The 129,598-nt window shown below is 42.8% G+C and overlaps 14 protein-coding genes across 14 annotated transcripts in view; 6 read left to right on the top strand and 8 right to left on the bottom strand. All coding sequences in view use genetic code 11, as the record gives it.

The window, feature by feature from the left end:
* EGR_09615 (hypothetical protein) overlaps positions 1 to 8,470 on the bottom strand; it is a gene marked incomplete at both ends in the record, with an annotated part of 10,512 nt that extends 2,042 nt beyond the window's left edge. Inside the window, 3 exons of the mRNA XM_024498864.1 lie at positions 1,060 to 1,113; positions 5,823 to 6,192; positions 8,394 to 8,470. Of these exons, the coding sequence (XP_024346705.1) occupies positions 1,060 to 1,113; positions 5,823 to 6,192; positions 8,394 to 8,470 (501 nt within the window). The remainder of the gene's footprint in view (positions 1 to 1,059; positions 1,114 to 5,822; positions 6,193 to 8,393) is intronic.
* A 7,610-nt stretch (positions 8,471 to 16,080) lies between these two features.
* On the bottom strand, positions 16,081 to 18,659 carry EGR_09616 (hypothetical protein; the record flags this gene model as incomplete). The annotated part of the gene is made up of 4 exons (XM_024498865.1): positions 16,081 to 17,019; positions 17,209 to 17,286; positions 17,806 to 18,026; positions 18,590 to 18,659. The coding sequence occupies 4 exons, from the start codon at positions 18,657 to 18,659 to the stop codon at positions 16,081 to 16,083; spliced, it is 1,308 nt and encodes a 435-aa protein (XP_024346706.1).
* A 3,283-nt stretch (positions 18,660 to 21,942) lies between these two features.
* EGR_09617 (Transcription factor A) lies at positions 21,943 to 23,270 on the bottom strand (the record flags this gene model as incomplete). Its single annotated transcript, XM_024498866.1, has 5 exons — positions 21,943 to 22,125; positions 22,264 to 22,344; positions 22,423 to 22,506; positions 22,930 to 23,191; positions 23,236 to 23,270. The coding sequence occupies 5 exons, from the start codon at positions 23,268 to 23,270 to the stop codon at positions 21,943 to 21,945; spliced, it is 645 nt and encodes a 214-aa protein (XP_024346707.1).
* Positions 23,271 to 23,823: 553 nt separating this feature from the next.
* Positions 23,824 to 59,625, top strand: EGR_09618 (Trichoplein keratin filament-binding protein; the record flags this gene model as incomplete). The annotated part of the gene is made up of 23 exons (XM_024498867.1): positions 23,824 to 23,996; positions 24,034 to 24,139; positions 24,176 to 24,277; positions 24,310 to 24,438; positions 24,602 to 24,733; positions 25,112 to 25,458; positions 26,059 to 26,140; positions 26,486 to 26,770; positions 27,862 to 27,953; positions 30,026 to 30,242; positions 31,254 to 31,494; positions 33,021 to 33,149; positions 36,067 to 36,511; positions 38,258 to 38,591; positions 39,318 to 39,422; positions 42,895 to 43,158; positions 44,929 to 45,063; positions 47,177 to 47,702; positions 49,945 to 50,280; positions 52,424 to 52,893; positions 55,435 to 55,721; positions 59,124 to 59,413; positions 59,492 to 59,625. The coding sequence occupies 23 exons, from the start codon at positions 23,824 to 23,826 to the stop codon at positions 59,623 to 59,625; spliced, it is 5,361 nt and encodes a 1,786-aa protein (XP_024346708.1).
* A 7,740-nt stretch (positions 59,626 to 67,365) lies between these two features.
* Positions 67,366 to 68,896, bottom strand: EGR_09619 (CCAAT/enhancer-binding protein beta; the record flags this gene model as incomplete). Its single annotated transcript, XM_024498868.1, has 2 exons — positions 67,366 to 67,666; positions 68,595 to 68,896. 2 exons carry the CDS (start codon positions 68,894 to 68,896, stop codon positions 67,366 to 67,368), a joined length of 603 nt encoding a protein of 200 aa, XP_024346709.1.
* A 3,375-nt stretch (positions 68,897 to 72,271) lies between these two features.
* EGR_09620 (Forkhead box protein O3) lies at positions 72,272 to 73,240 on the top strand (the record flags this gene model as incomplete). Its single annotated transcript, XM_024498869.1, has 1 exon — positions 72,272 to 73,240. One exon carries the CDS (start codon positions 72,272 to 72,274, stop codon positions 73,238 to 73,240), a length of 969 nt encoding a protein of 322 aa, XP_024346710.1.
* Positions 73,241 to 77,844: 4,604 nt separating this feature from the next.
* EGR_09621 (hypothetical protein) lies at positions 77,845 to 81,830 on the top strand (the record flags this gene model as incomplete). Its single annotated transcript, XM_024498870.1, has 6 exons — positions 77,845 to 77,952; positions 78,020 to 78,277; positions 78,354 to 78,418; positions 78,583 to 78,772; positions 80,103 to 80,695; positions 81,095 to 81,830. 6 exons carry the CDS (start codon positions 77,845 to 77,847, stop codon positions 81,828 to 81,830), a joined length of 1,950 nt encoding a protein of 649 aa, XP_024346711.1.
* Positions 81,831 to 90,592: 8,762 nt separating this feature from the next.
* EGR_09622 (hypothetical protein) lies at positions 90,593 to 93,125 on the bottom strand (the record flags this gene model as incomplete). Its single annotated transcript, XM_024498871.1, has 2 exons — positions 90,593 to 90,656; positions 92,965 to 93,125. 2 exons carry the CDS (start codon positions 93,123 to 93,125, stop codon positions 90,593 to 90,595), a joined length of 225 nt encoding a protein of 74 aa, XP_024346712.1.
* A 1,968-nt stretch (positions 93,126 to 95,093) lies between these two features.
* On the bottom strand, positions 95,094 to 95,357 carry EGR_09623 (hypothetical protein; the record flags this gene model as incomplete). The annotated part of the gene is made up of 1 exon (XM_024498872.1): positions 95,094 to 95,357. One exon carries the CDS (start codon positions 95,355 to 95,357, stop codon positions 95,094 to 95,096), a length of 264 nt encoding a protein of 87 aa, XP_024346713.1.
* Positions 95,358 to 99,412: 4,055 nt separating this feature from the next.
* Positions 99,413 to 106,213, bottom strand: EGR_09624 (hypothetical protein; the record flags this gene model as incomplete). Its single annotated transcript, XM_024498873.1, has 4 exons — positions 99,413 to 99,577; positions 102,672 to 102,732; positions 105,145 to 105,242; positions 106,085 to 106,213. 4 exons carry the CDS (start codon positions 106,211 to 106,213, stop codon positions 99,413 to 99,415), a joined length of 453 nt encoding a protein of 150 aa, XP_024346714.1.
* Positions 106,214 to 108,647: 2,434 nt separating this feature from the next.
* On the top strand, positions 108,648 to 120,281 carry EGR_09625 (rpgr-interacting protein 1 related; the record flags this gene model as incomplete). The annotated part of the gene is made up of 14 exons (XM_024498874.1): positions 108,648 to 108,742; positions 108,831 to 108,967; positions 111,193 to 111,593; positions 112,566 to 112,692; positions 113,153 to 113,364; positions 114,066 to 114,257; positions 114,443 to 114,466; positions 114,554 to 114,662; positions 116,434 to 116,608; positions 118,692 to 118,937; positions 119,079 to 119,292; positions 119,497 to 119,503; positions 119,583 to 119,683; positions 120,156 to 120,281. 14 exons carry the CDS (start codon positions 108,648 to 108,650, stop codon positions 120,279 to 120,281), a joined length of 2,166 nt encoding a protein of 721 aa, XP_024346715.1.
* Positions 120,282 to 120,967: 686 nt separating this feature from the next.
* Positions 120,968 to 121,575, bottom strand: EGR_09626 (60S ribosomal protein L17; the record flags this gene model as incomplete). The annotated part of the gene is made up of 2 exons (XM_024498875.1): positions 120,968 to 121,174; positions 121,207 to 121,575. The coding sequence occupies 2 exons, from the start codon at positions 121,573 to 121,575 to the stop codon at positions 120,968 to 120,970; spliced, it is 576 nt and encodes a 191-aa protein (XP_024346716.1).
* A 1,232-nt stretch (positions 121,576 to 122,807) lies between these two features.
* Positions 122,808 to 123,409, top strand: EGR_09627 (PEST proteolytic signal-containing nuclear protein; the record flags this gene model as incomplete). The annotated part of the gene is made up of 4 exons (XM_024498876.1): positions 122,808 to 122,993; positions 123,037 to 123,123; positions 123,172 to 123,227; positions 123,265 to 123,409. 4 exons carry the CDS (start codon positions 122,808 to 122,810, stop codon positions 123,407 to 123,409), a joined length of 474 nt encoding a protein of 157 aa, XP_024346717.1.
* Positions 123,410 to 125,234: 1,825 nt separating this feature from the next.
* Positions 125,235 to 125,582, top strand: EGR_09628 (hypothetical protein; the record flags this gene model as incomplete). Its single annotated transcript, XM_024498877.1, has 1 exon — positions 125,235 to 125,582. One exon carries the CDS (start codon positions 125,235 to 125,237, stop codon positions 125,580 to 125,582), a length of 348 nt encoding a protein of 115 aa, XP_024346718.1.
* Positions 125,583 to 129,598: the final 4,016 nt, after the last annotated feature.

Raw genomic sequence — 129,598 nt, forward strand, 5'->3', positions numbered from 1 at the left:
CGGTCTATGTAAGGCGCTGCCTTTTAAAGATGCTGCAAGTGCTATAGGTTTGGCGAAAATCTGGTACGTCTGGGGTCTGGTGAGGCTACAGCTATTTCTTGCTCAAGGCATCTAACATCTTTTCATGCACATGATTCATTTGTCCTTGTGACTCTTGAAAGACTGTTTATGCTAATGAGGCAGGAACCACTTGGCACTTGGACTACTAGACGTCCTCTTCGTATTATTTAATCTTATCCTCTAGAGAGAGTTTTGACCACTCTTGCCATATCCATCCAGTCACCTTGCTGGTCAGGGTGATCACCTCCACTGTCGGTTTATTATAGCATGTTAGTAAGCTCTAGTACATCAGAATCGAATCGGTACCGGTACACTGCCTATTCCTCCAGAAGTGATTAGTGGGTTTGCTTGAGAATGTGGCGTGCAATACAACATTACCACTTTTACCGCAACTGGCGTACAAGACAGGAGATTCGCATTATGATGCGAGTCCTCTTTCCTGTGTTACACTATCAAGTCTTGCTGCAGCAGGTTTTCGTACTAAAGAGCAACTGAACGGTTGATCACCTACACTATTTGTAACCAGGTGAGCTCCCGTTCTCACTATATGTTTCCTCGATATCAGGTAGTGTCTGAAACACCCAACCATTCAGTTGATAGCCAATAGCTCCTGTTTTGTTGCACTTGTCTGCCTTATTTTTTTGCTGAGTGTTGTAATCGCTTAGGCAGTGACACGTTTCCTCCCTTTTTTTGTCTCTTTTAGGACTGCAGCGCCCTCGGCTACATCACTGGTTTTAGTGCCCAGAATAAAAGATGGGTTTCTCGATGGGGGTTGAGTAATGCTAGAATCAGTACGAGGCAGAGCATTCACTTTACTTCTACAAATACTTCATTATGAGCTTTCTACCAATTAAGTCTCTTCATTGGTGGGTTTTTGGTTAGATAATACGGCGGGCCAACTATCTTGGTGAGATCTTTAACGAAACGCCTGTAATACGTTGCCAAACTTAGTAGACTGCGGAACTAAGTCCAAATTATCAGTTTTGGCTACGTCCTCACTTGTTGTATACGGTGTTGGATGACTGCCATTCCATTTGACGATACTGTATGTCTCTAGAAGGTAACAAAGCGTTGAAAGAAACCGGCTATTCTTTGGATACAGGGTCAAACTTGTGTCGCATAGGCAGTCCAACGCCAGTATCCGGTTGGTGTTGTACTTTAAAAAATCTCTACCATGAAAGGAATATCAGCGAGTCAAGTGACGCTTGAAAGTATTGGATAATCGTAGGGGAACTAAGGGCAAACGAGGTCTATTTCTCTTCTTGGCATGCATGAAAATTCCTAAATTAACGTTTGCTCACTTATAAATTGCATACTAGAATCTTTGCTGGAGTTTTCAGGTGGAAGTGGTGGGGTTTGGCACATCTACCGTAAGACTGCAAATCTAAAGGATGGTTCCCTTTAGTCGTGACTACCAAAATGCAGATTACCTGAAAAACAAAACTACTCTTGGCTCTCAAATTTCACAATCATGCAATGAACCTGTCGTAAAGCCCCAACAATTGGGGATGACGCCCCTTTCATATTGTCTTCTTAGGATAATGTAATTCGAATTCATTCACTGCCAGTTTGAATTTAAGCAGACGGATGCAAGTGAAGAGCGGTTTAAACCAATTGTTTTCCGTTAAGTCCATGTTGCGGTATGGTCGCCGTCTTATGGATGGGCACATCCGCCCTTGAATATAGCCGATTAGACCTTCTGTGTTATAACCCTCCTTCGTACCGCTTCACCCACTCATGTGCTGCGGGAGCTTTGGTATGCTTGTCCAATTGTGTTCAAATCAGCACACTTCGTTGAAGGGTGCAAACACTCATCGTGTTTTCCTTTTAATTACTGGTCCATTAGGGCAATGCTATTTGTTATATTTAGTTTTCAAGTATATTGCGAAAACGCTTTCATCCGTGCACAAATTTACCATCATTCACTAGGTAGAGCAAGCAGCACATCGGTTTTTCAAAGATTAGGTAATAATTACTGTCGTATGTTGAGTGATCAACCACTGAGCACATTTTTACCATGTTAATTGTGTTTTAAAGTACCAGTAAGATAGTCTCTATTTGTCTATATTTCAGTTTTCGTTGATTGGCGGATGCTTATTCGTACATATGCTTTACGCTTCGCCTTGCTCACAAGTTGATCTTTTCGTGCCACATCCTTGTCATTGATAAATGTATAGACGATTGCTTCTCATTTCGAATGTTCAGATTTTCTTCAGGGTACCCAGCACCTCTTGATATGTACCTCAAGATACGTATGACAGCCGCTCGTCTTTTAGTGTACCGTCTCCAGTGATCTCCTAGCTGGCGGTGTCTGTGCATGCCGCCTATTAGTACGTGAACTTCAGCTTTCCATCCGACTGGTGGTGACCCTCCGTACCGACGCATCTTGTTGTGATGAACGGTGATTGGTTGAGGACAAAGTTGTGCGTTGCGAACGAGGTAATTTGTAGGTGAGAGGACTTCCATTACTCGGAATGCAGCTTCATTCAACTGATGAGGGAACTTGCGGTGGGTTCCAAATGAGGCGATCGGCTTGCATATTCGTACTCTCCTTCTTGGTAAGTGTTATTATGGGTGATGAGATAGTCGTAAGTGTTGGTCTTCGATATCGGAATTCGTCTTAGCGCTTCTTTTGGTGGCAAAACCTACTCTGGGACATTGTTTGTTGCTACATTTGTGTTAAGCAAAATATTGGAAGGTACCTCACTTCACTACCTGTGAGCATGCAGAATGGTGAGAAGCAGGTTGAAGTGTAGGCCCTAGCCCTGCATACAAGGAGGACTTGTGCTGGGCTTAAATTCCAGTCTTCTGATTGTGAAATCCCTAGTGAAAGCATTTGGTAGTCTCATCAGGGTGAGACTCGCCCTTTCCACCTGTCCCTTTTCTCGTGGGTTTTCAAAAGTTGTGCTTGCATTTGAGGTTTTTAAATCCTTGCGTAGTTAAGGAAATTGTCAACCCTTGAAACCTGTGTCCTAATCGGTATGCAGCAATCGTCTTAACTATTCAAATTGAAACCTCTGTTGCCTATTTTGGATAGCAATAATTGTCATGCTAAACTTACCACTGCCCTGAAATATGATGAGCCTGTGTTTGCACACTTTGAAATGTCTCCCGTTTTTACTTTGATTACGATGCCATGTAGCACTCACCATCCTGGGTTGATCTCGAATCTTTTAGCCTACGAACGAGAGCTACTAACTTTTCCTCTCTGTGGTATGGGTAAAATATAAAAGGTCTTGATGCTTGCCTGCTTTGCTGTGAAAATTCTGGAATCTCTTCGTATTCTACTGTCCAGTATGCAAGCAGAAAACGATGAGATTGTGCGACAAAACGTTACTTAACAAGAGGATTTGCAAACCTGTGAAACCTCACCTACGTGGTGAAAGACTGCTTAAACCCCTGATCCGTCAGAACATCAACCTGCCTAAAGTCAGGCAGGTATCCCTAGTGCCAATTTATACGTTCATGCTAAAGAATATCCACAAAGATTTGATATGCATACACAGGGTTCAATTTTGCAGTTTCTTATTAGCAGTTGCATTAATGAATTGATGGATATGCGGTAAGGCAAGCGTACCCTTTTTCAATTTAAGGACTTGACTAGTTGTGTTGTGTCTTTGCAGAAAGTAAGGGGTGAATAGACCAAATTTACAGGCTTTTTGCAGGCGAAGTCTGTGTTTTAGTAGTCCCCTAATGAATAGACAGCAAGTGCTGCACTGTTTGCTTTAGAAGCACAAACGGACCAACGCTCGGTCTCAATGCCGATTCGGAATTGAAAACGCGCTACGAAGAGGATGCATTCCAGCACTTTAACCTGGGAATGGATACCTCGAGGATGGACCATTATCTCATTGGACTGTGGCTCAGACATGATTTTTATCCCTCGCTGCCAAAGGAGTACCCCAGGTCAAACACGGCTCTCCGCATCTTCAGTGCTGTTCTTCCCCAGAGGATGTTCAAGAATTTAAAGGCTTACGGCAAATTGACGGCGACAGGACATTTGCCTTATGCACACTGACCACACCATTCATCGAGGCACGTTCTTATCATGCCCCGAAACTCAGGGCGAACTTAATAGCTCTTGTGAGAACTGGCATAACAAGGTGAATTCACAAATTTTCAACACCAGCAAGTGATTCTACACTAATCCGGAAATTATTTAAAAGTTGTGTGTATGTATTTCATGGAAGCTACTAAAATGATCACCCCACTGATTGCTTTGATTGAAGTGTGTCGCTTGGGGTGACTGTAATCAAGTTGACGCCTTTAAATGTCAAATCCAGCCTCCACATGAGCGGCGCAAGGATCCAAAGGCGATGGTGTTTGGTGAGTATGAGGCACGCAAATATAACAACTACGAAGCCTCCTTGAAGAGATGTCGTGGTTTAGGAGGTCCAGTTCAGCACAATGACTGCCCAATTGCCGTTGCTGGATGATCCAATGTGCTTTGGACTAAAAAGTGTTGCTAAAAACGAATCGTTGGATATGAAAAGGAAATCTCATTGCCATTTCAGTAAAAATTCTGCCTTAGCGATGGTAGTCCAACCCAGTTGAGCTGTAATAGACAGGAGAATGCTGAGGTGCCACTGTAAAAGTATTAATTTGGAAACAAACTTAAAAAGTCTACTTGAAGAAATTCGCTAAAAGGCGAAGGGAGCGACAAATTCCTTTTTTGTCTTTAACGACACGGTATGCTGCGATTTTTCTTCCTCCACTAGTGCTTGTGGATTTATTTAGAATGAGATAGACTTACTTTGGCATGAAAGGGCACTTTAGTTAATTTTCGGTGACATCCGAATGTACAAACATGAGGAGATTCGTTAAAATTAAGGCGACATCTGAGGCTGAAATTGGGAAAATTGCGGTTTGTGTTTATCACCACTTCACAATGGTTGGGTGACATATCGCGTACACTTTTGAGACTAACTGAAGTAGCTTCAGGAGTCGAACAAGGTTAATAAGGGTATGTTGCAGGAAATGGGGCGTGTTCTGGGTGTTATTCAAATGAGAGAACAGTAATGCAAGTTTGGTGAGTTTTACGACATCTCCCGTGCCATCGTAGTCAAACTGAAATCTTGATTTGTCACATTAATGAAGAAGGTAGAAGCACCGCCACTCGGAATTATGGGCGATGTGTGGCCGGTGCGAATTTGCAACAAAATTGGTCGTCATTAATACATCCTCAAGGAAGTGGACATATTTGTTCGGTAGTCTCCCGGTCAACTAGCAGGCATGCATTTGGCAGCTAATTCTTTGATGGCCGAATCTAAAGCGATGCAAGCCTCAAAGCATTTGAGTGCCGATGGAAAAACCTCTTCATCCTGTACTGATTAAATCACCCATGCCAATTAATTAAGTATTCAGCATTTGGAAATGGTACCTTAATTTGCTTATTCTTACCACTCTTAGACTCTGGTTAAATTAAACCAAGTAGCTGCCTCAAGTCCCGCTGACAAAACGCTTAACAAGGAATTTTGTGGTTGGTAAAGACGTCCAAGACAACTGGAATCGACATCTACCAGGCGCACTTCATTGACTGCCCAACTTTCTAAGAAAAAACCATTTCGACCCAGACGTATCGGATCTGTGGCTTGAAGAACGAAAAGACAGGACCATGGGCAGGACATATGCTTGTATTTGCATCAGTTCAATTATGAAGCAGTTATTCTGAACCATTTTGGAAAGTCGGGCACTTCACGTGACCTTGCGGCTAATTGAGGCCCACGTGCTTGCATCCGTCTCCGAATGACATCTTGACAAACCCCTGTAAGTATATCCCTGCTATTGGTAAGCTCGGCAATACCGCCCTGGAGGCACCATAGACCCCAATTCATTGGTGCAGACATTAGAGGAGAGTCATTCACAAAACCGAGTTTTTGAACGAAATCTAAATAAAAATTTAGTCCACTTTCCTCCTTCCGTTTCGCATCTTTATCTATTAGTAACCCGAATGTCTGGTCAGACGACATGTTCGTCATTATGGCTCGCAATTCAGCCTTAATTTTGGAATTATGCCGTAGAATTGATGAAAGCTCAATGACACAGAGGAAGCAGTCATAACCAGCTAGTACTGCTCTTTGCTTTCTTACGATTCTTTTATATTCACTGTCAAAAATTTTGAGTGTATTAGTTCTAATAAAAAAAATGCAGCACTTGACCGCAACGTATGGGGCATAATGAATTAAAAATTACGGTGGGAGTACGAGTGAATTTTACTACTTTCATACACAATTTCTCGGGAGTGTGGTAACACGGTGTTTTAAAATCCATCATGGACTTCATGAGAGTGCAGTCCACACCTTCAAAGGTACACGGGTGAGTTTGCTTGCATGAAAATTTCATTCGCTCAAAGTGCTGTTCAGTGGCCTTGTCAATGTTTGAAGGGCACAGAGTCTGCGAGCTTGAATATAGAGCAGTACAGACTCATTTGCCAACCCACTTCCACTTACTGATATACGAATGTCGTGTTCGTAGGAAGGGCAAAGGAATCTAGCTTGGGATCGCAATGCAAATATTTACTATATCAATAAAATCGAGTTATTGACAAACTGTTTGGGCTAATTCAGGAGTTGCGTCTGTGATCCTGGTATCGTATAACTTTGCCCTGAGAAGGGTACACATCTTTTAAATTATGAAGAGAAAAATTGCAAACGCTGCGTTTTTAACCAAGTTAAAAGTCTTGGCGAATGTAAAAGAAGCCTAGTTAAAGGTCGGTGCATTAAAAAGGTTGAAATTGTACTCTTCTAAGATTTGAATGATGCAACTTACCTTTAGCTCCATGTCCCACATCCTGACTGACGCTGTTGGATCAGAGGTGCACAAGAATAGCTGGAAAGCTGGAGCTACTGCAACTCCGTGATGCAGATGCTGTTTGAGTTCGCCTCGTATTTAGAAGCGTTCAGTAAACTCTGATTTTGTGAAGGAGAAGTGGTCGAATTTCCTCAAGACAGAAGAGTGTTCATAGTACATATTCTCCTGAACATGGTCTAGCAGCACTCTTGACAAATTAGTTTTTTCGTCCAAAGAGTTTGAAGACCAGAGAGGAAGAGATAAACGAGGACAGAGCCAGTGGACCTCACCCCTTCATGAAGGACGTGAACTTTGATGAATGGCTCGAAATCGCAAAAGCTAACCCCTAAGTTTGATGCCAAAGATACTCATAATCCTCCATGTCCTTTTCCAAGTTTGGTTTTTGGTTTCAATCAATGCCGTGGAACAATGTTGCCACATCTTATCGCAGCTCGTCATTAACCAAGAAGAGTAGATTTTTGTTAGAAACTTCTTTCTTTGCAACCCTAAAAGTGGGCAAGAATAACGAGGAGTACGCTAGGATCGCCAAACATCTAGCAAAATGAATCGTCCATGGCTTACCTCCATACAGGATAGCTGGATTTATAATCGTTTAATTCAGACGCGGAGTTCGACCATCCGTTGTGGTCGAGAAGCATTGCGGTACAAAGATCAATTCTGTCTGTCATCTGGTCAAGTTTGTAATTAAGATCTCAACACCCTCATATCCTGCCCCTTAGTGCTTGACCCTAAGATTGGATGAGCCTTCTATTTCCTTTATCATTCGCTCCCAAACGTTCCTAATGCCTTTGTGCCAGTCGTAATTAAACTGAAAGGACGTCTATGCAACTTTTTTTCGGCTAAATCAACAGTAAATCTTTAAGATTGTTCCTCCTTTAACAAGATTACTTTCTGCGGAAGGAAGAACGATGGTCGTAAAAAGAGGGGACGTCGCTAGAAGTCCGTATAAGGGGAGAACCCTGTGCAGTGAACTTTGCTGTGTCAACAACTGGTTTGCGACTTAATACTTGACGCTATTTTTCTGTGCAATGTCAAAGCCGTTTTTAAATTTTGTGGAAAGCGCCTTTTCTACTTACCAAGATATTGACGCCAAGACAGTGGTTTCGTTATCAACGGGATCTGCGAATGGCATCTGCAGTGCCCTCCTCAAGGTAGCAGCCATACTTGTGGACAACTTAGATGGCCTATGCTCACTGCTCTCTCATGCTACTGACAAACACGTCTTGCGAAGCATACGATAGGCACCGACGAAGCTAGACGCATCTGCCAACCTTTTAACCCCATACTTCCTCCTCTGCTAGAAAAGTCAAACGTCTGGTTAAAGAAATGATTAGAGACAAGATTATAAAACCGCCAGAGTCACCGTGGGCCTCTGCGACTGTGCATCGACTACAGGAGGTAGAATGAAATGACAAAGAAGGAGGCATTTGCATTATCCCACCTGAATTTGGTGTTGCACCGTCTGCGAGAAGCAGGAATAAGCTTGAACACAAAGAATCGCCTATTTTGCAACGCTTGGTTACCTTTGTAAAACATGCAGTCTAGTCGGATGGGATGGTAGTTGCTGAAGGCTGTACAAAACTAGTGAAGACCTAACCATCACCAACCAATCAAATAGAGCCCCGTAGTTTCCTAAGTTTTACAAATAACTGCAGGCATTTCCTTAAAGATTTTGCTAAAATTGCAAGTGCATTGCATAAATTAACCAAGAAGCAGGCAAAGGAATTTTAAGATGGAAGAATAGCATGATGACGCGTTCAGATAACTGAAGAGAATGCTCTACCTCGCGCCGAGTCTTGCACTATCCAACTTTAAAATTGAGTGCCCCACTTTTTGTACTAAAAACTAACACCAGTGAAGCAGAGGTGGGTGCCGCACTCTCACAAAGGAACGAAGAAAAATGAGGCAGAAACGTGCAACAAAACGAGAGCTATTCGCTATCAGCTGCATGGTTGTGTATTTCAGACACTACTAGATAGCAAGGAAGACAAAAATGAGAGCGTATCGACAGGTGCTCATCTGGTTACAAACAATGGAGGCGATCGACCGTTCACTTGATTATCTGGTACGAGGAACTGCGGTAGTATGACACTCATAAACCCACAGTTAAAGAGATGACCTTGTCCGGCAGGGCAGCCGCATAGATATGGCAAAAATGGTCAAAAATTTCTCTCTAAAGAAAGGAGTTACATGACACCAAGGGGATTTCAGGTCGCCCAAGCGCCTAGTGCAGACAGTTCTCCAAGAGTTACACGAGCAAATGGACCACTTATGTAAAAGATGCTGGCTACCTCAAGCAAAAGATACTCGTGGCCTTCGCTCACCACAGAGAGACTCGATTTTTCGCAGATTCTGTATCACTTACAGCAGTTTGAAAAGGTCCTACGGGGTTCCCATGGAGAAGAGTAGGTAATGACATTATGCGTTCTCTACCACCCACAAGAAGTGGTAACCGATATATTCTGGTTATGCTGGTGAGACGGAACCCACGAAGACCAAAGACGCAAAACCTTTTCTTCAATTTGTAGATATGCCGGTACGGAGTGTTCGAAATAGTGCATAGCTATCAAGGTACTAATTTCGAAAATTGACTCTTTGCTGAACTATGCAGGACCTTCGGTGTCTGAAAGACGCTTACGATGCCCAAACACCCTCTAGGCAGTGGATGGATGGAAAAAAGGCATTACACTCTTGCCAGATGAGTGAAGGCCCTCACTAAGGATGTACAACCGAACACTGAAAATCAGGTTTAGCACGAGTTCTCTCCGCATACAGGGCTACAGTCCATCCATCAACCGACGTTTCACCGTTTAAGATGCTTATGGGTTGTAAAATGAGATTACTCTTCGATGTTTTGCCAAACACGAAAGCAGAGACCAGCAGTGTCCCAGAGTACGATCTGCTACTAAAAATGTGTAAGAAAACGTTTTGTCATCGCACGTAAATACTTACCACTGTCCTAAATCTGGCAAATGCTATGTTGCTACAAATATAGCTAAATTAATGTCCAATTAGAAGTAGACTTTGCATAAATAAACAGGCTGATTCTCCACCTGGGATACATTGCAGGTTTTATCACCCATGCGGCGAAGATGCATTCCGAGTGGCGAAAGCTCTCATGCCTACAAACTACTTCTTTTGCCTTGCACAATTTTGGGCTCAGCCACTAACTGATTGCCACAACAAGAGGAGGCCCTACAAAGGTACACCACTTGAGTGAGTAAATGAGCGAGTGAGCCACAGGGCTAAGCGAAGAGTGTGGAAGTAAACTGTTTGACCTGCGCCTTCCACCAGTGGAGAGTGGATATGAAAGGGACTTTGTAACAAACACTACCCACTCTCCTTTTTTAGTTGGAGTTAGCGGCACGAAAAGTGGCAATCTCAGTCCAATTGACATGATCGTGTGGGTTTCCTTAAAGTGGGAGGTAAGATCAAATTCATGTGTCCAAGGCTTAGAGTAGCATACTGTTGAAAAAATTAATAGAGTGCCTGCGAGAATCTGTTAAATTTTGACCTCTTACTAATGGTAATTATGATGTTGGGAGCGGTGATGGCGATGGTGGTGATTTGAGACAATCTGCGACAGAATGGACTATAAGGAAAGGTATCGCTTGCACTTTGACAGGTTATATCTCCTAGCAATTTATTCGCAATGGTCATGAATTGTTGCCCTCCTCCCAACCACTCACCCTTTGTGCGAAAGGATGCACGATTTTGATAGGTGTGGATTGATTTAAGTTTGACTGACAAGTGGATTTAATCGGGGTGGAGGAATCTGACTAGAATGAGGAAGGAAGAGTAGATGGGTGTGTGGGGGTAGAGGTATGAAGAAGAAATGGAAGTTTGTCTAGGCTACTTTAGATGGATGGTTGGATTCCCCATCAGTAATGGGTAAAGAGAGGAATGTATGAATAAGTTAATGATTTGGCAATAAATAATAACACATTAACAGAAGTGATGGATAAAAGTGTGCACCGCGGCTATTTAAGCCCTTGCACGATACCTAGCGGATCATTTTTATCCATCTGCACTAATGCACGCACCTTCCATAAGAACATCACCTTATCTTTCGTGAAATAAAGGCCCTCATTTCTACTTCGCCAACATAAAAAGGCTTTGTCAATAAAATGAAGGATGGTTGGTTAGTTGAATGAAAGAATGAGAGAAAGACCCTAGTACCAAAGTACCAAAATTTCTCAAACCGGCATCCTGCTTGGCACTTTCTTCACATCTCTCTTTCATTGCCCTCCTACCATTTAACTCTACGCCTTCACTTGCATTCAAATGAGCATTCCGATTTGTCACTACTGGAGGGTTGGAGTAACACCATCCCCCTCTTTGGTGAGGGGGCACCGATTTGCGTAGGTGTAAAAGGAGGAAGAGTAAGCACAGCCTCCCATTCGCCAATCCTCGAGTCTCTAAGTATTCCAAGGCGTGGGTCATTAATGCTTTTTCCTCATTTATACATCACATCACCTGAAAAACAGCTTTGGCATCTCTTTAGCTTCTCAACTGCTGTTAATCACGCGAGCAGTAGACGTACCGAACTACAAAAACTGGATGAAAATTAGTCCCCAGTTGTAGAAGTGAGGTGTCGCCTTATTTGCAAATCGTTCACACGTCTCCAGCCTTTTCTACCTGTAATTCCTTTTCCAACTTACCGACGACGTTTGCAGGGATCAGTGGAGAAGACCACTAAGAAATGACCACCTGCTTCCAATTGGGATCCATTCAGGGCACGCTCACGTGGATGTGGAGTTGTGTATTGGTATACTTGAGCAAGCATTGACCATGTCAGGCAAGCTAAGACATGTGCTGATGTGCTGGATAAGTACGAGAGGAAGGTCGGTCACCCCTCATCCATCTAATGGTGCCACGTTTTCAAACTAATAGAAATGACTAACTTAGCTGAAACATCTGAGTGACGGTACTCAAGCAAACAGCCCTATTTCTGAGATGAGCACTGGGATGGTTGTACTTGAGCAGCCATGACAAAAAGTTTGAGGGTAGAGGGACAGCAGATACCCCAATTTACTGATTGGTGAGGATAACCGGGCTTTACACACCGTGTGTTAGTCACATCAGGTAAAATGATCAGCTCGTGGAAGCTCAACGCCACGTTGAAGTCAAGCCGAAGCAACTTGAAGAAGCAAATTTAAACACAGATGTGCCATCTATGTAAAATTTAGAAGAGGAATTAAATTTGTAGTTGATAAGGTCCTTAGGAGGATAATTGCATGTTCCTAAGTCTATTCGTTCCACAAATCAGTGTGAATGCTTTTTAGATGAAGTTATGCAGGTGTCACTCGAACTGTCGATTGGAGACTCTTGGTCGGGAAATTGTCGATGTTGCCAAGGCAGCACCAAATATCAAGTGAATTAGTAGCGAAATTTTAATTTACCTGCCTCTTTCTACCCTTTGCGATCATCCATACATTACTGCTTGTGTTCGTCGGATCCACCAATTTTGGCTTTCTAGTGACTTTCTCCCGAGAAAGACTCGATATTCGTTTGGTCTTTCCTCCCTGCACCTGTGTTTATCTCTACACCAAAGTGATGGTGGGAAATGCATTTGTGCTTCGAGTACAGTGTGCATCCTCTGTGGATTTGGTGCTACCGCTGTGTGTTGTTCACTGTCACTGATATCTCCGTGCTTCGCCTGTTCAGGAGCTGCCTGTGTTGCACAAAATCCCCATTCAAATGGAATTTAAGTGCTCCACAGCCTATCCAATGTAATCCATACATTGGAAATCAAAAAATCAACATAAAGTGATTGCCATTTTAACAAAGAACTATGACCGACCCTATATTCAAAATCTCCTCCACCCACTAAGCTCTTGTGGTGGCCCAGTGGTTTTATGTGTTAAGCCAGCATCGGGTACAGCCATCTCTCTGTAATTTTTCAACCCTAGTTGCATTACTTTACATTTCAATGTGGAAATCAGTCTCAAACTCTCTTTCATGCTACGCTAAGTAGAGAAATAACTGCAAATATTTGGTGCATTAATCTGTTGGCGAGAATTGTGTGTGTGGGATGTCCAACAACTCCAACACCACCATCACTGTAGTATTCGAAGTAATTCATGAAACGAGGTGTCTCTGCACCTGAAATGGAATCTGGAACAAGAAAATTAATAGCGACTGCTAAAGAAACACAGGAAGCATCCTTAATTTTAATCCTAAGAAAGCAAGTCCGAAATCAGTAGCTGGCAAAATTTGCGGCCACTCAAATTCATGTCCCTCAAAACATAGGTGAATGAAAGATTTTGACAACGTGAAATCCACATTCAAAAGACATTTTTGTCCACTTTATCAATTCTGCCTAGATGCTTAATTCTTCTGTGTTTAAATAATGAAGACATTAGGTGTGTGCTAACTTATTCCACCAATGTAACCCAAAATGAGTGGCCACTCTTTCCTTGATATTAGCCTCCTTTAAAGGAGTATGTTTCGATTTGGTTTACGTCGAGAATAATTTAGCTGCAAAAATCCTGAAAATATGTGCACATATTGTGTGTTCTGTTGATAAATTTAATGCTTTGAAATTATCTTAAGAAGGAGGGCACTTCACATCAATTTTGGGTGAATCAGTTGTGGCAATAAGTCTACCCATCCAGCGTGCCTACTCCTTTCCTTCATCTGAAGTGCGATTGAAGACGAAGAAAAATGGGAATGCACTGAAGGGCTTTCACATCCACATGACTTTACAAAGACCCTGACAGACAATAAGTGATCCACACATTAACTGTTCAGCTAACTGACTAGACGAATAAGTAGATGAAGACACGAATAGTTGACCTTATAAAGCAGTTCCTTCTGTTGTGAACGTCAAATTAGTAGGAGACAGCAGAGTAAGAACTTGCTCCAAGTAATGTGTTGAAGGAGTGAAGTGGCATTAGAATTAAGCCGAATACTTGTAAGACGGACGCTTTCATTTGCCTCTTCAGTAGGACCGAAACTAAGTCATGCTGGTGGATTTTATCCTGCTCCACTTCGTCTAGTCGTGAATGTACGATCAAAGTAATCACACATCCTCAAACCAGCAGCTTTTTAAATGCATACCTGAGTCAGCTTCACATTTCATATAGACCTGTCCATATGAATAGACACGCGTTTTCTTTTCGTGCGAGATATTTTGCGTCGCTCTTTCTTGCAATGCAGTCGTATGTCATTTCATGATCTATTTCTTCTGTTTCCATCTTTAAAAGCCCTGTTTCTATTGACCTCTCATCAATATTGGTGGCCATTGTCAACCAATGGTGAAGCCATCCGGCTATTATGCAGTAACGGCAAAGTGGGTCGCACGCAGAGTTGCCTTTCTAGCTCATCAAGTTCTTCTCCATATTTTGCCTCCCAAGAGGAATTCCTACTTTCCACAATTCTACTTATGAAGTGGACACAGAACACAAAGTACTGATCAAATTGGTTCAATTTCTTGGTGCGGACTGCATTGTCACGTGTACTCTCTTGTCTCCAGCAAAGCAAACTGCACCAGGAGGAAGTACATGACAGAGGGAGAAAAGGGTTTTCTCAAAAAACCGGATTTTCTTGTGTTACAAACCGGGTTGTCACTGTTAGGCACTTGAGTTTCTGCACGATTTGTCCGGATCCTATGGAGGCCACCAAGCAGAGAGTCAACGGACAAGACCCCAGGACAGACGTCTGTCTTTATCGGTGAACGCGGGTAAGTGGACACAAAGGTGTGTCGTGCCGGTACAGTCCAATCGTTGTTTAGTGGAGGCCGTCAGAGACTGCATTAGATTGCGTCTGAGCCTCCATCCGAATCTGAGTCTGAGACTGGGACCGCGACTGCGACTAGGGCACTAAGTTAAGTATACCTATATTAGTGGTCCGACCTCGTCTTATAGTAACTGTTAGTATACTTAATTTACACTCTAGACCAATCCGAAGGGATTAGGAGCGCAGTCCTCTGACTGTTTGCAAACCATCTGCTGCGTCGGATAATTCAAAAAAATTGTAACACGAACGAGATTCCAGGGTCGTATACATCTGCACACCGGTTAGATCGTCTTCTTCAATCCCACCTAGCCCTCATTTTAGGTTTGAGTCCGCTGCTTCAGTATTTCTACCACCTCGTCCACTGCATAAACAACCAAGACGATACCTCGAACAAGGCCTCACAATAGCATCGGCATTCAAGTGAATAGCGGCTACTGCGTTACATAAATCAAACGGCATTGTATGACACTTGTGACCCCAGGGTCAGGCCATCATCATTCTTCTTTACAGTGTAATACAAAAGATCTTGGGCTCAGTCCCCTTCACGTTCATGCAAGAAATTTGTGATTTTATCAAAATTAGAAATAAAAATGCAGCATTTTGTAGGCTGGAGGAGATTTTGTTCGTAAAATGAAAGCATGTCACACAAGGTGACGCTCCCCTGGCCACTTCACCCACAAGAGTGAAGCAGAACTGCTGTTACACGAGCACCGGCGTTAGAGAGAACGGTAACATGTAAATACCGAAGTATATTGAAATGTTTGCAGCCCTAACCTCAAAGAGGCAGTGGATCGAAAACAATGTCTTCGACGCAAGAAATGGTCAAATCGTGGAAACGTCTCTGCTGTTAGCAGTCGACTAAAGCGTTCTTCAGTATCTTTCTGACGCGATTGCAAAGTAACGTTGAGAGCAACCACGATGAATAAACCTACAGGAAGCGATTGGTGGTAACATAGCACCTAAATAATGACATCTTCATGAGTGGGGTGTGGATAAGCCTCGAAGTGAACACCGCAATCACAGCTGGAAATCGGTCAGTGATGAAGAACTGCTTCTTTCAATTACTTACTTGAATTACTTCATTCGTTTGCATGCCCACGCTCCACAACAAAGTGTAAGCACTTCAAAGTGATGTATTTCGGACGAAATGGGAAAGGCGCTGCGTAGATCCCAGCAGTTACCTCAGAAAATTAATGGGTCGCTTCGAAATCCGCCAGATCATCAACACCCGACTCCCACCAGAGAAGACAAATCACTCCGAAAGGCTTTCCCTCACCACCACAACGGTATTCTCCTCATGATCTACACACCAATTGCAAGTAATTTTTAATAGTCCTCTATGTTTATCCACCGATGGAGTAAATCGCCTTTTCTTCCCATACATTAAAACGTAAAATAAATTTTTTTTATTGTAAGGTCCAAGAAAAAACACAGGTGCATGGGTGAAATATTTGGCTGAGATGCTCATACTCAGCAGTGCAATGTTTTGCCACCTTGTCTCGAGAAGACATCGAGACAGGCCCACCGCATTACCTCCACGAAATCAATGGCAAAGTGATTTTGGTGCTGATTGCACCAAATTCGCCAGTTAGCGGAGATTTGGGAAAGGAGAGAGAATTCAAGCCCACCTAAGCTCCAAAACATCTCCTCCATGCAATCGAGGTTGCTCACGAGACCCTTGATGTGGAGCAACGACCCAGTCGTGATGAGTGTTTGGCGCGGGGTCATGCCACTCAAGAGGTCATCCATGTCTGCATGCAATTGAATAGTATCCCCGTAATCAACATCTAGGATTACACAGTCGTAGTCTGTCAGACGCCTTCGTTTGCCCACTTCCGTTCCTGATCCTGTAATGTCCTGCAACTTTTGCAGACAGCTTTCGCCTGAGACGTGTGAAAAGCCATTCCAATCATGTTTAAAGTGTGTTGCGTCACTGACCACATCGAAGAGGATGCGAGTTGGGGGGCCGGTATTTACCACTTGCAAATTGCAATGGTACTGTTTTACATCGTCTCGCAGCCGACTCACGTCAGAAGTTGATGTGAGGAACAAACAACTAACAGGCCTCTGTGTATGCTCAGGGAATTCTGTACGAGACAGTCTTTGAAAAATGGCATCTTGCTGATTGCGATACACCGTTGCTAAAGTGGCATTAGTCCAGGCAATCTCGGCGTCTCCACCGAAAAGCAGCTGACAGAGGTGCCTATCAAGCCATTTCCAATCTTCTATGCTCTCGCATACAACGTGGGAGAATGGCGAGGTATTGAGTACCCACTTCCACCTTGGAACTGCTTCACACAAATTCACCAAATCGGTGGCGTTAAGGTGCTTGCAAATTTTCAGACCCAGTTCCATTGGAATCTCTGAAATGCCTTTTTCAATTCGGCTTCTTCTGCTTCGTTCCTCCATCTAAAGCGCAAATATAAGTGACAAAGTAGAATAAGTATATTCTGGAGGATTTTATGGTTAAGTTGAAGTACAAAGCCACTGAGGAAAGTTGGTGAGTTATTAATTAATGGAATGACTGATTAATCAACGAATGAATGGCCTTATCAAAGAGGATATTCACTTATACGATCACTATAGTGTCAGACTCACTCCGCATGATGTGCTGAACGAGCGGTGCGGTACCACAATTGAAGAAAGGACTTGCAAGATGAGCGCTCTGATGTGCAACTTGAATAAGGTTACCACCACACCACCCCGTGAGGTCAAGTCCCGTCAGATTGTGTCATGTTCTACCTTGTCGCATCACGATTGGTCGATTTGAATAATCACGTCAGCTCTAGTTGCCCCCAAGTATGTCAGGTCACGTCAAATCATTGATTTTTCAGGTGCTTCCTCTGTGGACATCCTAAGGTTACCTCCTGCAAGACGTGATTTGAAGCAGGTGTTAGTGTTGTTGGCATTTCGTCCACAGCGTCCTTGTTGGGATGCTCTTCCAAATGCCAAATTCCAAGTTAGCAGTATTTCACAGCTCACCAGGATTTCGCCTCAATTTAATGGCCTCGGCAGCTCCGACAAATGACCAAAACCGATACAGCGAAGAAAGTGGACAACGCGCCCGGGTGGTGCTTAAAGCGGAGGAAAATGAACTTTTAGCCCACCATATTACAGCACTTTCCGTTGTTGTGGGTTTCGATTGCTACAAAGTGCTGAGGGATTTCGACTATCCTTCATCTTTCAAACGCCTACTAGCCCTATTGAAAATGGATCATCATGTGGTTTCTTCAGGAAGGACTCCAGCTCTAGGTTGATGTCAGTGGTGGACGAGTCTAGTTTGAATGGATGAAGACATCCAAGTCGTTTGCTATGCAACACGGCATCATAATTGGAGGGCACGCCTGGCGTAGACAGAAGAATGGCTACTGTACCAAAACCAAGTCCACTACTCGCAATCGTCGTGATCTCGTGTTCTAATATAAGGCATAACTATTAACCCAGGCAACATCAGATATGATCCATTTTTGGGAAATTTACCTTCAGCTAAAGCTTACAATAGGGCAAATAGACGACTAGGCAGAATTGAAATGGCGGTGGGATGGAATGAAGATGGAACCATTGCTCTGTGAAACCAGGTTAACCTCTATTCATGACGAATGTGCCCTACGAAATGTGATTGGTATACAAAACAGCTTCGCTGTGGAACACCGAGGCTCCTTGGGGAGTACAGAACAGGTTCACCTTCGTGGTGTAATTAAAAAAGAGTAAGCCAGTCCAAATCAACCAGAATCGACAAGGGACCTCATTGGCGTTCCGATTAAATGCTTCCTCATCTTCAAGGAAAATCGAAGCATGACTTCTCAAGAAATATCAACTACGTTGGAATGGCAGACGCAGGAGAGGAGAGCGACCACGTGGAGAGGGCGGAGGACAATGCTACCAAGTGCAAGGATCACGAAATTGTGGTCCAGCTTTCTGTTTATTTTACTTCTGCTAACACCCCACTAGCCCCTCTCTCCAGAGACTTAATGCTTACTTTGAAGCTCAACGTCTGCCAGTGGAGGTAGATTGGAGGAGGTAGGATGAAGTGTCCTCCCATCGGTCATTGACACCAGCTGTGACATTAACATTACCCAAACTAAATCCTTTAGGCCCAACCCACTGATAAGATTAGGAGCAAGATCATTTTCTTGACATCCTCTGCATTTCCCATTAAAATTGTGCTCTAGAAGATGAGAGGGCTTAGTACCCATCCAATCCCTCGGTTCGGTAAGGGCGCGAAATCAAACGACTAGGTGGGATTGGTAAAGTGGATAAAAGTGACTTTCGAGTGGGAAATTCATTTTGCTGAAATCCATCATCCATCTGTGTTTTGAGAGGTAATGCTGTGCGTGGCCGCAGATTTTGCCGACTACTGATGTCGACCTTGCTTGTGCAGAGACACCTTCTAGTGGTGGTGATGGCGGACATCGCACACACAAACAATTCTGTCAGATAGCCTGTACGAAATAAAAATTCACATTCCCTTCTCTCTTCTCTCCGTTGCAATATTTACTTCTCAGCGCAGCTTGGGAGAGAAGGGAACACTGGATTCTACACTGGAAGATGAAATAATGCCATCAGAACTGTAAACGTTCAAAGATGGAAGGCTGGTCACGATGATGAAGTGTCGCCTAAACCAATAGTCCACGACAGCTGCCCAGTGGACAAATGAGGTTTTGAATGCGGGAGTATTTCAAATCCTCGATACGATCTTAAAGTCTCCTTGTGAAATAACAATTACCTGATTTTAAAATCAGATTTTAAAAGCATGAATTACATTGGATAGGCTGCGGAGCATTTAAATTCTATTCAAACAGAGATTTGGTGCAACATAGGCAGCTTCTAAACATGCGTTCCTCTTTCTTCGCCTTCAATCGCACTTCGGGTGAAGGAAGGGAGTAGAGGCGCGTTGGATGGCTGGACTTATCGCTTCTCCAGGTTGCTTTGGCTTGACTTCAACGCGGCGTTGAGCTTCCACGAGCTGATCATTTTACCTGATGTGACTAACACACGGTGTGTAAAGCCCGGTTATCCTCACCAATCAGTAAATTGGGGTATATGCTGTCCCCCCCCCTCAAACTTTGTATCATGGGTGCTCAAACAGCCATCGGGAATGCTTATCTCAATATATGCCTTTACTACTTATTTGTGTAAGTAGTACCACTGGATGCAACAAAAGTGATAAACCTTTGTCTCAGAATTTACCTTGTCGATCTGCTCATACCTTGATCCACTTGACGTGGTCAATGCGCGCTCAGGTGTGTTGAAATGGATCATAGTGTTTGAGAGGGAGGAACACTCCTAAACCCTGAAGGCTCACATGATCAGTTGGGTATGGATGGATTGACTGCTCTGTGAAATGATGTGGTAAAATTCCCCCAAATAGGACACTTGAGAGTGTCTTACGAGCTATTCGAAATCATAATCCGCATAATGACTCCTACCAACAGCATCCCCTCTGGTTCGTTGGCCAAAAAGATGCTAGAAGGAATTATTGTCCAAGTTTACTACTACAAGCGCGTATAATCACCTCCTCGGTCGAAGATCGGCATGGACTAGAGCACTACAGCCAAGCCTTAGCGCCTCATCATTGTGGCCTCTAATTGTTCATAATGCAATACCGAAGCGTTATGGTAGTTGAGCCAGAAATTGCCAATCAGACGTGGCTTAAAAGGCATGAGATTGGAGAAAGACCGTGTAACTGCGTACCCTTGACTGAAGCCGATATAGCGTGAAAATCTACACTTCGATTGCATTACCCAAGTAGCGAGTTTTGAGGAGATAATGGCAAACGCAAACAACTTCTGTGCAAACTAGAAGATGCATATGCGTCAAGCGCGGTGCTCGCAAACGCTAGTTGTAGCAATCACGAGGATTGTGAGGAGGAGTAAGGCAAGCGGATTCGGCGCCTGTAGGGCCTTCAAACACAGGATTCTCGGTGCTTTAAATGGCTAAAGATACTCCATTAGGCCAGGGTTGAGGTTTTCTCAGGAGGATCTAACCTACACCGATGACGTAAATGCATACAGAACACTTACTTAAATAAATATGAATCTACTGCTTCTACGACAGCAAAAAAAAAACCTTCCTTTAAGAGGTAAATCCACTTCATAATAATCAGCCATGGGATAAAATTGGGATCAAGCAGCTTTTTTGGGTTTTATTAGTGAAACATATGCTGGAAAGAAAACATCCTGGTAGATGAGATACCGCACCATTCGTACACATGCACCCCAATATTTGGGGTGGCATACTCTGTGGCTTAGTACTCTTTCTATCTAGCATCAGATATAAAAGAAATGACAAAATGATTACATCTGATTAAACGAGAATTCAATGGTAAAAGTGGCAAAACGTTTATGTCAAAGTTTGGCTTAAAATTTAAATGATATTTTACAATGAGAGTTAACGATGACAATGCTACAAATAGTAGGAGGTGCCAAGTGTGCCCTTCTCCTATACCAGTAATCAGCGCACAGGTTGTGCCTCAATCAGCCCGGACATCATTAATCAGGACGACAGGCAACAATGGCAGTGCCTGTGTGCCCGATTAGCGTGTGATGGTGGAGGAAGCTCCTTCTGAACCAAGTCAGTTGTCTACAGAACACTTCAAGTACCAAACGTGCAATTCAAGCAAGGCACTTGAACTCTACAGATGTTCCGAAGACGCCCAAACGTACGTACGCGCATTATCGGCAGTCCCGATCATGATGGCGCGCTCGAAGCCATGCAGCCTTGGTAGTCACTTTTGTGAATACTGACTTAGAACTCGGAACACCTACCTGAACCTGGACGTCTAATCTGGGCGCAAGAGACGAGTCTTTCTGTGGAAACTTTGAACAAAATCACCCATTAACACTTGCAAATTCAAAAGGCTACCTAGCAAAACGCTTAAGTCCCGGGGTAAGTGCGGAAAAGCTGCAAGAAATCAAGCTGAAAGATGAACTCATTCTCAGCCCCTTAAAATTTGTTCTTTTCAGGTATAAATTCAAAAGCTTCGGTTCACTTCGCAATGCCCTTGGTGCATGAAGAAACAAGTAATGCATGAATGCAGCATTCTAAATCTGTGTGGATTCACAGACAAAATCCACCCGTAAAGTGCGCATGTAAGCCAGTTTTAGGCGACAGCTAAGGTTAGCAATGTACGTAAGAGACCAGTAAAGCCATCTAAGAACTGGACAATAACCATGAAGATCGGCTTCTTTGACCGTCGACACTAGTAATTTACTGCTATAATATTTTCGGTAACTTAATCTCAATCTACCAGTAACTGCATAGTGCACCAGCGAAATTGTTAAAACGATTTATTTTATGTATACATGCATACAAAAATGGGACCTTCACCGGTTATTTCGGGGGAGATTTGATGGAGGCGGACTTGCCAGTGGTATCCTTCCCATGATGCTTGGCGTAGAAACGACTGGCAAGGACAGAACTGCGTTTGGAAAACTGAATACCATTTTCCTCAGACCAGGTTTTTAGGTTACGCAAATGGGCCAACCTATTCTCCAATGCTCGGCTAATGTAGGCCTGAAGAGTAAGGTGGCAACAAAATGCCATTTAATAAGTTTTTAACTGTGTGAGAAAATCGACCTGACGTAGAACTAAGCTTCACGTTAACAGTATGCCACAACAGGGGCTGGCTCCCAATGCAAAAATAGGACTCACCTCCTTGTTGAGCTCTGAGAGATCGCTCCAGGATTTCGAGACAGCAGAGAGCTTTGAAGTCATGCTTTGCAGGCTTGATCCCTGCTCAAACCAAGTTTAAAATTCACACGGCAATTAAATCACGTTAAAGAGAGGAAACAGGGCACTGGACATAACTACCTTGTTACCAGAGAGCTGTTCACAAATATACACCTTGTATCCTGTAGTTGGCAGAGGTTTTGGCAAGCCATGTTTTCTAGCAAACTGCAAAAGTGGCAAAACACAAAGTTAGTAACACAGACATTTTCTAAGCACATTAAAAAGGATTATGCTGGGGCGTAAATACACAATGCGGCTAATTGAAAGGAATTCTGAGTAAGCATGCCGCCTACAATTACAAATTCCTACTTCTTCACAAAAATGCGAAAGAAGGAAGGTTTGCAGACAATGGACGGTAGTTTCAAACCATAAAAATCCAAATACATGTAAGGTTATAAGAATCAACTAAACGCCGATTTAAAAGCATGATCCTAATGCAAAAGCTACACTAGTAAAACGATACAATAGTCAAGAAACACAACTATTTAAAGTACGCATGTTTGCATCAAATATGCTTCTTATTTAACATTTCAGTTATAACAATACAAAAACCGAACATTTTTAAAAACATGTAACCAAAATGAGCACCAATAGCTTTTTCCGATCCTCCAATTTCTCCTCGTCAGTCTTCGTTTTCGTTATAGGCGCATTTAGTGTCAACTTAGCCAAATCAGCAGGGGAAGCAGCCTTATACATCTCGCTAAGCTTCTTCATAATTTCCGTTGTTTTCATTATGGGATTTTTACTCTTCACGTCGTTAAAATATGCTTTAACATATGCAGAGAAAGCAGGTAGTTTGCGAGATTCAACGGCTACGAAACGACCACAGCATCTAAGGGGATTACCAAGCCTACGAAGTAATGTAGGAATGTGGTTAGGTAAAGAGTCACAAACCTTAGAACGGAAAACTCACAAACCAGCTTCTCCATCACTAACAAAGAACGCCTTTTGAAAATTCTCCCGAGGAATATGTTATGTTAAACAAAGGTAGTTAATAACCAACTCATTTAGCAATAGACTGTGAGTTAGGTTTTCCGCTGCATCGTTATACTGTAACCTATTATTTCATTAGATTTGCCCTATAAACAAAGTGGTATGTATACCAAAATAATGGAACTACACCACTGCTAACTCTGGTGTAACTTTCCAATTTTCCTATGATATTTACTTAGCTTCTATGATTTTCACTTGGTTTAATTAAGTCTATTGGTTTTGTAATGTGCAAAAGTGCTTCATTTAGGACACTGCAAGTTGTTTTTACAGTTTGACGCTACTAATTTGAGCCAAGTTTACTCCAATTTCTTCCCACAGTTATGCCGAAAGCTAATCAATATTTTTTGTTTCTCTTGTTGCTAATTCAATCCTTTTTACTTTCTAGTGATTTTAACATGATAATTTGTGTTAAATTCACGCTTGTTGTAGTATTTGTTTGTGCATTGTAGAGCATAGCGACTCATCAAGCACTATTTTAAATTTATGAGGATGATGCCGAATGTTCGAACTAAGAACATTTACGAAGCTGTTATGCATCGGCAAAAGATGGCTGAGGCCAAAAAACAATGCGAACAGATAGAAAATAAAAGGTTCTTTCAGGATTCTGATGTTAGAGCACGCCAGGAGAAGCGGTGGACCTCCGAAACTTCCTTTAATAATAGGTATAGCGTGATTCCTCACACCATTAGTAATATCTAGCATGATGGCCTACCTACTACCTGATAAGGAGACCGTTTTAAGTAATTTGGAGGCCAGAAAAAGCAAACTTAGATCTTTACTGCGGAAAGAGGCCGACTTTTATGAGGTAACCTCCCGGTGAATTGAATATCATCTTATCAAGAAAGCTATAAATCAGTCACCAAGGACAAGGGACTGTGCGTACTCATGCCTGAGGAACCAGATTGATGAAGTGCTGCATAAAAATGAATGTACCGCATCCGAAGTATTTCTATTCGTTCTTATTAAAATGTTCAGAATGAACAATTCTCCACTAAACGATCACTTGTTACCAGTTTGCACAATGGAATGGCTGAGAAACTAGACTCAATGAATGGGCAAAGTGAAAATGCGGTGCGTGATTGGTACTTTGAAACCTGTATTAAAGTAACTCGTTTTAACAGATATTTTTGGACAAAATTGTTTTTCCAGTCCGTTGCCTGTCACAACTTTATGCATTTAAAAAAAGTAACGCTGAATTTGATGATTGTTTGTAAAATAGCTTGAAATTGTGCCTTTTCCTTAAAATACATGGTGTGAATTATCTTAGATGAGTGACGGTGAGGCTTCTGGCGCAGTCGAATCAAAAACTGTGGTTTATGACAGCCACAGATCCGATGGGCGTCAACGCGATGTTGCATTGCAACGGAAGCTGGATGAACTGAAGCAGTTTGAAAGAGAAGTATTCGTTTTACACTGATATAATTTGCCTCTCAAATTGTTTGATAACAGTAATGTGATTCACAGAAAACTGTTGAAAAACTCACTGAAATTGAAGGAACTCGCTAAAATTGTGAAATTTGTGTTCCCAATACCCAGATTTATAAGCTCCTTAAGGGGGTGTTTGCTCTCAAAAGTTGATTTTTTCAATTCTTCTTCTATTTTTACAAGTTTACCTTATTTAGATGCATTTAAAATCTCGATTGAATGGTTTAATGTTAAACGCTTCCCGGTAACAGTAATTTTATTGTAGGACCACAGAAGTTGAGGAAATTTAAGCATAGGTAGTGGGAGTAATATCAAATTCTTCGTTTCATCTCGGTTTCTGCTCTTTTCCTAGACTGAAGAATTAGAAAGAATAGAAAAGGAGGCTTTGGAGGATCAAAAGCTTCTTCAAAGGCTAGCAACGGAGAGGCTGGAGACCGATGAGACACGACGTCAGCGACGCTTCGAGAAGGTACTTCTGCGACAACACACTGCAGCACTGATTCGACGTTCTCGTCAGGTGCAAACAGAAATCACCACTGATTTGGCCTGGATTGATCGCCTGCTCGCCTTTGAGGGTGAGGAGGAGGGGAAAGCGGAGGGGGAAGGGCCGAGAAGTCGTATCAATGTTGTTAAGGAAATGCTTGAAGAAGATTTACGCCATGAAGCGCGACGGGAAAGGGATATGGACGACATGCTAGCGTAAGTTCCACCGACCATTAATGTCGTGTCTTATGCAATGTCTCTTCTCTGCAAAATTACCTTTAAATGGGGTATCTTTGATACGCTCGTCAATTCACACCGCACCATTCTGTGCTCGTGGTATTCTATAGATGTCTGACTTGGTTCACAGAAAGCCACAACCATCGTCACACACTGTTCTGGCAAGCAGGCATCGCTATTGTTGCCTGTCGTCCCTATTGGGAGATGGCTAAGCTGATTGAGACACGAATTGTTTGTCGTGCCGGCACCACTAACAGTAGTCCACACAAGCTTGTTGTTCCTTGATTTATCGGAACCTGTGAGGCAGAGTGGAGAAAATCATTTATGAGATGGAATCCTTCGGTCTTTCAACTCTTTACGTGTTGTCACAAATCGTTGATCCATTTGTCCCTTTCACTTGCAGAAAAGGTGTTTTAGTTTTGAATTCGCCACTTGTAGGCGATCGCTTTTCCCTAACCTTGTCCTCCAGAAAACGGGATACAAGTCACTTCTTTTCCAGTTTTAGAAGGGCAAAATCTCTAGGGTCTTTGCCATTCACCTAATTGAAGATAATGCTCTTTAATTTTCTCGCAAATGCAGTTCTGAGGCAGCGGAATTGGCGAAAAGGAGGGAGCAGAAGTGGAAATGCCAGGAAGAGGCTCGTGAGAGACTTCTCAATGACGTATGCGATTTAATAACACTTTTCTCCGATAATATCTACCTTGCTAACCATCCTGGTTTTCGTCATTTTTGCCTCCGCCGGCTGAAAACTTAGGCGTCAAATTAAATTTTCTGAAGTCTCCTTCTTTGCTATTATCCTTGTGTTAGGAAATTGCCCTAATTATTAGGGCATTTTTGAATAATAAGCAACAACAAATTGTTGCGTTGGTATATTATGAGTGCGTACTTATTTTATTTGCTCACTGAATCATAGAGTCTAAAGCAGCTATCTAGTGGAGTTTTAAGCAGCAATGCGTCAGATCGAATAGTTTGATAATGTAGCGCAACGAGCACTTTCTTGACCTAGGTGCTCTCCATGTGTCAAGACCGCGTCGACAGTCGCTTACAAGCCCTAAAACAGATGAAATTGGCACGAGCAGAGCGTCACGAGGCTCTGAAGCGTGAAATCAACGCAGCCGAGTTGCAGTGGAAACCTCCATTTCAGATGGAGCAGAGCAATGACAAGGACTGTGATAAGTTAGTAAAAACCGAGGAGGCCAACAGCCGTAGCAGCCATGCTGAAGCTGTCTTCGAGGAGACGCTGAGGAAGGAGGCCGAAAAACTAAACATCTCCGTAGATGAACTGAAGAAGGTAGCTTCTGGAATGGGATTCAGTAAAGCGCCTTTTACAGGTAACCAACACAAGACCCAACTGTGGTAGTGACTGTGAGGTCACGATTTCTGCCACCTTTTTATGACTATTAATAAATGATTCTGTACATTTGATAAGGCTGATCTCTGGATAGTATCAGGCTGAGGGGCTTTAAAACTTGCCACTTTAAACTTGCCACCTATCCTTTCTGACGTGCTTGCTATCACTGCACTTCCGTCATAGTGAGGATTTGTTTACTTGCAGATGTGATGCAACAAAATTTTAAGTGCTCAAGAAATAAATTCTTTCGATTGTGGTGGTTTCATGGGATGAGTTTATTCTCCAACATTGGACCAATGGGGCTTTGGTCCGATATCGCTTCCATTTCATTGGCTCATTGGTTGTCGAACTGATCGGTTTTGCCTGAGATGAATCAAGTCACCAAAGGGCACTTCATTTAAAAGTTATTTTAATTGCACAAAAATGGATTCGGATTTTGAAAGCGTTTGCCATCGCGGAAGGAGAATTTGGTTGCCAATGTTATCCCACTAAAAAGTGAATTGATCACGTTAGACTCGACGATTCCGTTTTATTGTACTCCATTTGGCTTATATTGGACAAGTTTAAGTTTATGCGTTTCACTGGAGTCCTTGCCTTCTTTCACTCTAGTCAAAATGTGTATTTATAACAAGAATAGCAAGACTCTATGAAACATTCATGACTTGCTCCTCAAGGCATTAATCGACATGCTACTATAGAAATTCATAGAAGGACTAAAAGATGGTGCCAAAGGTTGGTCAATGCTCCCAGCGAACATGCTCCACAAAAATTGCCAAAAAATGAGACCAAGAAGGCTATCATGTTTTTGGTAGGAGTGGTTTGTATTCATTCAACCTTGTGTCTCTATTAGTGGTCATTGTGGCGATCCCACAATTGGATGTTGGCCAAAGTTTGATTCTATTCCGAACCCTCAGCTTCTACCATCAGCGGTTGACATCCTTCCTCTGTGACCTGTTGGCTTACTAATCAGCTAAAAATAATCAGTTCTGCAGTTAAGTTGATTCCAATCCCCACATTTTTCAGCATTTTAGAGCTCTGAAGACCATAACAAGGCATGCCAGCAAGACAGAAGGGTTGAGCTTAGCATTCGGAAGGCCTGGACGCCTGAAAGATGCAACATCTGGTAATTTCATCTAGATGGTAGTAGATTCTGCAGAGACTAGAGAGCTCGAGAGGACAAATATGCACTGTCTTTTCTCAAAGCCTCATGTCATCGGCATGGTTTTCGAATCACAGAAGGCCGGATTGGCTTTCAATTTATAATTCCTCTTTTAAAGTATGGTTAACCATGAAAATGAACGTTGTACTGTAATCTTATTAGTACAACTTTTTCGCTGCAACCCGAGGATCTAAAAGAAATTTTCACACGCTATTAACAGAAAGTGTCCAAGCCCTCTTAACCAGGGCCCATGCATGATGTCTGATAGGAGGAAGTGATAATTTTGTCACAATGATTCATCCTAATTGTCATCAAGCATCCTACTTTAATTTCTTGTGCATTGTTACCTGGGCAACGCAAGTCATTTATCGAGTTTCCTCACCTGAGCAGCAGCTAGCTTGGTTCTTGGAAGCATCAAAAAAGATTTGCAAGCCCAACATGATGAAGCTTGGTTGTGGGTGGGCAGATGCGATTTGCAGATATCCCTGAGAAGGTAGGTAAAGTGAGTCGTTGGATGAACTTATCATACGATATTTCAAAAGAAAAATTAAGAGCCTTTTATGGGAATAATGTAGTGCTGATGCAAATAACCACCAGTAGACTTCTAATGCATTTTTAAATCGAAGGTGACTTATGCCGCATTTTGAACTATTTCCCTGAAGATCTTTCAAGGGAATGTAACAAAACAACTTCTTGTTTTAATTGCGCATTTAACCGCGCGGGCTTCTCATTTCACTGCGGCGGCACGACGCTTCGTCCATGTCCACCGCCTCCCAGGCCCTTGGAGCGTTGCGCATTCGGGGAAACGCGGAGCGCTGCGACATACCGCTTGCACCTCATTTATATTCACGTCACTATGCCATTACCTTGCCCTGACATGGTTATGACTTGCGTACGACTTTAGTCTCTAGCATTATAAAGGCATTCGTAATTGGTCTTCGAAGTCAACTGCTTTAAAGTGGGAAATGCTTGTCAATCAAAGGGGTTCTATTTGATCGCAAGGAAGAGTGTAGACTTGGACGCAAACAACTTAGGTACTATCGTTAAATATTTTTGCCTTTTAAACAAATTCTCTCATTTGAGACTAAATTTTACCCATTAAAATCACCATTAACTGGCAGGAACCTCCACTTATAAACAAGAAAGGAGTGTTTATCCAAGTAGTAAGTCAGCGTCAAGAATCACTGCCAAGTGGATGGATGAACGAGATCCAAAAGATGAAGGAGACTAGATAAAGTTGCATAAATGTTGGCTGGATAGTTTGAGGGAAAGAAAGAGGAATAATAAAGTTTGGATTAATCCCAATGACTGCATGTAGGAGTCATTTTTGATGTCCGGAAGTGGGCTTCCTATCAAGCGGCAAAGGAACTAAGTAACGAGTAGCGCGGGCGGTGCGCTCTTGGCAGGATCCCATGCTAATCACGAATTACGGCGGGGGCGGTGGTAGTGTCGTTACGTCTACACATCAAACAAACGTCATCCAAAATTTCGATTCGATGAGTCCATTAAATGAATACTTCGGACTCTACGTAAATCTTTATCATCAAGTTTAACTTTACAAGGCTGCCTGAAATCCCCTACTTTTCGTGTCTCGGTGGAAGTGAGGTATCTAGGTGGCGTGCGTCTCTGGCGCTTCCGACAGCTGAATGGATTCCCTTTCTCCTGATATCAGTCTAAGTCACCTCTGAAGATCTAACAAGGCAGCGTAGATGAACCTGGTCGCATGCCCCTAACGTGAAGATGCGTGTAAATGAACCATTCTGATGCGATTTACCCCTCGAAAGTTCGACTTTTTCAAAAAGTTTACAGATTTGCAAGCGCTCAGCTTTGCCTACCGCCAACAGGACGAGGTATTCGAGACCTAGTCAAGTTAGGCTTCAATTGGTATGTTGCTAACCAAGAACACCTCATGTTTTCTTGTTAGCACAAACACGCACCAAATCGCAAACGATCTCGGCCGAGAGACGGTTTAGTCACTGAATCACCGGTTGTGCTTTGAATCAATTGCTTTTGCTACGACCCCACCACCGCTACAGCATTGGCGGTGATGTTGCTGCTGCTGACGGCTGTGCTGCCGCAGAAACAGTGAAAGCGTCTGCTTTGGAGGCGCTCGAGGGTGCTTTCGCGCACCTGTTTCGCATGCACATACACACACACACAGGATGCACGTCCGCACCAAGCCCGCAGGCCATTGGCTCGTCCATGCAGTGCGTGCGTGCATGCAAGGGCGGCGGGCAGGCGGGCATGTGGCGAGTACGTGGTGTGCGCACTAGCGCGCAAATCAAGCATCTGGTCACCCATCCACTCTCATAGCCCCCACCACACCGGCCCCCACCCACACTCTCAATATAGTCACCAGCATCATCAGCAGCAGCGTCATCATCACCAGCAGCAGCATCATTTTATTGTGCAGTAGACGTCGTTCATTTGCGAGAATCACTACTTGTAAACTGTACTGTGCTGTGCTTCGCTGTGTTGGCCTCACCCGGATGATGTCCCACTCGAGTGGATAATTACAAACCAGTAAAGGACAGGAAATATGGATTTTATTATTCTCAAGGTTTGTCATTTTGGTCGGTTTTCCTCTTTTTTTTGGCTACAAAGTCGATATTTGGGATTCACTGGACCCATTCGTTGTTGTTGCTGGTGTTTGCTGGTTCCCATTCATTTCTTCTTCTCGTGGTATATTTCAAGCGATTTTTTTTTCAAAACCCACCAAGCAATGCTACACAAATCTATCATTTTGCTGTTTAAAATGAGGCCACCCAAATGCAGGGCTACAGATCTTAATTGACTGCTGGCAAAGTTCCAAAGACGTCTCCTTGTGCAAATTTAAATCACCTGTCTGTGAATGTAGTGGTTCCACCAAAAAGAGAAATTTTGCAGCAATGGGCTGCCGTTAAAGCCGCATTGCCAGCAGTGTTGGCGACGCTCTGAAAATCGTAGCACATGATGTATTTTTCCTTGGCGAGCGAAACCACTAAATTAGTTCAAAATTTGAAAAATCGGAAGGAAAAGAGGAGGACTGTCACCCATGTGGGCCAAAGTCAACCGCGCTCCTTTACATGTGTGCACACATCTGCTGGTGTTGCTGCTGCAATCTTTTTTCAGTGATCATGAAAAAACAATTACAAGTCGAGGCGTTGTGATCCAAAATTGCACCACACCGGTTTAAAGATTCTGACGGTAGATGAGATTATCATCACCTAGTCTGAATGCCTGATGATGAGTGAGTAACAAGTGGGGCCTCATTTGCATCTGGAGGTGTCAGTCATGCTCATTGTTGAGCTTCGACACCTACCCCTCCCCTCTTCCGCCCCCTCCACATGCACAGTTGTGGCGCACCATTGTTCTAGACGCGGTCTTCGGAGTTTGCTGGTCACCTCCAACTGGAATCACCACGATGGCGATGAGTACAACGTTATTGAGTTTAAACTGGCGCGCAGCCAGGGCTTGGGCGGCGGTTGGATGATTGCGATTGCAAACAAGTCACTCCCTCCTTTGGGTAATCCGATGATTCATCAAAAATTGCTGGAGGCAGCCTCAAAAAATATCTTGTACTTCAAACCAATTCAAAAGCTTATTTCGTTTTGAGATTTTTGATGACAGCTTAGGGTTTAGGTTGAAGGTCTCCAAGTTTGACGACCGCATGACGTGTTGGTTACTCCCTCTCGCTTTTTTTTTTGTTGTTTGCCACACCTTTGGCAGTTGGCAGTGTTTCTTCTACTGAGAAGGCAGAAAACCTCCTCAGAAGAAGCCAAGATTGCTGCCTCCTAAAAAAACGCCCAATTTTTCTAGCTGCAAGGGTGGGTGGCCGCCGTCACCGCCAAACACTTGCTTCTGGCCTTCGTACTGGGGTAGGGGATGTGCTATTTTGTGGTCTCACCACCCTTTCTCTTGCCCTGGGTCTGTTTATAACGCTATCGCGCTACACTAAAAATATGCGGCCTGGCGTCTACAATGGCGCATCGAAACTAGTGATTCATCCATTTTTCGCGGAGAACGCAATCCCCTTTTTTTTGTTCAGAAGACCTATGTTATGAAGCTTTTGTTGTATCACCAAGTAGACCATGGAAACCAGGAGATACACTTCATTTTGTCCCATTGTCAGTCACTCACCTTATTTTAAGTAACAGTTGATGAAAGGCTTGAAGATGACGTGACCAAGCGCTTTTGTGCCCTTTGAAAAGCATCATTACTTACCAGAATGTATTGCGAGTACAATCGTCATGGGAAATCCCCGCTCTGTTGCCTATCAACTGAATTCGAGCTGATTGGTCATTGTCTCTCTGACTTCGACTAAGTAAGATGCGATTGAAAGCCTGGGATTCTCGAATGCCGTGATCCCCTAGTTCTCTATCTCTAGTTCTGCGTGTGTGGGTACGTGGATAAGTATGCTTGTGCTTGTGTGTTCATTTATCACTTCACTCCGGGAGGAAAGTGTTTGTGTGTGTGTGTGTATGTGAGTCAGCGCTAGCGGACATGTGCGCTCTTGCCCGCACTCGCACAAGAAAGAGGAGGAGTCGACGCGAAATATTGTTACGGCGCTTTCACAACCCCTAAGGCAGCAAACAAACGTGCCGACTGGACATAATCGACCACACACTTAAAGGCAAGCTACTGGAAGCACGGGTGACGATTGTGATCCTGGAGCCCTCCACCAGTGTAGATTTCTACCACTCTTAGGTGCGTAATATTTCCTCGTAATCACTTTGAAAGCGGCAGTAGGAGTTTCTTCGGGTAGGGAGACATAAATGTAGGTGAGTGCGCTTAGGTAAGACAAGGCAAATCGTCACTTTGTCCTAGTGATTAAAATCCGTGCTTTTTGTTTCAATTTCAATAAATCCCGAAAGCGACGTACAAAATGCATTTTCCATCAATCCGATCTACGTTTAGACTTCCCATCTAATTACTTTTCTGTAGGTCAATGGAAAAGGTGGTGGTGGTGATGCAGATTATGCTATGTTCTCCAGGCGAAGGATCGTTTCTCTGCATAAAAATGACTTTCTTAATTTTAATAATTCTCGGCAGAAAGTGGCTTTCCTTGCTGGCTGGAGAATGCACTAAATTATGCCCAAAATTTGGTGGAGGTATGCGTGCTGCGCTCACAAACTGTCATAACCTGTCATCAGCAGTTGGGGGAGGAGGGACTACTCCGAGGTAAATTAAGTATTCAAGCACACTTGGCTCATTTCGCATTCAAAGAGGCAAATAAATTTAAAATTGTGATTTGTTGTGCAAATGCTGAACGCTTCCTTGGCAAAAAAAAAAGGTGAGTGGGCCCGAGGATCCGCCACTTTATGCCAAATTAATCTGCTCTACCGCAGCAGCACCTTTGCGAGCGCTTAACACCTTTCCTCAATTCCTTTTCGCCCAATAAGGTCAGGACTGTACATACAAAAAATGAGGCTTTGTTCCCGCTTTTCAGGCCGGAAAGGCAATCATTCATAGTTGGTAAGAACTTTTTTCCTTACTCAAACATTCTGGTCTACACATTTTAACGGCCTCCTTCATTTTCCTCACTCTGGATTAGTAAATAAACCATTTTGGGTCATTTCTCATCCCAGGAGCACCTCCATAGTTCCTCAGTCCTCTACACTCACGTCCACGTGATGGCTTTATAAGTACTCGAGTATGCACACCTTCCTCATTCGTGCATAAATGCATGACCCGGGAATCAGTATGAAAGCTGGTCATAAATCATTTATTGTACTGACTACCACCTCTCGGATCCGCAGGGGCTTGGTTGGTGGTCAAAAAGTTGGATCAGGATCCATTTGCACTTCGCTTTCTTTTTTCCCTCGGTAACAGAAGAAGTATTCCTCCTACGGGAGGGACATCGTCATCTTTCTCCAGTCAGGGTTTTTAAAAGTGAATACTGGCGCATTTCCCCATGACTTGTCCACTCCCTGTTTTTGTTTACACATCAGCGTTCCCTTAGTTAACACAACCTCTACGTGTTGGGTTATTTACACCTGTCAATCACTCGTGGAGAGGTGTCTGGCAAAAAAGTGCAGACTCCAGAGTTACCGAAAAAGGTCATGCACGTTCACCCCCTCACCTTTTCTCCCATTTCCCACTCCACCATCCCATCCTGGGTAACACCTGCAAACAAGTGTAGGGCAGCCCACCTACCATCCCTCATGATGCCAATGATAGCATTTCGATTGGATGTAATCACCAGGTGGAAGAAGATGTCGGGTTATAGAAGCGGCATTGCATCAGGACTGAATGTGCTTCTGTGTTTTCGCATATGAATGGATGGATGAGTGAATGAGTCAGGCATTTTCACGTTCATCGCGGTCCGTATGCTCCTTTGCCTCCGCCCCTTCCCCTCCATCACAACCTCGGTGGCAGGAAAGGCGGGGAAGGGGATGCATTCAAGCATTCAAGAGGAGGAATTAATCATCTGGGAGGTAGTTTAGATAGCGACAGGTGAATTATTTCCCCGCAGTGAAGGAGGCTGAAACCAAAAACATAACTTATATTATAACCCAATCAGCTGCAGGCGTAACTAAGGGAAAGGTACTTTATTCCTTTCGAAGTGTTCCCCACGTCACCCTTTTCCCCTGTGCGTGGAATCAGTTAGGATTCCTTCAATTGCTTTTTGGAGGCACCAACAACGATATCGGTTTTCAAAGATGTTAAGGCTGAAAAAAAGGTGACATTTTGGAAGTTGCTTGATGGTAGAGGCTAATGAGACCCCATTCAGTCAAAAATTGAATTTAGGAATGGAATGGCTTCTGATCCATCATTAACATACATGAGTTCAATCGTGAATTACGTCTCCTAGTTGATAGATTGACGGGGACGTCTAATCTTTTTGCTGTTTATGAGTGCCATTTTTTTTAAAAAAATGAGTCTTTCCGGTCATTTGACTGATAGGCCATGAATGCGCTGGTCGAAGAACTTTCCGGATCCGTCAAATGTCTGGACTTGTTTAATTTCAGCTAAAACTATTTTGAAATATTTCAAAATGTGCCAGGTTGGAGATAAACGATGATCCACTAGATTGAATACAATCGACGATTGGTCATTTTCAAGGACTCGGCACATAACATTGGGGTGAATTATTTCATCATTTCCTGAGGGTTAGGCCTAAGAAGCTTGTTTAAAAATTTGTTTTCCTTTGATCATCAAATGTGGGAGAGAATTAACGCCTAAATTCCGGAGTCTCAGCAGTGATCTCTTGGGAATTTCCATTAATTTCCTCTGAAATGAAATTGGAGTTGTTAGCATAAATTACTGCAACAAAGAACAAATGGATATTTATGCTCCCCTCTCTCCCCTCCCCTCCCCCCCTGCCCACCCCACTGGCTCTCTCCCTATGACTCATACATTAAATCACTCCTTCCTCTGGAGACACGTAAATTAGAAAAAAAGAAGCGAAATTTTTTTGGGTGATAGCATAGTTACCGCCAGGGTCCCAGTGGGCGATCGAGCACCACAGCACTCCGTGCATTTCATCCGGCTGTCAGTCAATTGTTTGACCAATTCAAATGACTCTCCTCTCAGACCTAGAATATTACCCACTTCATTGTTTAAGCCCAAATGATGTGTTTGCAGCACAGCCCAGTAAAACTGGCTTGCATAAGTGACTGATAAACACGTGTTGCACATTTTGTGGCTGGAAAGTCAGGCAAGGCCATACGCCGCGGTTTCGAGTCCAACAGTTCTGATGTAAATCGACGAGTGCTTTTGTGAAGAAATAAATAGATTTCAATTGTACTTCTTAAATTGAATTTGCTTTTGTCTTGAAGCAGTGGAATCTTGTCTAAAAAGGAAATAAAGTTGTAGTTGACAAAGTAAACGTGTGATTTTAAGGAGGATCTCTGCAACGTTCTTTCAGAAAGTTCAAGACCACCCACTACAAATCACTAACTGATAAAGGTGGCATATTTTTTAAAATACACTTCTTGTGGGTATATGAAGCGTTTTAAGAGGATGCTTTAAAAATTTGTTAAAACTGATTGCTAGCTCCTTGTCAGCAATTTATCCAAACCCACCGTCAGTAGCTCTGAAGTTTGTCCTCTTCAAGGTCATCGAAGACTATTAATAATAACTCCATTTAATGTAGACTTTCTCCCCACCCCTACTACCTCACAGGTGAATGGTGAGGATGTTCAGAATTGCAGCCACGAGGAAGCTATGGAAGTCTTTCAGCGAGCTCCCGACCCCGTCATTGTAGTGGAGGTGATGCGACGTCCCCAACCCTCATCCACCACCTCTCCTTCCGTTTTCCCCACCCCACTGGTGGGCGGAGGCGGAGGGCTGTGTAGTAGCGGTAGTGGACCGGGCGGAGCCGGCGACTCCAATAGCGAGTTGAGCAGTGTCCTCTCGACCCGACGCGGCGTCGGTGGTGGAGGAGGTGTTTGTAGCAGCAGCGGCGCCACACGTTCCGTTGCAGTTCAGACCGTCTTCAGCGCAGGCGAAATGGCCGCATCATTGGCGATTGCGGCGGCCTCATTTGCCCAACAGGAGGCGCGGATGGCTCTGCTCGGTGAATCTGCTTCCTATGGCATGTATGTGGCTAGCAAGTTTCTCACTTTCTGTCCTTGAGCTCAATGAGGGTTAATTCGTAGTCTTCTGAAACTTTTCTACGTTGAGGCATTGTGTTAACCCTTCCAGACTCCACCTGTGATCCCATTGAGCTAAATTGTAGATTTGAATAGGTGACTGTTCGATGCTTCCTTCCACTTCACTTTTACTCACTGCCATTCCAGCCTTGATTTTCACAGTTCCAGTGTGCCTCAGATGGGGATTGGATTCGGCCGGATTTTGTTTGCCATGTTGCGAAATTATGTATCGAAGTCTTTGTCCTGACTTCCACATCTCGTGTCATCTTAGCCCTGTATCAACGACACCTTAGATTTGACTGTGTAGACTGAAGCCCTGTTTTTTGCGCATAGAAGTGAGAGTTATGTTGGATGTGGTTTAGATATACCCTTGGGAGTCAAAATTCCTCAACTAGATCAACAGCTATAAAGGGAACGGTACTGCCTTCCTTTTTTTTCTACTCACCCATGTGTTTAACATTTATGTAATGCCTAAGCATAGATTCATTTCCCTCTTGCGACTGGGTTTTTTTCCAGTTACCTTAAACGGTCTCAAACCCAGGTTTGTGTCTCATTATCCCCCTGTTTTTTAACAGCAAGTAAAAATAAGCTGAGACCTGTATCCACAATTCTATGTTAATGCTCTCAACTGAAGTAGTAGGCTTCAATTTCGAAATAATCCACTGATGGTCGTGGATGGTGTCATGGATTATAAAGTCCTCCCGATCATCCCCGATAATTATTGGTCAGGCTAGTAGACATGGATGAAGAACCAATAATTCACCAGAAATGGCCTCTGAAACACCATATGAGTCACCTGACCTCTCCATCAGCTTTTGCAAATGTAAACATAGATGTTAAGATTTATCCCCACTTCCAAGCGGTTGGCCACGCCATTCCAGATTAGCTTCACAGTTGCTTGATGCATTGCACTGTCAAAAAAGCCTCCTTGCTACGGTACATTGCGGTTTTACCTACATGCGGAGAAAGTAGGCACTCCACATTCACTGTTGCCTTGTTTTTAATCGGTTAATCTAATGCAAGCGGCCGTTTGTGAGTGTCTACTATACTTTGTGTATTTACCATATCTCGCCCTCCCCCTCTCCCCATCCCGTGGTACAGTTAAAGCACATCTATTTCTTTTGATTTAGCAGAGTTGAACCATCAATGTCGTCCTCTACTGTCCCTCTTTTGTAGCAGGATGCATGATTTGTAAGTAATTGATCCTTTCAAATCTCCGCCAATCAAGCGGAGAGAGAGGGAGAGCTAATTTATACCTATTCCGGAATGTTGTTCCAACTCTTTAGCACGAAGCGCTGCTAGGCTAAATAAAAACGTTGGCTCTCTTTACAGCCGTGAAACTATGACTATGGCTGTTATTGCTAAGACAGACAGCAGGCCGGATTTTGCATTTGTGTGTGCCGGGAGAATCGCCTATACGGTAGTGGATGCGGGGGGAAGGGGGCGGTGAACACACCCAATGCCAGCAACCAGTGGCATTGCGTTGTGCTGCTGCATTGCATTGCGCAAATGCCTCCCATGATAACCCTTCTTTCTGACACCTTAGGGTTTTGCGCACATTGCGTGAGATACAGAGTAGGTAAAGGTCACTGGGTGTGAGTGTGCAAATACGCATCCTGGACTAATCAAGATGTTGTCATGCCTGCCATGCATATGGCACAACAAACCACCCCCTAATTTGCTCCCCCCTAGGCCGGGAAAGTATCCAGCAGACTACCTACTTGGCGTCTCTGGGGCTGGAGACGGAGTGGAGGATGAAGATGGCTTGGAGGAAGAAGACGAAGAGGAGGGAAATGCCGAGGATGTCGATGATGCTGTCTTCGGTGTTGATGAGGTGGGATGCCTGGACTACATCCTCAAACAGTATCCCTGTAGTACAAATGGTGTCCTACCATCCTTCTGTCACCCTTATGTCTTCGCACAACCAATCGATTCTGTCTACGCAAATTTTCCCGAAAATCCCGCCTCCTCTTCCTTCGCTTCTGGCAACCTGCCTACCGGAGAATATGTTACCGAGAAATGCTTTGTATGTGATTTTTACAAATCGAATTAGTCTTAGGAAATGTAGCCTAATTTTGTAGCCCACCAGGAACGTTTCCCAAAACATCAGCTAGACAGACAGAGAATGAGTAAGTAAATCGGAAAGGTCACAGTCGTGTAGACAGTTGGTGCAAAAAAGGGTGACCAAGTTTTTAGCCATGCAGCCAGCACGACTGCCTCGTTGAGGTAAGGGAGCCCTATGATTAATCGGAGTAGCGATTCTGCTAATTCGCAACTGTGTGAAGCGGAGGTACCAACGTCCTGGTGGATGTGTGCATTTCGTCTTAACGAAGATCTTTGTATTACAAAGCTACTGAAATTAATGGCTCTGTGACTGCTGGTAGTGAGGAAGGAAAACATCAGCATAAATCTCATAAAAGCATAAAATGATGAAAGTATGGCATCTGAACTTAACACCTCGTTGGTCGGCCAAAAAAGGTTTTAGATTGATGGGTGGTAGTTAGGGCGTAGCAGCATCCACCCAACACCAACAATTTTACTCCTCGGCATTTGAAATTGCCGCCAGCAGTGAATTGGGACATTTTTTCACTCAGTTACGTTAGAAATAGTTTATAAAGAGGTCAATTTTCTGCGAATAACTGACAGATTGGCTGTTTTAATCGCCTTTCCAACTTTTTCTTGGAGTTAAAATGAACGTTAATATAGTTGTGCTTATAGTTGTGACTGCATCATCTCATCGCGATTCTTTTAGGAGGTGATCCTGCAGAAACAATCGGCCTCTGATAAGTTCGGGCTAACCCTGTGCTATCGGCCCAGTGAGGTTCAACAAAATTTCACGGAGGTGTACATCAGCGAGGTGAGCTGTTTACTTTCCTCTACCGTACTGTACCACTTGGTGGAATGTTTCTTCGTTAGCAGGTTAAAGGCACGGCATGTAGACAGCACTACCACGGGCGCTCTCAAAGACTGTTTACACTTTCTCAGACCAAGCACCACCATCTAGACTCGTGTCTGCCGTCTAAACAGGATATATCAACTGGGCATGTCTGTATGTGGTTGACGGGTGATAGCGTTCAGCCTCAACATTGGAAGTTGGGATGGCAGTGAGAGATAATTTGCATAATTACAAGTTGACATACACACATGATTCAACTATCAACAGCTGAGCAGCAATCGCAAATCGTCTTTTCATCTTGGAATGCGGCGGTGATGGCGATAGCCCTGGCGGTAAGGCCGGGCGGTACGTGAGAGTGGGGTGGGTGGGGGGGGGGGGCCGGATGTCTTGGTGATCGGGCCGAATGATTAGCATCCTCATGTTGAGCAGTTGTCAGCTCTTTCTCTTGCCCTCTATTTTGACTGCGCTTGTGATAGCATGAGTCACTTAGGGTGAGGGAACCGACGCGTCACACACAAACACACAAGATAGAGGGAGCGGTCTTCGGAACAAGCGGGAAATGAGTCATCCTTCCTCCGCCTCCGCCTCCTCATCCTCTTTCCTAAATCCCACCTCCCTCCTGACTCTCCTTCCGCACAAACTAAGCGCGTGATTTTGCGTGTCTGGGTGGATCAGCACCCATAGAGGACCATAAGTCATTCTCTCCGAATGATTTCTACTTTCTCAACAGAAATCATGTATCTGGTACGCGCCTTGAGCTCTATAAATCCACTTCTCTGGGCGGTGCCATGGTGGTCACACCCAGAGGCAGCATTACTTATTTACGAAATAGGCTTGCTCTCTCTCTCTCATTCTGCGTCCTCCTCCCATCAGACAAAATTGAGGCTTTCTCCCCTCTCTGACCTTCCCTGAGTCATTCCTGTGCCCCCTAGGACACATCCGGCCCCTGGGGCAGATAAATTATCGAGGCACTTGACCTGACAATGATACGTATGCCCGACCTCTGTCGACATTAATCGGAGGCCATTAATATTAGCTCGGATGAAGTGTTGGCATCACTCATTCGCACCTCGTAGCGTCATTAGCGCACCCGAGGGGGCGAGAGGAATTTTAACAGCGTTATTAATAGTTTGATACATCAAGCAATGGTGATGTCTGTGTAGGGTGAAGCATTCATTAGGTTATCCATCCAGGCAAGAGAGCCCTCTTAGACTAAATCTGCGTTGGAATCCGTGAGCGTTATTAAAGAATAAAGAATGAGACACCGTTAAGTCGTATTTGTGACTCATTGAAAGGGGTATCGAGGCCATCACGTCCATTAATTAACTCAAAATCCGCAGTGGGATGGGCGGAAGGTCGGTGGTTCGTAAGTCAAGACTGCGCGTCCCATTTTGGGTATTGAGTCCCTCTATGCATTGTTCCAACCCTGTCATCGCTATTTTTAAGAAGGAAATGCTCTTGGGAATTTTGAAATCAGTAACCGCATGGCCTTCCCCTGCTGACGCCTCACCTCCACTACCAACTAGTGCCCTCTAGTGAAACGCTTATAGGAACTACGAATATACCGCTCTTCTGCTGGATACTGGAGGCATTCCAGACAAGTCACAAACGGGTAATGTGACTGTTAATGGGAGGATTGTCTTTAACCTCTTCTCCCATTTACCAATTGATGGGAATTGGGTTTAGTTACCCCCAGTCCCTGAATTTTTGAATCACCGCAGTTTTTGTAAACTCTGCGTTGCTTTGAAACTTCTGTGCTTATCCTGTTCCTCCTTGGGCGAAAATGAAAGACTTTTTTGTTGCTTTGACTCCGGGTCCTCCTCACGATTGATAGATCATGATTTAGGGGTTAAATCAATTTTGAAACTGAAGATTTATTCCTCTTGAGGAAATTGCCTCGTTCGTAGAAAAGAGGTTGTGAGAGCACCGACCTCGGATTTGCCTGGTACTTTACACAAAATCAACCACGTGTGTGTCCTACAGACATACTCCCCATAAGTTATGTTCCTACGCCTTTCCCTCTCTGCCCGTTTATTGCGTTTTAAGTGTGTAAGGCATCAGGAAAATCTCTCCATGCTTTACCGAGTAGGTCTAACGGCGGTGGTGATGGCTGGAGCCGGAAGAGGATGGAAGGTGAATAAATGGGTGAGTGGGTAATGTTTGTCAGGCATGCAATCAGGGAGGGAGAGAGAGGGAGTGCATAATTGAATGATTGAATGAATGAGTGAATGGCACAATTTCGGAAATCTAGTAGAGAAGGAAAGTGTTAGAGGGAAATGCTTCGAGCAATGTAAATGCCAAGTTGGCACACCTCAGTGACTCATTTAACCTTTACGAAATCGCACTTGGCGTTTTACATCCCCACCCCACATCTCTCTCTCTCTGTCTCTCATTTCCGTCCCGCTCTCGCCCTCACTACCGACATTTTCCATTCACCTCCTTTCTCTTTCTCTCTCTCTCTCCCTGTTTTTCTCGAATTATTTCTGTGTGCACCCCAGGACAAATGAGGATGCCATCCTGATAGAAACGAAGGCTTGCAGAAAGTACTTCAATGGAAATAACTCCCCTCGCCTCTTTGGGCATTGAATGCACGAACGCCTCGGTCAGAAAGCACCCACATTTTGGCGCCTCGGCAGTGGCAGAAAATAGTTTCTTGTTTTTATTTTTCCATCGTCGCCAAACTCGATCATAAAATGGTTAGGGAAAATAGATTTGTCAAGTTTTCATCACCCCCCCCCCTTCCTATTGTATTTATTATTATGCCTGCACGCCAATTCATCCACAAGTGAATCCGAAATTCATTTATAGCTTCAGTAAAGTTGACTGTGATTAAAAACACACACATGCAAATATTGTTTCCGGATGACCGATCGTTTCGTTTGATTTTATTGCTTGTTTCCAGGTGATGAGTGATTAGCAATTTCACTTTTGACGTCACACATATGTGACACCCCGCAGTTCACACACATAAAACCCACTAAATTGGAAGGAAAATAGTTTGGGCTGGAAAGAAAAAAGCGAAATAATATTATTTTATTCGTCACGGTAGAACAATGGAACATCTTGGCTTAGCTCTAAGGCTCGGGTAGCGAAAGTGTCAAGATGTCACATCAGTGATGTGAGTGAGCACTTTTTCCGGTGGATTGAATAATAATGCAAACAAAAAGTAATTTTTTGAATTAAATAATTGTCTGTTCACAGCACCGAGGAATGTCATATTTGTAGCAGCTTTTATGATATATTTTGATCTCGGTATTAAACTTCTTCACTGTTTCGCGGCGACGAAGAGGTAAACAAGGCGTGAAAATCACCTTGGTGATAAAAAAATTTGCTTCATGTGGTAGCCGAAACGGGAAATAGCTGAAAAACTTGATTGTAGATGCAACACGAACACCAAATTATTCTACGTGCGGTTGTTTTTGTACTCCCGCAGATCGAGCCTGGAAGCATAGCTTACCGGTCCGGTCAGATCATGTTGGGTGATCGAGTGGTGAAGATCGGAGATCAGGAGATCACCTCACGGGAGCATGTGATGGATCTCTTCCAGGGCTGTGGACTCTGTGCCAGGATCACCCTTATGCGACAATCCATGTGGAAACAATCGTTGGGTCGTCTACAGCTCGCCTACCCCACCCACCCCTATCCCGACTCAACCCTCGATATTGGCATCACCAATGTTGCTTATGCTCACTTACCGGTGAGTTACTGCGGCTTTGAATGCAAAACTAGACCATCACACCTTGTGCTCCCGCAGATCGAGTCTGGACGGTAATCTAAGATGTAGAAAAAATTGCGTCTTGAAAGTCCTTTTGCCATGACATTTTGGAGGAAGTTCATTTGTCATGCAGGCGGCTTAGGAAGGTAGACACTGGTGAATCGTCTAGACAATAACGCCGAGACTGGCATTTTCGATGACTCAACCAACCTGGAAAGTAGAATCTTGTTTTTGGAGTCTGTCACGTTGGAAAGTTCTTCACATGGTGTGTTTTCAAGCGTAAAATTCGCCTTGTATCCTAAATTGCGTTTGTCATTCCAATTTACACTTCAGTAACCTTCCTTTGTCAAAATGTCAATAGAGTTTGAAGAAGACTGAATTGTAATTTTTTGTCATTGACCAAAGGTGGTCTTTCCTGAATTTGTTATTTAATTTCTTAAGGTATACTTTGTACTAAAATTGATAAAATGCCAATCAGCTGGCTGGATTTTGATAGCACTATTTTTTTGCTAATGGAAGTTTTAAAATGAATGTCTCCAGTTGACTGTTCTACTACGATAAGCATTCGGTCGGCGGTTTTTTTGGGAACGGAGCACATCATAATTTTCGCGGGCCTTTCATTCCAACCGTGTAGGACGTTAGCTGAAGGTCATTTAACGTTGGAGGTCGACAATGCGCTCGACTGACTTGAAATGGCATTTTAAGTCTGGATCAGTCTGAATCCAAGTTCAGTGACTTTAAATTAAGGCAGATTTATTAGTGACTCAAAAACTTATCTGGACTCCTATGGCAGGAGCCACTGTCTTTGATGGCCGCTGTCAGGCTGTCTGAAGGTCGGAGGAGCTCACTCCACACATCCCGATAGCCAAATATCTGGATGAGATGATTTGGCAGTGGTCCTGCTAAATGCCGTCAACTCACAGTCTCGGTGTGACTCACACCCGCCAGGGTGCTTCTGTCGAAGTGATGGCTGTTGGGGTGTGCGCTGCGAGGAACACGTTTGGTCGCTATTGTACATGCGTATGTGTGTGCAGGCATGTTCAACTTTGAAATGAAAAATGTGACTTCCAGAGTAGGTGAGAGACACTTCAACAACCGTGCCTGTTCACTTCCGGGTACGGTTCAGTTAATGTCGGCACTGAGGTGTTGTGAGTTTTGACAAGCCAATTTTAAGTCTCGAGCCAGGTGTGACCACATAAAATTGGCTGAATTTACTTGTAAATCTCGCACTACCCATAACCCGTTGGCAGAGTCGACAATGTCAGCAAAACTTTCGTTTACCACAATTAGACTGGCCTTTTGTGACCCCAAGCCTTTATTTAACAGCTTGTTCAATAGTTTCATATCAATTGCGGTACTTATAGAGGCTTTAACTGATGATGAGGACCTTGCCACTTCCTTCCACTGCTCTATTGCAAGTGACTGTCACCTTTTATCTGTCAGATACCCACCACTAACAGCAACAGTGGTGATGGAGACTACTTTTGCCAGTTCCTCACTAGTACTCCTGCCTGACGTAGAGGTGATCGTGACCCATGAGGCCTTAATAGCCTTTTGTCTCACCAAACAGTTTTCAGATCTGTCAAAATCACCCATGTGTATACCTCGATCGACGTGGCAGAGGTAAACACTTCAACACATCACCGTTGGCGCAATTTCTTTTAAGGCAGGAGAGGAAGAATTCCTTTTTAGTTGTGACCATCTGCTCCAGGCAGGTTGAATGACGCCATAATTTGGTTTATTTCATTTTAGGATCAGGATTCTGGTATGGGCAGAACAACGGATGACAGTGTGAGGACTGAAGAGAGCTCTGAGCAGGCAAGTTTCTCCTTGAATCCTTGGATTTTCTCTCCTTGGATGATAATTGGGTCCGATCATTCGTCTCAGGTCTGAATTAAGTCCTCATAAAGCTTCATAGAAGAATCATATCCTTTCAACGGCTTTTTTATGTCTTTACAGCTTTTTTATAGAAAAATGAAAACCTAGCAGCAAAATCATTTAGTGGAATGAAATAGATGGCACCTTCAAGTAAACCCACTTCTCTTGAAGTTGAGCCGGTCCTTTCACTCGGTTTGCCTCCCAGTTATGCAAAAGTAGGTTTCAGATTCATCACTCGACCCAGAAGTTTAAATACTGGCTGACCCTTGGAATCCAAAACTGTCTGACAGTATCACCTATTTTTGTCCTGTGCCTTGCGATTCAATACTCCAGGGCTTCGACACACATCTAGCAGCTTAAAATCCAACGGAGATCAGTACAGAACGGCAAGAGCTAAAGGAAAATGACCAGTTGAAATGTTTGAGTGTTTGTGAAGAGCTGACGCTCTTATGGAAAATTCCACCACGATACCTGAAGATGAATTCGCATATTTGTGTTTCACACTCCACTACACACTCCACATAAACACAAACAGGCGGTGTTGACGTCTCCCACGAAGCAGGCCGGAAGTGAAGTCTACAGCGAATTCCCTGAAGATCATTTTAACCAAAGAATTGTGATTTGTAGAATCTCAGGTGAATCAGCATATTTCATTCCATAGTACTGGTAACGTTAACTCTTAAGTAAAAAAGAATTTAGACTAGAGCCAGTATTTATCAGGTAAGTATAAAATGCACTTTCTATCCTACTCAGCACCTTGAATCTGTTCTAAGGAAAAAAGAGGTCACAGGAGCGTGGCGGGAGATATATCACTGGCCGTGCCGACGAGTGGCAGTTTAACGGTCGGGGCTCTTTTGGCTCGCGTAATTAAAGCGAAGAGTTAAACAAATAGCCATGGTAATACAGAATTGTTCGCTAGTGAGATATCAGACGACAAAATCTGCCATTCTGTCATTTGGTTGGCATCTGCAAATCGTCAAACACTTCTCAGTGAAAAATCACTATACCAGGTCTTTTATGGAAGCAATGCATCTCCACAAATTGGAAGGATCACTCAGGTGTATTGCCGAACTGAGCCTTAGATGCTAGTGGAGAATCATACCCTTGGTGCTGCAACTTAAGCTAGTGCTGCCAAATGAACCTTGTGGAGTATGTTGGTGTGTTGACTAGGGGGCATATAAGGTCCAAGAACCAATGAAAAGATGCCGTAAGGTAGCTTAGCTTTTGTCCAACGATAGCACATCTCTGCGCCTTCCTAGTCAGCACCACCAAGCACAAAAACACCAGTAGATCTTCCTCTAGTTCTTTTTCCACAACTAGAGGCATTTGACTAAGATAAATAATGGCAACACATCCGCAAATTTTCCCGGTTGACAAACTCACCCCACGCACACTACCAGGCAACTTTAGCCACAAACCTTAGATTTTGGCATTTTCATCCACTTTTTTTCTGATTAAAAAAGTGGGAGAGCAGAAACCAGACTTCAGATTTGTTTATCAGGGGGTGATCACGTGCACCAAGCTGAAGTAACTGGCTCGTGAAGTGTCACCGTTCGGACTGCCGCCTCTCCCGTCCCCCCTCCCTTCGTCCCCCCTCCCTTCGTCCCCCTCTAAGCCAGTATTATAATAGCCATCGCAAATAGCGTTTTTATTTTGTTCCACCATCTTATAGGTATCGAATCCATTGCTACCTATTATTTTAGTGGATTTAATGAATGGGTAAGAAGTGGATGAGGTTGCATTCCTGGAAGAGGGTGGCACAATCGGATGAATTCGGTTGGAGCTTATTTGGGGGATGAGCCCCTTCTTACCTCCTTCATCATAATCTTATTGGATGTTAGGATGACCACCGATGCTGCATCCAGCTACTCTATTCAGAAAATTTAATGAATGTCTTTCTTTCTTTGCATTTAATGAAGGCTAATATGCATATTAAGTTGTGGCTCTTTCCAAATGATATTGAAAATATGGCAAAGTCTTTCTGGGAAATATGAAGTAATTTCAATCGTATAAGCTATGTGTTCCATGTTTTGATGGTCTCTAACCACGGTAGCATGGGAGCAAATGTAATAGGCAGGTCTATTCCAAGCTCTCGACGTGACTTTTGCCAATTTCTACTTAGGAGGCAGAAGAACACAAAGCGCTGTTGATGAATGCCTGGCCCCTCTTCGACCCCACCGTCAGCAATGCTGGGAGCACTAACCAACCCCTTCCCCCTACCACTACCACTACGGTCGCCTCCAGCACTGCTGCTGCCGCCACCGGTACCGCCACGGGCCTAGCGCAGGCGGCAGCAGCGGCCTTTCTGACCTCTCCGACCAACACCCATCTCCTCGATAACGAGCTGATTCATTTGAGTCAGTTAATGCAGTCGCTCGCTATGCACTGTCACAAGTTAGCCTACGTCAAGATGTGTGGCGGCTTGCAGCCTAAAGAAGGGTGCGCTGCTGTGGCGGCAGCGGAGGCGGATGGACCGGAGTTAGGGGTCGGATCGGTGCCGACAGCGGAAAGGGAGGGCTCAGGTGATGGCGACAGGGGAACTGAGGATACCTCGCCTAACAAAGCGCGCCAAACTCCAAGAATGGGATTGGGAGCCACCTCTTCATCCCACAAGGCCTCTTCTGCTAACGGCATTGTAAGGCCCAAAGGTTAGTAGCATTTTATGCTTATTCAGCCTTGATCTCTTGAGCGCATTGAGAAAGAACCCAATCATTTAGTGCCGGGATCACCTTAAAGTGGTAGCACCAAATGTTGCATTACTGATTGCTGAAGTGTGGAGTCAGAAGAGTGCTTTCTTTGTAACTGTCTACTAAATTAACCTTTTTTGGAGCAGATAAACAACTTGCTATGTTTTGTGCATTATTAACAATTCCCAATCAGATTCATTCTCCATTAGCGTTGCAGAGAGCGTGAGCAGGTAGTTCCTCCTCTGTGTGCGGGCGTGGAATTTTGCTTAAAAATGAGGAAATGAGAACATTAGAAGTGAGTTGCTCCTTACCCAGGGCTATTTGGCACCACCAGGTGGTGGGTCTAACCAAATAAATTGGCAAGATTTGTAAAACTAAGTGGAAGATAGTCTCAAATGGAGGAAGTGTCAAGCCCCCCATACTAAATTATTAATGCCGATCTACCAATAAAGGTGAAGGAATCCCGTGATCAGGCAGGAACCCACTTATCTCAGCCATAGCTAGCGAAGGTTGATGGGCGGATGGGAGAGGGCTCTTTAAAGACGTAAAGGTTACGTGCAAAATCTGCAACCGAAGGGAGGCGAATTTGGAAAGGTCACATTTATGTCATAAACACCTGCCCTCTAAAGTGGCGGCGGTGGTGTCTCTCGGCATGGCAAAAGCGGCAGAGACGTTGGTGCTGTCTTTAGATCTTCGCCGCACTCAAAGCCCTCTTGTTTAGTCACATTCATGTAAGCGCGCCGACCAGCCAGCCTGCCCGCCTGCCCAAGCGATTATTCATCACACCATGTGTGTGTACCTCTATGACTTCCTAATCACCTCACCTCCTCCTCCTCCTCCTCCTGTTGCTGCTGCTGCTGCTGCTGCTGCATACAGCGGTCTACTTTATAGGTGGTTTACTCCTTAGCCCCCCTCTCTCACGTGGACACAATATGGGACTTTAAACTACAGGTGGGATGTGGAAAGACCGAAGTAAGGATTATTGAGGGCTGTAATATCTATCCACCCAAAACACAGACTCTCTTAAGGAAAGTTTAGGATGGAGGTGGGACTGAGGTGGCGATAACAGCGCGTTCAGACGTATGCAGGAAAATTTACTTCCGATACATGAGTCCGCTAGATTGGGTAGTAGGCCAAACAATTAATGCGGCTCACGTGACCATTGGTGGTGGACGTTTGGGTACTGCTGGGATGCAAAACCAGGGATTATCGAGAGCAGACGGGCGATCTCATACTGTAAAGCATGTCTTTTTGAATTTGGAACTTGACTACATTGCGTCAAGTTGAGTCTAAAGACGGGATAAATGTGGGACTTTAGCCCATCCGGTAAGATGAGTAGGTGGACTGTTGGTCCATCGAGGGGGAAAGTGTTTTTGATCCATATCTAAATTACAATTAAAGAAGTCGTAGATGCTGGTTTATACACAAGTCAAACGTGTTTACGCCCCGTATGGAACGAGCAACGACTTGTGAATTAATGTTGAAAAGTTGGAATTGCCAAGCCCCACTCCTGCAATGCATATTTTAATTGAAGTGTAGCTAAAAATTTGGAGCTGTTGTGGCCCTCAAATTAGGCTATTTTTGCCTGAGAAGACGACTTCCTTCGCCCCGGCAGCGAAATAATTACTCCATCATTGAGCCGTCAAAAAAACGCAGGTTTGCATCAGCGAACTTTTTCTCCGTTTAATTATAAATGCTCCGGATGAAGCATTCTGAACAGAAAAATGTTTATTCTTTTTCCCCAGTTCCTGTGTATATGTTTGCAGATTGGACAGGCGACACAGGATGTCGAGAGCTAAATGACAGGTTAATAGCGGGGGATTTTCCACCTCCAATCTAGCAGCAGGCTCCAGATGGGCCTGAAGATAAGGCAAATCCCACAACATGTCCGATGGTTGACAATCTCAAGTTCAGTCCCCCGATGGATTTAGCTAATGGGCATTTAATTTAATGCGAGAAATAATTACTACAATCATTGTTGTAACGCTTACACAATTTACGCATTTCGTAACCGGAAGGTAATACGTTATGAGCGAGCAAGCGCCCAACGGAAATGCCATCGTGTTGTCCAGAACGAAATTGACCTTTTCATAATGGACCCGAATTAAGTGGGATTCTACTGCTGCTGCCACTACAACAGCAATAGCACGAATATTTGGATTTACCCTCCAGTACAGGCTATAAAGCAAAATCCTCACTTCAGGACCCACCGATGCGTCAGCCTTCAGTGGAAGTGACTACTACGAGGCAGTTGTGATGCCAAAGCAGCCAGAAAATCCCTTAACACTCTCTCTATCCCATCACCAACCTCCGTCCACCCATCTTTCCGCCCCCTTTGACCTTGACATGACAGTGCCTCAGGCGAAAGGTCACGCCTCCATGCCACCCACTAATCCTTCCTCCATCTGGTCGATAGCAGAGACTGACAAGGAAACGGCATTGGCTCAAACCCCGGCCCGATTCAATGTCGCGACGCCATTCTTGCATCGAGGAAGCAGATCTGGTCTTGTTGGATCAACTAACAGCTGTGAGAGGCAAGGTAAGAGACTCTCGCCTGTAGCTTACAAGCAGATTGGGAGGGCATGAGGTTTGAAATCGGTGGTAAATTAAGGTGGTACTAGGAATGCTGAGGCCCTTTTTAGATGATCAGATTTATTAACGAAGAAAATAATTTTTTTCGTCTTAATTTTTAAAATGTGTTAGGAAATCATTCAACTGTCAAGCCTATTTGCTTTCATTTCGGTGGTCTCATATAATCACTTCACCTAATACATAACAAGGAGTGTGATTAGTTCGAGAACACAACGAGAAAGAGGTATCTACGACATTCATCGTAACCAGTTGAGGACCTTAAGTGTTCACTTTCATCCAATTTTAAGAGATAAATGAAAACTGCCTCAAAGAGGCTACATGACTGACGTCGATCCACTAATAGCTGCTGGCGGAAGCTGCACCGATGCAACGACGGTGAATTCGTAACCCGTCTCCATCCAAAACCTCTCAATTAGACAACGTGTGTGTGTGTGTGTGTGTGTGTGTGTGTGATGAGGGGATTCGATCACTTTTTATCAGTACGTTGATCCAATCTTCAGACATCACAATTTCTTTACGTAGGTATGGTCCATTCTCTGATTAGGTTTTGTGGAATGGCCCTCCTTGAGCCGGTAATAATCGGACTGAGTATTTGTAGACCCTGTTCTTTTTTCTACCGAGAGATATCTATTTCACCTTCATGAAATTAACTTGGGCGAAATGCCGAGGTCGCTGTTTCTTACAAAGTAATGAAAGCAGAAAGAAGTTGTCCAGCTTACCGCCTGTCTACTCCGAATATACTTCGCGCTCTAGACAGGATTTCATGGCTTTTACTACCGACTGGATCAAACAAATGCGGCTTCGAGTTTGCCCCGTCCTTTTGAGCTCACGTGAGGTCCAATATTTTGTGCCTAAGCCTCCCAAACAAACTTTGTAGTCTAATTAGGGATTAACATGCCTTGATGTCGATTGGATTCACGGGGAATCTAACTAAACATCTTAGATCTTATTTGGGAGCAAAGTACGCCTTTTATCTTCCATTTATGAAAATAAAACTTTACAGAGCACTTTAATTTGTAGAACTTGACAGTGGAAGGATGGAAAGTGGTGTTTGGAAAAAAATTCTTCCCCACTTGGATAATATTAGCTAGTAACAGGTAACGCCCATTAGCCTAGGGCTGTATGAGTTGGCCACGGGCAGTCTAGACAAAACTCTCTTTAAACGACGCTACCGCAAATGTTGTAGTGCTTTTAGCGGCTTCACCCTTGAAATAGCGTATTACAGGCAAATTTTGTTTTAACTCTCAGCCAGCATGGATAGAGCACTTTCTTTCCTCATAGTTAGCATTCTTCAAAGGTGAAGGGATACTGGATGGGTTAAAATGATTGAGTGGAGCCACATTTACGTCCTTAGCGTTACAAGATTTACAAGTCAACAACGTCAAAGGACTAGGAGGTTAGCAGCACGCATTACCATTCCAATCCGGTGGCGGAAGTTTAAAGAAACTAAAGGGGATGTCGCAATCCCGTAGGTTCTAGCTCATGTTCCAGTAGCAAAGAAAGGCAAATACCTTCGCTCTGACTGACACGAAACCGTCTGGGCTAGATTTACTTCTGGAGGTATGGGGACTTCTGTAAGATGTCGAAATCTATTCCTTATCCGTCCATCCATCCAAGCATACTTCATTCTTTTGTTCAATGTCCATCCCGCATTTATTCAAGCGTTCATGCTTCCTCCCGATCACTTTTATCCATTTATCTAGGCTTCATCCTTCCATCAATTCAGCCCGAATCCACACATCCATGCGTTCCTCCCTACGTGCATCGCTCCATCCATCTACACTCCACACATTCCGGTTCCATTCACACATCGCGTATCCATGGCAGACTTCTACGGCGATAGTGGAGTAGGAGAATGGCTAATTTAGCTTGTTTCCTAAGACGAAAACAATATTACTGATCTATCTCAGTTTAAATGAAGTTGTAAATTGCTGAATTTCTGCGCCTACTGATCTAAGATGCGGATATGTAAGTTTTGTATCCCAAGTTTATAGTCTGCCTTCATAGCTAGCACTTTTTGTCCCCCGATCGCTGAACGCGAGCAAAAATGTCAGCAGACGCATTTCTTATTCCCGCCAACCCGCCCACAGAAAGCAGCACGAGTCTGGGAGAGATTGTCAGTACTAAACCACCTATTCAACCGTCAACTGGAGGTAGCCTGAGCGGTAGCAAGCTCTCCTGTGTCTCTTCTATCTCTGCCACCTCCTCTTCCGCCGCTGCCGCCTCCACCGCTCCCAACGCCCCCACTTCTCATCCGCAGCGAGGAATGACCACCACGTACGAGGGTCTGGCTACCAATCCCGCCTACATGAGTGCGGGCATGTTTCTCCCACACGCCTTCCTGCACCACCACCATCCCTACGAGTTTTACGATCGAAACTTCAAAAATGGCCTCCAACCACCTCCGCCCCCCCCAACACCACCGCCTCCTCTTCTGCTACCACCTGCACCTGCTGTTGCTGCTGCTGGGATGATGCCAAACATACGATATTCCACACCACCGTGGCCTCAGGGTTGGATGTACTCGGGGAAACTTGAAGCGAGTAGAGATGCGTGCAAGGTAAGTATCAAAGTCTGTGATTAAGTAATCGCAAGGCTTTTGACAGACTTGAAAGCTGAGTAACGGATATACGTTTGATTAGATGATCTCAAAAATGCACTCAGGCATTTGAATGAAGTGGATGACTGATGGTGTTATGGAGGTAAAGAAAGCCGCCCAAAGATTTTAGTGTGAATTCAGGTTTAGTATGAGCGTAAAAAGATGGTTTGGAGCTCATGTCATCATACAATCGAATGCCATTTTACCACAAAGTTCCCCCGCTTTTGAGCATGGTCTCTGGCGGTCACCTTTCTACTGGAATCCTCATATGCGTTTCCTGGTAAGCTGGAACCAGTTACGAGGCAGGAACCCGGATCCATCGAGGAGAAGACTTCATGTCACAAAGCTTGATTCAAATCTAGTCCTGCTCCTTAACTAGCATTTGTCCAGAGCTGAAGATTTGAGTGGTTTTCAGAAGTTAACGGAATTCCACGAGCTGTGAAAGCCCATTGGGTCAGCACCACGCAGTGTGTGCCTTCCTCTTGGTGACTTCTTGACGCAGTATTCAGTCAGCTAATATGAAGTGGGCTTGCTTGCCTCTGCCAACAACATTTCAGGCAGGAAAATAATTTAACCAGCTAAAAGTAAACTGGCATTGGTCTTCTTTAAATTATTCATTTTCCCTCCAATCTTGCTAGTGGTCGTTTGTGTGCTATTTCATTCCATCCTTCTACCAGCCGGTTGTCCAGTTACCAGATCGACGGAAACTGCGTACTTAGTGGTCGTGGTGGGATGGGTGTGTCTTCCACCTTCACATCTTGTTGCACTGTTTTCCCGGAAGGGTGTCCACACTTTATGAGTGATACTGCTATCCTCTTATCAAGTAACAATATTGAAGTATCAATGAAGAGATTCACATTTAAATTAATTTAAAAAGTCGACTTAACATTGTATTCTTGATTGAGAGCGCGTCGGAGGTAATAACTTTTTGCCTTTGTTAATCGAAATTATGGTCCAAGTTTTTATAAAAAGTTCGTTACTGTAGCCCTTCGATCCCTTCCAGAGGACGAAGGGAGTCATAATACAAGGACGGACTCGGTATTGCTGACGTACAGAAGGATTTGGGGGGTTACTGGCATGGATTGGTGACTAGCCCGCTCAGCAGAACCCCCAAGGAGGAGATTTAAGTGCTCGCGAAACCAAAACGGGGATTTAAACAAATAAAGCATTTTATAGCCCCTCCCCCCTCTTTTGGGTGTTATTGCTTGCACCCCCCTTAATCATCCTCCCGCGTCAGCCATCACAACGTAGCCGGTGCTGTATGGAAAGGACTCACTAAACAACCACGTGCAACTTAGAAGGTATTTGACAGCAGCGTAACTGGTTTTGCTTAACAATTTCACTGGATCTGGAGTTTCGTCCTGTCTGGAAACTGTATTGGGGAAGGAGTTTGTGCTGGCTGGCATGTGTGTTTTTATAGCCAGTTGTAAGAACACCGACCTGAAAATAGAGTCACTTAATAAAGGGCAGGATTTGAAGTATTTTTAGGGGAATGAGGTTTTGCGCCTGTTCCTCTTTGCAACAAATTTCCCACTTCAATGCTTACCAGCTATTTGTCCATCTGGGTTCCATTCCACTTTGTAGAGAGGTGGAGGAGGTATGGCGTGTTCACTTGATTGACATCTTCATGCAAATGTCATGAACAGCTCCGTAACGAACTTTTCTGGAAAGTTTATGGCTAGCGGCGCTTCAGTTGCCAGGACCCTTCGGCAGAACACGGGAATTGGGTAGTTACCAATGGTACTGCTAGGGGACGTCAGAGGTTCTCCCATCGACAGCATATGCCCTTCTCCCATTTAGCGTTCAGGGTAGTTGTCCTTCATTCTTTGGTTCACTTTCCGTCGCCACCAATGTGACGCCTAAATCATTTTCACAAGACGATAAAAATCACAAATAGTAGGACAGAAAGTGTACTATCAATGTACAGAAGAACTAGGGGTCTACTGGAATGACCCGGAGGCCATGCCAACCAGTGGAAATACGAAAGCATCTTCGAAATTCAAATTAAAGTTTGGTACATAATCAAAGTATTTCAACGGTAATAAATACCTCTTTTTTCCTCCTTGCAAACTAAGGGTCCTTAAAATTTGCCTGAAGTGGGGACGAAGGGCTTTCGGGGAGGTCTATTTGTCTGCGAGGTGTTGAAGGTAACCTGGAACACATTGTTTTTCACAAGGGTTGTAACCAACTTTAATTAGTGGCATTAAGCTTTGTAATAAAAGTGGGAGGTGAAAATGTTGATTTGAAGCCTTCACTTAAACGGTTTTGTCTACTTCGAGATAGCGTGCATATTCATCCAAAGTTAGTCTTTTTTGAAAAGAGACTGATTCATCGATAAATGTCTCCATTTTTTTGCTACTGGACTTCAAATCCTTTTACTACCCTCTCCTTATAGTCAAGACAACTTTTACTGGTAAAAGAGAATGAGGCTTCTCTACCGATGTGGGCTCATAACTTGGGGCAAGCACGAGTCTTTCTTACATAATGCCCAATTCCTTATAGGATGACACAGCCTCCTCCAATATATATGAGACACCCTACGCGGCCGTGGACGTGGTGGGCGCCTCCAAGATACCCGATGATGCTAACGACAACGGCGGCGTCTGCTTCACCTCCTACGGCGTCATCAACGCCACCTGCGGCAACGGGGATGGTGGTAGCCATATCAACCGATATGCCGGCCTTGGAGAGACACAGGCTCAAGTGCGGACGCAGAATCGACCGCTGATGGAGTGGGTGGTGAAGAAACGCACTGATGGCACGCGATATATCACTCGTCGACCGGTCAGGTGAGTACAGGTCACGTGTGCACGAATATTTAACTACTTATTTTCCTATTCAGTAGGCGGGTTCACCACCAAACTAAATTCACCTTTTAGATTCATTTACCTATAGCTCACTAAGAGAAGCTTTAGTAGTTGCTAAACTATTTTACGCATGCATTGGTTTTCTCTTTCCAATCAGTGAACCCATTTCATGTGTCACCAAACGATCCGTTTAAAGTCTGCCGCTATTCGTCATTTCCGTTTTCTTAAAGGGCATCGACTGCACTTAATTCCCCTCAGGACACAAATATTTGTAAAAGTTGACACAGCGATAGCAATTTGACTTGACTGAACACGTTTACAGTACCTCCAAATGGCTGTCTGCAGTAAGTCGATTACCACAGCCAACTTCACCCTGTTACCAAGTTTTTAACATTTACAATAAACAATGTTTTTTAACTCTTGTAAGCGTAGGTATTTTTTACTTGCCGAACAAGATGTGGCTGTTTCATAGTTGCTTACCAATTAATGTACAGGAGCTTATCTGTCACATTTAAACTCTTAAATGGGCCTAAAATGTGTTTTAACATTTATTTGTTCAGTCCCAAAGCCAGAGGTGTGACTGCCTTTTTTACTTGTTCAAAATCACAGATCCGTGACTGTGGCATAAAGATGTCCTACAAGTTAAGCAAAAGGCAGATACCATAGTAGTTTGAAGAGGAATACCATCACAGACAATTTACTGTTGAATGTGAAAAGCAGTTTTGATTATTTAAGTCGATATTTTTGCAATTGCTAAGTTAAATACCTTCCACTGTCACACGTTCCTTTTTTACCCTGCTTCCTGCATTTTACCATCCTTTTTGCATTTACTGCAATTTTCAGTATGCTGGGCATATTTTGGTCAGTAACCTAAATGCATGCTATTCATGAATCCTACATGATGTCCACAATTACTTGTAAAAGAACAAAAATTTCTTTCAGACAAGAATCGAAAATCATGATCAGCACCGCTATACTATGTGATGCCAAAGTGCTCGAATACCCTAGAAGGGAACGTCCTGATGGGCCGATTTCGTAATGGAAGTGTGCGTAAACATGCGCGCCCAATTAAATAACTTTTTAACCTTCGTCTCACTGTTCAGGAAAAAAGACTTATTTCTCTGCCGACCTGAGACTCCCTGAGAGATGATTTATGGCACCGAAAGCGGAATGAGAGAAACGTGTGTATAATGATCATAAAATGCGAAACTGTAGCCCAGCCAACCACACCGGAAGCACGCTTCCTGAAATGTTTGTCCGTGTACTACCTACAGGTCTCATAGATCGTCCTCTGGTCATGACAGTTACAGTCACCTAGCCTCCCTCCACGTGTATCCTTAATCCACAATGGTAATGAGTAAGCTCCTGCTAGAAACTACAATTCTAGGACGAACTGGTAACCACGCCATGGCTGAAGTTACCAACCCTCTTCCAGAGCCTGGCTTATTTTACATCGACTCAAAAAAGGGTTGAGTGGAGAGGTAAATTAGTCGCGTGCATTGACACACGAAACAGACATGATGGCCTTTCCGCTAGAAAATTCGTATAAAATTACAATTTTTGAATTGTTCCATAAATATTTTAAGAAAAATTTGCAATTCAAATGTTTGATTTAAGGAAATAAAGCTTAATTCGTAAGTTCTGTATGCACTTAGTTGTTTGCTAATTAAAAAGGTCGAATGAGTTGACTAATAACCAAAATCCTATCATTTACCTGGTAAAACAAGCAATTACGAAAATACTCTAGAAAGTATGGTTATCAGCTTAAACCGTTGATTATTCAAAACTTACTTTCAGAAAAGTCCACTGTGTTTTTGCCAACCGTACGGGTGAAAGTTTTAAATAAGATATCATAAATGTCAGTTTGCCAAAAGTATTTGTAAGAAGCACCGTTTCTCTTGTTCAGTAAGTCACAAAATTGAATTTATGGGTGGAAATTGCATAGTAATGAATCCAAAATTTGCTATTGTAATCCACATTTTAGATCTCTTACACCTCTCACAACCATTTTGTTAATATATTTGCTATCGTTAAATTCCTAGCTGCTTCGCACAGTGACAAGTTTTCTAGCGCTTTACTAACCATCTGAATGATATTAATCATCAACACTGACATTTTTTATTTGTCATCATCTAAATACTTCGTAATTGAGGCATTTAGGACCTTTTTCACTACTCAGTGTGCATTTAAATGTTATTTGGTTCGACATCTTATTTCAAAAAAGCTATCCACATTCGCGTGTAAAATACATAAATTTCAATTTTTCATTCTTTTCAAAAAGCACCACTTTCTTTTGGAAGTTGAGTCTTTTCATTCTTCTAGTCCAAATGTTTCACGCAATCTTGTGCCTTGTCTAATATTTCCTATTTTTTAAAAATAGTCTTCATTGCTAAGGACACAACACGGCCAATTGTGGAGTTGTAACACAAAAGCCTTAGTCCTAATGATTTCTTGTTTGGAAAAAATCCTCTAAAACGTGTTAGTGTTGGGTCTGCTCCGTGAGTTACAATGATGTCCCGCCTACTTAGTGAAGATGACAAATTGGCGTGGCAACGGTGTAGCCCGGCTAATGATTTTCTGGTTATTTAGGCGATTTGGATCATTTGCTATCGCTGCTACCTTCCTTCTTCTTCATATTCATAATCACCATTCAAAGATCACAAAAAAACACCCTTACTCGATCCTCGGAAAAATCATCCTGACAAACGAGCAAATGTTTTCACAACATGCAAGACAAAGTTAAAAGAATGGATTTTTCCTAAAATTCCTGCATTTTATCTGAACTTAAACCTTTCCAATCCACCAAATTCACCGTAAATGATTAGAAGTTGAAAAAAGCGCCGGTGGAGCAAGCCTTCCTTTTTCTTAGTGCCATGCAGGATGAAAAAAAGCATGCATTCAAGTACATTGCTTTACAAGGTAACACTTACTAACATGGTTCTCCTCCTGCTTTAAACGTCATCCCTAATGCACCCTGTGCTAACTCTTCCTATTCGGCCAGTGCAGAACCAAAGACGACGTGGTGAAGCGGCCGTTCGTGTCGTAAAGGTAGACGGAGGATTCTCTGGACAGTGTCAATCACCTAAAATTAACATAGAGGAAAGTCGCATACGCAGATGACAAGCATCCTCACATTTATTCGTAATTGGTACATAAGTTTCCATTTCCATGGAACATTTCCATGCAGAGCTCCTTCCATTGTTCTAAAGGACGTGATCTTGACGGCTCTTATAGAACAATTCCATTCAGTTTTACCAAACAAATATTGAGTATACCTTCTCAGCTTGCTAACTTCCAACCGAGCGCGCATCAAGTACCACTTAGCTAAGCGAGAACTCCCTGTTTATTTCGAACCTAATGGTAACAATTATTTGTTTCCTGTAGAAATCGTCCTATCAAGGGACGTACTAGTCATCATCACGCGGAAGAGCGAACGAGTGGTATGGCAGACGACGACGGTGGCGGGGAGATGCGAAGCAAAGGCGCTGCGATGGTGAGCAACCGACACCATAGCAAAGGCGGCGGCTGTGAGCGCAGACGACAACAAGAGGGATGCACGAGTTCCAATTCTGCGGGGCGAGAGGGCGGTCGAGCGCCACGCGGCTCCAGTGGGCACCGACATCGGGGGACACCGACGCAGCAGTCTCAACAACATCGGCCTACTAGCAGCGGAGGTCTGATTTCACTCACCACTGTATAGACTACACAAACATTTACTTATCCTCTTCTCCCTGTCCCTTCCTGTCCTTAAGACGTCAGCCATGGTTTCTACTCTGCCCCTACTCCTCCTCTCTGTGTCTCGGCATTTCCTGAAAGAATCATGCCTCCGACAAACATGCACATCAGCGTTGGTGTGAACAACACCCCAATAGCCATGATTGACTGATTGAATGATCGAATATATTGCGTCCTGAAATATCCTTCCCACTTAGCTACAGTGCTGCACATGCGGTCTAGAACCTACAGTTGACATTGTTAAAAACTAAAGGTGTGGGTCGGAGGGGTTAGAAGTAGAAAAGTGATTGCTATTTCAGTATTTGGGTCCTCCCTGAGGATGTTATAGGACGTATAGTCCCCATTAAAGCAGAAGAGTTGATAGGACTGACGTGAACATAACCCACCGCCACCAAGATGTCGTCTGAAACTCGCAGTGACTAAAAATCCTGCTTAGATTAATGTGTTGGATTAGGGCGTGTTTTAGAATTCAAAAGATGAAGTATATGAAGGGTTAGAAGGGGAGCTCAGGTTTTCTTCATAAATAAGGTATTGCAGATCACTTAGGCCACTTACGAGGCTTTTTTATAATATTCGGAGCAGAAAATTATTGTGCCTGCTGATTTTTTTTCTTAAAAAGGCTTTTATGCAATGTACTAAATCAAAAAGTTTGTGGACTTATGACGTTGACTAAAACAATGTTGTCGTCAATATATTTTTTCGATATGACTTCATGTTCCACGTTATTCTATTCGACCTACAAACTAAGTTTTTTTTAATGCATCTTCAAAATCATTAATTTAGGTTTTTGATAGCTGATTACCAACACCCCCACAGTAATTGTTTATTTGGTTAAACGGGTCAAGGTCGAAGCCTGGAAACTCAATTCAGCTTAGTTTAAGATACTTTTGTTGATTAAACCCTCATTTTCGGTTGAACGTTTGGGATAATTTGAAGGAGTTTCAATAGCCTTGGAGGTTTTTGAACGGTATTTTTTATTAGCTGCATTGTGATAGAATTTACAAATTGTGCTTAGAATTTATGGACTGTTATTGGAAGGTCTTGCTGCTTTCCTATTTGCTCTTCAGATTCGTTTTCAAAAACGCTACTGTAATTTGTCAGTAGGTTTATAGGCCCGTACCATGCAGGCGTGGGAACGTTTGCTGAGGAAATAGGCTGGATGTAAGGATCTCATAATGCTAAACTCTCGGCAAAAATGAACAGACAGAAGGACTTGAAAATGGAGTCGTTGTTGACGAACTATGCCATCCTTGCGGTCAACGGTCGGATGCATCGAAAGGCGATCTGGAACATTTCCAACAAATAATAAAAAAAGACTTCACTGATTCAAAATATGAATTAATTCGTCAGGCTTCTTTACCAATTTTGTACCATAATTTGCCTTCTAAGTCTTAGTCAAAGCCTTCTACTTAGCTCTTTAGTCCTATTAAATGATGCAATAAATGTTTTGATTCTTTTAATATGTAGGCGTTCTGGGTAGACGGCAGTGAGATTGTCAGAATTCTGCATTTGGGAGCTTAACCACCCAGAAAATATCAAATAAAGCTGTGTACTGAAACTTGATTGACATTAAGCGCAAAGAGCGGCATTTTTACAGACAAACTTACTTTGAATTAAATGTCAAATGTGAGTTGTCATTAGCTTGTACTCCACCCACATTTTATTACAAACAAGTCTCAAAAATTTAGTAGGTTTTTTGGTTATTCAATATGTTTTTCTCATACCTAAAAGTAAGTATGCCATCCATTGCCTGAACGTCACTTTAATTATCCCTCTATAGCATCCGACTCCCCTCTGAAGGCGTGATAAGGCTAATCAATCTGGAAGAAGGTTTTATAGATGTTTAGAAGTCCATGATACCAGTATAATAGCTCATTTGCATATGGATGAATAGGGTTCTGTGAAGTAGTTCCCTCTTCCGTGGCAAGTCGTCTTACAGTGTTTTAAAACCAAATAAAAGACAGGCATAAAAGTCGATGAATGTATTTCACATTGACAAGAAGACTTTGGTTTTCAGCGGTTGACTTCTTTGGGTCCACTTGTCGCGGCCCCTTTGAAATCAGTTTTTTCACATCTCCATTCTGTGCTGTCATTTTAGTGCTGTTCAGTTACCTATATGGACTATTGTCGTCTTCCCGTAACATAAAGAAGCATATATTCCTCACGTGACTCCCTAAATTTGTTATTTTTACTCTTGAAACCAAAGCGATTTTGCTATAAACTGTTTAAGTTAGTACAAATCTGCTCTTGTCTAATTGCAGACCGCTGTATAGATTTAGAGTGGGTGGTTTCCAAAAGTTAGGGCGGCCTCATGGCAGCAGAACTATGAAAGTTTTGGCTATCTACTAGAACTGCACAAACCTTGTCAATCTCACACACCCACACCTACGCGTTGGTGGTGTAGGGCCCCGCTCATCCCAACAACAACAACAACAAAACTAAACCACCTCAGGGTTGGCTCGAGCACCATGAAGCATTGATAGTGAGCCGCTCGTTTTGATTTTGCTTCTCTTAATCCACATTTTTCTTTTTTTCAAAGTTAGAGTGTGTTATCAAACAAAATTAAGCAAATTGTTCCTACTTTCACTCCTTTGAAACCACTTATTCTTCATGGGTTTTAAGTATGAGAGGCGTTTGAGCCGGACCAAGACCCTCCATTTAAGGACCATAAAGGGGACTTATGTCTTGGCGGTACTGTGCACATTAGTGAGGTGGAAGTGTGTCCCCTTATCACCCATATTAGCCAGTGCTAGTCTTATAGGTTGAATCAGACATCATTAATCAAATTGACAGAAAAAGCTGTTAATTCGTACATGTAACAATGTGTGCTGATGGATGGGTGCCTTGAGGGCGAAGGCATAAGTCAGGAACCTAAAGTTGGTGTTCTAGAGTGATGTGACGCTCAGGTATTAGTAGTAGGGGATTTCAGTGTTACGAAAGTCCTGATTCGGATTACACATCCACAATTGGTGATTTTGTCCATGGGAGCCCTTAGCCCACAGCGCAGCGGTCGTTCTTGTGAATGGTACACACGAATTGAGCGCAGAATGCTTGCCGCTGAACGCCCGTTTGACAGAAATATAACTCCATGGCTGGAAGATTATATGTATCCCCATATATCAATGGAATCAAAGGCTGACTTGCCAATGTCGAACTTAGAAAATCCTGAGGAAGGTTGGGTATTTCTCGAAAGAATAAGCAAAATCAATTTTTTCCCAAAATAATTGAAATTTCGCTGTTGTGTTGAGTTGTGCTGCATTTAAAACGTTTATTTAGTGACATTTGCGAGACGAAAGACTGGAGCTTTGCTTAAATTGTGACGGGAGTTGGTTGTTGATGAAGATGCTGTTGGCGATGACGACTTCACCCCCCAACAACGAATGAAAATTTGACCTTCACTATTGCCGCATGACCGCACACCCTTTCTGACTCAAACATTTACCCTTTAAAATGGAGGTATTTGCAGGAAAACATTCTATGATCCGAGCATCTTGCTGACTCCCATTGTAAGTAACCGAGCTTACCAGCCCCGATCTTCATGATACATTTTGTCCAATGGCTACATAATTAAATAAATTGCATCAGCTTTTGCTCATGCCTGACAATTTCCACAGGTTTTAGCACAAATAATACTTTTTAAAATGGAAAAATAATGAATGAATAACCAATTAGAAATGGCCAACCAATCACATTAAAATTTCATAGGTGATCAAAGTCTGAAGTTTTGTCTTTAGCCTTTTTTTGTTTTACAAATGATTGATTTTTTGTGCAATACTGTTGGGTGCATCTCGTACATTTGCACATTAGCATAATCAAGGGATCTCGGGAATGGGACTCCACCTATTACGGCAATAAAAAGTGCGCTTCATACGGAGTTTACCTCACCAACAAAGAAAATGCACATTATGTGATACAATGCATCATTTTTGAGTTTCTTTTGCCAACATAGTACCAGGCACAAAAGTCATTTCGTAAAGCTCCATGTGTGCTATACTACATCATAAGAAGTCTTGTGACAGGTCCACGGAAGGGCTGGAAGGCTAGTAGCAGACTCTCATCCCACCTTCCTGGAGGCAACTTTACCAGAAACCATGAAGATTCTTACATTCGTTCACACAACCAAAACGACGAGCAACCTGCTACGGGATTTTTCTGGTCGCAGTTCACGGTGATCCTTGAGGTTACCCATCTTCTTTGCGAGAAGGAAATGAACAAATTCACATCTTGGCAGCAATGCTGCTTAATTTCTGTGGTTTTGCGTAACCGTCAAATGTGTTTACCGTTTAACCATTCAAAGCCTTACTTCCTGTACACCTGGCCTTGACACTTAGGTGTCAAATGACGCCTTGAGAAGCCTATGGCATGGTAATGAGCTTTGAAACTACAAGCGTGACATGGAAATTTCACACAATCACGCCTTGTCAGCTCATATTTGTGGTAGATGGTCTATGAGATCAGATTATGTGATCGGAAGCATAGCACGTATTTTCAACTTCAATGCTAACTGGTGCTGCGCCTCTCTTGTTACAAGTTAACGCCCTTCTACTAGCCTCCTAGGCAGATGGCACTCTCAGCACCGCGGTCATATGCTATTCTTTTATACTTAGAGTGCTAAATGGACGGACAGACCTTGTAAAAGTTTCCGCCGGAGTTTATAGCAAAAAATGACACCTCTACTAACGCCCAAAGTAAAAACAAAAGATACCCATCACTCCTCTACGTAATCGACTTCGTGCGATCAAAAGTCCATTTAGCTGGTTTAGTACAAGCTTTCGTTGGATTTCAATTTCTTCGAAAAAAGGTTTTAATTATGGGGAAAAATAATTGGTGTCTCATCTGCGTAATGTTAGCCAATCAAGGATTGTATTTCATTGTTTAAAAAGACGCGTAGCCAATTATTGATGGCCGTTGGTGGGTTGGTAGTTTAAACAAGAGAAAGTTAAGGTCAGAAAAAACTCATTTTGAATAGTAAAAAATTTTGCAGTTCTGGACTGAATGAATACAAATACTTAATTCTTGCTATTTCCCTCAAGTACACAACCAATCTAACATTATCCTTAACCTAATATGCTTTGTTCTAAAAGCTCACACCGTAATTTGGAATAAACCAAAGTCAATTTTTTAGTTTTTCTGGAAATTAGATTACTCTCTAAGCAGAATAATCTCATCACAGAAGACAACAAATCTACCTGACAGATTACATCCTTTTGGATATAGAGGATCGAGATTAGGGGATTGAAACTATGTTGATGCTCCATTTATGAGATATTTATCAACTAGTGATTAAATCTCATTGGTTAATAATGCATGTGAGAACGTTCCATCAACTAATCGTCTATGAACTTCAAATGTTACAATTCTAGTCTCAGGGTCTTGCAGAAAGTAGAGATTAAAGGTGAATTTTTTGCACCATTAAATTATCAAGCAAAGCCTGAATATACGGCTTAAAGGAAATAGAGGTTATTACCACTTACAATCTCCTAATCAACTACGATGTAGCGGATCACATGTAAAAATACCTGTTAAGGTAAACACAATAAATATTAATTTTACTCAGTCAAGCAGATTTTGTCGTTTTTTTGAATGTGACTTGGTTTTCGGGCAGAGGAGTAAATTGTCGATTCGTTTGTCGTCAAGCCCTGGCAAATCTGCCAAAGTTTCAACCACGCTAGGCAATGTAATATTTAGAGGTGGCCTAATGATTTACCCAAATTACCACTTTTTCCAAATGCCAACTGCATATTAAGTGGAGAAGGCTTTGAATGAGCTCACAGGATTGTCGCGCAGAGATCAATGTTTTGGTGCGTCTATGTGAGGTAAAATGCTTTAAACGAAAGGTACGCATACTTTCGCGCTGACTGGGAGTGTTGGCTGCGTCATGGTGTTCTCGTACCAGATTACTTTAAATTTGGTATCTAGTATGTACTAATAAATGGTATGTTAGACCGTTTATGATTCGTTGCATTACCTAAGTAAAGGTAAACAAAAATCCCAAGTTATTGCATCTCACGGATTTCGCGTAAGAGGGATTGGGTTCATTCTATCATCGTGGGGTCGACAATTGTTATGGAAAACTACCGTTCTTATAGCATGGCCTTGACCTTGAAGCATCACTCGCATTGATTGAGGATTCCCACGCCTTCTTCTGTTTCTCTCAGTGGTGCTGCACCTTCCAGTTCTTTTGCACTCTCTCTAACGCACGTTTTGAGTAGGGTGCTATTGTGCCAGTCAAATTTTAGTGCTCAAAATGCATCACTATATCGCGTTTTTATTTTCGTCTGCAGGAGAGGTGTATCTTTTCTCACTCCCCTTGCCTAGTGTATTGTCACAAAAGTTTCTGCAACAGTAAAATTTGACACTTACAAGGGGGGTAAATATTGTCAAATGAGGTAGATTTTTATTTATTGAAACTCGTGGTGAATTCAAACACTGGGTTGAGGGCGAGTGGTGGGGATTTGACCGAATTTTTCGGTGTGCGAATCCCCATTGCAAAACAGGGGGAAAATCGAAAGATGTATTATTTTCCCCCTCAATGGAAATTTGAATTTCAGAATTCAAAACATGGGCGAAAAAGGTTAGTTAGTACTCATTTGGGATTTGAGCGATACGTCTCAATTCGGAGCAAATTTCCCAGGATTGGAGCACGTGAATCAGGTTGACATGTGACATATTAATCAAAGAGCGAATTATCAAGTTATTCAATCAGCTATTGACCATCAGTCAGTACGAGCAAAAGAGAAATAGCAGAAGTGCGACCCACATCTTCATGGCGCACAGCGGAGAGTGTTAGCTTACCACATGCGAATTCACATGTTAACCGCGTGTCGCTGCCAGCGAGGCTAGAAAAGAGGGTTTTGAATGCGAAGTAAGCTGCATGAGCTGCTGCCTGCACCTGGCAAGAAGTTCATCAGCTATCTCTACTTCTCCTAGACATGAGAACACTTAGTGATGCCAAAGCGCCGTGCCCTTATACTAGTTTCACGCTTGACTTCACATAGACAATGTACAGCTCAACTATTCACTCATTTTTCCGCATGTTGATCAAATAAACAAATGAGCATTCACTTTGGCTGCATGGGTCCACCACTGACTCGGTGTCTTGCCTTGCCCACCTTTTATTCACCTTAGAGATGCTCCAATTCACTTGTTTTTGCAGAAGAAAGGTGGTAAACTGACATTTTGTCAGATTTTACTGTTGAGAAGTGCAGTTTTCCATTGTGTGAACCAACCTTTTCGATGAACAGCAACAGCATCTGGCTGACTCTCACTTAAAGGGCTACTGGCGGTATAAGGGATTGACTGAGTTAGCTCCCAAACCCCGAAGGCGTACATGTCTCTGAGACACTAATAGCGTCCGACAAAAGAAGATCGTGTAGAAATCGTAGGCAGAATCTTACTTAGGTCTGCTAGGTGAAAAGGACTCAAAGCGAGGAGAGCTAATGCCGTAATGCAATTAGAACATGCCTTCCTGTTCTTCAACTACTTCAAACCTCTATTGGATAATGATTTCAAGCAACTTTGAGTGTTCCTAACTGACAGTACTTGCCAATCCCATAGTTTGTTAAAAAAGGTTGTTTCACTAAGAATTTTCACAACTGAGACAAGGCCGTGCATTCGAATTGGTGGTGTCTAAAGCCCCCAAGTGCTCTAATAATAGGCTAGGAGTTGGCACTACAAAGCGAGAACTTAAAGGCAAAATCAAGCAGTGATTTGTATCGTTGGGAAATTTTATTTTTGTGCATAAGAGGGCCTCTCAAATCTATGCGTTTTACCAGAAACACATGTTTTTTTCCCAGGAAGTAAATAATATGTACAGTGATGAAGGGCAAGAGAAGTGGTGAGCATTTCAACCGGAGTCATCGCGCAAATTGTGATGGCGATTACAAACATGCTACTGCTGTTGTCTGTAGGCAGTAGTAGAAATGAGCCTAATAGCTGCGGATGAGGAGGAAGGAATGGAGTGAGGCGAGGAGGAAGGGGAAAAGCTAGAAGATGTAGATGATTGAAGGATGGGATTGTCAGAACAGAGATCAGGGCCTTGCTCCAGGTTATAGGCACTGAGGATCTTTGAGAGGCGCTTTGGAGGCGCGTGTTTCACCTGTTTGAGGAGGCTGTTTAAAAGGTTTAATTCACGGATTCGAGCCGCTACTGTTGATTGTAGGCTGGAATTTTCGTCTCTAAGGATGGAGAGCCTAGAAAAGGACCACAATTTAACCTGGTCATTAAGCAAATCCGGTAGGGTGGTCTTTCAGTGGTTTATAGTTTAAGGCCCAGAGCCATGCTTCTGGCCTCCTCGAGATTTAATATTTACTTTAGGAGATGACAAAATACATTCAACTTTCTCAAGTGACAAGAAATTGGAATTTTTGGTGAAATACGCAACTGATTGGTGAAGAATCAGCCAATCAATGGTCGAATTTTCGGCCAATCAAATCTCTATCGACCGCAGACTTGATTTGGAACGAGTGATGACGCGATACACCAGCATAAAATTCCCAAAATAAACCACCTCTAACTGATCTTATTCCCATATTTCCATGTTAATTAACCGAGCGCATTCCAGACACTGGTATGTGGCTATTCTTGGCGATAACACCGTATTTTTGGCTATTTAAATAAAGGATAATGCTATTTACCATGCGGATCTCCTGTTAAGATACTTAATTGTGTCATATTCTACTGAAAAGTGGCATTGTTTGACACCAGATAGTACCAGAAATACATTTGATCACAAGATATTGCGACGATCAAGCACGAATTTTCGAGACCTAAAGCAGGCTCCAAAAGTCCTACAAGGAGCGCGTAGCTTTCTTATGGTTCATTTTAAAAAATGCGCGTGATTGATTTGCATTTCTATGTGCGACTGGGTTGAAAGCCGCCAATGCTTCCAACTTGCTCTTGTAACTGCTGTCAAAAGCGGATTGCCATGACAACATGCTAAAGCACGCTCAAGCATGAAATTGCGTTTTCCAAACCCTTTTTAAGTACGGTACGAGAAATTGTATTCTATTGTACAGTTTATGCCAGAATATATTGTTTTCGCTTCCTAGTGAGGATGTAAGAATAGCAGTTTATGACGAGGGATTATTACGAACTGTATCATCCCAATGTCGTACTTACGTTTTGATAACCTCGTTCTGCTTAGCCCGCTGTTTCTCTCGCGACTTTCGCACAGCGATGTTATTTCGTTTACGAAGAGCGATGTACTTCTCCTCTTCCATGTGGAGTGCACTAGTTGGTTTTCCTCGCATTGCCTTGGCGCTTCCACCATCACCACCACCACCACCGGCAGTGGCAGTGGCAGCAGCGGCAGCAGCACCAAAAGAAACGCTTCTGCCTATTGTGGGCTCCATCTTGATGGCTCCATCTGCCAAACTCTTCTGATGTTGCTGCTGATGTCGTGCGTAATCGTCGCTTGACATAACTGTAATAAGACCTGCAAAATATACTACACAAGCCGCCTTGCTCCTAAACATCTTCGCTCTACCGATTGGTCTGTCAATTGATTGGCTCTGCCACCCTGGGACCAATCAGATGTGCGAGATGAGTTGGCGTTGGCGGGTGCCACATGCATACTGCCCCGCCGTGTGGAGCCTTTGCTGCGGGATGTTTTGCGTGAAAGGTGACTTCACGGCAAATGGATTGAATCAATTAATTACTTGACTGATCAAAAAATCTGATAGTTTTTTCCATTTTTGTTTTTGAGAGATTTGCGGACCCGTTCGATGGAACGTACAGTTGTTTGAAGGTGGAATTAAGACAAAAAATTAGATGACTCTTCGGTATCACCCCCTTTCTGCAGTCAAGAAATTAAATTTTCCCTTTCATCGGTGGAGTGATTATTTTGACAGTGTCGATGACTTGAGCAGTGGAAATTACAACTGAGAGAGTGTTAGTGAGTAATATCGGCTGGGTCACACACTCGAAAATGGTGACACCTCCATCCGAACCTATCGGCACTCCATTCTGACGATAAAATAGCGATTTTTTCCTTGTTGAAATTGCTCAAATGTCCCTTATTCATATCGTTTTGTTCTCTGGGTTGCACTGAACGTACCTAGTGGCTGACATTTACCATTCTTTCTTGCTTTCTTTTAACACAGATTCTGGATGGTGGACTCAACCTTCTACCCTCAACTCAAGGAAATCCGACGTGTGTGAATGTTTTCCTTTGTATAATGGCCTCCCATTTCCCAAATGTATGGCTATTAAGATCTCTTTTTTCGAACCAGAAATGGGGCTTTATGTGTTTGGCTCCTTTTGCCTTTCAGCTGCTGTGTTATGTCTGAAATCCCCTGAGAACGGGCTTCAAGGTCTACTGCCTGTTGGATTTCGCGCTCCCTTTATAAAAACAAGCAAAATAACTTCAAGTTAGTGATTCCCCTATTGATTGACAAGATTAACGGGACCTTACACACTTCGTTCCCACCGACAACCACTTCGAGAAGCATGTTTTTAGCTTACTTTCAACTGGTACTTCAAAGGTTTTGCATTCCTAGCTAGACACGTGTCAAGTCATCGCGCCTAGCATAGCCTGAGGAGAAGAAAATCCCTATCGCAATACCTTGGTTTGCTGGTCGATTTTCCCCGATTTAAACTTACTGCAAATTCCTTTCTTCCATTTTGAGATCCAAGGAATAGAGACTGGTGGAAATGGAGGCGTAGACTAGGCTGAAAAACTGAGGCTTATACGCATTGTGCCAGAGGCGATGAACATGCTCTAGACCCACAACCGTCTGCCCCCGCATTCAGCTGGATAGTCAGCCAGCCGACCCCATGGGAATGTAACCTAGCTAACCTTTCATCCAAAGCCACAGAGAGGCATAATACTGAGGTCAAAGCTGAAAACACACCAGGGAAGATGTAAGAGAATTAATTTGAGCATCTCGACATAATTTGCTGCAGAACACAAAGGGCACTATTTGAAGTGGCAGATAGAGTGGTATCTACATGAAGTAGTACTCGTACTGAGAGGTTTAGGGCCGCAACCTTGGAAGGACCACTTTTTATCATAGGCGATATTAGGTTAAGAACAAAATTAACTTCTTCTAGAAAAGGGGGTTCTTGAATCTAACAAGGCATCTGTCCATCAAAAACCTCCACCTCCTGGTTAAGAAATATGTTTTCTGTGGCAATCAACTAGCGATAGCAGAAGTTACCACAAACAAATGTCAGGCTGCAAATTAACACTATTTAGAGCAGAGCAAACGCGTAGGTTGTATGCATCAATGGAGAAGATCGACACAAGGTGGACCTTAAAGCAGTTTTATCGAAAAGGACTTATTATGAAGTAAAACACATTAAAATATGATTATACAGTAGAAGGCTTCACCGATTCGAAAAAACTCAGTGTGCTTATTAGCTATTCTCATTGTAAATTCAGCTTTCCTGTAGTTAACAATCATTTATTAATCTTGATGGACCTTGGTCAACGTAGATACTCTTTCAATCGTTATAAAAGTTGGTCTGTTTGAAGGCCTTAGGTTAAATATGCAAATACCACTTTTATGACAAATCACTCACTACGATGGGCTACCTATAAGCCAACTGAGAAATATTATAGCACTTATTAAAATCGAAGACACTTTAAATCATATGTAGGTTTAAAATTGGCGAATCCAAGCCTGATGTGTTTAAAAATGTGCGCGGGCCATCATTTCGAATTACAGAATGCAAATAGGCGAATAAATAACAGGAAATTAGTGTTTCCAAAGCCATATTTTTAATGAAACTTTAAAATAATAAATTTCAAATAGTGCCTTATTTAGTTTCTTTCACTATGTGAAATAAAATGAAATAAGATTCACCCTAGTTAGGCAAGTAGAAAATACTGGGTACAAAGCTACTGCTTAGGGTCATTTGTGCTTTGCGCAGTTAGAAAAAACTTGTCTTATTATAGCCGCTACACGATAGACCTAACACATGCTTTATCACTTATCAGATGAGGGTAAAATTTACACTAGTATGTTTAAATCCCTATATTCACATTGCAAAAAAACCAAAAGCGAAAATAAAAAATATTGTAAACAACAAAAATAATTGTATTTTATTTAAAAATATTCAAGTTTGAGTCTTTTATTTGTTGATGTAAAACATATTTGTTTAAGTTTCCCAATTGTTTAGTGGATTTTTTTCCTTCAACTTTTGCACGTTCAAAATAAGCCAACTGCGTGAGGTGAGGTCGCGCCTTGCAGTTCTTGTTTTTTATCAGTTTTTTGGGGCGGTTTTGATATAGATTTTGGAATCATCGAGCCTCATCGGCACTTCGCTGTTAGCCGTGATAAGTTGAACGTGGTACCACTTAGGGGCTTTAGAATGTGATACCTTTATTTGTCATTTATACTAAAAATAAAGCAAATTTTTAGCAAACACAGTTAAGGCTTCATTTACACAAATGACATCTACTTTTGGCCGCTTTTTATTAGGGTGTAAATTTCCACTCTTTTTGTTCGAATGACTTGGGTTTAATAGTGTTATTTTGAAAGCATGTTTGTACCTACCAATGATGTGTCCTAGTAATTGCTGGCCTTAATAATGTCATATTTCTTCTAGTTCTGCAATAAAAGTTAATCATTTTAATTATTAAATAACCACTACATATGGGTTGTACCTTTTTATTTGTTAAAGTTGCTGCCTTTTGGTTGGATTAATTGGACATTGATATAAAATCATTCTGTTGTAATTTTCTCTGTCTGTAGGTTACGGCTCACACATTACTAATTTCGCAGAAAGAGGGTTAAGTGCAAGCACGCTCGCATTTGCCATATCAGGTTCTCAAAACGGATTTTCCACCCTCCATGTCCGATTTATTCCGAGGCCGGGCGTCCACCTGGAGCGCCGGTGCTCCCACCTCGGACCACGACTCTGACGCTCCGAGAGGTTTTCATTACACCGATACGGCGACGGCAACAGCGGCTGCGGCACTCGCCCTTCGCAGTGTCACTGCTTCTACCTCCGCCGCCACTACACCCGTCGACCAGCCATCCAACAACAATAACACTGGCGGCGCCGGGGGCTTTCACTACTCCCCTCCCACCGCGACCGATCTCGGTACTCAGGAATTCTCTACTTCTCGTCGTCTCGTCGCCGACAAGACTCCTGAATCAACGACCTCTGACTACCCCCAAAACTTCTTTGCCAACACTGCCTCATCACCATCTCACAGTTCGAGAGACTGGAATGCCAATAGTGGTGGTGGTGGCTTTCAATCCTCCAGTTTTTCAGTTTTATCCGTCTCCGCTTCGTCACCGTTTGGTCATCATGCAGAAGGTGGTGGTGGCCTTTTAACACCCTGTGGCGGCGGTTACGGCAGCTCATCCCCCTATACTAACGGTTCATGTCCCCAACCCCAGCAACAACAGCAACCAGGGCTGCATTCGGGTTCTCCTAGCTCGGTGGGAAGTCAACTATCGATCCCACAGCCGAATTTGATGAGCGCCCAGGGAGCGATGGCGTCTACAACGACAGCGCCAACAACTGGAGTAGGAGGTTCCACGCCAGCTGCTGCTACTACCGGTGGTGGCACTGGTTCCGCTGCTAAGAGGCCGGCGCGCAGAAATCCTTGGGGTTCGGAGACCTACTCGGACCTCATTGCTAAGGCAATTGAATCGTACCCAGAGAAACAAGCAACGTTACAACAGATCTACGATTACATTTCTACCAACTACACCTACTTCAGGGAGCGTAGTGATCCGCCCGCCTCGGCTGGATGGAAAGTGAGTGCTGGTTTTTGGGCAAGTGGTAGGCAGCTATGGTGGGATACTTGAATTCTGCAATCTGGTGGCACTGGTGGAGAAGGTTGTCTTTGAAAATCCTGACGGCAGCTTTGATGGCCTTATGCTTTAATTGAAGACAGAGGTCAGTCACTCAAGTTAACATTATCTTTCTTTTCCCATTTATGCACAATTCGAAAAAAAGGAAGAAGGGGAGGGAGAGACAGAGAGATGGGATCTGTTTTTTTATCTGCAAATACGATGTTCACGCGGTGTGATATGTGTACTGTGCTAAAAATACGGCACAATGCGAAAGAAGGTATGAAAAAATGAGTGAATGAACTCTTTGGAATTGCTTGTCTGCAAAGCCTCTCATCATCTGGTGTTCCTGTACACAACTCATTTTTGACCAGTTTAATTGGTAAATTTTTAAAGTAGGGGTATTTTAGTGTATCTTTCTGGATTGTAGGATCGGGGATTCTGTTGAATCCTGGCCTTGATATACTGTAGGCACTAAATGAATCAGAAAGCAAGTGAGGCGTTATCGCATTCACACTGTTCCTTTCAAATGATACATGGGGATGGTCATGGTCTATCGAGTATTCCATTGTCCCAGAGTCATAGTACGGTTTCACCAAATCCCGGCATTTTATAAGCAAGAAATAAAGCAGAAAACTTTCAGGACATCGTGACCTCTTCGCTGGTCTAATTGATAAATTCGGCTTGGTCGACCTGGAATTAATTTTTGTGGAGTCGAGGGTTTTATGACACTGCGACTCTTTGGACACAGAAATAAGCCGGAAAAAGGTACAGGTTTAGACTTATCCGTCTTCAAGTTACCGGCACCAAGGCAATAATTTTAGCCTATGAGTTCTACATTCAAAATTGCTAGAGTCCCATCAAATTTTGATCACATAAACAAATCAAAGGGTTTGTCAAACTCCGGCCAAGTGGACAAGAAACACTAGCTAGTGATGTCGTAAAGTAAACTGGTGTTTCTTTCCTTTTTGCCACCCTCCCGACTCAAATTTGAGTTGATTCGGGTTATTTCTGTCAAACTGTTAGTCTCTAGACAAGATCGTTTCGATCTTTTCAACTGATCCTAGTTGAAAGGGAATGGTCCATCCATCATTTCGGTCTCCCTCCCTGAATCATTTGATTGGATTCAATTTTTGGCCGGAAATGAATCTAAACTCAGTCCTTTGGGATAGGAATAGGCCACATAAACCCACTTTTGGGCGCGTTGAATGATATATCCACAAGATTATAATGGAATAATTATCAGTCCAGTTTCTTTGAATTCTAACATCGACGTTTACAAAGAAGTCATTCAGAATGGCGGAAGAGGTATCAAACACGTTTGTGACCGGTCTAATTGATGAGTTTAGCAAAATGAAATACTAAGTTGATCATTTCGGTCCTCCCTCTGCCTCTCTCTCTCTCGGAATCCTAAAGCCAAGAATATTGCTACGTAATCCTAGGATTCCTAGCAAACCCTGATCCTGTAGTGCTGCACCTATGGAAGGATGAGGCATCAAATAAAGAATACGTTTTCGTAAAAGGTGAGTGGGTTGTCAATCATTTTACCCCCTTCTCCACCCAACGTCGAAACGATTTGGAGGTTCTATCAAGCCCTGAGTTATAAAAGGGGTGAGACATCCCCCCTTTTTGATCGGTTCCAAATGGGAATGGTAGGTAGATTCTTTCGGCCTTTAGGGCGTGAGGATTTACAATTTGGACACGCTGAAGTTAAAAAAGAAACACCGACCACTATTTCCTTGCGGTTCATCTTTGTTTCCTGAAATCAGGGATTCAATCAGCAAAAAGCATCGAACCAAGGTGTCTTTAGAAATAGCTTTTGTATATCTTTTACTTTAGTCCCTCTCAAACTTAAAATGTTACATTGATTTGTGCAGAGTACTGTGATTCCGACATGAAAGGAGCCGGAAAACCACTAAGGCAAAACACACAGTTGCCCGATTTTGGCCGGTTTAAATCATACACTTTCAAAGTATGATGTTTATCATCGCATTTTTCCCCCTTCGAATTTCAAAGTTGACTTGCAAGAGTTCGTGGATCTAGCAGACACGAAATAAGGCTGAAAACAAGACACATACACGCATAAGGGCTCCTTTGCATTTACGCGTGCGTGTGTGCACCCAATCACTTGAAGGTCACACACTGGAGATATGTGCATGCGCTCTCTTGCAGCCTCTTCCTCTGCCTATGTCAGTCAAGGTCATTCTGTACTTGTTCGTGGTGCGTGTATGCACACATACACAAGCCTAAATGGGCAAATTTATTTCACATTTAGCGTTCGTGTGCGTCCCTATGTACATACGAGCGCGTGACACCCCATCCTTGACCCCGTAGTCCTCGCTGCCTCGTAAACATGCCCTTCCGGTTTCAAGTCACTAGGATTCCTCCTTGTTTTGCTCCGCCTTGAATCAACACGAATCCTTGAGGGTGATGAAATTGCCTTACAGATGCCAAGTTCCTCTCCCTCCTTTTCTTAGCTTATTCAAAGCCCTCTGTCCCATTTCTACAGAGATGGTTCAGCGGGTAGCATAAGTCTCTATGTAGTGCTGGAGTCGTCACGTATTGTAAGTATGTGAAAATTTGAGGTTGAACGATTCAGATTAGTCCAGCCTCGTTTGACTTCGGTATCGACACTATCTATAGCTGAGGTTGAGGTAATAGCTCTTCTGCAAATTCTACAATTCAGCAACTGGATTCCCTGTCTCTTTGACGCTTTCATGCAGTGTTCAGCCAGTAAAGTCGGGGTTTTGTTCTTTCACAGTGGGTTTACTTACTGTTGCCACCATTGTAGCGTTCGAGTTACCTCTGTAGACGTTATCACACTTGAGATACTAAAAGTAGGACTATTACAGACGAACAGACCTCCACACTGGATCACATTCAGAGTTTAGTATTGTCAGCATTTCCTTTGTGGGCTTTTTCCATCTGTTTCGGTCTGGTCTGTCCTGGGACGAGCATTATTGTAGAACTCACGGTTTGCTGTAATCGCCGAAAGTTGGGGTGATTTAATGAGTGAGTCTCCCCAGATTCAGTCATCCTTGGGGGATGTCTCTCTTGGCAAAATTACTGTGGATTCCGTTTACCACTGTCATTAAGGCAACACATAAAGGCATCCCTGACTCAAACAAGCCTTGAAGTAATTTATTGCTAGTACATAGAACGACTAAGCTACTACTAAAGACGTATTCACGAAAGGCTCAAAGAACCCGCCTGGTAAATGCAAAAGCAATCTACTGAGAAATGAAGAGAGGTTTGTGGTCAATGCGGGTCATGTGCTCTGCTTATCTCACTTGACAAGCTACTCATCATCAAGTGCCAACAAAGTTCACCTAATTGGCATCAGGAGAGTTTTTGCCTTTGTTCTCGTCCTCTTCACCTCAATAAGTTGCTTTGCGTCTCAGAAAAGGTGGAGAGAGGGAGAGGTAAAGTAATCATACTTAATTCTCCCCTCTCCTTCCGCCCACCAGTCACGTGGCGTTAGGTGAAGTGATTAAATGAATGAATGGGGATGGCGAGAGTCCGGCTCAGGCGGGCACGTGATCTGGTTTGTCCTCGTCGAGCCGCGCTACTACCGCTAAGACTAACACCGCCACCGAAAGCCTCTACCGTGTGTGTGGGTCTGCCTCTTCTACCTCTCTTGGTGCGTCACCTAATTTTCGCGACCTTGGGCCAGCCAATAAGCAGGTCGCGTGATGCAACGTAAAGTACTCGTTGCCAAAGTTGCTACGGCTGTAGCGCAGCATAACCAGCGTAGCACGACGCGACGCGTGTCTTACCTTGTGTCGCCTCTGGTCACGCGACTTGCACACCTACCTACTTGTACCGGATTCACTAATGTTCGCTTCCAACAGCGTGACTACTGCTAGGTAAAAGTACATTGGGTCAAGGTCTACGGAAGCTATCGTAACCCTTTTTGTTAGTCTCGTGGCTTGATGTTTCTTCCTACCTGATGTGTATCCTATTTTAGTTTGATGTTAAATTAATGCATTGTCTGACATCTATTCGTATTTTAATCAAGCTTAACTCGTATAAATGTGCCCTCAGCTCAGTACGGGTGACGAAAACGAAAATCCGTATAGCTGATCTTAGGGGTCTATCAGCCAGGTAAAAATAAAATTACCACAATTTTTGCGCAATTGTGTGGTGAAAATTTGCTAACTGTTGCCTCCTATTGCATCAAGTATGTGTGCGTTTAACCAGTAAGGAGAGACGGTAAGGCCGAAGGCGAGGTAACCACAAAGAAAAGTCAACTCTGTATCATCAGTCAATATATATGATAAGCTGAAGAGGACAGTAAGATCCTTCGCTTCCTTCTGATTAGGTAAAACGCTAAAAGCACCGTTAGGATCTAGTCGCTCCCCTATCCACCAATCACTCAACAGCTTCTTCCCCTTGGAACGACCTTAAAAAGTACAGACCACGGCGACGAATAACAAGGTCAAGGTCGCTGCCACTACAGCGATTATCGACTGCTCGCCGAGCCCAACCAAGGCGAATTTTTGGCCCATTGGGCGCGTGGAGTGGGGTGGATGGAGAGGGAATTTCTGCTTTTCTCTACCAGCGTAGTGGCAGCGGTAGTAGAAATCGGGTGAAAAAGGCCGAGCTTTAGGACAAGGTTGATGTATGCCGCGGCCGCCTGCTGTCGTCGCCACCACCGCTTCTGCTTCTGCTGCTATTACTACGACGACTCAGAGGCAGTAGCAACAGTCGTTGTCGTGGCCGTCGTCGTGCGTCCTTGTCCAAAAATTGGTCCATTTGTGCGCGTCTTGTCCGAGCCGTCTACGTTGCCCTGAGCGGCGTTGTGTTAGTAGTAGTGCGTCCGCGCGTGCTTATCTACGTGCGCGCGTGAATACGTGCGTTGAACGGCGCGGTGCGGATGACAGTCAAAACAATTCGCCCATTGCACCCACATCCACACGCCCACACACCCACCCACCCCGCCTGCCGTTCGCCGCCGGTCGGTGGGTTGGTCCGTTCGTCCGTCCCTCGGCTTTCCCATCGCGTCGTGCTGCGGTGCGTTGCTTCGGGCGGCTGGCCAATTTGTTCCGACAAGTGCGTAAACACACGCACACACGCGATTCAGCCCCCTGCCTCCCTTTTCCCCCTTTCCCTTCCCTCCCCCCTCCAGTCTGTTCCCTCCCGGGGCGGGACAGACTCAGACACGATGCGCGCGTCCTCCTTTTCTGCGTGTATGTACACGCGTCTCTGAGCCGGTTTTCATGCATTATTAAGACATCACCTAGTCCTACCTCCCCTTCTCCTTGGTCGGGCTTTCACTATTAAAGCCTACGCCTCCGCATTAAATGCGGATCCAGTGTGTCACGTGATTGCTGAAGCCTCAACTATTTCTCAAATAGACTTCGAGCGGAGCCAGTAGTAGTTGTGAGAATCGGTGTCTCTAAGCTTGTCAATTTCTCTATTCTCCCATTCTCTCGTTGTACCACGTGCTGTCGATGTGAAGCCTCTTTGCGACATGCGACAGTGGAGCTCACCTCGCTCTCCTTTTGGCAGACACAAAGTCTAAATTCGGTGTCGCCGGTAGCTGTTGTATGGCTTTTAGTTACCTCTATGTCTAAGTTACCGAGAGTCGACTTTATCAGTCTAAAATGCTCGCGTCTTACAATGGGACTTGCAGTAGCTGTCGCAGAATTCGATATTTGGACTACTCTCTTTTGTTTGATGTCTCTTAATCTTCTTTCTCTCTACTTACATGACATGTTAGTTATGTGGGGCGTTGTAGTCTAAACTAGAAAAGTACCACGAATTTACTGGGCGCAAGAGAAGGCGAGGAAGAGAGAAGTTGCCTCCAGAATTCACGTGACCGCTAACGATCACTACTTAGTTTCGCCAAACGCTTCACCGTTGACCACTGTCGCATGACTTTTATACTTTCTTCTGCTGCTAAATTTTGCTCAAATGTTCCGCCTAGAATTATCCTGGAGTTCTTATTGTCTATTTCTTAGGCTTGATATAGGTTGGGTTAGATTTATCGACACCTTTGTCTGTGAGATGGAATCTTGCTTATCAAGTAAGGTAGCTGTGCAACAGTTTGTTGCCTGAGTGATTCCGTAAATGGCTAAGGCAAATTAGTTTTGCAGTATGTTTATTATCTGCGTACAAAAAGATTCGAGTTACGAGAGACCGAAAGGACCGGTGTCATTTTATACAGGTCTAGAGTAAATGTTAATTTAATCCTTGACCTAAGCATCGTCTTTGGCACTCTTGGCGATCACTCCCTAGCATAGGCGAAGAAAACAACATTTAAGTTACCTGAAACCATTCCAAAATCAGCGCGAAGATAGCGCGGTGACTTTTGACCGCAGTAAGAAGACTTTGTGACAGCGATGTTTCTATTCGATGTCAGTGTATTTTGAAATGGACTATTATCACTTAAGACTGGACGAAGATTTATAGTGATCACACTTTGCACACCCCTTGTTCTTTCCAGCAAAACTCGTTCAACGCTCCTCCGATTCAACCTTTAACTGGGGAATGTGCCACATATACAGGTTTACCTTTTCTTTCGACAATGTGGACAGTTCTTTCATGGACGGCATAGATTTTTTTAGCTTCTACACTTGTTCCGTTGCTAGTTTTGACTTGGAACTTCTGGTAGTAACCATTCGATCTATTTAGGCATAAATCCGCTTCAAAACATCCGTAAAATCTGAAATTGCTTTTCACAGAGGTTTTAAGGGGTCCTGGAGAGGTTGTGGATCTATTGTTGTCTTTGAACCAATCCTTCTTCGCTATAATTCGTTCGTGAGGTGGAAATTTCCCAGTATGTTAGTCTGAGTAACCAAATTAAAGCGAATCCACGAGCTCTTATTAATGCTACAACTCAAAGCTATAGACTCTCTCCTCTTTACTAATCTAGAACTCCATACGTCACAACCTATCGCTTCATGACAAGTTCGTCAAGTGTCCAAAAGCCTCCGAAAGTTCCAAGTCGTCCTACTGGCGCCTCAACGCCAACTCTCTTAACCGTCCCTACGTGCGTCGACGGACGTGCTCCCTGGACACATCAGGAAGCGTTGCTGGTGGCGGGGGCGGCGGTGTCGGAGGCAAGAAGGCGAAGTCCCGTCTTGGTGGTGGAGGTAGCGGAGCAGCGAGCTCTGCCTCGGCTGCTAAGCGGGCTGCACAGATAGCTGCTGCTGCCACCGCTGCCGGTGGCGGAGGAGGTGGAAGCGGGGGTCGAGGAGAGATGAAATCGGGCGGTGCATTGTACGGCGGTGATAATCTTCTCTCCACTCTACAATCGAGCGGAAGCTCCGCCGCTGCTGTCCGCTCCCACCTAAATAGCCTTTCCTCGGGCATCGTGAGTGCCTTTAGCATTCCCGGTGGTGGAGGTAGCGACACGTTGCTTGGGCTCAAACCCGACCCAGGTTCAGGGCTTAACCATCATCCCTGGACTAATTCGGGTTTCCTTGCCGATCGGAAACCACCCAATGATGAGATTAGTGCTTTATGGTAAGCAATGGAATTTCCATCCTCTCTTGACTACCTTTAAAGGTGGATTGTCCATCCTATTGATGGTGATGTAAAAAGTTCATCAGATCTTGCTTATGTTCTGTGATTAGTGACAAATTAGCGTCAAGTCGTTATCTTAAGCTTCAAAATTCACTGATTTCTTCATAAACGCTTAAGCGTCTGGTCGTGTAAAAGTAATCTTTCATTATTCAAAAAACTGGGTGTAGAAGCCTTATGGAGGTGATTAATCGATTGGCAAAAAAAATCACAGTTACACTATCAAAGGATTAATGTGTGACATCCATTTTTAGCCTAGATATGCTCGTCTTGAGCCAGTTTGTCGTCCAAGTAAAGACCGTGTCTTACGTGTCTTACTAAATAATTGTTGTCTTCTTGTAGCAAAATGCAGACGAGCGATTCGGTCAGTTCGGGTAGTTTGAGCTTGATGAGCAGTGGTGGTGGCGGTGGCTATGAGTTTCAAGTTCCGCGTCCACCTCCCTCCTCCTCCACGCGTTCAAGTTTTTCCTCCTCAGGGATTGGTAGTGACCGAGGCTCTTCGTTTTTCTCCCCTCCTCCACCACCACTGCCACCACAATCGAGCCGGTACCACCACCATCAGGCCTTTTCCCAAGACCAACAGCAGCGGTATGGATCCCTCTGTGATGCTTCTCCTACCGCTGCCTCCACGAGCACCACTCCCACCACCACCTATGATCACCTGACGGGCATCCTTACCGGCTCGGCCGAGTGTCTAGATGGTGGTGCAGATCCCTTCCTCCGCGACGATCCACATCAGTTGCAACATCACCACCAACCACCACCGCCATCTATGTCACATCATCATCAACATCACCACCATCACCAACATCCACCACTGCCACCACCAACAAACTCACACCTGCACAACCTCTTGATGTGTGGTGATTCGTCAGGCGAAGTGCCGGGCTCGGCACTATCTTCAACGATCCATGGAAGTGGTGAACAGCAACAACTACTAAGTTCTCAGGACGCCATGGAGCTGCGAATCAGTCTCGAGATCGCGAATCGGGTCAAGTCAGGCGAGATGAGCAGCACCATGCAACAATGGGCGGCAGTGGCGGCGTCGGCTGCACGAACCGTGGAGAATGGTGTTTGATTTCACGTACACTGTCACTTGAATAAACCAGCACCCAGGAATCTTACCCTATTCCCTCCTTCCTCGTTCCCATTATTCCTCGCTTGATAAACCTTGGTTTTGTTCTCAGGGCGGCAGCGGCAGCAGCAAGAGAAGCAGTGAATTTAAAGATGAGAGAAACACCACCAATAACTAAATGTCTCTGTCCACTCCCTGTCATTAACGAACGCAGTCTCATTTATTCTACCTATTCTACTCTCCTCTCTATCTCAGGCAACATATGACTTCTTTTTGTGTTGATGCTGCGACCTTATGCTTTGATGTAAATAAGCCTCTGAATGATGTTAGTGTGTTCAGGTTCTTTCTTTACCAACCCCTTGCCCCCTCGTACTTGGACCAGGGGAAAGGAGGGGAGTGGATGGATGGACGACGGACGGACGTCAAATTTTCACACCATTCTCATTGTGATTGTGTTCTCCATTCCCCGTCTCCCTCGTGTACCCCTTCCTCCATCCTTCATTTTGCAAAGTCATCTGACTTCACTCTCACCTCCACACAGACATATTTTACTATACCATATATATACATACACATATTTACATGCGGGCCTTCTCATCCTCCATGGGCATTGGATTATATCATATAGCTTCGCATCCAGACACCCTCAAATCCAGCAATTTTAAGACTGGTGTGTGTGCTAGTGTGTGATTGTCCGCCTCGGTTTTTTCTTTACTCTTCTACTTCTTTCCCCTGTTATTATTTCCTCTCCTTATTCAGCCAACCAGACAGCCAAAAGCCTGCCTTTTTTCCCCTGCACTCCCAGCCCATCCTACCCTCCCTCTTGCCACTAAAATTTTGATTCATTAGTGAGAAATTACCAAACCTGCGTTCTTGCTATACATCCTATTTAATATAAATTAACAATTTAACAGACTTGTCTCCTCCTCATTGACTGCGATTGAATAAGTGTTCTATTGATGAATTGTGGCCTAGCTTCATTGGATGTCAGTCTTTTGAGATTGACTTTGAACTACAACGCTTGGATAGTTTCTACTTGTCAAGTACTCCAGTCTAAGGTTGAACTTGCCTTGAATGTCCTCTTCAATCCCATCGTCCCAGTTGTGGATCAAGTTGGGCACAAAACTTTGATGGACCAAAGAAAGAGTAATCCAACGTAGGTTCATGCTATTCCCCCTTATTTAGCACCACTGCTATCAGTATGACTTGTGTAACAATGCATTCCACCTATCCCAGCTCGTTGTCATGTCACGTGGGTGACATGCGTTCCCTTATCAGATTGTGGCAAGTAGCTGCATTAAATCATATCGCAGACAGACTGGCTAAGCTCATGACAATAAAATAGATGTAGAGTGCTATTAGTCTGAGAGGGGTAATTGCGTCGTCTGCTCTTACCTCTGGAAAACGCATATATAAATTAGTCAAATGAATTAATGACAATTGACATTGCAGTCGAATAGCATAACTTCTGGTCTGCGATTGTCATTTTTGCTTCCAGATTGGGTTCCAGTAAAATAGGCTGGCTGTGGAAAGGAAAATTTGCTATCCAGTCTAGTTTCAGAGATCAGTGTCACTATTACGAGAGACCCCAATCGTAGCGGATTGAGGTATAGTTTTGCTACAGGCTATCGTGGTGATTTGGGTTTCATCCTCAATGCTTCGGATTATTTCGGTCGTAGTGATAAGACTTTCAAAACCGATATTAGTGGTGGTTCTGGCAGTCATCTTTCTTTATTACAATATGATATGTGTGGAAAATTAAGACTGAACTAGGTTCAACGAAGGGATATTTTGTACAGCTCTCCCTCAGCGCATAATCCAGCTTCTAGGCATTTCCTCCCGGTTTCTTAATTCGCCTTGTATTGCCACGTTGGTGATATCAGATATAATTCAGATTCGTTTTTAGATATTTGTTTTTGCTTGGCAGATATTCCGACCCAGCTTATTGTTTAGTGGTTAAAGTATTTCATTCAGTGCAGGTGTCTCGACTGGTTCAATTCTCCTGAAGATGTTGAACTTGAAGACATTTGCCCATTTTATCATTTGTCGAACAGTAACCAGCCGATATATTCCTATGTGCCTTCATTGCGATATAAGGTGTAAACATTCCAGGCATTAAACATTTGGTGCCTTGAAGTTGCATTTTTGAGGCTGCGTTCAGACCCAAGTGCTTGGAGGTTGATCAAATTAGAATATGCTGCCTGAGTAACCGCTAGTACAGGCGAAACAGCTTGATAGATGTCAAATCTCGATCTGGTTCCTCAGACTCCGTCGTAAAATAACTTACTTGTTCTTTTAGGTTGTGTCATCATGGTGACGCTTACGAGGAATGAATGTCTCCAGAGTCTGGTATCATCGAACTTGTCAGACACAGATTTTCTGCAAAAGTAGCCACCTGCTGTAGTTTGGGAGCATTTTATGGGTGCCACAATAGAAGGTTTAAACCTACCAGCATCATTATTATAACAGAATTCGAACACACGCCACCTTACATTAAATAATGGACCAAAAAGTTAATAATATAGGAGGTTGAACAAAGGTGGATGCCTTCTCGGGTTGAAACAAACCTTGAAGCTTCTAATTAAGTCATATTACACTTCAAGTAGACAAAGAGTATTATGCATGGGAAGTCTAAGGGTGGTATGTAATGAGGACGCTCTTCCTCACTGACCTTTCAAAATATGTTCGATTCCTCAATCCATGTTGGACACCACCCGTGACAAGACCTATCCCTCCATTATCAAACTGACATTTCTATTCCCAATTTCACGAATGATTTAGCACACAGGTTACAGTAATGTGTGTTCCTAGGTTTTGTGAAAAAAGGTGTCATTAATTATCTTATTAAAGTCCTGCTACGTTTTGTTGCTTCAAATGGGTCTTGTATGGAAACGCTATCCCGAAAAAAAGCATTTGGTAGAACTCACTTCTAAAAGCTGGTACACATAATCATCTATAGTGGGATTTTGTTCAACAGGGCATCTTTACTCGTTTAGTTTAGTGCAACAGTAGGTCGAAAGTCAAGTGTTGCATTCCTTTGAGAGTCCATTTTAGGATAGTTGCACCCTCTCTCTAATCTCCACTCATTATCAAATTAAGGTTGATTAGCACAAATGGGGAGTTCGCCATACGAGCTCACGTGTCCCAGGGTGTCATTAGGCAGCAAAAAACCAACAAAGAAAGGTAACCATGAGTCCTTACTACCACCAATTTTTCTGCTCAATTTAGCTCTTGGCTAGGGAGAACGTATTCAGTGCGCCATTAATCACGGTCGCTGCAACCAAATTATAGGCATTCACTCATCCATACACGTGAACTCACCAAATCATATTGGCAGGTTACGCCAGATATGTACTTTAATGAGGGCATTTTCAGCAGCATTAACCTTCGCAATGGCTCAGACAACTTTACCCCCCATGAGACTGTTTTGTTGTGCTGCTGTCAAAAAGACCACCCCCCTCTAGGGCCTGAGTGAGTTCGATGAAATCACCTTTCTGTATGTAAGCGAGATTTTCTTTAGAGCAGAATTGTGTTAGCTGCTTTAATATACTTGGCTAGATTTTGACGATGTCCTTGAAATTCATCATCGCGTAGAGCCATGTCAAAAGGAGGCATGTTAGCTTGGCTCATGTAATTATTTACTTGGTGTCAAACCATTTATTTTTCATAAGCGAACATTAATGTGGATTTTTCTTGTTCTTATTCAGACGAACTACTGGTGTGTGGTATCAGCATACCTCAAATTAGAGGGCGAATCGATACAGTCCCCATGGCAAATGACTCGGTGTCCTGACTTCAAGTCCACCTAAGCTGGTGGAAAATATCGATCGCCTCATTCGATTAATTAGTAGGCTATCGATTTATTTCAGGCTTACTCATCTCGCATGACTCATGCGATGGGAGCCACGGCGGATACAAAAAAGTGGACTGAATAAGTCCACTAATCACACATGATGCGAAAAAAATTATATTCTCTAGAGTCACCAGGGCTTTTATCAAAGTCTCAAAGTATTTTAAGGCTCCACATTGACAGGCTCTGTCTGGAACTCAACCCCACGATAAATTGGTGTCTAAGAGGCAGTTGCTGGAGAGGATAGAAAAGCCTCGATTTCACAATCGAATAACCCATTGCCAGGAGGTTATATGGTTCACAGTGGATTACATGGCTTGACTACTAAAATGTGGTATTTTTTAATCGCCTACTGCACATGAACTAATTAATCTAAAGGGAATTCAAAATGCTTTAAACTTGGCTGAGGGGAAATAGCGGCTTAAATTTCAGACTTAATGCAGAAAAGAGGTAGGACTTAGTCTGGTTTCACACCACAAAAGGGTAATTGGTCAATTCATGTTTTGTATAATTCCAACCACTTCTTTTGGGAAATAAAATCTGTTCAAATTATTTTATGGTTCTGTCCGCTTTACCTTTGACTTCCCAATCCTAAGTCAAAAGTGCATTGCTACATGAACCTTTGGCTGAAAAGTACGCACTTCCGATAACGTGGCCGATTAAAGTGCACGTGATTTGGGTCGTACAAATTGTTTACGTTAGGTGAGGCTTCTACCATCTCCTCATTTATTGATAACTTTAGGCTTATAGGCATTCCTCTCAAGGTAGCTTACCTTCCTGTCCCCCAAACTTGTTGACAGAACGGATGAATCAATTGACACAAGTCAGAATCATGCGATCCGATAGCTTTTGTCAAATTCATTATGGGAAGTGGGTGTGTATCGCAACTTCCACATACCCAAAAAGTTGGCTTAATAATTGCGTACCTGACTTGAATACTTTCTTTTACTCCTGGCACTTTTCGGCGACGTGCTCCGTAGAGCTCAAAGTTAAACATCTTACCACAGGACCCGACCTCCAATGCTTTGTTTGTACAATCCCCCATCATCCGTTTCAACAACAGGATGTGTGGTCCTGTGTCCCAGGAGAGTCGAGTTTCAAGGATTGTGTTGAACACTATGAGACAGCAGCCTTTTCCGCGACTTCTTCCCTGAGGGGACACGTTTCCCAAACAAATTTGCATTCTTTTCGAGGAGTGTGTAGTAGTGTAGGGTAATGTGGTGTAAGCAGTGCTGACGTCGTGTTTTGATGAAACTCAGGTGATAGACACAGAAATTTGAAGGTTACTTCGCTTCTACAACCAATCACTCAATTGCCGACTGACACTGTGTTTACGACCTGTTGGGATACAACGATTGTTTGCAGTTCTATGCTAAAAAGGTGGATCACAAGACTTTCTCATATTACCATGACACTAAACATGAAAGATTGCTCTCTTTTTCTTCATGGCTTATTTTCTCGAAATTATGGCTCTATAAACGATAATACATTGAGCGTTAACCTGGATCCTTCCTCCAACGAATAGGTTGAAAAACCTAAAAACCGTCATATTCAAGTTCAGTGAGACCTTTGATCTTGTTCATTCATTTAATGGTGATGTTATAATGTAAATTTGGTTCAATTCAGCGATATTAATGGGCCGTAGTGATCTAATTAAAAAAATAGGATGATTTCTATGGCCACTTCAATAAAAAGCTTGTATTAACAGGCTATGATTTCTGGGAAAGCTAAGTATCAATTTAGTGGCTTGCCTGTTTGCATCCTTTTCATCCCGTTCTGGGCTGAGTTTTAGGTCAAATTGATGAATCAGTCAAATTCTCGCGTGATACGCTGACCCCTAAAACTTGCATAGCCTCTAAAATCCAAAGGTAGATTGATGCGATCATAGCACAATATCACACAATTTTCAAGTTCATTTCAACTAAAGTAAGATTAACAGCATTTTCAAAGATGATATGCGATAACAATGATCAAGACCTCCCTTAAGAGTTGTAATTCCTTAATACTTGATTTACTTTGAAATCTTGCAAGTCTTGCTTATGAGCTTACTAATATAAGACACTGTAATTTTCGTTACAGGTGTTCTTTTTATTTTGATCGGTTGGGAAAGTGAAAAAATCTATGGCAAATCACGATTAAAGAATCTTAATGCTGGGTTAAAGAAATAAAATGGAAATTATTACCTTCAAAAATTATGCATTGTGTCTATTAATACGAAAAACGCGGGTTTTTCCCTATTACTGAGAGCCTGCAGCGCAAACTTTGCTATGAATTTTCCATTTTAACAGATCCAAAAATCGTGAGCCGTGAAATATAGGTTTATCGATTTTGGATTTATTGATTTCCACATCGGCGCACTTTTTGCAACGTCTCTAATGTGAGCTAATGCGCCAATAGAAATGGAGGAATGGATTATTGGCACAATATTGCAGCTTTTAAACCGTAATCCCCATTCATTTCTATTTTGGCCTTTCTAGAATCACAGACTTCTAGGGTGATTACCACTGTTTAATAGATAGTTAATGAAAAAGGTGTCAGATGATAGATTGAATATGTAATGTATCAGGTGATAGGTGTATCAAAACATTGGATGATATTTATCAATCGAATCTGTCAAAAGTTATCAATGGCTGAAGTTACACATGGATGTCTATTTGATCATCTGCTCACTGGTGGATGAAATTGCGAACATAGACAGGTGGACTGAATGCGAGTTGGGTGGAATTGCGAAGTTCGACTTAAATATTATTACTGTTATGTGATTTTTTTCAATGGAGACCTATTCGCTGTTTTTCCAAAACTGCCCTGGCGTACACATTTGAACGGGAAGGTAGATGGCAAGGCTGATAGATAGGCAGGCAGAGAGCGAGGTGACTATATGCACATATACATACATGAAGTAGTGGTATGGGCTTATTTTTCCACCTTCCTTGGAATTTCGCATTGGGTCTGGAAATGGGAGGGTAACGTGGAAAACTTTTCCCACCTGTTTACATAGTCTGATTTGGGAAGTGAATAAACAGGGTAACTGAGCTATGGTTCCTTGGATGTTTTTTACACTTAACCTTTTAATACGATTGAAAGAAGCCGGCTTTTGTTGGAGGCAGGCAGCGTAATCTGGAAACCTCAGTGGAGGGATGAATGAACATGTAGGATACAAAAAGGCTTGGCCCCGTGACCTACCTTTGAAATAGGATTGGACCAAATCCCAAACTTGAGATCCAAGTCTGTTCATCTAAAAAATACCATTGCAAACGAAAACTTAATGACTTTACATAAAAGAATATCCATTTGGATGAAACAATCTCGGAATGCCTGGTTAAGACGACGAAAATGAGTTACTAGGCCACCATTCGTGCTCTTCGTAGTTCTAAATTTATGTATGTCCGAAATGGAATCAGAATGCTTAGATTCGTGGTGAAATCAGTCACTAAAATTCTTGCAGTGGAGGTGTAAATTACAGCTCGATCGCCCTCTTTGTGGAATGAATTGAAACAGATTCATTCCACCTCAGCAGTGATTAAACGTGATTAAGGTTTTTTTAAATTTATCCACCTGGCAATTTCCCTAAATCTAGGTCGTTAATTGTTAATTTTATCGTCAAATATTTCTACATTTGATGTAAAGCCACCTTCACTAAACCAAATTATACCTTAAAATTAATTGACCTTTTTTCCTGCTTTGTGCGTAACGCACGTCTCCGTTTTGTTCTGTTACAAACCAACCCCTGCTTATCGCGTTAACATTAGTAATTTCGGTGAAACATTTGGCTCTTTTTCGTTCATAAATCTATCCAGCTGATTAGAAAACAAGTCTTTTGAGATTACCATCGTTGAGACAACGCAAAGCAGACTGGACGGGCATTGCTTTGCCCGCGCCTTTGAGTGGGAAGGAGGATGATACCGTCAGTTCTAAATTTGGGCAAAGAAATCATGATGATCAAAATAAATAAAAATATATTTACGGAACTTCATACGCATTCGGCCTCAATGAGTGCCGGCAATGTAACTTCGATCGATCGCCAACCGCTGGACACTGACTAATGACTGCGTGAAATTAGTATCGACCAATGATCGTCACTGATCGATGAATGGTGCGCATTGGATAACAGGTAATGGGCAGCTGGTATTGGTTGGGAACATTCCTTTGAGAGCTGACAAATGTGGTAGCATATGTGAGTGGTGAGGACCGTTTACCTTTGACGTGACAAGTTGCAAATGCTCAGCTCATGACTCAAAATCGGGCCGTAGATGCCGTTAGGTCTCATGTCGATAGAAAAGCTATGGCGATTTTGTTAAATTGGTAAAAATAAGTCCTTAATAGGAGCACTTTTGAATCCGGAGCCTTCGTGAACACCGATATTTTAAGGTTTTGAGTACTCGCTCAATGGGGGTCAGTCGATGGCTAACAACCATTAGCAGAATCCGCGTCAGTGATAGATATCACCTAGTTCAGCATTACACACAGGGATAGATACCACCCATCAGATAACAGGCACTAAATGACTACTATTAGCTCATAGTAATTATTTGATCAGGTATGATTAGTTTTGATTATCAACTACCACCTCCAAGAATTTGAATCACAGCAATCGTCGCCTCTGAAGCTAAAACAGAGGTGCTTTAATTGTAGGCAAATTCGATCGATTGTTACTGGCTAAGCAACAGTCAATGGCTGGAAGCAGCCTTCAACAACTAAAGACCAATCATCTCCTGCTATTAGTAATCGATATGACACTATTAATGTTTCCCATTGGATAGGAAGATCTGGGGAGTTATTGGTGGTACACAATGAGGCAGAGGGTATATAAATGATCGATCGTGTTTATACGTAACTACAAAGTTTTTATTCATAGTATATCGCATCTGGTCATTCATGATTAACGATGGGAGATGTAGTATTTGTATTTAAGTTCTCACATAACATGGTCATAAAATGATAATAAATCAAGTGCTACCAGCGAAAAAGGAGATGAGAAACTTTTTAAGTAAAATATGATATTTTTTAGCCATACCTACTTCGCTATTGGGTGTGTCTGAAACGTGATAATTTCCCCTCACCACCCCTCCCCTCTCCTCACTAAATGAAAACTGGAATGGATTTCCGTCTGGAGTGGGAGACACCTCTTAAGCAAAGGACAGACAGTCAGTCGGTCGGTCGGTGTGTCGGGACTAATAAGTTTAATCAGGAAATACGGTATCACATAGAGGCAGGACACGCATGATTAAGCTGGTAGGGGCAACTCCGCTCCTCTAGCCCCAGCCCAGCTTCGCCTCGCCTCCTGTCATGCCTTTAACGTCAGATAATGAGAAAAAAAAACTGTCTGGCCACCTTTTGGAGGGAGTGTCTCGGTCCGGAGTGCAAGGGGAGGTGGGAGCATGTCTGCACGCGCGCACACAGCGCAGCAGAGGCAAAAGGTAACGGCTACGCCTATCTCCACCGTCGGTGTACCGCGGGCAGCCGCACCGAGCGAGGGAGCGAACTACTTTGTCTGCATGCGTACGTGCATGCGTGTGAGTGCACACGCTAGAACGCGTGTGCACGCACCACGCACGTGCCCCGTTGTTTTGTTGTCCGAAAACGGTGGCACCGACAGCGGATGTCCTTGAGCGCGCTTGAGACACAAGCTCTGCCCACAAACTACACGCGCCGCACGTGAAGCTGCCAATCACGTGCGAGCTTTTTGTAGACTCTTTCACTGTACCTACGCATGCATGCACATACGTCCGCACGCGCGCACATATACGCCAGTGCACTCTCGCGGTAAGCTGACCCGTTGCACTTGGATCTCGAGGCGTTTTATGCCTCTCCCAAATACTCCTATTTCTTTTTTTTTTTAAATATAAATTATTCCAACATTAAACAACATCATTTCGAATTAATTTTGCTACACCAGAATCACGATGAGTGTTTGGTTGGGAATATTGGAGCATAATTTCACTTGGGGGGTTACGCAACTTTATAATTATTGGCAGCTAAAAAGTATTCCATAGCTATAAAAAATGAGTTTTTCATTCAATTCAACTTTTAAAAGGCTTAGAAACGAGGTATATGGTAGAAAAAAAGTGGTGAAAACAATGTTTGTTATTTAGAGTCAGGCATGTGTGTGTGTGTCCAGACGAGAGGGATGGGCGAAACGGTGCCATTCGGCCGCCGGCCGCTTCGCGCGGCATTCGGATTAAAGGGGCTACTAGGTCGGAATCTAGGACGGCAATTTAGCTCCCCTATTGTTGTTTTCGCCGCCCAGTCAAATGCCGGTCAATTAACCGGGCGCCACTTTGCGAACTGCCTTCATCTTTCCACTTGTTTTGGTTGACATAGCTCCACTCGCAGCTCCATCCCATCGAGCTATTATAAAATCACCTTTTCCAGGTTATAAAAGCAAATCAACTCACTGGTATTCTTCCATGTCACCAAGTGTTTTTTTCCCTAAAATCGCACGAATGACAGGCGGGGGCTGAAATTAACCAGTTTTAAGCCATTTTTGCATCGCCCGCGACGAATTCAAAGTAACCTGTTTTTGTGCCACCATGGTGAGGTGTAAAGGTGAAAACCGTGAACTACAAAAGTGACTTTCTTGGTGGCGTAATGTGAAAGTTTGACATTTCTCACTGGGTAAAGAAGCAGAAGAATGTGATGATGATTAGATTCAAGTGATTGGCGGGGATTCATGCATATTGATGATTTGTATACCTGCCTCAACGACGAAAAGGTGGTAAAAGATGTCAAAGTCGAATTACCCAGCCTTTAAATGAAGTCCTTTCACCAACAGTTAATCATATACAGATTTCACGCCATGGAGAAGAGGTTATATTATGTGAAGTAGTTGATGTAATAGTTGATTATTTGTACCTATTAAGATCAAACTTTCACCAAATGCATTATTCAAATTATTCACGAAAACTATCGCCAGTTTTAAAATTTAAGATTTTTTAAAATTCAATTTCGACGAAATAAATGATGTCGTTATTTTTGCCACCATAGCTACAAACTATTAACGTATGAGCTGAATAAAATAATTGGATAATTATCCGAGCCACTGGTGGCTCAGCCGATGCACCAGTCACAATCAGCGCAAATTCATCGATTTATTGATTTCTTCCTTCTGCGTACAAAACAGGTGTGCGCGTGTGTGAGTAAAGTTCATGCGGCAGTCAAATCTGCACTCCTCAGGGCGCACATTCAGCCTATCAAGGTGGGAGTAATTCACTCACGGTGGCTGCAAGGTCTAATTGACGCGCATTGTCAAAACTTCCTGCCAGGTGACTGATAAAAGGGATCACCAACCTTGACCCACCTGGAACTGCCATTATTACTCCTACAAAGAAAGTGTGATGGTGAGTGATCACAGTGAATTGTAATTTTGTGTGATTATTATACTGCCCTAACCACAGTAGATCCGTTTTTTTGTTAGAGGTGGTAGTATGATGTATGTTTTGTGCCATCATTTATAATGTAATTTGAAGTTAGGACTAGTTATAATTTTAGTTGCTTAAGTTTGCGATTTTGGTGGGCAATGACAACGATTGATCAATCCAGACTTCTCCCCTGCTCTTCATCTTTTTTGAATACTTTCGGGTTGCAAATAACGAAAAATTAACCGAGTCTTATCCACACCCTACCTTTTGTAAAGACTTCCAAATGTTAAGCCATCATACTGAATGGTTATCTGCCCATTTTGACCCCAATGAAACACCTCAATGAATATATGCTTTAGTGATTTTGTATGCTTAGACATGTGGGGAGTACATTGGTTACTTCAAGTTAGTTGCAGCTCCTAACACCGTTTGACAACGTGAAAATTGATCGTCGGTTGTTAAGCCATAGGTGGATGAATTGTGTACAGGCTAACTGGAATATGATTTCACTTTTTTGTGGAGCAAAAAAAACAATCTCAGGGAGGTTGTTGTTTCGTGACAAAAAAGTGGCACTAGGTAGGATAGCCATTATGAAGACTGGATGCACTGCAGACAAGTGCGTCAAATGCAGTGAAAGTGAAACGCAGCTGTCTAGACGCCCGCAATCTTGGCTGCTACCGCTGTCGCTGCGAAGCGCATGCCGTCTGCAGACCCTAGGACTGCGTGTTTGCACAAGCCAACTCGGGCTAGCTCACTAACTCGCCCTCTCGCTCACTCTCCATCCACGGAACTGTCAGGCTCGCAGCATGTGTGCGTGCGTGCATGCGTTGTAGTGCACAAGACTTTGCTTTAGTGGTTGCCTACTCGTTTTTCTTTTCATTTCAAGAAATGCCTACTTCTATTTGCAGCAATTTATTAGCTGCTAGACCCTACAGACCGGCGATAGACCAATAGAAAGACGATTTGCAAACGTCATTTGGACTTAACGATCCGCAGTTCAAGGAGTGGGCTAAATAATTGATGGAGGGTTAATCCCCTCACACTTGCCAAATAATTGACTCCTTAAAATTAAATTTGAATTTGCAGGTTAATAAAAATTTCAACCACGGCCTGATCGATAAAGATGGGAATGTGGGCTACAACCTGTCTGGGTGAATTTGCCAAAGGTCATTTCTTGTACCCAGCGTGTGGCGTAGCCTCTTTTACTCATCGAGGAGAGATTTATCAGACTTTTCCTGCGAAAAATTCCATCTTCAGTTTAATGACCTCCATGTCATTAATCTTACACGGGGTGTTTTCGAGTCCAAAATGCGTGACATCTAGGCTTTATGTATGCGTGTGTTTGTGCGTGCGTGTGTATCCCTTGCGAGAGGGCACACAATCTTTGAAAATGATTGAGTGGCTATCCTAGCGAAAAAAATTCATCGTTTTTTTTTACAAAATAAACTTAATTTATTCAACCTCTTTGCTTATCGTGGTGTGGTCAAGGGAAGTCTAAATTAAAAACGAGTCTTTCCCTAAAACGTCTCCTATTTTTAGTCTGAACTTGTGCCTTTTTTCCGTGAATAGGTGAAAATTAAAAAAAATAATAAACACAGTGATGAATTTGTATTACCAATTTTAGCATATCCAGATTTACTCCAGATCTGATGCAAGATATATAAGTGTAATACCGCTTAGAGAGGAAAATTTGACCGCTCTGTTAACTGCAAATAAGTGAAGAAGAATCACTTTTACTTGAGCCCAAACTTTTTTGTTCAGAACAATTTGCAACTGCCTTCATTTGCATCCGAAGCTCAGCTGTCTTCTACATCAGATGTCCTCAAACAGGATCGTCCTGAACTAGCTATTGGCTAAACGTCGAAACCCACTTTTTGGAAGGTTTAACGGTGTCAGTGGAAAGTACACAACTACTGTGGAGATGGACTTTTCTACTGTGGGAGAAAAAAAGCAACTCAGTACATGCTGGAAAAGGCACAATTACTTTTCTCTCTCGTTAAGAGCCTATAATAGAAACAACCAGTAAAATGGTATTTTAAGCCCTTTTTTCAAGAAATGCTACGAATCTGCCAACTGTAATACGTCAGAGCAGAAAAAAAGACAGGCGTCAGAGGTGGACAGACTTTTGTTTAAAATAGAGTTGTTAGCAAAAGTTAGGTGTTCTGCAAAGCAGCTAGAAAAGCTCTTGTTTCTCTTATTTAATTGTCCTAATGCTATTTTGAAATTAAAACCAAACCAGTTTTGAATTTGGGTTTTTAGTTCATAAAAACTGTCGTAGCAAATCCCAGATACCGAGTTGATCGACTCCCTGATACCAGGCATGCTACTGGCTAGTTCCACGCACAGGCCGATTAATCGCCATGCTGGGGACGGCAACGTAGCCGGCCATATACAGTTAGAATATGAAGCTTCTATTGCTCTGATAATTGTTCTTTCGGCCAGTCATGGCCTTTCCAACAAACAAATGGTTACAAAAACAAAAGTCCAGACGAGCGAATAATCACATTGACATAAAGAAAATCTACCGGAAAGTGTAAAACTGCACTGAGGAAGTGCGTGTGCCAGCAAGGCTGTCCACAACTAGGCCACATTATCAACCATGTGTATGTGGGTGGGGAGCGGTTGGCTTTACGGCTCACTCTTGATTAAAACCGTGGCCTTTGTGTGTGGGTGTGTGTGCATGCGGGCGCGTGAGATTGTAGGCACTGTCGGCAAAGTGATTCAGAAAGCGAGCAAAAGAGGGGCAAAGATAAAAGTCTGTGCCTACCCGGTAAACAGCCCCAGTCGGAGTGTCAACACACCCTGGGACTACATAAACAACAATACAAACAACATCAACACTATAAGCGGTAGCAACAGTGCAGGCGGTAACGCCATAACATCACAGGTGTAACTCGGACGTGGAATTAGTACTCTCAAGCCCTATCACATCACCTAGCCCTTTACTCTGGCGGTGTTTTCAGTTTTCTTTCCAAATTCATTTTATGTGTGTGCACACACGTTGACGTACCTGGATGGAGAGTTGAAGAGCTGTGTAGTGCAATGTGGGCTCATTAACACCGTCGACACTTAACTTCGAAAGGAAGGTCAAAAGTTGTCTCCATATCGTCGTAACAGCACTCAGTAGTGTTTTAATCGGGACCTGTTGAAGAAAGAACTATGGTCTGAAGGCCAAATGAGGCTAGAGAGAAGTCCAAAAGTAACAAATTAGCTAAAGCCCAAGTATATCAAATTCATTTCATACATCAAGAAATTTTTTTTCGGATAGTTACTGAGACTCCAAAATAAATCATTATGGTGCTTGACTTTCATTTCAAATCATGTCTGGACTGCTGGCTGCCAAAGTCCCCCTCACAACCATGAATGGGTATTACGTCTTTCTTGGCATCACCATCTGGAAACGATATTATTAATTAGGTAGCAATGACAAACCTATCACACAGTCAACTACTCATGCTAACGAATGACTAATCGCAGTCATGACTAAATCCTCTTCCTCCTTTCCCCCTCCCTACACTTTGATAAGAGAGCAGAGAAGGCAAAAAATGCATTTTTTTTGCATTACAAATTCACTTCAATTGCTGGTAGAAGTAAATGAAACCAGGTAGTGCTGTTTATGCAGAAGGGTGGATCGACAGGGCTAGAGGTGGGAGGTAGGTTTTTATGACGAAAGTCATTTGAAGGCATGTGACGCGCGGTTTTTGAAGCAGTTATGTGTTATTAAATTGACATGTCTCTGTCTGTGAAATGGTGGATTCATTCACTTTAAGGACTCTGCACTATGTGATGCTCCAGTTAATGTACTCCATAGGTGGCAAATTCAATTTTGTGTTTTGTTTCGATTACCTGACAGTAACAAAAATATTATTCCAAATACACCAATGGGATCAAAGAGTAGAATATTCCCTTCAAGTTAACATACTTAAAAAAAATCGTCGAAATAGAGACTCACAAATACCGGAATTGCGCCTTAAAACTCACCACCTTCTTATTTTGATCCTATTGCCAAGGTGGAAAAAAATCGATATTTATATTTATACAAGTCATAGTTGATAAGACAGTGCATGACACGCCATGCCCTGAGTGTTGTCGAAAGAGGAAGATGGGATACATGATCGGTTGAAATGCACCGTCAGGATATTATCTAGATAACTGACAACTTTGACACTAAGACCAACTCCGATGCGGACCCTGTAAATAGCAGTGCAAAACTTTAATTATGTGGTAATTAGGCTTGCCCATTGGTGTTATTAAAATTCATAGAATGGAAACTTTTGTTGATAATTAATGAAGAGTTTAATGAGAACTTTGGAATTGGCTCTAAGCAGATAGCGGGAGAAGATTAAGTTCCAAAATAGATAATGGAAGGCACTTAAGAGTCCAGTAGTGCAAGGTTAATTATTTGCTAAGGTTTCCATCTGGGATACTTCTGACCGACCATGAAAATGCTGTTAAATTATTTTAACTTTCCTTAACGTCACGTTGTGGAATACAAGGCATTAAGTGTTTCAAATCTACGAATTTATCTTTGTTTATCCTTTCCGAAAAACAATTAACTTACTTGCATTGTGAATGATTTAAGATCCTATAATTTATGGGGATTAGAGGGTACTGCGCACGCCATTTATTGATCACAACCAAAAAAATCGATATGACACTCAGGCCATTTGAACAGATGACAATTCAATCGATACCTTATTTAAAGATGAGTAAATTATTAATCAGTTTTTAAATTGTCAAAATTAGTAAACAGTCTCCCCATTAAGTCGAAAATTTTCCACTTTTAGCCTAAATGAAGCCGAAAATCAGTTGCAGTTCGAGGCAGATGGTATATTTCAAGTTGCCTTGGTTATTCGCTGATTACGGCTCAAGAAACTTAACATGGATACCTGACTGGTTTCACGGTTGGAACTGCAGTGATAAAGCGACAATATTGATTCCTTCCCTGTTAATTAATATCAAGTGACAAGAGAAAAAGAAGCATCACATCATTTGTAAGTTGACATGATTAGTCCACAATACAATGAGTGTTAATGCTGGGCTTCTCTGTCCAGAACAGAATCTACTGATGGCACCATTCTGTAGTAGATTCATGGTCTGCCCACTTGGCAATCTCATTGGGTCTTTGCTTATCACAGTTCAGGAGAAGTGATATCAACGCCTTATTGTTTAATTGATGGCAATTCAATCAATACCTCTCATGAAGACAGGCCGTAAATTGACCTACCAATGATTCGATGTAGTGATGCCAAAATGAGAGGGAGATGCTACTGTGTCCACTTTTTGTTTATTTCATCGACTCCGACCCTCTTAGTTGTCGCGCGCCACCTTTTGTCCACTTCCCCTCGCGTAATGCTCTTCGTTACACCGGTTAGAATAAACAGTCCTGCGTGAAGGGAGGGCGAAAAGGCGGACGAAATGGGTGTTGCTCGTCGTCTTCGTTGTCGTGGCCGTGGTCGTAGCCATGCACACACAAGGCTGTATTGCGACCTTGACGATCTGTCCGAATGCTGGGTTGCGCCCGATTTGGGACATGGGGTGCGTATTTTTGGACGAAAGGGCCTTAATGCACAGGCCTTGAAAACCCCTTTTAATCAAGTGTCATGCACACATACACATACACACACCCGCATCCACACAGCCACTTCAAGACCCCCTCCCTCGGCCTCTTACTCACAGGCTAACTACAAAAGCGAAAACACCAACGTCAACAAGATGAACAACAGTGGCTGTAGCTCCTAGTAGTACATATCTGTCCAGTGTCTCAAGAGGGAATTCAAGTACGGACAGGTCTTAGTGTGCATGTCCAACAATAAGTCCGTCGTTATTGTTAAATAGGCTTGACGCCGGTTTAAACGATCAAAAGCCATTGTCCGCCTATCTGCCTACATTTCACTTCTTATTAAAATGCAACCTTTTTGAACATAAAATCCATTCTGATGTGCATGAGGTCACTTTGGCTATTTGCACAATTGCCTGTGAGCCTCGTCTGGGGTTCTATTGGCGAAGGTTTAATCACTCAAGCGACCTGACCCGAAAATCAATGGGTCTATTAATGGGGTGAACTATCATGCAATACAATGGTTCTTTAAATGGTCTATTTGCTCTGGTTCAGAGTGACATCTGAAGGTTAGCCACTTTTAAAGACAAATGCGTGTCCGGAGTTGGAAGGGGTAAATGATACGGGTTAACGGTTTAATTCCAGCTGAAAGGCAGGCATTGAAGTGACTGTTTCCATTTCCCAAACAAGACTTCAATTCTAGCCATTTTTTGAAGGGCAAAGTTGCTCTTACCATTTGTAAGATTGCAAAAACGTTTTCGGATTGCTCTGAAATTGGTAGAAATGCACTTAGACATCCTGAGAAAAGCCTCGCATTCTATAGCACTCTATTTGATTTCAGTAGTATGCGGTAAACACAGAAACGAAGGCGAAACGGTGGTAGACCAATCATGGCCAAAACAAAAAAAACACCAACCACTTTCTTATTAGATAAATTGCCTTCATTTAATTTGCATATGACCAGACCTTTTGAATCATAGAACTTGAAATAAAATGCATCAAATGGCTTCCAAAGATAGGTCGCAAAAGCAAGCAACGCAGTCAAAAAAAGGCCCATAACTCAATTTATTGGTCCTTACCCTACAATTCGTCTCGCAATCATTTTTTATGTAGGTGGTACATAAATCTCGCCAGACGTCTTCCAAAAGAGTGTCAGGATTCCCATTCACCTCCCTTACCTCACGCCCAGAATCATACATTCCGACCCATCGTGAAGGGGAGGCGGAACCTTCTTTTTGAGGTAAATTGGGCTTCCTACGACGTTGCCCCAAGAATTGCTGCAATTAGAGGTATGGTGATAAATGGCGTCCTCTTTACGGACACACACCTATATACACACACATGCAGACCGACCTACCGACAGACGGACCAAAGCCCAACAGCAACTACTGCAGAAGCGGCAGCGGCAATGGCAGCACCATCATCTGTGACCTTCGCTTTGCCATCTTCTGGGACAGACAAGGCATGTCTGACATGGAAAATGAGGTTAAGTGCTCAGGCGCACGAAAGTGCATACATCATCAAGCACTTTCAACTGTAAGATCGTGTTTCTAATCAGGCCTGTAGTTTAGATATATCCAGTTAATATCAACACAAAAGAGGTAAATTGATGTCCCATTGCTTCACATGAACTATACAATTCGGTGCGACATGGCTTAATTCGCGCGTGATGATCCACGTGGAAAGAGTTGATAGATGGATAGGTAGATGGGTGGATAGATAGGTAGCTAAATAAATGAGTACATTTTGACGTACACACACACACGCCAAAAATGCTATAAAATTTACTGGCGATACGTAGGTTGATTAATAATGCAACTTTTTCGTCGGACCACTCACTGCCACTCGATCTTACATGAGAAGGATCACGCCACAGATAGGGAGCCAAATGCTGAGGCTCAAAATGTAGGCAGCATTAAGGGAGAGAAAGGTAAAACGTAGTAGTAGCACAAACATTGGGTTTCTGAAAATTGAAGTTATGTATTGAGGGGCTCGGGTGAGTCCATTCCTATTTGCTAGGTGGTGTGTGTACGATTGACTTGGAGCATGCGATGAAGGTAACACTTAATTGTGAGCAACACGTCTTCTTGGAGTACATTCGACAGGATAAGCAAAGCAGTGTTCCAAGATTGGCTAGTCAGTCAATAAAAAATCGGATTCCTTAAAATTGGCTTACAGGTGTCTTGGACATACGGTCTAGAGTGCCTACCTCCATGCCAATGCAATTCACCTTGTCTTAATTCAAAAAGAATAGACGACACAAACATGCACTATCCTTTACACGATAAAGATGTTTACTAAAACGACTTTTGAATCTCCAGACACCTGTTTTCAGCATTGTAAGGAACGCTTAAGCCCTAACCTAGTATTTAATTTCTCTTTGGGATGTACACACGCAAGTGGAGAGGTAGCATGAGCAGATGAATGACGAGGAGCCCACATGAAGTAGAATAATGCAGGAGATTGCCACAATGCCGTTTGGTAGTGATTAACTGAGCATAAAAACGGTTGCTTGCCTCCTTTCAGAGTGTAAAATGGTGAGGAATCTGCAAGTATCCTATCCGTGAGCCACAAAAGAAAAAGTAGCGCCTTTTCTAATATCACAATGCCGTTTTCCTAGTGACATTATTCACTGATTTCCCAATGTTCTTAAGTTAATTATATTCCCATTCATTTACATACCGCCACAACCGTTGAGTTTATTTCATTTATTTAAATGCAACCGACCGAAACCGATGTCTGATTCATGCATTTTGGGCGGCGGTTTTGCAGTGGGGGCTGGTTCCTCCTTATGTTCATAATGAATAGCTTGTTCAATGCTCCACTCAAGTGGTTGCAGTGATCCCCCCACTGCCCTCAGTAAAACCGCTAATATTAATGAGCCCAACGGCTATATTATCACGTTTGTAGGGGAAACCTTTTCCAGCATGCATTCAATGTGCAGCCTTTCCCCCTCCACACCCCTCCAGTAACAATTAGGCCTGGGGTTGTTAAATATGTCATTAATTAAAGGAGGGAGAGAAGGCTAGCCAATGAGAATTTGACTTTGGCTGTGATTGATTTTCTAATTAATTTGATTGCCTTGTCATGAGTTCACATCATTCTTAAGAAGAGTTCTTATTAAAAAATTCATCCTTTTATTGATTTTAGGGGTAATGGCAAAAACCAAGCCCTTGCTTTACCTACGGATCTTAAAAATAACATTGTGGCTTAGTGAAACAATGACAGCCATTTTTTTGCATTTCGACACAGATTGGAAAGGATTTTTAAGAATTTAATCTTGTGGTAGACAATTTTGTTTCATTTTTTGTCCAACTTGATATGTTACGGTCTGTATGCGTGAATGAACGCATACGTGTAAGGAGTTTTGGTAGACAAATGTTGGTGCGCAGTTTGTGGTATCCCAAATTCCACTACTAAAAATTTGTTGGGCATATTTTAGACATCTCTTATTGATACTCATTTAAAGTTGCCTAGACTTATTAAGATGCTAGGGTGAATTTAATTCATTAAAATCCTATGGCTTCTCCCACTTTTAATCCCCCACTGACGAAGCTAAATGCACGCGAATCCAACATCGTGGGTAGATAAAAGTCATTAATATTTAATTGAGGGATTTTAGAGATAACTGGTCGAAACGACGTTCAATCGAAGGGTTATGGACTGACACATTCCTGGATCATACATCGCTGTCGCGATGTCCAGTTTTCAACCCCTGCATATGTTCCACAAGTTAATTCCTCATTATTACAAAGCAAAGATGCCTTTTCTTTTCCGGAAAGGCAATGAGTTGCCATAAATACTTTATCTGCATCACTAGAGTCTAGACACCCTTGAACGAATTCCTAGTTTTGAAATTAAACTTCTGATTCGTTCTATGAACTTGAAATTTCGGTACAGACGCATCCTTTGCCGCCTATCCCCCTTGACAAAAAATGATGTTTTTTAGAGGAGACAACTCTTGCTGAGGAAGTGCGGTCGGACAAGAGAAAACTCTCAAAACTTACATAAAGAATCAAAGAAAAGATAGCCTTCCTTTCTTAAGAGCTGCACAAATCGAGGAACCTCATTATTACCAACTGTAAAAGTAAGTTCAAAGTAAAAGTCCTGCTAAACATTAAACGTAGATTTATGGGACTGGATAGTAATGACAAAAATTATCTGGAAATCATATTTTGGATTCGCCAGTAATACATGCATAGATCCCAAAAGAGTGTACTGGACTAAAGATATCCAGGACGGATATCACAGTTTGGTGTAGGGAAGAACTAGCAAGAGGAGATGGGGCAAGCAGCTATCAGTAGCACCAAATTTTCCCCTTACCACGTAGCAATTCGTAAGTTGGCTGGAGTTGTCAAGTTAGATAGGAAAAAAAAACGAAAACAGTAATGAAGTGGAAGTGATAATTCCTAAGTAAAAACACTTAGATTATTATTGACTTATTTATGCGTACAACTTAATGTTTACTAAAGAAGCTTACAACCACAGTGGAGGTTTCAATCTCCAAACTTCAGATTTCTCTACTTTCCAACATTTGACATTGTCAATTCTCTCCAAAATTAAACCTTCTGGGAGAAAATGTACTTTATACTGATCCTGATTCGCGAATTCAGTGCGTTTTACATGTGCCCTTACCTCCTTCGCTTTTGAGGTCATTAAAGCGATTTGTGATGTAGGGCAGGTGTTATCGTTGAGTTGGGTGGATCAAGTTCTCTCTTTTTTTAGCATCCTAGACGCCTCAGAGGTCGGTCAGTTCAACAATAGTGACGAGTCAGACCCATGCAAGACATTATGGCATACACTTCAGTTTTAACCTTGCTAGGTGCTCGCTTAAACGGACATGTGCGGAATATTCCAAGAACTAGAGTTGAAGAATCCTAGTTGTCTGTCCTGGAGGCGCATTAGATGGATATCGCTCTGCTACAGCTTGACTGGCTGTCTTTGAGACAGTAGTGAACCGTCTCTGAATGTCCGGCGACCTTTCGTACTTCGGCAGTGACATCATTCTACCACTAGCCGTTTAAGTGTTGTTCAAGTGTGGTCAAATCGCATTACACACCAGAACTTCCGGCCTTAAGAAGACAGATATGGAGTATTTCATGGAAGAGCAAAAATACGGCAAATTCGCCTAATTTATCTCCGCGACTCCGTCCTGCGGAGATGGGATGAGGATTAAAAGGGGAGAGGGGGCAGAAATGGGGCAGGAATGCCTTAACTCGCCATGCCGCATGGGTCGTTTGAAGTTGCAATGACAAGTAGGTCGGGGAGACCAGAATGAAGAGGCGGTGCACGACGTTATTGAAATCTAGCCCGCCTGCATGTGTGTTGGCATGCGTGCGCGCTTGCACGCATTCCGGACGAGGAAAACAACCCCAGAGGAGATGCAACAAAACAAGCCTGTCGGTTCGTTTGAAGTAGCGGAATTAAATAGTACTTTGTTTTGGATTTAAGCTAACACGCGCATAGCAAATACTGTCGCGTTCTGGGTTTATCTCGACGCGACACAGAAGGAGAAAAGGATACAAAAATCCACTACATAATTGTAATGAAACATTGGGGCGTGTAACAACCAGAAAGCAACTTCGGGCTCATGGAAACTTTTTAGCCAGCTTATCGACTCCAGTCCCCTTTTTTGATCCAAATTGGGGATCAGAGATGTAAAAAAGTTAATTGGCCAAAGGGAGGGGAAGTGAGAGCACAATCAGTGGAGACTTTCAACGCAGTCTATTTGACTGAAGCGCAGGTGGATTTTGGAGTAAACAAACCGCGTTTTTGCGCAGTATTAAGCACACATACACACACACACACACACACTTCTGTCTGCAATAAACTGATACGTCTTCAAGAGCCTAGATTGAGGAAATGTTTGGTTAGAGATACTTCCAAGGAAGTGGATGAGCTAACCTGAGCCTGGTATGGGAATATGTAACTCCAACTTTAAAGCGCCAAAGAGGGATGAGGTGGATGGCCGGTCTTTCATGTCAGCAAATCATCACCATCACCACATTCTATTATTTGTCAAAGTCACTAGGGTACCCAGGCTTCCTTCCCTCAAAGAGCTCCTACTGACACCTTGGCACGAGGTGGTGATAACCCTTCTGCAAATTTGTGTCATAACGACCATTTCCTTAATCCATGTGTGTGTGTGAGTGGGAGTGTCTGCAAATGGCACTCACGAGTTGATCGAGTGAAAAAAAAAAGACTTACCAACAATTAAGACACACTGGTGTAACTGATAGACACAAAAAGGTGAACATGTGTGATAAAAATTTTCTAATTAAATTAAGAGTCCGCCATATTGTGGGGGGAAGTGGCTTCTGGTAACAGTTTGATGTGATAATAAATAAAACAAAAAAACCGATGGTCAAAATGAAACTGGAGCTTCTTAGTGCAGTCAACCTCCACTCAGGAGGAAAATGTTGTTGCTGCAAAAGTAACATAGACTCGTTTTAATGCATGCAGTGAGGTAGAATTGACAGAAGGTTCTTAATAAATTATGCCCCATCAGGATGTATCAAAGGAATGGCTAATGACGCTTTAGAGGCTTACGGTTTTTGTAATGTCAGTTTTAAATGACCAGTTGGAGACCATTGTAATGTCTGGTTGAAAAAAAAGAGGCTCAAAGAATACTTCTTTAGAGTGATAATCTAAATGTCATAAAAAGCCGTTTATTTTGAGCACCACACTCACTAAACCTATAAATTAACAAAACATGGACCATGATCAGACTAGTCCAAGGTGGTGCTACGTGTAAGATTCTCGGTTAGAAGGACCCACTCCACTTTTAACGTAAACCAATGAAAAAAGGGCCCCCAGAGGAGTTGCATTCAACCCCATGTATAGACATAAAAACGGGATGGTAGAGTGACTACATGATTCAGACGAGGAAAAGTTAAGCTGCTAGGTGCACACTTCAGGGATTCCCCTGAGATCCTCGATACAGCGCGCACACCAATTAATGATTAGTTTCGGCGACTGCAGGCTACTACAAAAAAACCTCCTAGTGTATATAATGTTAGTAGTTGATAAGATTAATAATTACATTCGACATAAGACGAATGACTAACATTTTTTTTAGGGCGTAGTAGTGGCATAAAACGCGCTTGGATGCATTTAGTTATTCAACCTTGGAGAGGAGAGAATTACGTAAGTCCTTTACACCAAAACCCACCTCAAATATGCAGAGCCAGAGCACCCATTTCGGCCTACTGCAACTAGACAAACAAAAAGGTGCGAAAAAGAAAGGAAGAAACACGAGGCCCTGAAACGATGCAAAGTGGAAAAGATGCATGATAGAGCAGACGTTCTAGACGTACCCGTCCCACAGCCTGGGTTGTTGACAAATGGCACACAAAAGGGGTAAGGAGTAGAAGGGTCGACTTTCGTGCTCCCCGGTTTTTGGGATAAACATCGGCGGTCTGGTCAAAACACCAACACAAAGGGCAAACTGGAGGACACCAAAAACAACACTAACAGCGCATCCTACTACTATGGGATTCAACTGTCTGATTTCTAAGGGAATCACTGGAATGTCCATGTCTGGTATTGCATTATCTGGCGACAAAACTGATGGTGGGTTGATCGTCATAGAAACATGGTCAAAACACGATTTTTTCATAGCTAATAAGCAAGCATCTCAAAAGTGACTAGCGTACTTATAAGTTTTAAGTAGGGGGTGTAAAATGGGTTTGCGTGTGAACAAATGCAAGGGTGAAAGGATTTTGAGAAAACATTTGGTGAATAAAGTTTATTTGACAATCGTAAAATTGGTAAACCCATATAATAGGAGTGGTAAAAAAATTGCTAGGATATTTAATAATGGAAAGCAGAAAAGGTTTGAGTTGTTTAAATTATTTGCTTATATAAAGCTGAATTTAAAAATCGTGGGACCCATAAATCCATTTAATTTTCACGAAAATTGAGTGAATTTTTGCCCTTCCAAAAGGTGCTAACACTACTAAAATCCTTTTACCCCAAGACTTCTCAATAAATATCGAACGCCACTACTTAGGAATGCAAAGGGTGTCGAAGAAAGAAGACTTTGTTCGGTTTTAGACACAATATAAAACGTTAAATCTTTGTTTATCTCTCACTTCCGGTAAAGGGATCACCTTGGGTCCCCACTACCGTACCTTAGCCGAGTAAGCTGGCCTCTGGGTCACGCCTGTAGCCAAGCCCCTCTGTATCGCGAATGCATATGTTCTGTCCTAGGATCATGGCATCTTCCTTCTTCAAGGACAGTTTTGGGCGCTCTGTAACCCATATTTGGCTGTGATGCATGCTCTGCTGAATATGCCTTTAAGACGACGAGTGTAATAGGTTCAGTGTTCCTCCCTTTCACTTCCGGTTTCATATTCTAGACACACAAAGCGTGTGAAAATTTGCATTTTTATTTGGTGAATGAAACGAGCTCTTGTGGATTATTAAGATTTAAAGGGGGTCGGGGCTAGTTTCCTCCTCTGGGGCTAAAGGCGTACGCTCCGTCACGTGGTTGCCATAAACTGATAGCTTTTCAATTAAAGGTACATTCAACGAATGGGAAGTTTCCGCCAGCTTCAGATGAGTGGACGTTGCCGATCTCTAAGGGAGAGATAAACAATTATCCCCCGTAAAAATTAAATAAACCATAAATAGAAGCCGGCTTCCTGTAGACAATCTTCAGGATACAAGGGTCTGAAGCCGAATACAAAAGTAAAATGCAATACAAATGTTCGATAGCGTCATTAGACTGGAAAAATTATGAGGGGCAATTATGCAGACTACTAGTAAAATGCCGTTTTCAATAACTAAAGGGATAACAATTGGGGATTACAAATGAGGCATCTAGAAAGCAAAAAAGTGGACGCCACAGCGTGAGGCGCAAAAATTGTAGCATAAGTTTTATATTTATATAGGCATTTTAAGCAAGTTGAAGAAAGCAAACTCTTCCATACCAGAATCGTCTGATGAAATTTATTTTGCCGTTTTTATGAACTCCACGGCAAGTTACGCCCTTTTGCAGCCTACAAAGGCGTTGAGTGAAAAGTCAATGCATTTATTTGATTTTGCCAATTCTCTCAAAAACATCATCATATTTTGTCGATTAGAATGCATGTTGCAACCTTAGAATGCGATTGGTCTGTCCATTTGTTGCTAATAGTAACGTAACTTGATGAAAATTGAAATGTATTTTTCTCGTGTGTGGATTGCGCAGGTTAAGTAGGCGAAAAAATTAATGGCTATTCGTGTTGGTAAAGTTCGAGAATGGACTAAAGACGAGCTGGAGGATGCTTACTTGCGTTTATATGATGAAAATCAGGAGTTTCGCCGAGTTATTGCAGAACAAAACAGTAAAATTAAAACGTAGGAGTATCTGCACTTTATTGCAACTCTTAAAGGCTTAGCACAAAAATTATGAGAATTGCAGCGGATAACAAGAAATTTTCCGATGTATATGCTAAGGCGAAGGAGGACGTTTTTCGAGGAGATCAACATACCAAAAAGGTACGACGATGATATTATATACAAAGTTGGCAATTTTGGGACTCTTGTTCTTACAAAAATAGCTTGGTAAAATATTAGGATTGCGCGGTGTTTCTCGTGATATTACACGTTGTTTGTAATATTTAGTGTGTTTTTTCTTTTTACAACAAATATATTGAATTTGGTTCACTTTACGGTAGTGCGTTTCTATCTTTCCAAGGACGAAGAACCACCTTTGGATAAATCAACACCTCTTTTACGGAAAATCAAAAGGCAAAATGTCCAAAACGCAGCATTGTTAGTTTTTATCTTATTCATATCAGTTGATCCAGTGCTTTACATACGAATGCATTTGCTTGTCGGCGAAACACACAAAGCCATAGAATTATATTTTGACTTAAGTGACTTTCAAACAACTGCTTCTTGCAATATTTACCAATAAATTGCCAAAAACTCTAAGCACATTACAGACATTACATTGATGGGTATCATATTAATTCTTTCTTAACTTTGGTCTTGATATTTGCCTATTATTCTTGTATTTTCTTAGAGAGAAAGCCATAAAGCAACTTAACAATCAGAACATACAAATGAAATCCCGCATTAAGGAACTGGAGCTGGTAGTCGACAATCAGAATAAGATAATTCGTGATAAAGAAGAAGCAGAAGATGCATTCAAACAGAGGTATTTTTCGTCGTTCATCATTAGCACCATCATATATTACAGGTTTTACTTACTGTGAATGGAAATATTTCTCTTTTGCTGGATTTAGAGATACCTTTGCCGAGAACATTGAAATGATACGTTTAAAAAGACAACTTGCAGAGAAGGAGAAGGAAATTGAACACTTGACGACTCAGGTGGCCTCAACACGGGAGCAGCTGAATTTGGTGGACCTAGAGAAACACAGTATTCATAAGCAAGATATGCAGACAGATTCTATGGGAAAAAATGAACTGCAAATTAAACTGCATTTTGTAAGTTATAGCACTCTACTAAACAATTTCCTTGCTAAAATATCTTTGGAATATTGTGTATTAACAATAGGGTCGTTCAATATACCTTCGGAGGCCTATGTGAGTAACATCTAAGATCAAATTGCATGGCATAGGTAAAAGCATTCTGAACCATGTGTTCAACCCATCCTTAAGTTAGTTTTAAGGGTTCCAATTTTTTACTGACCGAATAGCCAATCTTAGGAAACAGACTTACTTATCAATTGTATTCTTAGGAGTGGTGTTCAAAATTAACTACTGTCTCCATCCCTTGCTCCAAGTCAATCAATCACCTGTGTCACCTTGCAAATGGGAATGAACTCACTTAAGCCTTATAATGCATAACTTCGGTATGTAGGAACCCAATATTCGTACTACCTCCACGTTTTATCTTTCTCCTGCGTAATACTACCAAGTTGTTTGATCCCTAGCATTTGGGTCCCTATCTGTGGCGTGATCCTTCTCATGTTAAGCTGAGTGGCAGTAAGTGGTCTGACAAAAAAGTTGCACCATTAGTCAACTTACGTATCGCCAGTAAATTTCATAGCATTAGTGGTGTGCTCGTATACATTTATTTATTTATTAATCAATCAGCCTGTCTGCCTATCTTTCTGCCCATCTATCCATCTATCTATTAATCTATCTATCTATCGACTACTGCCGCTTGATACAAACCATGTTGTACTGAACTGTGTAGTTAATTAAGAGAGAGGAAATGCCACTTTTCCTCTTTAATATCTGCACTAACTGTGGATGTTAAAATGACAAATCTGGCTAAAAATATGTTTGATCACTCTGAAGCGCTAGACAATGTATTCACTTCTGCATGCTTAAACGTAAGATAACCTCATTTCCCATGTCAGATTCGTCTTGTTCATTCCACGTGGTGGTAAAGCAGTCATTAGTGATGCTGGTGCTATCATTGCTACTGTCGTTGTTATTGGCACCACCGCTTCTGCTGCAGTAGTTAGTGGGCTTCAGTTTTTCGATCGTTCTCTATGTGTACGTGGGTCCGTAAGGGGAAGGTCATTTATTTTCTTACCTCTAATTGTAGCAGTGCTTGGGGCAACGTCATGAGAGAGCCAATTAATTATATAAAAGGAGATTCGTCTCCTTTTCATAATCAGTCGGAATGTTCGATTCTAGGCGAAAGTTAAAGAAGAGACCGAAATACCGACACTTTATAAAATACGTTTGGAGAAGATTATGCCGCCACCTTTTAACATATTTGATAATTTTTACCTACTGCTGTCAATTTTTCTTTGTAAGATTTTTCCCATTACAATTGTTTACTAAATTAGTGTTTATTTGACACATATATGGCTACAGATTATGCTTCCTTTCCTTTTTAATCATTCCTTATGGTACCTCGCATTGAAATGCTCATTTTCGACGCTAATGTGGTTTTTTAGCATTTATCCTTAGATTTAATGGCCATTAAGACAGTCTTCATTTTCCTATTTTTCCATAAGATCGCTACAATACATGAATTAAAAAATCTTATTATCGTTAAATCTTTAACACTTGCGGTAATTAATTGAAGTGGGAATGAAATCACTCCATGCCAATTTTAGAACTTTGGGGATAATGATTCGGAAGACTTGATGGAGTTTCTTAATGTAATTTTGTTGTTTACGTGTAACGGAAATGTTTATTTCTTCAGTTTGACGCTTTATATGGTAAAAAGAAGAAATAAAGCTTCTAATTAGGGGATGAGCTTCCACTAACCAAGGCAAACCAGGACTTAGGAGTAGCTGATATATTTGAGTAGCATATACAGGAGTAATGTGGCCAAATAACTCCCGGCACCGTTTGTCTGCATAATTTGAGAACCATATTTCTAGTTTAAGTACAATGCTACCAAACTAGACATATTTGTCAAACTTGTCATCTTTTCTATGCAAAATAAAGTCCCCAAATATTCGTTAACCTTTTACTTTAGCTTGAGGACAAAGTGGCCGAATACGAAACTGAAAATAAAATCTTACGCGAATCCAATGAACAAATTTTAAAAAGGTATGCTTGCTCTCCAAGCCTCTATATTATTCTTTCTTCTGATAACCACTCCACTCACCCATTCATTTTTCCATCCTGGATATGTCCATCTCTTTCGGACTCAACTATTCATTCCGGTTCCAGCCCTTCCCTCTCAACCTTGCCATGTCTATCGCTCTCTCATCTATCCGTCCATTCGAGTATCAAACCTTCAAGATCTATCCATCACAAACCCATCCATCTCGGGTACACAAACACATATTCATGCACAGTCCAGTCCCTTTTTGATCCTCATCCATCCTCTTAAAAGCTCTTTGGCAAGAGGATCCGACCTCCAAACGGTAGATTTATTGCTAGAAAAACTGCAGCATCTGGAGCGCAAGATGTCCGCATCGCGTGGTGATCGGGAGAAGCAGTACGAAGAGATGCGTCGTATCCACAGCTCCCTGCAGACGCGAGCACAGAGTGCAGAGACGCGAATCGAAGCACTCTCCCGACGTCTGGAGGACAGTCAGCCTTCTCGGAATTTGCAGGAGCTGTGTGAGGTAAGAGGGGGCACCGATTCTGCCATCCTTTCAATGGTTCACTACCCTGTCCTTATTTTGGTAAATAATCAAACATCCAGTGGAAATTTATTTAGTTTTGATATCCTTACTTTTTTGTAAATCATCTATTCATTCCTGGCCTTTTATTTAAAATTTAGTCAATTCTCTAAGCCCTGACTGGCTAATTTTACAAATTCCGTTTGCCCAAGTAATCATATTTTATTCCGTGAACTTGGTTGTGGTGGAGAAAACTAACGCTGCCAGTGATTCTGCCTTCTATCTAAGTGACAGAATACTCTTGGATACTTATTGTCTTGGATAGAGATATGCATGGCTAAATATGGTCAGCTATAAAGAAAATTTCATTCGCCTTAAACGTCCCGATCCACCGTCTTGAGCACGGACACACTCACCGTGGATATGTACATGAGTGCGGTCCGATGTCATTGGGCCATATTATTTAAAATCAAACCGTTCTATCTACTTATCAGTTCATCTGAAACCTCCCCATCCGTATACCCGTCAAGAATTCATCCACTCATCGTAAATCATTTACACATCCATCCAGCTGTCTCAGATCCATTCATTCATCAACCCGTACTGAATTTACGCAACCACCTCTTACTCAATCTATGCTTGCTTTCATTAATGCAGTCTTCCTTTATTACTCTCTAGATTAGTTAACCTTTCTATTCATTTCTATCTCGTTTCACGCCTGGCCAGTTTTCTATTTGCAGAATCGACTCCACCCAGTATCTATCAAACCACCTTCAAGCAATTTGCCCATTCGTCTATCGTCTTCAATTTTTGCAGAAAACAAACTGTCGGAAAAGTAATGAAGCTTACTACCATAGTTGTCTATTAAATGCGGAAGACTTGGCTTAGTTGTAACCTTGATAGCTACTTTTGATCTTGGAATCATTTGCACAGTATCTTCACATATTTATGGTCAAAGTCTCCGCTTCAATTTAGTCAGTCGGCCTGAGTGTAAAGGACTTGGAAGCTGCACTTATTCGGATGAGTAGACGAAGGGAATACCCCGCTGGAGACACTGATGCGGATGTACTTCCATGGACTTCAAAAACACCTCAGAATGAGGGTAATGTTTATAATGTTGTAATAAAACCTATTTTGCTGGAAAGTCGATGATACGCATAATCTTCATTTTTAAGACTACTGATTGTGACTTCTTTATTATCTTATTAGATAGCTATTCCTCTTTGAAAAAAGATCACATCAATTTAAATTTGGTGGTAAGTTTGCGTTATGAAAATGAAAAACTAACCATAAAATGAGCATTGAATGTGTTCCAGCAACCAATAATAGGAACCCAATAAATATGGGATATTTTCTTTAAAAATTAGTTGAGACAAATTAAAAACCATTCAAGGCTCTCAGCATCCAAAAGATGCGGTGAAAAGACTGACAACATAGTTACGGTGTTGGGATTTTCTTTAGAATGTAGTTGGACACCACATCACACAAGAGGTCCCAGATTTTTTCAGTAGGAATCTTTGGTCCTTCGATTTAATAGACGCTATACCATCCAACCCTTTCAGCGACAAAGGGTGCGCACGCGGAGGCAGTAGGGGGGTTGGCCCGAGCGCGACTACCCATTACGCAGTACCGAGTGCCAGAGGAGTATCGGAGGGCAGTGGTGAACGCCACGACCCAGTTCGACCTAACCCAATTCGGGAAGTACACGCCACTTCTAGAACCGGGGAGTGGTCGGGCCAAGGGACTGGGCTTACAGAGAGCCTTGCCTACAGCGGTAATGGAATGAACGCAAGTTAATGGGTGCTCCTGTGTGTGTGTATACATGAGTTTCCGCTTAAAAAGTAATTCAAAACGTGGCAGTTTCATAATGCATGCTTTGAATTCATTCAAAAGAAATAGTCACACTTGAAAGGGTGGAAGGGAATCTTATTAGAAAACAACCGAACAAAAGCGCCGTTCAAGCACAACTATACCACTCAAGACCTCATTACTCATACCACAAAACTGACAGGCGAGACAATTTGCACTTTATTCGAAACAAAAAGGAAAAAGAAAGATTCACAGCACCATGTTTGTCCCCTGCATACCACGGATGACATTCCTCCAAGTGACAATTGCCAAGAGAGCTAGACATTCGGGAAATGGAGCCCAGATGGAAGAGTTGGTTGGGGCCAGGTCTTTCCAAGCGGCATTAGTCTGAGCTATTACCAACGCATAAGGAATAGAATATTGACACGTTGTTTTTGAGTCAAGAATTTCAAGCAACAATACCCGATACAATTATCAGCATTTCTTTTAGAAATCCTTTCCTAGTGAAGGCCCCTCGTTCGAAGATGGAAGAAATCTTTTTGAGGTAGCTCTTTACACGCTTCCTACATTATCAGAACTGACATTTTCCCTATTCTATATTTCTTTTTCTTTATTTATCACGTAAATGAGTTCACTTATTTGATATCCACCAGCCTGTTTTTTTAGATCAACTTGGGTGAAATTGACTTGACTCCAGACCAATTGGAAGCATGTCCCAACGGGGTCTTTTGCGTGTGGCGTTTTTACGACTTCGAAGTACAATCAACCGGCACTGTCCGCGGCAGACGCTCCAACTTCAACCTCACCGTCCAGTATCCTGTCATCACGGATGAGGCATTTTGGACTTACCTTCATGAGGTGAAGTAATGTAGTATGGAATCCAGTAATTAGATGTGTTATCAAAACAAGAAACACAGAGGAATACAGTAAATCCAAATGGATTCAAGTGGTTAAAATGTACAAAATTGAATGAAATCCGTTGCAAAAACTCTTAGGCCATTTGAAATCGGTCATTTCCATCCAAATGACTTTATCTCTTTCAGGAAACATTGCTCAAGAATATTGATGTAAGCGAATGAAGGCAAATAGCTGTTGGTTTTTATACTTCCAGATATCGGTTGTCAAGTGAAGATGATGTTTTTATTGTACTACAGAAACACTGTAGCATAGAACTTCACAAGGTCTTGCCGGACTTGTCATCACAACAGATTGGCGAGTTTGAGTTGGGTCTGCAGTATCTGCTTCGACCGGAATCATACGCATGTAAGAACAACCTACAAATGAAATGAAATTAAGGTTTTTCCATCACGCCACAAAATATGAAAGTAGTAATAAGATAAAGAATGAACCACAGTTGTAGACGGCACTTTACTACTCCTTCCCATTTTGCAGCTTTTTTGTTAAGGTAAAAGTTAAAACTATGGATAAGCAGTCTCAACGACATTCATGCAGAAGGCTGAATCGTATCCGATGACAAGAACATACCTCCAGACACCATCCGCAAGTCAAAGTAATTCGATAAATGATATGAATTGGATATTAATATACCATCACTACGATTATTCCGAGCTTGAGATGTAGATGCTCAGCCCTCAGACCAGTTATCATCCTTCTAATTAGGTCTATTGCATTATGCGGCCTTCGCTTTTCATCATGGAGATGCTGTAGAGCTCCCGGACATAATACTCGAACCAAATGCACACTAGTGACGCAGAAGAGATTGGGGCTATCAGCATGGTACAGTTGTGGAGCCTCCAAGTGGCCCGTTACCCAAGACCGACAGTTGAACAAACAACGTATTACTACATCATAAGTATTCTCTTGATAAGGAGAGGCCGATTGTTATTGCTGATGGCATGACAAGTACCCTGCCAATGTTGCACATATGTGGGACCGCATTTCACACATGGGAAACAGAAAATGAATAAGACTGGGACAGAAGAACAAACTTGCTAATTATTTGATTCATAATAGAAAAAGGAATTACCTGAACTCCGGCGGTTTGCTTTCTTTTGGGACTGCACGAGTGAACAGGTAAGCGTTTGGCATCGGCATCATTAACTCAGCCAGTGTTAAGAACGCAAAGAGCTCTGAATAACCTCAATGGTTGCTTGCAAGCACTGACACCTCGACAGACTCACAAATCCCAGAGGATGTCAGGCTTATTGGGTCGAAAGAGAAGACGGGAGATTGAAGGTATACTCCACAGGGCGGTCTCGTTCTTCGTAATGGACATATGAGCATTCTATTGCCTAAGAGAAATCGGAGGATTTTTATCGCAAAATTTAGCAGTCAAGTAGCAAGATACCAACTTGGAACAGAAATAACAAGTATTCGTGGAAGGGGCTGCCAATTTTACTGGTGTATCCCGCGTACAGTAGCTTCATCTACTGTGAAAAAGCCAACCCCGGTAAATAGGCAGGCGAAAAAAGCTTTGGAAGACAGCCAGTTAATCATGTCGAATTAGAAGGGGGAAGAGTAGGAGGATGAAGAGGACGTGAATATTCCTTGGGGGTCTTATTTCTCCTAATAGACTATCGCATTGGCAACGGCCAAATTCGGTGACAAATTATTTCATAGGATCTTTGGTTACACGCCATAAACCTCCCACAAGATTTGGAAACACGGATAAGCACTTGTCATAAAAGCGATCCAAGACAAAGATCACAGTGACCCAGCCCCCGTTACAGACGCAGAACGCCCAGAATAGTTACAAATTTTGTTCGCGAGAACAATCGTTTAATAGAGGATAGCGACAGAATCACGTTGGGTCGGAGCAGGGGAGACAGAGAGCGTAAATAGTAAGCGTGTAGGCTTTGGGGCAGTCCCAATCCTCACGATGGCAGATAATTAACCTTCGGAGAAAAGTAGTCGAAGAGTACCGATTTCGAGCAGGAAAGACCATGGGAAATATGCATTGCGAACTCTTCCAAGTTTTTCAAACCCCTTTCTCGCCTTGACTCAGCATCAGTGCTAGTAGGTAACATAGGGCAAGTAGTTTCAGTGCTCATTTACGCTTTCTCATACATTATAGCGACTAACACAGACGGCACAGCACAGCATTCAGTTCGAGTGAGCCGAGTGGGCCGATTTCGCGCCACAAAGCAGCATCGAGACGTTGAGGAGGGAGAACAGCAGCACCAACAACGTATCGTCGGACAGGTCGTCTACTGGGTGGGATTCCGTGCCCCCATTGACCGCTTCCTTCGGTGAGTGAACACCTCATTGAGCTGACGCATCGCATTCCAGCTTGCTTATCGGTACATGTATTGAAAACTGAATGATGTGTTTTCTCTTTCATGAAGACGCATTTAAGCTCCTATGTGTTAATATCCAAATTTCCAACAGTTATTTACTCTAGCAGACTTGTTAATATATCGCTCGGTTAAACACGCTTGTTGGTAAATATTTGAGCATTGGCAGATCAGCTCACAGAGTCGATAAGCCCAGCATTCAATAGTGAGATTTGTACTAAGCGGAACGCTCTAAGTTACTAATTCATACGCTTAAACAATACGACATTTGGTAATGTAAGGGGAGTAATAGAGCCAATATATCTCGTTAAAATCAGCCATAATAACTTATTTCTGGCTGCACGATTTTGTTTCAAAGTGCAAATACTTTGATGAACAATCTTGCAGAATACAACTTTTTCTAGGTAATAGAATCTTCATTTAATGCGTGCATTGTGCTGATTTCGCTCTTTTTTCACGAAAATCAAGTTAACATTTGTCAAAGGCCTATGTTTTTGGAAATCTTAGCTAGGTATCGGGTCATTGCAGTATTGGATTGTGCCATTAGTCAGTTTATTTATCCATGGTATTAGAGCATCCTGAGACCTCACTGAAAAGGCCAAAAGCCATGATGCTTCACCACAATATGCGTTGCTGACGTAGAGATGGGCCGAGGGCTATCGGCATGGCCTGGGAGCTATGCCGCCCGTCGGAAGTACAATCACAAAGCCTCAAGTGTCCGAAAACAAAAAAAGAGTTAAACAGATAATCCAATTATTATCTAGTTTCCCTTGGCTTAACGCTCGCAGCAACCATCTTAACGTAGTTGGTGCTATAATGAGACCATCCACAAACCAGCCGAGTCACTCATCGAATTTGCGTGCATCGGCAAAGATATCTGACTGCAACGTCACTGATCCCTCTCGGCAGTTTAACTGGGTCTGAACTCCGGTCCTATTTGGGAACAGTATTAGGGTGAAATGGCGATCTGCTGGCCATCGCGTATGTCCATTGCTAGTCGCGATGCACTGACCTCAGAACAGAGTCATTTAATAAAGGGCGGAGTTTAAAGTTGTTTTATGACGATGGGGTTTTGGATTTATTTCCCATTAACTTTATGGTCCCATTTTGGTGCTGCCCACCATATCCATCTGAGCTCTATTTAGCTAATGGAGAGGCAGGGGAGGGGGGTTCGCGTGTCCACTTAATTGACATCTTTGCACATGCACCGTAGACAGCTCCGTAATGAACTCTTCTAGATAGTTCACGGTTAATGTCGCTTCTGTTTTAATAGCCTTTCTGCAGAACACGGGAATGGAGTAGATGCAAAAGGTAGGCGTTATTGCCAACCCTTCTGTTAGGGATCATCACAGATTCTTCCATCCGTAGGACATACCTTTCGACCGTCATGTTAAGATTGACCAATTTTGGAGTAGAAGCCAGGGGAGTTGTTCTTTAGGATCGAATCCGTTTTCACTGCCACCATTGTAGCATCCTGAGAATTCCAGAAGGACAGAGCGGCTGCCAGCATGGCCTGGAAGCCATGTCACTGAGCCTTAAGTGCCCACGTAATGAAAAACGAAGAGTTAAACAGACAAAGTAATTCATGTTGAAGATAAGTTTTAACCTAGTTGGTATTTTTTGATGCCCTTTTCGCACTTTTTTGGTTGTATACCAATAGATCGGCAGTTCAACAAATTTTAAATTAAGTTGGCGCCTTTGCCTTATTCAAGTAAACCGTGATTTTGCTCTACACGTTCGTATCTCCTTCTGCACACATAAGGCAACTCTCCACGCTCGTTGTAGGCCTAAGTCTGCCAAAACTTCCAGTAAAGACCATCTTCACCCATTAAACCTTATTTCCCTTGTGAACACTTCACAATCGTTCGGATACGGATGTACCAGAAGTACCCACACCGATCATATTTTCCTAGTCTGAACCGAAAAGAGTGATTTCAAATTATTTTTAACAGTATCTACTTATCATTCCTAAAATGCCTAAGAAGTGAAGTTGTTGATTACAAATCTGACAAATCTGCATCCTCTTTTCTGACCGTAGAGACTATCTCGAGCAACACCAGAAGAAAGGCAGACTGAGAGATTTCGACGAAGCCTCTAATAGGTCACATCAAAGGGGAAAGAGACAACTGTCGATAGGACTGAGTGTAGAGGAATTCGCACCTCAGGTGGATTTTTGTTTTGCCTACACCTTCTGGAGATGCCCAGAGTACGTGTCCAGGATTTACGAGCCACCGGCAACTGATATCAGACTGATCACTCTCAGGGACTCTCCTCAGCTGGACAGGTAAACATCCTCGAAAATACCTTAAATCGGGTGAATTAGTGGGTATTCCCCACTCGTGCGTCTCAGCACCCTCAAATGCCATCCATATCATATAATGGATTCTGAGAAGAACAATCCATCAACTTTGGTTTATTTGTATAGACACCTGCGATCGTCCAGCCTGAAAGTGCTCTTAATTGAGGCGAAGGAAGGATCGTATCTCGGAATGGCTGAAGTACCCCTTTGTGAATTGGCGGAAAGTGGTGGATCAGTCAATGGGACGTTTGAAGTTCATCAACAACCTCCAAGGCAGCCTAAAATCCCACCTATCAGCGTTAAGATGGAGTGGAAATCCGTGACTACTGCAGATGAGAGGGTAAGACATCTAACCGGATTTGAAAGGAGCATATCAACCACTAAGTAATGGACGAGAGAACAAATTGAAGCCAATCCTGCATTTAATGCGCTGCAGAAGTCACTTTGAGACCTCGTAGCACAGGAGTTATGAGTAAGAAGACTTATTCCCCCTACTAGACATGCGTTAGCACATTCCAGTACTGTGTCTGTGTTCTCCTGGTAGTTGGATAGTACGTGCGGTAGAAAACAAAGTGAGGCTAGCCTTAAACCGTTCAATGTAGACTCACCAACGATTCTCCTGCACGTAAGATCCTGGCTACTCTTCGGAGCTCGGATGTCACCCAATCAAAGTTCCCAATGATCGTCTGGAGAAGTGCGACAGGCAACCGCGAGGCGTCATTCGCGCCAATGTATTGCCACCTAATGACCAACACCACCATTACAGGAATAATGTACTCAAAAAGTTCCAATTTACTTAGACTGCGAAGGCAATCGAAGGAGAGACCATAAGGCGCTAAGATGATCCCCTTTCGAGTTAGATTTGGCAAGTACGGACCAAGTGGGTTATTAGACATCAGTAAGAAGAAGCGAAACCATCGACAACTTACCATCTGTGTCGTCACCTTGTAGAGAGCCTCCGGACAAAAATCACCAAACCTTCTATGAAGAGACAGTGACCAAGGCCGATCAAAAGCAAGCGGCTTTAATGAAGTCACCATTGCACCACCTTACTATGGCCCCAAATGACACCATGACGCACCACCAACGCGTATTTCCAAAAATAAATTTTTCGACATCTCAAGAATCTCCAGAAATCCTCACCCCGTATTTGGAATGTCGAAAGTGCGCAACGCCGAAATTCCGCATTTTACCTCACTGAAGGTGCAGTGTGTGCAACTACTCGGAAAAATTAACACGATTCCAGAGTTTGTCAGCAAGGATGACCTGCAAGAAGAAATTACCGTCCGATTTGCCGCTGAACCCCCTTTCCTTACATCGTCAAAGTAATGAGACAGCGATGAAGATAATTGCAAAGTAATTGAAGCCAGAATCAATTTGAAGGAAATACTGGAAAAATCAGACTTAACCAAATTTAACGTTGCAAGTGTGCAGGACCGAAGTTAACACCCAAACAAATCGTGCGACAAACTGGGATCCCTTGTAACAAACACAATCATGCACTTTGTAAATAAAACTTTTTATCGGCGTCCTTTAATCACACAATCACGGATCTGACAAGTGTTAGAATTCAAAAAATGAAATAACCGATTGACTAACAGAATCAAGCTTAAAACAGCACTAACAACCAGCACACACTCCAGCGCATAAAGTGGGGAACTAACATGTCAGGACATCATAAAATCTAGGCTTTCCTATGGGTAGTGGCGGTGCTGCTTCATCTCAGAGAAAAGTTCACGAATTCCTCTGAGCTTAAAAAACAAAAAGGTAATCAAGAATACCACAAAAGGTGAATGACCTGCTTCACGACTAGGAAAACTACCCTAGACCTTTTCTGAAGACCATGATAGGCGGGGCTCTGTGCAGATGCACAGAAAACGGAATTATGGGACACAACACAGCAGTACCGCAACAATAGTTGACAGCAAAGTCCGACTGAACTACAACCGTTCCATAATAACCATAACAGATAGCTCGGAACAAACCATGTACAAGTTATTTATTATTCTCCAGATTTAGAAATCATCAGCCTTCATAGCCTGACGTTTAAGCTTCTTCTTGGACTCCTTTTTCACTGGTTGAGCGGCCGTAGCTGCTACTTTGGGAACAACATCCTCCTTGGTGGCTAGAATCACTTCAACGTGGCAGGGATAGGACATATAGGGGTTGATTCTACCATGGGCACGGTATGTGCGACGACGCATGGCAGGAGCAGGGTTAGCCTGAACTCCGATTAGAGAAGTAATAACAGTACCTGGATGTGCTTGATGTACAATCGGCTAGCCTCACCGCCCTTGATGTCCTTATTCACGCCATTGCTAAAGGCATTGTGGAGGAGGTGCAAAATCATTTCGGCAGACTTTTTGGGCCAACGACCCTGTACAACACCCCAGGCCTTGGCTTGAGCGTGCCGACCAACACTGCCATTGAAGCGACGGAATGGCACGATCTCCTTCTTGGCAATGACGTTCTTCAGGTAGGCCTGAGCCCGTGAAAGAGTCATGCCCTTGATGGCTTGACAAACTTCATGGGTGTTCTTGAAGTGCACACGCCAGTAAGATCCACGGGCTTTGCAGGTACGAGACTCATCCTCGGTCTTGGGCTCCCACGAATACTTAACCATTATCCAACACGCAGCACTTAAAAAGCGCCCCCGCCGAGGCAAACAAACGACTATAACAACCACGAATATATATTTTGTAACAAAAAAATAGTCCAATTTTTCCAAATAAATGCAGATCATCTCAGGCGACTTAAAAACATAATATTTGGTAGGTGTTTGTGTAAGTGGCACCCTTAGACGTTAAAAAACTTAGATGCCTAATTTTTAATGTGTTTAAGATCCCCAAAGTAGACCCAAAAGTACGATAGAACACAACGTGTTACCTTAAAAAATAAGTTATTATCTTCAACTTGGCCTTAAAGGTAACCGTACTTTTGTCAAATAAAACAAGACTTTTCCTTTACGCTGTTAATTTCGGCACTTGGGTTCGTACCATAAAGAATTGCTAAACAAAAGCTACCTTCCTGAACACCTTTATTTCGAAGATTAAATTGTGTTTTTTTTTGCCTTAAGAGGATCACTTGTTATTGTAAAGCTAGGGAAAATAGTTTGCCTTCTACGTTTCGCTCTTATTTGTTAATCTTATGAGCCATCACTAATACTTCGAAGTTAGGTCCGTGGCAATTTTTAAGTAGATTTTTATAATTAGCGTAATTCCATTGTCTCTGAAACACATTTTACTATAGTATCGAAAAGGGACCCATGAATGATTCAGTTTATCATATGTGTTGGTGTTGCGCTTGATTTGATTGGTTTTGCGCCGTAGGCGTTTATTATGGTATGTGTGTGCCTAGTAATAGTTCTCAAATAGGACGTTTTTGGCTCGGTCCCCCTAGTGATCTGTCACCGTGGAATTATTTCTTGGCATGTCTTTTTAGTACTTAGCTGATTTATTTGGCCATTGGATTTTTAAAACTGTCAAGACCACAGACTTCTAGTTTTGATTGACATTTTACTACGACAGTTGTTAAACCTACTTAATTTGCTTGTTGTATGCAGTCAGTTCGTTTAATGCGTGAGTTAAAGCATTTTATTTGGACTCACATTTTTAACTAAGTAACTAGACAATTCATGGTATACACAGAAAACCGTGCTTGTGAAATTCTATTGCAGAAATGGCATTAATCTTAGCTACTTCATAATGTCACTTTTATGAAGGCTAGGACTCAAATATTAGTGCTATAATCGCGACGGATTACCGTAAAACTCACCAATTTTTGATGTCATAGACCTCAAATCCTTTATTTTTTTCCAGATATTCTATTTATCACACCACTGGGTGCACTCCCGGCATGAATAAAAGCAAGTCCCCCGAAAAGGTAGTCTCTCTCAGCTTAAAGCGGAAGCACTCCGAAGCCGAACCACAGACTCGAGAGTCCTCCGTTAGCCTTTCCTCCATTCCCGTTCCTCCAAGTGTCCCGAAAAAAACCAAGCCATGCCTTCCCATTAAGAGAATCTCTCTCAGTCTGCCCAACAAGGTTTGTTTGTGCGCCTTCATTTTCTGATAATTTCGTCATCTAGTCCCTGTCCGATGGTGCCAAGAAGGAGAACTTCAAACTTCAACCCTTGAGTGGCGACGTCGCTAAAGTCTTCGGGCAGGACGAAGAGGTGTGTTAATCGATTCCATATTTCTATGAACACGCAAAATTCTTTTAGAGTGAGGAGGAAGAGATGCCCATGGAAGCCCGAATCCGAATGCGAAACAAGGGCCGGTAGGCGATAAACCATTTTTTTGACACGAAATTATAGGGAGACACCTACCTCTTCTGGTCCGAATTCCTTTGGAAAGAGTCGTTACGGCTTTATTGATCGACGAGCCCTTCTGAATAAACAGCTGGAAGCTCTGAATGAGCGGGTCTCCGGTGATAATGAGGACAGATGTGGGAATCGATGACTATTGTTCTCTTTTTTAAATCTACACTTGTAATAATGTCATTCGCTATCTATCTTTTGATTCCTAAATTTAAGAAGTTCCTAAATTCCGCTAAAAAATGCCTAGAGGCGAGATATATGAGCATTTTTATGTAGTAATTTGTTAATGCTTAGGTTCTATGTCACAAAAGACCAATTTTAAGTTATTAGTCGTTTTCTAGAAATTTTGTCGAAGAACAGGCTACATTCAGTTTTCTCATTATGTATTATTAGAGTTTAACTGTGCTTTATCATCTTTCAGAAGCATGTACTAACTGGTTACGCTGGTTACCCTTTTTTAATGTACTGGTTAGTCGATGTCAAATCTGCGGCAAAGTTTACTTGTTTTTGAATAAGTGATGGAAAGCTGCCTTGTTTTGCAGCCACTTTTGTAGAATATGTAATTTTAGGTTGATTTTATTGACTGCGTAGTGGTATGGTTTGGGTCAGAGGGGTGCCTGTACATGGTGGTGAATTTAAACAGTCTTATTTAGGGCAACGCAGTAGGCTGTCCTTTTCACCTTTCGATGTGTCATACAGGAAAGCATTTTTTCGAGACTTGAAGGCGAATCAACATTCCTAGGTGAAATCTTTTGATATCCTCTCAGATAAGGTTTGATTATGTCTGTTTTTGCTACTCATTCACGGTATGACTGTTGGAACTTTTTTCGGCCGAAGTTCTTAAAATTAAATGCTGATGCCTAAAAGCCAATTCCTGTTCGACTAGTCGTTAGGAGAAACGCAGGTTGCCTGCAACTCCTCTCACTCTTGATCTTTAGATTCCCGAAAGAAAGGAGATTGCGTGTTGCTGTCTTAGGACCAAGGCTTATGCATATAGGTTCCCGACCCAATCGGGTAGTTGATGAGTCTTGTATTTATTTGAGAGGTTGTCGTATCTGACTAACTAGTTATTTCATTAGCTAAGTAATTTGCATTACGTTCAAAATGAGTGCCTGATCAACTTTGTACAGGCGGTCAGGAGCCGATGGATGCCTTTCTCACGATTTACCTTCAGCAATAAGGTGTGGTGGCTGAGTGTTTGGGTGAATTTTTTTCATTTGATCCAATCCCTAGTGAGTTCACACGTGGACTAAGTTGTGGAAACAAAAGTACCTTCACCTCATGAGACATGAAGTAAGGTAAGTCGATGTCTTCAGTCAATGTGAGGGCAACAGGGTTTCCCAAATAAGCCAGGTGTGATTTCTCAATGACAACGAGTCAAATCCTCTCTGGTTGATGGATGCATAAGTGGTGGAGGAATTGGACTATAGTTGCGCTTTTAAGCATAGATCAAAATTGCGGTAAGTTCACCCATATGTGTGTCATTTGATCCTATGTTGTTGCTCTTTTCAACAATTTTCTCATGAAGTCCCAGCTCTCGACTGAGATACCCGTATTTTTAAACTGATTTGGTCTTTGCATGACTAACCTTAGCAGAGAGAGAGAGAGATAGCCGGTTGTGATCGAAAATTCAAATCCTCATCGATATGCTGATGCAAAATTCAAATTTTCAGCTGCAGATTAAAATCTCGGTAAGCTGGCGTCGTTTACTATCAGCTTAATCTTTCGAGTTGTGAAGTCATTTACGCTTCCAGCAGTATCTGAAGCTCACTGCAAGCATAAGGTGAACCAGTAAACCCAATGTTTGATGCAATTAGACTCCTTTCTTTTCCTTCCTCCACTTAGGATACATTTACCTATAAGTCCAAATTATAGTGAACCAACGGAGGATTTCACCTTCAAACCTTTTGTCTTTTACCCAAGCCACATAAATAAATAGATTTTAAAGTTTACTTCGTTCTCAGATGATGCTTGTCACAGCGTCCCACATCTTGACGATTCTGCTAGCCACGTCGACGGTGTGGAAGGTCGAGGCGCTGTGCGGTTTTGGCAAGGTGGTCTATCCCGACCGCTACCTGCACTTCCCAACCACCAAAGTCGCAGTGCCCCCTCACACCGACATCGGGACGCGGTGGGTGACACCGGAAGGTCACTTTGACTGCACCGTCTTCGGCGTGGATAGCTTGCGACCGTACGTACTGGAGGTCAGTTGCTGCCTCATCAAGTCCACCGATCTTGAACCCTGGGGCGAGATTAAGAAGGGGCGTCTACTCAGCGGTATTCACGAAATCTTTATGGAGGCTGGTTTAACTTGATGGTTATGCATGCTTTCTACATCTTTGACATTACGAATCGAGGCAAAGTAGAAGGTTGGCATTTTACTTGCTTTCTACTTATGTGATGTAGCCTTGGCTATCAGCGTTTATATCTGATTCCTATTTCATGACTGTCGATTTAACTTTATATGGTCATGTGATTGGCTAATGATAGGGTCAAGACAGGGTGATTGTCACTTGGAGGAAGGTCATGCGAGGAATGCGGAGGATTGGGATGAGGCAGCGAATCTCTCTCCCTCCTTCCTATTCTGAACAAAGTGCAAATTGTCTCCGTATTGTGATGCTGGCATGCAAGAAGAGCGCTTTCTTTTGACTGACCGACTACACTTAGCAGTTTTTCAAGAATCGGTTTCTTTTACACCCTTGAGAGTGGTATCGAATGGATAGGCTCCAGCTGTAATTGATTGGCCTTTCTGCGCATTTCTGGTGTTGGGTGTGTAGTGAGTGGATCGGTTGGGGATAGCCAATCATGTATCCTTCCATGTACCGTTGGAATACAAGGTCACGTCTTTTCACAAGCCACTTATCTAACAATCCAAAGCTGGCCCGTCAACTGTGGCAGCCGCGTCACCGACTTGTAGGATTCGTAAAATGCGATATGCAATTGTACAAGGGCTGTCTGAAATCCCAAGAAATGTTCTTATTCCGATTCCTTGGAAATTTCCTTCTACGTAATTAGTTCCTCACGTTCTACAGCCTCGCAGAACGTGCGCTAGCATTCATTTCCCTTGATTGGTCAGCAACACTGGGAGGCTTTAAATATACTACTGGTCATAATAAGGCTAAGGGTAATCAAAATACCATAGATGCCTGAAAATGGGGTTACCTTGTCTTTGGTGCTTGATCAACAGTCGTACCCTCACCTTGCGGGGGTACGGGTCGGCAATAAAGACGTTCACGTTGACATCGTTCTCCCTTTGATTGTGCTGGGTGGAAATATGGGCAGGATTAAAGCTTGCGCACACAGGCATCAGTTAATAACAAATTCTAATAAAAACTGTTCGTTTACTGGCCATAGTGTTATGGTAATAGCGATTCAACATCATTTCGCCCCTCCGACCTATTTCGTGGAGGTCTGTCTGTGTAATTTGTCTATTCGCCTTTGGCTCTTTTGTAAGCTTTAATGTAGAAAAATGTTAAGTTATCGTATTATCTGGCACAATCGCTTCCGTTAAACGACTCAACGTAGATGGATTTGTAAGTGTCGAAATAAATAATAAATGTGGCAATAAATATACTACTCATATTGATCAGTAGGCAGAACGCAGACGAAAATAAATCGGTCGAGCTTACATTACTAGCACAATCTTCAAGATACTCCCTTTATTTGCGCTCAATGGCGTAATTTAAACACCCTTACCATGCTTGATAGCAAGAGAAGAGGTAACTGTAGAACAGCTCATCTTGTAAGACTCAATTTACCCATCTTTTCTATTTCTTTTTTAATTCTATAATTATTTAGAATGTCAACGTGGCATTTCAGTGTCAAGTTCGATGAATTTGCTACTTCTAACACAACCAATTTCAGGTGGTCAGTACCCATTGTCACAATCTTAGCCCAGATCTCCTGCACGAGTGGGTCAATTTTAAGATTGAAATTACCTGTCGAGGAACGAACTCCAAAAAGCTACCTTTAAAATGTGCGGTATTAATAATCACCCATCTCGACAGCACTTCTCGCCGAAAACAGTGCGAATGCGCCGTGTTAACAAGGCTTCACCGGTTCCCGAAAAAGTCGAATCCCGCTAAGCGGATCACAAAAGCGCATATGCGTTTCGCATGCTAGCACCGTAAACCCACAGCAATAAAATATGAAAAGGTTAAACGGAAATAGTGGAAGAAAGTGTTAGCTTAATGATCGAATGCGCGTGCAGGCGCTTCAGTTCCTACTGATTGTGGTTCCGCCCCGGTGGAGAGCTTGACGCGGTCTTAAAGCGTGCTCAGCTTCAGATCTTTGCATTGAAGCAGCACTGTGACTTGCAAACTTACTGCAGTTTATGCTCCAGCCAAAGCACCATCAATCCAGAACGGTAGAAGGGGACAGTCTGGAGTCAAAAAGACCAGACTGAATGATTCGAAAAACTGCCATACTCGTACCGTGACAAAAGGTGATATTTCCCGGAAATTTACCTTTCAGGACCTATTTACTTAATCCGTACCAAATTTCATCCACTTCCTTTGTCCTAGGCACTATCTTAAAACCTGAAATACGGTTACAATGGTAAAACTGACTTCTTCCGATTTAGTCGTCTTGACTTTTATACTAAGTACCATCACATGACCGGCTCATTTATGGGCTACTTTGAATTCACTTATCGAAATGGGGAGGAGTAAGCTCAACAGCATAATCACAAACCGGAATAAGTGTTTGCTTCAAACTAGTGACGTTGTAACTCTCAGATTTGTTAGCATTCAATGGCCCAATATACTGAATGAAGTCTAGCAAACTCTGCTGTTTAAACGGTAATGCTTGCAGTTAAAAGTTGCTTTAAATAACTCGATAGATCAGCAGTTAAAGTGTTAACAGCAGCGGTTGCAGCAAGGATCGGTGGAAGACGTGGAGCAGTACGACGTGACATGCTGTCGCGAGCATGTCACGTAATGAAGTGAAAAGTGGCAAAACAAGGGGGGTAGGAGGATGAAGAGGTTAATCGCAGTTGATCCATGCTAGGTGTAGGGAGAAGCACCGCGATTGCCCAGACTGGAGTTACGTTTGCGCAGTTTCGTGGAGAGGCCAAAAAACCAGCCGTCGGATGGGAAGAGGCGGTTGGAGGACTTACAGAGAGGTCGTAGCTGACTGGAGAAGCTGTGTCTTCCTAACTAAAGGAAAGAACATAAAAGTGTCCCTCTCAATCTATGTCTTTTGTCGGTCAGAGACTTGATTAGGTAGAACTTACATCGAATATGTACATTCAAGTTCTTTCCTGTCGGTGCCTATGCCTTGGAATGACCGGATAGAAACCTGGAGCGGATCAGTTTACGCACGTAATTATTGTTGAGTTGATATTAGTTGTTAGTGCGGCTGTTAACACACCAGTTTTACCGACAAGTCCCTTGCATATAAGCCCTTGATTTCAAGCAGAAAACAAAGGCAAAGTTATGGCTTCTAGTGCCTTACCGGTGGAAAACGTCTCGACTGTCGTATTTGACTTCCCTTCGAGACAGATCTCTGTGGCGAACGCGCTAGTTGCTTCTTGCGAGTGTCAATTTACGCATCGGTGAGTCAAACTACAGACTCGCCATCCATCAATACAATGGGTTGGAGATTTCAGGGTCGGGCGTTTCACACCCTGTCTAAATAGCTGGGGAGGTTTAAAACTCTCTGATCCACCACGGCCGACACTTGGACTGACTACAGACGGACAGCCGACGGCTCTTGCAGCTTCTACACAATCCGCTCACTCGAGCGCATTTCTCTTTAGGAACCGAGCGTCTAGTCGGCGTTCGGACTACGCTTCGAGAAAGTCCATCATCATCCCACGCATTTGCATGCATTTGCTACCACCATCGCCTACCATCATGGTTGTCACTTGCCACTTTCTGTTGCTATAGCAGTGCGCAGTTTCCTGGTGGTAAAATTAAAAAAAAACGGAAACATCCACCAAGGAGTCACTCCGATATACACGAAGTGGTGCATCAATGCTTCTCGCAGTTGTTGGTCAGTAATTGTAGTGGGGCAAAAGTGACATGGAGAAGTGGAACATGAACTTGGACTTCGACTAAATGAGAGATAGTGATTAGCATCAGCACTCCCTAAGTCCTTCTGTAGGTCGAGAATAAACATTCCGCTCGGGTACTTTGTCTACTTTTGTTCTCAGGGCAGTTTCAGGGCGCTGCATGACATCAGCGGGGCAGACCTTCGGCGCTGCAGTAGAATGTTTGACAAAACTGTCCAACGGGGAGAAATTGTGTGTGTGTGTGTGTGTGTGCGTGTGTGTGTGTGTGTGTGTGTGTGTGTGTGTGTGTGTGTGTGTGTGTGTGTGTGTGTGTGTGTA

This window comes from Echinococcus granulosus (genome assembly GCF_000524195.1).
Source record: "Echinococcus granulosus chromosome Unknown EG_S00157, whole genome shotgun sequence".
Lineage (NCBI taxonomy): Eukaryota > Metazoa > Platyhelminthes > Cestoda > Cyclophyllidea > Taeniidae > Echinococcus > Echinococcus granulosus.